Source organism: Cygnus olor, chromosome 1 (assembly GCF_009769625.2).
Source record: "Cygnus olor isolate bCygOlo1 chromosome 1, bCygOlo1.pri.v2, whole genome shotgun sequence".
Lineage (NCBI taxonomy): Eukaryota > Metazoa > Chordata > Aves > Anseriformes > Anatidae > Cygnus > Cygnus olor.
In genome coordinates, this window is record NC_049169.1 from 36,867,121 (window position 1) to 37,011,299 (window position 144,179).

General features: G+C 43.3%; 1 protein-coding gene and 2 long non-coding RNA genes across 12 annotated transcripts in view; 1 reads left to right on the forward strand and 2 right to left on the reverse strand.

Annotated features, from left to right (window-relative positions):
* The first annotated feature begins 3,749 nt into the window (after nucleotides 1-3,749).
* HMGA2 (high mobility group AT-hook 2) lies at nucleotides 3,750-119,617 on the forward strand. Of its 9 annotated transcripts, none has more exons than XM_040552641.1 (5): nucleotides 3,757-4,637; nucleotides 7,228-7,314; nucleotides 14,771-14,821; nucleotides 96,130-96,162; nucleotides 96,412-96,616. In XM_040552641.1, exons 1-5 carry the CDS (start codon nucleotides 4,527-4,529, stop codon nucleotides 96,466-96,468), a joined length of 339 nt encoding a protein of 112 aa, XP_040408575.1. In that variant the 5' UTR covers nucleotides 3,757-4,526; the 3' UTR covers nucleotides 96,469-96,616. The 9 variants fall into 9 exon arrangements, with proteins under 9 accessions (XP_040408555.1, XP_040408575.1, XP_040408597.1 ...); XM_040552658.1 differs by lacking the exon at nucleotides 96,412-96,616 and adding an exon at nucleotides 99,050-99,226 and having other exon boundaries at nucleotides 3,759-4,637; XM_040552650.1 differs by lacking the exon at nucleotides 96,412-96,616 and adding an exon at nucleotides 116,437-119,617 and having other exon boundaries at nucleotides 3,767-4,637.
* On the reverse strand, nucleotides 83,731-91,531 carry LOC121067819. Of its 2 annotated transcripts, none has more exons than XR_005818466.1 (3): nucleotides 91,362-91,531; nucleotides 84,352-84,546; nucleotides 83,731-83,917 (listed from the first exon to the last, which is right to left on the reverse strand). It is a non-coding gene; the product is annotated as an uncharacterized LOC121067819 (long non-coding RNA). The 2 variants fall into 2 exon arrangements; XR_005818465.1 differs by lacking the exon at nucleotides 83,731-83,917 and adding an exon at nucleotides 85,682-87,541 and having other exon boundaries at nucleotides 84,070-84,546.
* A 20,959-nt stretch (nucleotides 119,618-140,576) lies between the features above and the next one.
* LOC121067846 overlaps nucleotides 140,577-144,179 on the reverse strand; it is an 11,153-nt gene continuing 7,550 nt past the window's right edge. Inside the window, exons 4-5 of the long non-coding RNA XR_005818480.1 lie at nucleotides 144,166-144,179; nucleotides 140,577-141,784 (exon numbers count right to left, since the gene is read on the reverse strand). The exon at nucleotides 144,166-144,179 is cut by the window's right edge and continues 63 nt beyond it. This is a non-coding gene — a long non-coding RNA (uncharacterized LOC121067846). The remainder of the gene's footprint in view (nucleotides 141,785-144,165) is intronic.

Consider the following 144,179-nt stretch of genomic DNA (forward strand, 5'->3'; position numbering starts at 1 on the left):
TGCATAGTTGTTGAGGTGAGGTGGAAGCATGTGTTGGCCCACGAGGTGGCCATATTGCATTTTTAGGCTGTTTTTAGGTTGGGGAATTGTTACCAAAATAACCCTGCATGGGCTGATTCCCCTGCAGCTGCACCAGGGCTAGCAACAATGGGAGCCTCAGTATAGGCAGCTTTCAGCTCCAGCAGCCGTTTTCAGCACTGTATCAGTTAACCCTGCTCTGAGGAGGGTTAATTGACACAGTGCTGCAAATGGCTGATGAGATGAAAACTCATATATTATGACTCCCAGCATCCCTAACAATTGTGCAGCTGCATTCATATGAGCAATGGTGGGAATTTGGAGGAGGGAAGAAAATTCCCTTGTGCAGACAAGGCCTGAGATCGAGCCTTAATGTTCTTTTCTGGGTCTTGGTTGTCAGTTGCAGTCATGCTTCCCTAAAGCATTATCCCAGCCATCTGCAGACTGCTGACTGTGAGGCAGCAGCCGCTGCCAGTTCCACCAGTTGGATGAGCAGGAGCGAGTGGGAGCATGACAGTATGGCTATGCCCATCTGATCGGTGCCCTCAAGGCTCCTGTGCCCGCTCTTCTTTTCTTGTTCTTTCTTCTTTCCCCAAGACCAAAGGGAACCTGTTCCGAAAGAGCCAGGGAAAATGAAAGTTATCTTTTCCTGCAAATCCAGAAGATATATGCAAAATGTACTTCTCCTGGGAGGGGTGGTTTTCTAGAAACTGAGCATCAGGTTTCCCAGCTCCTTGATACCCACTGTTGCTTCTGACCATGTAAATACCTTTGGCTGCCCTCCCTGCTTGGCCACAGAAGTGAAATACCTACCCAACGTATGGCACGTACAGAAAGGGCAGATTTTAACAGTTGTAGCCCAAGACTGTTCCTCTAAGGAGCTCTCTGAGGCCATGCAGATCTATGGGCTCCCTGAAGGGCTGAGGAAACAGGCAGAAAAAGTCTTCTGATTTTTCCCATCTGCTCTCCCATCCCTGGCCAGAGATCTCCTCCAAAGCCAAACTTGCCTTGTCACTGTCCCTTTGGGGTAGCTTGTACTCCATGAGAAGTATGGTGGAGGGAACAGGACTCCCTTGAGCAGAAAGGATGTATAGCCTGACTCTTTCCACTCTTTGTCTCAATGCATGCATATCCATACATGCATGGCGAGCGGGCACTGTAGAGTCAGTGACAGGCTGTCCATCACACCGACTACATCTACAGGTGGCATCTCCCTCTGATGGTCCACAGCACAAGCCCACTGACTTACAGGGTGTAGTTCTGCACCCACAGGCTTGTGAAAAAGGAGGCAGATGAAGAAGCAAGCAAGGGAAGAAGGTTCTTGGCGGCTGCGTATAATCTCCAACACCTATTTAGCCTGCTATTGCTGACTGGGATGTCTTTCCAAAGGGAGAGTTCTGTGCTCTGATGCAAAACGTTAGTGCTGCTGTTAGAGTGCAGGGCTGAAAAAGCCCCCCCGGGAACAGAACCAGGCAGCACTGGGCCACTGAACCCACTGCAAGCTGTCACACTGGCTTCAGAATAACACACAGCCTCCTGAGAAGTGTTGCAGGTGAGGTAGCAAAACCTCTACCTTACCCTCTTCTTCTTGACCTTGTAGGAAGTTCCTCTAATTTCTGTGGAAATCTCCGGGCTTTTTAGGCTCATGGAGAGTAGAAACCAGGACTTATTTTAAGTAACCTAACCTGTTAGGGATGCTTCCAGAAAAACAAAAACCATTAAAGCACTGACAATTAATACTTCAGTTGACAGACCAAAGGTTAAATCTCAGACCCAAGCTCATGGAAAGCTTTTCTACTCCGGTAGATTTGCCGTATTCTCTTCAATGAGTTATACAGTTCTGTTTACTGCTGTTTGCTCTGGATGGAGCAGCGATCCATACGTAGAGAGGACGGATTGGAACAGTTACCACATCTCTTTGGGGAAGGAATCTGGAACAAAACCAAGAGCTGTTTCTGGCTTCCCCCTTCCGCTAGCCACTTCAGGGAGTCAGGCTTTCTGGGTTCTGGATGTTGTGTGTTTACCTGTGTTAAGGTAGTCTGGATATAAATGATGTAAGGACAAGATGTTGGATTAGTCTAGACAAGCCCATGTTCCCAGACCCACCATCAGGAACATCATCTGGCTTATGACCTAAGAACTTTTGGATAAGGAAGTAACGAAGACAGTTTTGAATGGAAGTCAGACCCGTAGTCATTCCAATCTCCGATGCTAAGCCTTGTCACGAGAGTGAATTTGTGGGCAGACGTCCCCAGCAGGACCACAACTCCGTTATGCTGGGCACAGCGCAAGCGCTGAGACCTTTCATGTCCGGAATAGCTTTCAAAGTGTGAGCTTAGGAACATTGCTCCCATGTGAAGATTATTTGCTTATGGCTATATGTAAAAATCTTTGGACCATGGTATTGTTACTAGAAGTGCTTGAGGAAAGACTAATGGAACTACTAATAGCCCATATGGGATGAATCTGTAGAGACAGCAGCTTTGGAGCTACAGGTTTTTAGCAATCGCATGTACCACTGTCTTCCACAGACATGAATACGCTCCAAAGAGATTAATGGATGTTATAAAAATTATTTGCTGCTGCGCTTTAAACTATAGACTTTACAATCTCCACTTGGATTCTTGATCTCATACAGCACCTTAACCTTTTGATGTACGGAGTGGATGCAGAGACCTTCAGATTTCTTTGTGGCATGATGGGAACTGAACATTTTACAACACATCGTTGGGGCTGTGTAAGACCTTTCCGATAGCTATGAGATTTAACAGGTGGACCGTGTCCATCTTCCATAGCTCGTTGCTTTCGGAGATGGGAGGGAAGAGGGCTTGGAAGGCTCGTGATTGGATTAAGCACACTTCGGGAATATTTGCAGCCTTAAGAAGTGTTCTAGGATTACTCTTTCCTTAGCCCATCTGTCTGCAGTGTTATTTTTCCTATTCCACAGAAAGTAACTCAGCTGCCTGCTGTATGTTTGATTGGAGCAACTTTTTGCCTAATTGTATTTCTTTACCTATCTATAGACGACTAAGCGTGTGTAGCCTACTCAGACCACCTGAAGCACCCAGCCCGGCAATATACCAAAATACACTTTTTGTCCCCTCCTCAGGGCTCTCTCGCATTGCCCATCCCAAAGCAGCACCGGACGAGGAGGGAGCCACAGGGGGCTGCCCAATTTTGGCGGACCCCCGAGGGAGGCGTGGGGCAGGAGGAACTCCACGGACGCAGGCTGGAGCCCAGGTACGACCACACCAGCACCGCGGGCTCCACCGGGGCGCTCCCCGGGTGCCCGGCGCTGTCCCGGCAGCACCTCCCGGCCAACCTCTCGCCTCCTCCGGCCCCCCCGGTGCACATCCCCCCGCGGCCGCGGGCGGGGCGCGGGTGGCGCCCGGCGGGCCCGGCCCAGGGGCGGCCCCGGCCCCGCCGCCTTTGTTCCGCGCCGCGGCGCCCACGTGGAGCGGCGGCGGCTCCGCGCCCGCGCAGCCCCTGCGCGCCCCCTGCGCGGCGGCGGCCGGGCCGCGGGGAGCCCGCCCGGGGCCTTTCAACCCGGCGGCGGGGCCGGGCCGTGCTGTGCCGCCGCTTCCCCCGGCCGCCGGCTTTCTCATGTTTTATCTGGCCGGCCGCCAGCCAGCTAGGTTCCCCCCCCCCCTTTTATTTTTCGCTCTGCCTCCTCCCCCCCCCCCCTTTTTTTTATTTTTTATTTTTTTGCACAGCCCCCTCCTGGTTTTTCCACCCACGGGTAAAGGTGGTTTTTCCTCCATTTTTTTTTTTTTTTTTTTTTTTTTTTTTTAAACCCTCATCCTAGTTTAGTCCGTGGGCAGGACTCGCATAATAATATTTCCAGTCCCAGCAGCTCACATCACAGACACGAACCCAGGACCGCCCCCCCTCAGTTTTTTCTTCCCAATCTCCCAAATCGCTTTATTATTATTTTTTAAATGATCGCGCTTTTTGCCCGCTGCTCCCGCTGCTGCCGAAATCCCCGGCTTCCCAGGGTGCATGCTTCTGGCAAGACCGTGCAGTGTTCTCAGTCCACTTTCAGTGTGTCTTATCTTAATTTGTCCTGATCCGATCTAAGCGCGATAGCCACCACTTGCTTTCAATTTGTAGGATTTTTTCCCCTTCTCGGTTCGCTCCGACTACCCTCGGAGTGTTTCCCTCTCTGCTCGCATTTCCAGGGTTCCGATCTACTACTCTGCCTTTATTTCTTCTTCTCCTTTTCTTTTTTTTTTATTAAACCTCCCCTCTCTTGAATTGCTTCATGTTACTAACCATTCCTAAATTGTAGGAGAGCTCCATTCCCCCTCCTCTCCCACCACCACCAGCACCACTACCACCATCACCTCCTCCTCCTCCTCCTCCCCTTCTCTTCTCCTTTTTGGCAGCACCAGGACGTCCGGTGTGGTGGTGGCAGCGAGCAGCAAAAGCAGCAAGAGCTCCTTTTGATTCCCCCCCGTTCCAAGGTGCTTTGGAGAGACCCGGTTCAAAGCTGAGCGGCAGAAGTCACGATGAGTGCACAAGGTGAGGGACCCGGTCAGCCTTCCACTGCTGCCCAGGAGCAACCTGCAACCGCAGAGCCTCAGAAGAGAGGACGAGGCAGACCCAGGAAGCAACCACAAGTCAGTATTCGCGTAGAGGCGTAGAGCCGCAGATCTGTAGTGTTGTAGGCATGTAACCATGTACGTATTGGTGCAGGCGGCCGGGGACGGGGCGCGGGGGCTCCCGGCGGGGCGGGCAGCGCCCGGCGGCGGCTCGGGGCGGGCGGCGGGGCCGCGGAGCCCGCCCGGGGCTTTCGCTATTGTGCGGGCGGCGAGCCGGGGCTTTTCAATGGGGACGGGGAACATGGAGCGGCGAGGCTCCGACCAACCAGCGCTCGCTGGCTCCTTTCGAGCTGGGTTTGAAATTGCGAAAGCGGCGAGCGGGGGAAACGGGGCTCGCCCGGGCTCCCTCCTCTGCGAGCCCTCGCAACGTCTCAGCGTGTGTGTGTGTGTGTGTGTGTGAGTGAGTGTGAGCCTGTGTGTGTGTGTGTGTGTGCGCGCTGTGTGTGTGCTGTGTGTGTGCGCGTGTGTCGGGTCCCACCGGGGCTGCTGCCGCCTCCGAGCTTGACCAGCCCAGCCCCTGACTGCCCCTAGATCCTGGGGTTGGGGGAGAGGAGGGTGTCTAGAAAGTCGCATAGGGTTGGCTTTTTTTTTTTCCCTTTTCTTTTCTCTGTCTCTTTTTTTTTCTTTCTTTTTTTTTTTTTTTTCTCCTGGCGTCCCCCCCTTCCCCACCTCCTCCCTCACCCCCGTCATCGTCTGCAGAGAGGTGCCCCCGTTGCCGACGGAGGTGGGGGAGGCAGCCGGAGGGGGCTTGCCCTGCTTTTGCAACACCTTTTGCCTCGGCTGCGCCGCTTTCCCAGGCAGGTCGAGGCGCGGCGACGGCGCCCGGCTCCCCCCGGGGCCCCGAAGGGGACTCGCAGGGCTCCTCTCTGACTCGCCAGACCTCAATCCGCGCTAAGGTTGCCAGATTCGCGCATTCTCCCCCCCCGCCTCCCCATCCCGTCCCGTCCCATCCCATCCCACCCCATCCCGGCCCTCCCGAGTGCCGCTGTCGCACCGTCCGGCACAGCCGCCCCCGGCTCTCGGGGCTCCTCGGGGGCTGCCCGGGGCTCCCCGCGGCCCTTTCCCTGCCTCGGAAGTCGCGGCTGGAAGTCGTAGGGCCGCCCGGGGAGCCGCTTTTAAAAGCCAAGCTTCCGCGGAGCTTTAAAACCTCTCGCCCCATTCATTCAGCATCAGCTCCAAGCCCCGAGAGCCTGCGAGGGGCTTCGGGGGCACCCAGCGAGCCGAGGAGCCGAGCCCCGGGCCGGGGGCAAGCCGGTGCCGAGCCCCCGGTGTGCTCCAGCAAATTACACAGAAAGTAAAAATTATTATTTTTTAAATTATTCTTATTTTTTTGGAAAGCCGTGCGAGCAGAGCCCCTGCTTTTACCGGTCTGCCCTCAGTGCCACTCGCTCACCGTCCGCGGCTCCGTGCCCAGCATCAGCCTGGTACCTTTTCCTCCCCCCTTCACCCCCCACTTTTTTTTCCCTTCTCCCCCCTCCACCCCTTTTCCTTTTTTTTTTCTTTTTTTCTTTCTTTTTTTTTTTTTTTTTTTTTGCATTTGAATGTATGGTAGAGAAAGCAAGCCGCGTCTCCTTAGCCGAGCTCAGCCCTGCTGTGCAGTGCCTGAGCCCCTCTGCAGCCTCCCCAGCCTGAGCCTGCACCCTGAGCCTCCCCGGGAGTGGAAAAGCTGAAGGGTTTTAAGCTGGTCTAAGTTAACAAACCGCATTGAATTAGATTTGCCACCTCCCGTAGTCCGAGGGAAATGTATGATATTGAAGGCTTGAAGAGTTTTATAGTATTTGTGATTCGCTGAATAAATATTTGGAGTCCGAGCTCGTAGTAATTCATGGGCATTTTTAAGGACTGGTTGTTTGCTGTCAGCCAGAGGAGCTAGTTAAGAAAACTTTGAAAACAATCATCGCTTCTGCCCAGTAATTTTAGATTTTTGTTGTTGTAGTTGTTATTGTTTCAGATATTTTACATCCTCAGGTTTTTTTTGGCTTGCTAGTGTTCCATTTCAAGAAACTTTAGCGTTTGCATTTTACTCGGATCAATTCTGTTTGCAATAGGTGTGAATGTAACACAGAGCTCAGAACTGCAGGAAAAATCCCCCCAAATTATTTGTACCCTTGAGAGAGAAAATAGTCTTAAGCTTACTTTCTACTTTTCCAGTAGTTAGCATTGTTTTGTGTTTGTTTTTTTTTCAAAAGTGTGTGCTAGTAACTGCATATGATAACTGTATCTTGTTATAATGAAATGCAATTGACATTAAATGGATAACTGTATTAATTTTCAAATAATCATTCTTGCATGAGGGAAACTATAGCCATTTTCTTTTAAAAATGTGTTTTCTCATATAACTAGCTTGCTGGAGTATGCAGACTCTTTTTATTCTTTGTGTGTGTGTGTGTGTGCAATTACAAGGAAAGTTAAACTCTTTTATTATGTAAAATGCATTTTTTTCTTCACTTTGAGTTGTTTAATTTTTCATGTTGCATTTTAAATATTGTTGCATTTATTTATACTGTTAATTCACATGCTTAAGTAACTGCTCAGTTGTAGTTTATCATTGAGTTCTTCTTGGTTAGCTGTAGCTTCTTGCCACAATAGCATGTTTTCCTGTATTTAGGAACCAACTGGTGAACCATCTCCTAAAAGACCAAGAGGAAGACCCAAAGGAAGCAAAAACAAGAGTCCCTCTAAAGCAGCCCAGAAGGTGAGATTATTAAAGAGAGAGTTCCTAATGCTGTTTTTTCATCAACTGGTAGCAAAAGATCCAGTCATTTAGGCTGTGAACTGTGGGGCTGGGACCCTTTTAATAATGGCAGCTACATCATAGAGCATGTATTTTGCATTTGTAAGATTGGAAATAACATGCTGCAGGACGACCCTAGGCACAGAACCCATAAGGGCAGCTTGCTTTTTGAATAGCATACAGATTAGTGGAATAACGTAGTGCATTTGATGCATTTATTGAGATCTCCTGTACCTAGTAAGGAGATCAATATTAGGGATATTATTTGCTTGATTAAGGTTTTCGAAAGAGGAAGATTAATTTCTCACCGACTTGCAGACGTTACTTCTATAGACCAAATCTGTGTATTAAAGCTAAAGTGTTTTGTCAAACAGGTTAATTAGAAGAAAATCCAATTATGTGTTGATAGAAATAAGTGCATATATTGAAATTTACAGTTTTAAAATGTGATGGTAAAGTAAACTGTGAGCTACAGTAAAAGCCTACCATTTAGTAATCACTTTCAAAGAGTTTTTTACTTGCAGTGCTATTAGTCTTCTGAACCACTACTTCTGTTTGGGGATGGGAGCAAACTTGTGTTATGGTGGCTCTGAATGCATCTAGCTATAGTACAAGCTCACTGGAGTCCCTTCACTTAGTGCATGGACTTCACATCACAAATACAGTGTGAAAATGTGCCTTAATTTTATTGGAACTTGGGAAAGCTCAGTGTCACAGAACTGTGCTATCAAGGCAGATAATACCTTCCTGCATGAATTCTTTTAGTGAAGATAAATAGTTGTGTATAGCTTTGGAAAGAAAAACTGGAGTTTTGTTTATGTTGATGGTTACACAGCAGTTAGCACTAATTTACAGGTACTAAATTGGAAACAAAAGCTTGCAAAATCTGGTAGTGAACTGTACTGCTTAAGTGTACCAGTATCTTTTAAGTAGATCTTTGACAAAATGTGCGTGGAAGATATTTGTAGCCTCATCTAATTCTGGTTCATTTTTCAGTATGCCTATGGTCCTGACCATATTAAGTTTGATAGTTTTCAGTGTTATAAATTACTATAGCAACTCCTGATAAATATTAAATTATTAGGGGGTGACTGTGATTTCATGTCTGTTTTGTTATAAGTGTTTTCAGCGTTTGTTTGAGGGACGTTTTCCAACTCCCTTTAAATTTAAAATAGTTTTTTTTTACATTCTAAACTGGAAAAAGCGGTATATTCTGTCAAGAAGTTCATGAATTAGTAAAAGTGCTTTACAAGTTAAGTATTTAAAATATATCAAAGCCACGCTGCAACCTAGTGAGCTTAAAAATGTTGATTTTTTTCTTTATATAATAAAAATGTTCCTCAGATTCACTTTAAAAAAGTTTAAATTTCACTCTTCAAAAGGGAGAGAGCAGTTTTTTATTAGTCTAGTAAGTCCAAATGTGAGCTTTAGTATTTTAAATATTACTCTTAGGAGTGTTGGCTTTCCTAGGAGAAATATTTGTAATAAGATTAAATTTTAAGTAATTCATAGAAATGTGTTTTCAAAAGATATTTCTAAAAGAAATATTAACATTATTTCATTTGTATGAGTGATTTGAAAATCAGTTTTAATGGAAAATAACTTAAAATCTTTCATACATATGTAAGCATATCAATTCAAGAGCTTTCCAGATGATTCTGGTACATACAGTTGTTTTTTTTAATCTAATTTATGAACTGAGCAATTTCATTGTAACGTTTTGATTTTCAGAATGCATCAAGTTACTGCCCTAATTAAAGCAAACCTTTTTCGGGTGTTGATATTATAAAAATTGACCAAAGACCACATGTCTTTTTAGCATTAAAAAATCTTTGAGGGGTATGTAATTACAACTTTTATTTGTTTCTAGGTTTATAGATAAAATATGTAAATGTTTGATAAATCTCCTAAAACATAAAACAGTGATAAAGCCTTCTTAGAAAAAAGTCAGTGATCACATTTCTGATAAATATTTTAGCTCTTTTTCCAAATAGATAATTAAGCCTCTCTAAAATGGTTCAGCTTCTCACCAGACATCTCAAAGCATCTAATACTAATTTTGATAGTTTTTCTACCAGTAATAAGGATGGAAAGATTTTGACGCTGTAAGAAAGCTTCATTTGCTGATGAGGGTATCACCTCTTAAGAGAGTGAGCTATATGTTTGATTTTGTGATAAACATATTTACACATCCATAGACACACATATATTTATTTAAGGCTTTCTACCCCCTGTCTCAGCTCTCAGAAACAGAAGTGGGCTAACTTCACTTCAGACCCTGTGCCTGTGAACATGGGTCCTATACATGCAACTGGAAATTGCTGGAATTTCTGCAGAATAGTGTGTGGCCTGTGTTTTTCAAACTGAGCTCATTGAAATGTTCTGTAGTGTTCACAACATGTAAGATAAACGCACGCCACTAGCACCCACCGAATAGACATGAGAAGGCACTCGTGATTAATTGATGGGGTGTTCTCTTGCAGACCATTACACATCACAATTAAAAATGCATTGCACAAAGTGGCAGTCAGTTAAAAATACTCGATTGCTGGGGCTTTGTTTTGTTGTGCTTCAAAAAGCAAATGCCCTTAAATCAGTTGAGGGACGCTTTACCCTAGAAGCTGATTGTGTTGTGGATTTAAAATTTCTTGGTTCATGGGACTTTTTTTTTTAATTTTTTTTTTCCTTTAGCTTTCAGAGCTTGTGTTTGGTCTTAGTAAACTGGCCTTGGGGCATCTGAAAACAAACTGTGCTTGTTAGGAAATTAGCAATGTGAAACTTGACAATGCATACAGAATGTTGCAAGACCAATTGGATAGCTAATAATGTGGCAATTACTCTAATTTTAGGTAATACACGATTTAAAAAAAAAAGGTTTGCATATCACACATACCTAACTTATGTTACACAAAGGGTAAACTGCATTTTATGGAAAAACAAATAATTTCTCAATTGTTTAATTTTCACGAACAGAACGAACACAACATGTTAGCAGATGAGAAGAGAGAGACACAAAAAGACTCTTATCACCTTGTACTCGAGTCTCCACAATCAGACTGTTATTCAAGTCTGTGTCTTCAAACAAGTCATTCTGTTATTCATTTAAAATATTTGTAAAAAATTAGCAAAAAAAGGAAGCTTTTCTTTCTTTTTTTTTTTTTTCTAATGAGTAACTTGAGTTTTTGTGGAAGGATCATAGTAAGGATGTTCCTTTCTAGTTTCCTGGGTGTTGTGTGGTTGAATTTTATTTGTAAGGCTGAGTTGTGTTCCCAGCCCATCACATTTCCCTTAAGCATTCAGGGGCTTCGCTTTGTTTAGCTCCTGTAGCTGGGCTTAACAAAAATACTGTATGGGCATAAATACTCTCCTGTTTGGAAGGAAGAAGCGCAATTGTTGGGTCAAAAAATAAATAAAAAAGGCAGGGGGTAGTAACTACTGTGTGTTTGTTTCAAAAGAAAATGTCAAGGGGGTATCCCAGGAATATCCAAAAATAAAGTCTTTTTTGTAAAATTCGCCTTCAGTTGACATATTGTGGCTTTTGTTGTAGTTATTCATGTAGTGAACTTCACTTATGGTACCTCTAGATCTTGAAATACCATTCTCCAGAACTTGTGGAGTCTCTCTGTGATGACAGTTACTACTGTCTCCTCACTACATGGCCAGAGTTTGGTATGTAGAAAACTACGTCCCTGAGTTAAGCAGTCCAAAGGTAAAAAAAAAAAAAAAAAAAAAAAAAAAGTGCACGTGACCAGGACTCTGCCCTAAATTGGTTCATGAAAATCTATTTGGCTTCTCCATGCTTCATTCATTCTCACCAGCACCAGTCGTAACAGGCTTAAAGGGAACACGAGTTCAGATTTATCAAGGGATTGTAGTATGGTTGTTGCACCTAAAGAGTAAGAGACCACAAATGTTTTGAGCAAGATGGGTAAAGCAGGAGAAGACTGACTCCCATTTAGAGTTAAAATGGGTAAAGCATGACGTGAAAAGTGTGATATGTTTGTATCCAGCCAATGCTTAAGTTTCTTCTAAGAAAGAAAAATGAAGAGCAAAAAGAACTCTTTTTTTTTTTTTTTTTTTTTTGTGGGAGAGGGACACTTCCCTGCACAAGCTGTTTTGGCATGGTGTGGCAGCAGTGATCCTCATGCTGGGACCTAGCAGTTGTTCCACCAGACCTCAGCTCTGGCACATTTTATCTGAGGTCTCCAGATCATTTTGCACAGTGGCTAGAGTTCCTAAAATTTGGATTCTGTTGCATTCGCAATCTTCCTTGACAATAGATAGATATCTGAAGAGCACATTCAATTATTTATACCTGTCTTGTCTTGTTAATTGCCTTCAGTAGTACAGCCTCAGCTCCTGCTCAGGCTTGGCCCAGTTAGGCAGCGGGGAGATACAGGGATGCTGGGCGGTCGGGTACCACGGCGGCTGACGGCAGCTGTTCGGAAGCAGGCTTTGGTGGCATCGTGCTACAGGGCTTGGATGAATTGCAGATCTGTCCGGAGACATGTTAACGACATGGCGGTGGCTGGAGTGGCCATCTTTCTCACCCGGGGCAAAAATATCATTTCCTGTACTGAAGAACAAGTAAATCCAGTTAAACGCGACACAGCAACAATGAAATGTTTATGTAATTGGTTTTAAGAAATTTTACATTATATCCACATATATATAAGTATCATAAACTTGGGTTTGATTACGTCCCCAGCCCTTCTTTAAGTTGGGTTATTTTGTGTCTCAGCAGTCCAGAACAAGAGGATGCCTCCTAGCACAGCACTGAACGCTCAGAAAAGCCTGACCAAACACATCTCAATTTCAGAGAGTGCTTTAGAGGATTAAGGCAGCAGCTTCCTTTCTGACTAAGCAATTACAGGCTGCCGTGGGTAAGGTGGCTGAGAGCACTTGCATCTTGCTGCCCAAATAGGAATCCTTGTGATCTTTGGGTGGCTTGGGGCTCTCCCTGGATTTGTTCCTAGCTTCAGAGGCGACGCTTCAATTAATACAAAGAGCCAACGGACTAGCATGGTTTAGATTATGTAAATACCTATTTAAGAGGAAAAGCAAAGCTTTAGCACTTACGCGTTCCCGTTCTTATTAATTACTTGAAAATGATATGGAGAAACATTGAATTATTTGTCTGATATGCAATAAAACCTTTCTTCAAGTGCTGACATTAAAAGACAGCCTTGTGGTGTTGGAGAAAATACGTGTTAGGTTTGCAGAATTCAGACTAAAATAAAAAATAAAAAATCCAAATGGGAAGAGGGGAAATATTTTCCTAAACTTCACGCCTTTATTATTACTGCTGGACTGCCACTACTCCTTCGTGGTTGTTCCAGGAGTGTTTTGTCTTTCCCTTCCCTCAGAATGGAGATAAAAACATCCACTCGGGAGGTTCCTGTCGCTCACTTTCTGCAGTTTAGTCTATGGAAACCCTCCTATTTACTTACAGAATCGCCCCGTACCAAAACATAGTATCTGGCATGCCCTGCTGTTTGCTCAGCTCACCTCTGGGAAAGGTTTGGTTTTGATAAGGACTCTGGAAATGTTTTTCTTCTGACATGAGGTGGAAATCACATGCAGCAGGGATACAGCGCCATTCAGCGCAAAGGGTCCCCGCTGCAGGGGCCAGGCACCGCCAGCGGCCAGAGCAGCTCCTGGCACTCCCGTGCTGTGCTGTGCTGCGGGGTGGACGGTGGCACGGGGTTTTGCTCAGCTCCCCCAGCCCATCAGGCAGCGTTGTGTGCCCTGGTTAAGCTTACAGCTCTTGTCAACCTTTGGGTAGTGTTAATTGGTAGAGCAAAGTGGGTTCAGTTTCCAAAAAGTTAGGTTTTTCGTAAAGGGTCTTTCAGTGAATACAGAAGAAAATAAATGGTGTTTATCCTTTCACAATGTGTCAGGTGCAGATTTGTTAAGAACAGTTTTAGCTGATCTTTTTTTCTAGGCTTACGCCTTGTATTTTGTGAGATAAACATAAATGGGTGGGGGCACAAATTTTCAAAACCGAAACACCTCCTTTTTTGCATCCTTCAAGTAATAAGGTTGGAAAAAATGAACACTTTAAAAGGCACCAAAACTCTGAAATAGACAGCTCCAGTATGTAGCAAATGCACTTTAACAAGTATTCTCATAAGAGGGTTTCACCTTACATGTAATGCTGGTATAAACGATTAAAGAGCAAGTTTACTCTTTTAACAAGTCTGAGTGATAATTTTGCCCTTTAGGAGTGTGAATTTTATTTTTCACAGCTTTCTTCTTGGTGAGATATTTATTTCAGAGTAATTGCATTTAACTTGTGGTACAGCTTTTTCGTAGAGATTCCTCCCCTGCTTCCTCGTCTCAGGTTCTCTTGCAGAGGGATCTGCTTTGCCTAGCATTAGGTGACAGTGTCCATTACAGAGATTGGTCGGCGAGTGATTTATTTAATGAGACAGTTGATTTCTGAGGGCAAATCAAATACGCATACAGTTAACTGGAAGCAAAACAGCTCATGGAAATTTGGGAGCACGTTTACAGAGTGCGTGCTAAAAGTGTTCACTCTGAGGGACTTCTTATGCAGCACAAGTCCTGCTCTCACCAAAGCTGGTGGCAAAATCTTGATCACCTTAGTGAGACAGGATTATTTACCTGACAAGGTGTGTGCATGGGCAGAGCCCATCTAGAGGAAATAACTTGCAGTTCTCATTTTAAGGCCTGTAAGTAGTTTCCTTTAGTGAGCAAGCAGTGCTATCCACAGTGTCACACAGTGAGTGCATGGAAGAGGCTGGTAGCCGAACCCAAATTTCCTTTAAGCTAAGCTCCAGGACCAACTGTTGGGCTTACATAAATATCACTGTCACTTCTAGGGCACCTTCCATGCTGTTTCCTTCAACCTTGAAAGGGAAGGTGTGTTTTGGAGCAGTGATGGGTTTGCTTAGAGCTTAAGGATGCACGTCTACCTGGAAAAGCTCACGTGAAGTAGAGGAGTTAATTCCCAGTGTCACGTTCCTGGTGGCAGTCTGTCCAAACACGCTTCATGCACAAACATCATGAGAATAAATGAAGGAATTGTGGCTGCTGTAAATTGCTTTATTCAGGCTTGAAACGGGCTGTATGTCTAACATAGTACCTTTAGGTGATGCCTGACAGCCTGTGAAAGGCTAGAGGTGACGCTGTTGGGGTTCTGCAGGTCCCAATCCTTCATGGACCAGGGCTGGGGGCACCCTTGGGTGCAGGTGAAGGCATTCACATGGGCTTGGAAATGGCAGAAAAAAATGTAATCACCTTCTGCCAGAAAACCCATGGAGCCAGGGGGAGGCTTGGTGCCACCCTAGAGATATACTTATGGATAATGTTACAGGAAAGGAGTTCCTACTTAACCAAGGCTGTTAAACAATGCTGGGGTATAAAACATGTTGTGTTTCTTTTCCCTTTACAGAAAGCAGAAGCCACTGGTGAAAAGCGACCCAGAGGGCGGCCCAGAAAATGGGTAGATATTCCACTTCTAATCATTTGATTTATTTTCTGTGTTATAAAGCATGTTATAAAGTCCATTCTCTAAGGGAACACTTATTTCTGCTTTGTTTGTGAAAAGAGCATCCATCTTCTGTGTCTGTTTGTTCTGGTGGATTGACTAAAGGGTTAAGATAGCAGAGAAGTTAACCACAGCTTCCTACCTTTAGACTCTGGTAGTTTGCTCAAGACACTTTACTATTGAATGTTTGTCGGGAGTGAATATTTATGTGTCTCTTATCAGCATGGAAAGGGGCAAAATTCTTTCTTCAAAAAAGAGTAACAATGAGATAACTTGTTCAGTAATGGAGTAACAAAGGTTAAAGGGGCACTATCAGACATCAGAAGGTGATTAAGAGAGGCGATAACATTCAGATGTAGTTTGTACAAGGTAATGTTTAAAAAATCAAAACGTCTTTGTCCCACATTCCCTGGAAATACGGTGTATTTTCCTTAAATCCAGTGAGAAAGCAGAAATGAACAGCAGGATAGTTGCACTTAGAATTAAGCTCTTCTGTTCTTGGCCATCTTTGTGCTTCATATAATTATAGTGACAATAATACGTTTCATTTAAAGTTTCCTCTTTTCCTGGCCACTTACTCTGTAGATGTGGCCATGGACAAATGTGTTTCGATTCTTTGGCCGTGGAAAGATCTCAGTCTCAGATACCTGAAATGCTGTGTTGTCACTGATGTCTATCTCTCATGCGTGTGTATTTCATGCACAAATACATTTTCAGAGGAGGTGAGGATACCACTTGAAAAATTAGAACGTGTGGAAGGTTGTGGCCATTCGCTCCTTCATAAGTTTACATTTCTGATTTCCCTTCTGTAGTTACCTTTTAATTTTTGTGGAAAACCTTCTTCTCTAAACTTCTTTTTCGAATCCATCAGTCCCCATCTCAGTTTTCCAGTCCTGTCATTTTCCCCTTCTCTGCTCAGTTCTTTTGGATGGACGTTAACACTGCTGTCAACGTGTATGCTTCTGAAGGCTCAAATGGCACCAGAAGGTCCTTAAAACTACAGCTGACGTTCTCCAGAGTATCAGCAGCTAAACACAGGAGAGAGGGCTATAACAGTCACGTTAAGAACTAGTTCTGTAGCGTTGTCCAGAGATAAAGTACTCCAGGACATCTCTGTAGTTCAGCAGAGAAAACAGACCCATCCATACCAGATGTGTTGTTTGTGCTGGTAGTTTTTATATCAGGCAGATTTCAGGTACGTGCAGCAGCTCCTTGGCATTAGGAAACAAGGTGGCTTCCTCAAACCTACCTGTGCTGGTGATGTTCCCAAAGGCGGCTTGCAGCAGGCAAATGCCAAGTGCAGTAAAACATAGATTAGTTACTGCCTGCTTCCTCCCGTTCGGTTCGGAGCTTGCACATGTGGATGCTAAGTGGTGCTGGCTTGATCCTCACCTTGGGTGCAGTCCCAGGGGAAGCAGCAGAAATAGCTGTTTTATGAGAGTAATTTATAACAGGCAAGCCATCTCCACCGAATTAGAAATGCATGATGGTTGAATAGGGATGGTTGAATAGCTTTGCAAAAAGGGGAAATATAGCAGGGTGAAATGTTAAAAGATTTTATCTCCCAAGTGCTCATTAATCAGAAATTAAGGTGAGTTTTCAGTGGAAAGGGCTAAGTATAACAATTGTGGCATGTTTAGGTTAGAATGTTTCCCTTTTATTTTTTTATCTTTATGGGGAAGGAAAAATAGGCAGTATCAGGGAAGCATTAAATTCAATATGGGCTGGTTTGGGATGAATAATCTGGTTCACAGAAATGGGAATTATTGGTTATTTAGTAGGGATACACATTACTTTGTTATGAGACCCATACTTACAAAAGTTGCACTCATTTCTTTGAAACTAAGGCATATTCTCAAAGTCCTTATTGCTTTCCTGTTCTGTCTGTTGGAAGCATGGTCTTTTTATCTGCTTCTTCCAATGGTATGATTGCTTCTTGTGGTTTTCGGAGATAATACTCGTATCTGCAGCTTGCATTGAGATAATTCTGTAGACTATGAGAACCAAACGTGCCTTTTTTTCCTCTCTTTCTTCTCTCTTTCCAGTTTAAATTAGGTTCAGGGTTCCTTCTCTCTGCATGGTGAAATGGAGAGTGATACTGTGATCCAGAAATACAGTTAAATTATTACAAGCCACTATGGTGCCAACTGTAAGTAAAGTTTATAAGTGAAATCAAAGAAGGATTCTATCTAAAAGAAGATGGCACAGTATCAACCTCTGTGTCTCATGTATTCAGAAAACGTCCCTTTTTATCACCCAAACTTCACTTAAGTCCCTAATGATTATTTTCTTCCTTAATCCCATTTTATTTCTGTATAACCTTGATGATAACAGTTCTGCTTCAGTTAAAGTAAGGAGTGTTTGGATTTTCTTTTTCTTGGAGAGGGCAGAATTCTGCCTGGCAGGTATTTTCCTAAGTTTGTAACCCTTTTTTGCAAGTCTGGAGGTTCAGTGTCATATGTTGTTCATCAAATTGTAAAGTATTATTTCTGCTGTTTCCTTCAGTATGCGCACGCAGAGACATATGAGCTAACAGACTGCTGCAGAATTCCAGTAGCTGGTCTTTCTGCCGGTTCAAATTAAGTATTTAATGTTTGTGACTCACAACGTATTTATTTATTTATATATTATTTTTTAGAAGAGACGTAAATCTTCTTGACTGATACAAAACTGGGAAGGGGGGAGGGAGAGCCCTAGTGAAGAAGGCAAGGAACCCAGTTTATCGCAGGCGTATGAGACATGCAGTGAATTTTTCAGAGCAATAAAGAGTGCTTTGCAAAGCTGTCAAGGAAAAGAAGACCCTTGTAAGTAGAGCAGACAGTAAAGAGTGACAAACTCTTCTGAGAATAAAATACTTAGCTACATAGAAGAGCTTTCCAAATGTGAAAGGCTAATTGAATAAAAATCCTGAAGGTAATAAGGATCACACAGATGGGAAATGAAAATATTTGGAATCAGAAACACAGTGTCTGCTGCTGGAGAACTCATCTTCACTGTAAGTTGCTGCACATGTGTGAAATGCATTGAAGGCTGTGAGTCCTATTAATTGGGAGGGAGGTAAAACTCTTCATGACCTTGGTACTCTGTAATTTTAGAGGTTTTAGTGATGGAACACGGTCTAAGCTCTTTGGATGCATCTGCATTAGCATCTTAGGTCAAATTGGGAGTGTGCTTTGGAAACAGATATCCTAATTGTCCCCAGTTATTGTTTGCATTGCAGAGCAGTCCCAGAGCTCATGGGCTGGATTCCTTTTGAATGAAACAAAATTGGAAGACCTGCTCCTGTAGTGCGCCTAATGCAGTCCAGTAGGCATTCAACCCATAGGACTAGGCTAAAGCAAAGTAAAAACCCCTTGAAAGGTGCCTGGCATGGAGTTTGGTCCTCAGCATCAGCCTGTTTCCTGCTGCTGATCCATGTTGTTTGCTGGTGCAGAAATAGCCTTTGCTACTCGGAAAAGGAAGGTAAAGTAGCCTGTTTTTTATTAGCAGAATTATTTTATGTTACGGGTATAAAGTCATATTCCTAAGCATGCTCAGAAGTCACTGGAAGGTTTGTCTTGATTTCATCAGTGACAGGTTTTCTCCACTGGGATCCAATGCTGCTTCTTGTGGAATCAGCAAACGGTTTTGTCAGTGGCTTCACATAGCCCTGTGCAAAGAGCTCACAGTCAAAGATAGTTCATTTCATTTCATTTCATTTCATTTCATTTATTTAATTTAATTTCATTTCATTTCATTTCATTTCAATTTTTTTATTTGTGTATATCTAGAAGTTGACTGAAAGTATCAGGGCAGGAGTAGAGCAGGAGAGTGATGAGTCAATTATCCTGCTGTTTGTTGTGAGGAAATGCACTGAAAACCCCTGGAAATTTCATAGACTTCTAGAGCTCCCAGGCATCGGTTTAATGGAGAAATCTGAAACCCAGTTCTGAAGTTTATGCTTTAAAGGGTGTTTGTATTTTATTTCCATTGTTTCTGTTATGTCTTCAGATAGATTTTTGGTGTTGTCTGATTTCACATCCATCTTGTTTAACCTGAACCACAGATCCACTGTGGCATGGCAGAATTGCTTAAAAAAAAGTGAGGAATAGCCCAGAGCTTTTCACAGCTTTGAAGAGGACTTTGTTGGGAGGAGAGGGAGCTGATGCCATGCCATCAAACTGTTGTAAAGGATGGAAAGATGTGGTTCTGGATGATCGTAACAGGAGAACAGAATCAATTGATTTCCAAAGACAGGATGTGCATGTAAAGCACCTGCATGCTCACCCAGGCACTGACACTCAAGTAGGAGCTGTGATTTGTTCAGAAAACCTCTCTATCTTTCAAGAAATTTGTTTTCTCCTAGATGGTCTAGATAGTAAATTTCAGTTTGCTGGAAGGTAAAAGATAATCAGAAATGAACTTAATTTCCTTAAACAGGAGTTTTAACTGATCCGATCAGGATTAGCTAACTGTTACAGTATTTCTGAAGCTCAGGTTTTCCCCTTTTTAACGAGGGCAGAATTTCATTTTATACCGAAAGTCAGTTTAAGTTATGCCAAAGCACGTTTAAAAAATCATTACAGAAATGCTTTTTTCTGCAAAGTGTTTCCTCAGATTATTTCGCGCTGCAGTTTTGACATAGCTGACATATCAAGCTATAAGCATGGAGCGTAGGAGACGTTTCTGTTCCAGCCATTCCAGGAGGCCTGAGCCAGGCGGAGGGCTCCTAATCCTCCTTCACTTGTAAGATTTGGAAAACGAGGTTCTGAATTTTGAAGAAATACATATCCAGAGACCCCCCTGCCTCAGATTCTTTATAATCTAACAGGAATACCAGAAGAGCCATCAGTGTCTTGAGGCTATTTCTTGCCTGTAACGAGTCTTTGCAAACAATTATTTAACTAGAAGTTTCTCTCTGGCAGTGACATGCTACGTGATGTGCTTTTTAACCAATTTTGCTCATTTCTCACTCAGTGCAGCCATTTTTGTCTTATGTAAAGGTGCAGTCTCGGATGTGCTTAAAGGCATGCAGGCTTCTTCGCTAGGCAGTGGAGAGAGAAAGGTGCTCTGCAATCGTGGTGCATCCTGCCCTCAGAAAGGCTTTGCTTCGGATGTGATGAATTCCCATCTGGAGATGGCAATCTTTTGCCATTGGGAAAGACTAGCTGAAAAAATAGGCACAAACCTGACTTTTATACAGCAAAAGCTATGTGAGGGAAATCCCACCTTTGGCAGCAAGCTGCTTACCAGTGCATACCTAAGCCAGGCCAGAGCAGCCATTTTTATGAGAACCTATTTTTGTTTGAGGGAATTATTTCATGGTCCATTTGGAGCAAACCACGACTGAGGTAGAACTTAAATCACATGTATTAGATGATGAATGTAAAAGAAAGTTGTTATTTATGTAATTACAGATACAGGAGATATCAAAGGTAAAGAATCTGTTACTCATACTTGGGAGAATAATGTAATTTCTGTTACTTCATGTCTTTCTAACTTGACTGCAATGTATGTGGTGTTACGGCTTTGTGTGAAGCCCACCATGAAAATTTGCACATGCTGCTGTCATTTTAATCTTCCAAACTACCTTACCTTCTTTGTTAGGGTCATTGGTATTATTTTGTGTCATGGTAATATAAAATATTTTCTGTCATGAACATATTTTATGCCTGCACTGCAGGCAACACTGTCATCTGGGAGGGGTCATCATTTCAGTCGTCTAAAGGGCTTGAAGAGTTTTTTGCAATTATGAAAACCAGGGTATTGACTTTTCCTTCAAACTTAAAGAGTGGATAAAGAGCATGAACTAAAAGCCTTAGAAGTTTTATACCTAGGTATTTACTTTGCAGTTCAGATGTTCTGTAAAAGAAATCTCACAAAAGCTGAAAATCTTGAGAAAAGCAGCACTAGTGATTATTAACCTTTTCTCCTATGCCTAGCAGATACTTAATTAATTTTTTTTGCCAATTTTTGTCTTTTTTTCTATTCAGCCTTCTGGGGAAGGAAAAAAAAATCTCCTTGCTTGTACTAAATGCATAAAAATACACTAAAATATGTTCTACATTAACCTGTGTTCGGAGAGGTATGTCTTCATTTCTCTGAAAGCTTGTCTAAGCAAAGATCAGACACCACTGTTGTCCTTCCTTAGAATCTCCTAGTATATCCCTTGTAGGTGTAAATAGATGTGGCACCATCTATTTCAGGTGCAGGTCTTCCCGAAGACCACAAGAGGAAATTTAGCCATGAACTTTCTTTTCTAAAATAAATGTATATTACCAAAAGGATATTTCACTCATTCTCTAATCTGCTTCCACTTCTGTTAAGGGATATTGCAAGATGTCCAGTTGAGCTAAACAATGTTTTGAATTTGATTGTCACTTCAGAATTCTTAAAGGAAAATCTTTTATTCTGCTTGAGGCTCAAAGAGGAAATTTTAATGGACAAAAATGCTGAAAGTAAAAAATACAGCACCTGTAGTAAAAGGTAAACTGAATTTCTGAGCTGTTTCCTTTTTATGATCTCAGATAACAGGTGTTCAAGTACTTTAGCAAATGGTTTTCTGTTTGGCTGTGTATTTTGATTTTCATAAGCCTCATTGTCCATTTTACGTACAAGGAAACCGAGCAGTGGGGCTGTTCGTGGCAGCATGCAGAAGCATTTTTGCACCTGTGGTGTGTGAAGTCCCTGTTTTGTTGCTGGCAGGGTTATCTGCAGCAATCATGCATCCAACTGTCTGGCAGAGAAGGCGTATCAGGTAGTAAAAAGTGCAGGCAGTCATTCTTGCTCCTACAATTCCATTTTCACTGTTGGAAACGTTATGAATGCAGAAAGAGGAGCTGGGCCTCACCTCCATTGAAAATGTACTCCACAAGGTTAATTGCCTTGCCCAAGGAAATCTGTAGAAGCGCCAGGAATAGCAGTCAGATTTCCTGGCATGCTGCCCTGTGCCTGCAGCTCAAGGCCATCCTTCCTCAGTACAGCTTGCTGTGAGCAGGTTGGGTAGGGGAGGGAAGCACGCTTTCGAATTCTGTCTTAAACCAATAGGTGTTTTTTACCTGTTTCTGTAAACTCAGGGATGAGTTTGCAGAACAGAGAGTATCTCTAGCATGCGTCTAGCTGGTGGGCAGTGACAGGTAGGAGTAAGAAACTGGAAAGATGTGTGTGTTCTTTAAATGCAGGGTAGAGTGGAGAGGTTTGGCACCAGCAGGAGTTTGATGCCTGAACCAAACCCAAATATAAACCTGAAAAGTGTTTGAAAACAGTGTGCATATCAGTGGTATTTTCTCCTCTTTGTAACCTAATTACATATAGAAGTACCAGTTCAGTGAATGTCAGATGTAATCACAGCGCCACGGTGCCTAGTTTCTTGAATGCTTTGAATGTGGTTGGTCTGTTTTTCAGGACTAGCTGGTCTGAGCCATAGCTATGGGACAAGGTGATGCCAGGCCACCTCATCCAGAGGTAGTATTTCCATTCCCCGTCCTTCTTCTGGGCAGTGGTGCAGAGGGAATGAAAACCCATGTGATAAAGCGTAATCCAGGATAGAAGGATCAGAGTCAAGACTTCTAGGATTTCTTCTAGTTTCTGGCTAATTATGCACCTTATTTGATGTATCTGTGCCAAATTCTGTTTTAAACTGCACACCTCAGTAATACTGTACCCGTACAAGAAAATACCAGGTTTACTCTCTGCCAGAGATAGAAAAAGGCCATCTTAGAAATGGCAGTCATCCCCTGTGGGGATGAATTCACTCCTCTCAATTAAGAACTCTGATAATAATTAAAAAGAAGTAATACTTTTGGCTTTGTTCTGCATTTTTTACAGACCCAAGCAAGAGATGTGGATGCTGAAGGAATGCAGGGTTGATCCTGTCCTGGAAGGACTAGGGGGAGGCTAGTATGGGAATAATTAATATTTGGAAAATGCTTTCAGGTGCTTGAATGAAAGTCATGACATGCTGTAAGTGCAAGTATTATTTCCTCTTCCTTAATCCTGGGAGTGGGTCTCATCTGAAATTGCCATTCAGTGTTATATTTTAGGCACAATGCTAGATTTTCAACAAGAAAGTGAGCTTCTTTCAGTAAATAGCTACAAAATATCCTCACCAGGAGGTGGCTTCTAATTTTGCTGCACACAATTTAGAAGGAGAAAAAATATTTTTTGTACCAGCAGTGATGTATTTTATATGTGATTTAGTTAGCACAACCCATTCTCTGCTGTCTTTATTTTATGCTGGGTATCAATTATAAATACAAAGGGAGCACAGTTTACAGCAGTGTTTACAAGTGCACCTGTTTTTCTATCCCAAGACCTATTTGAGATATTCATCAGACTACAAAGGGAAAAAAATAAAAATAAAAATAAAAATAGGGGGACAAGAATCCAACTGAAATTGCAGTTAATGCATTTGATTGAGATCAATGCAGACCTTACTATTCAAATAGTCAGGTTAGGATATGGGGTGTAGTGGTTTAAAGATGCAGTAGTGACACTGCTGGTAAAGGAGGAAGAGATCTTTTAAAGTCACAGATTTTTCAGCCTTCAGAGGGAACCCTAAACCAGGACACCAAGGCCTGGGAAGATGCAGGGCTGAATGAAAGAGCCATACATTGAGGAACGTGTAGTCCTGGTGCTGTAGCTGATAATGCTCATAATGTGCTGTTTGTTTTGCATTTTTCTGTTATTTCCTGTTCAGAACCATTCTGATTTCACAGAAAATGCTTATCAGCCTTGCTGTTTTTGGAGGCTGTTGATAGGATATGATTTCCTTGTTTGCAGTGCAGAGAGGCAGGCAGGTTTCTTCCTCGTTTCAGTGTTGTGGTGATTTCTTTCTAGGAAGGTAATCTTTCTGCTGTGCAAGGGCAGCCTCTGGCCACTCTGAGCTGACAGGCAGGGAAAGGATGTGGTTTTGTTTTCTGAACACAGGCATCCCTGGGCTTCATCCCTCATCTCTTGTAGCCTGCTGTTGTGGGAAATCTGTTCCACCTAAGTTGCACACTGCCTCACTAGGATTTTAGGAGCCTGACCTGGAAGGGGATAGCTGCGGTAATTTGCTTGACAAAACCATTCTATTTAGTCTTTCTACAGGCAGTGATGTGAAATAGGTGCAGAGAGGGATCCATTCACCTTGCGTATCTCCATCCCACTCTCCACAAGGTGATCCACTGAGCTTTCATTGAATTAATACATCTATACTTCCTCTCACTGTATAGGGAACCAGAAATGTGGCACTTCTAGCATGCTACTTGGGGTAATTTACTTAGCCATCTCATAAGGATGGATGCTTGATGGAGGGGGACTGGAAGTCCAGTGTTAGTGTAAGAACCTAATTACTGGAGCACTCGGAGATCCAAGGTCCTGAGTACTACTCAGCTGGGGCCGAACCTGTGTGCCAAGAGAAGTGACATGCCATGAGCTTGTCTGGGTGAGAACTCCTCAAACCCAGGGCATTTAAAAGTAATGGGGCCAAATGACAGCAGATAAAAACGAGAAGCAGCCTTGCCTGGTGTTTTGGGCATACACATAGAGATCTGGGGTGAGATTCCTAGTGCTGCTTCTTGTCTGATCTAAAATGCCCACTCTGGAGAACATGGCCTGGAACACCACTTCTGTCTCAGTTTGAAAGTTTGAATAACTAATAACTTAAGACTTAACTAAACTTAACTTAACTTACTTAACCAATAAGTAATAACTCAAACGATAGCCTTTTTCTTTCTTTTTTTTTTTTTTTTTTTCTTCTGGCGCCTTTTCTCTGCATAGACTTCAGCTTCAAGAGAAAGGCTGGAGAATGTTTCTCACCCAGGGAAGGAAGCACAGGAACCGAGGATTAAGACACTCATGTAGAAGGTGTGGATTTGGTTCTTCCTCATGTTAACTAATGGGCAGACTCCCTTTGAGCGCTCCCACTCTGAGACAGCAAAGTACGAGTTGGGTTTGAGAACTATGAATGGAATTGTGTTCTGTCCTGGCCTAAAGGAGAAGTCCTGAGTGAAGTTGTGTCCTGTCCTGTAGCTCCGAAGGTTTCTCCAGGCTGTGGAGCTGGACTGTGGGTGGCTGTCAGCTGAAACTCGAAATGCACCAAGTGTTAGTTGGGATGTAAGGCTTACTACTCGAGACTAACAATTCTGAGTATGTTCAGCTAATTGAACTTCAGTGTACAGTGGGCTTTAGGGTTAAGTAGGAAAATACTAGAGAGCTGAGGAACTTACAGAGTTAGGCAGCTGAGAGGAAGGAATAGATGTGTTGGATCCCATCCTAGAGCACTCCGCACACACATAAGACATTATTTGTATGTTTTAAAGTGTGGCTGCAAAAATTTTGCAGGCAACAGCTTGCTGTAATCTATTTACACATGATTTTGATTCTTTCTCTTACTGGTTCAGATAGTATTGCATGCTATTATTGTACGTATCATAAACTTCCAGGATTTTGGTGATTCAGTTGTATATGTATGTGTGTGTGTGCTATTTCCGTATCAGTTTTAGGAGGCTAGCAATGCATAACATATTTCTTTATTCTGCTTTTTCTTTATATATATATACATATACTTGTAATAAACTTGCTATCTTCAGTTTGTTTTATTAGTCTCCCAGTCCTGAGAACTGTTGAACTGTGGATCTTCAGGGTCAGACTGCAGTGCTGCTTATGATGACTTAAATAATAGCACTGATAAATTACATTTGAAGTAGCGTATTACCGGTGTATCTGCATCAGGGTCAATGAGAACAAAGTCTGGTCCACAGAGGTTGGTTGGCTCTGATTAACAGTGATTTGCCTGTAGTGGCAGTCTCCATTTTGGAGCCATTAAGGCTGTCGGTGAATTGGCAAGATGTAGAAGTTTTACATCCTGTCTGTCTAAAGTAACTGCTGGGAGCTTAAAAAGCATTCAGACTGGTCATTCCTGTATGTAGAAAAATCATGACTTTACCCAATACATTATCTTAATCCATTTTCACTGTTATATCAATTATCCTAATAAACAGCAATTGGAGCCTTTTACAAGACGTAATACAAACACATATGTGAGCTTCACTATTGTGATCTTATCAAAGTTGCATTGTGTTAACATGTTCTTGGGGTTTCCTTAGTATTCACACTGAACTCATTCATACTCTGGCTGCTCATGCTGCATTGTTTCCTGTTAATGATGTTAGACACCTTGAGAAATCTGCTTGGGGACTCTTATTCCACAGACAACTGTCTGTTTGGGTCTTAAAAAAAAGCAATTCACACAACACATTGACAAAATAATGTACTTAGATCACAGCATTAAAAATGCAGAGGAGACAAAGATCTCTCTGCCGTGGCATGCACTCTTGGATTCATTACCATTCATTGACACTCATAAACTACTTGGAGGAGGATGAGGTGTATGAAGCAGAGGTGCTTCATTTGCAAACTTTCCATTTAAATCAGGGGTGACCATCCAAGCATGAAACAATTATTTCATCAAGTTTTATATGTAAGTCTGGTTGAGACAGATAGATGAGGAGTCTGTCAAGTGACTGGTGGTCCCTCAGGTCAAGTAGACGGAGCATGCAGCCAGGAGATGCATGATAAAATCTTACACCTGTTGAAGTTAGTGGCCAAACTCCTAAGGACATCAGTTGCCTGGGTTTCAGCCCATCTGCCACTGGTGTGGTGCGTAACTGCATCTGCTGGTTGGTTATTAGCTCTATAAATTATGCAGATAGCTATGTTTGGACAAAACTAGTCATTTGAGGCAGAAGAGCTATACATGTTCCTGTTAGGCACTAGATGAACAGAAACTTCATGGTGACTATCACATGGCAAGGATATTATTTGAATTGATCTGTAAATATGATAAATTTGTTACTTGTGTCAAGAAGTTTTAAGCCGTCACTCTGTGAGTAACAGGCAGGCTGTACTTGTGCAGAGATATACAGACAACAGCTTTTTGTTGATACTTTTTAACTATAAAGCAACTTGTATGCTGTATAAATAGTATTGATTCTTAAAGAAGTAGAAGCTTATTATTATTTAATCACTTCAGTGTGGACTATTTGAAAACTGGAATATGAATACCTCTGCACTTTAGCCTTCCACAATTTTTTCTAAGATAGAGACGTGGTTTTGAAAATGCATGAATGATCTCGCTGCTTCCGCTTGTATAGACTTCATTAAGGGTATGCTCAGCAGTGGTCGGAGGTAGATACATACAGGGAGTATGTCACTCAGTGAAACTGTTTTTAAGGCAACGCTGTGTAAAATATTTGCTCCACTGAAGAAAATTCAATAATAGGACTGACATTGACTTTGTTGCAGTTAGGATTTCCCTCCAAATGCTTGTAAATGGTGATATATAAATTGGTATCCCCTTCTTAGTTATGCTAACCCAAAGCCACTGATTATAGTTTTCAGTAAGGGAAAGAATTTGCCCCTTCATCTACAGCATCTCTTGAGGGAGAAGGTTTTGTGCATCATACTTTTTGTTTCAACTAGATCAAAATTTCTTAGGTAAAGGCAATATCCACTGCACAGACAGCAACAAAGAGAAATTATGTTCTAGCTGTAGTTCACACATGCACACAAAAGCATTTCAAAATTATATGCTTAATAACAATTTTGCTCCAAGCAGAAGCTATTTCGTCTCTTTCATCACTCATTTCAGGAAGTAGAAGAGGCACTGCAGGCAAACCAGATGCCATTGTTTTCCAAGAAAAAGATTATTAATCCTGTGCTTACATATCACTAAGAAAGCTATTTAAGGAGAAGTTAGAGCCATCATGATCTTAGTGCATAATTATAAATCACTGTGGTTTGCTTTGTGTGATTAAAATTTCAGATAGTTAATTAAATGATGTCCCAGAGCAAGTTTTGTGCATTGCAAGGCTCTGTGCATCCTTCTGTACACCCATTATCTTGAGTGTGTAATAACTGGGGTGCAGAACTCTATTGATTTTTTTAGCTTCCTCATGTTTTTGTTGAGTTTTTAATTTTCACAAGAGCTTTAGTGGCCATATTGCAAAAAGCCAGGGAAGGGATTTTGTCCTTCCTTTACACTTCTGCAATGTGAGCACTTTGCATAAGTATAGAGACAGAAGTGAACTGTAGCTGCATCCTTTCTCAGTCTGTCTTCTCCTCCACGCTGACTTCTGAGTACTTAGCTTGCCCACTCTCCTCATTCAGGGCTACATAAATGTCAGGGGTAGAAGCTTTGAAAAAGTTCTCATTTTGAGTAATTTGAGCATGATAAGACAGATGAAAATTTGAAAAGGGCATTTATCTAGTTAAAAAGTGTCTGACAGGATTTATTTGGAGGCTATCCAACAAAATAAACATCTGACTAAGACTAAATATGAGAATTTTCAGGTAACCATTAAGGAGGTCTTACAGCAAAGAGTAGAAGACAGGCAGAAAAAATGAATGTAGAGCCTAAATCAAAAGTACAAAGCTATTCCTGCAGCATTTTATATGTGGAGCCCATGCACAGACCCTGCTATAAGCTCTATTAGAGCAGGCAATGGAGAACTGTCACTCCTGGGTTCTTAGGTTGGACCTGAGCTCACCAGCTGTCAGCTCAGGTGTGTCCCATACACTGATACCATAGTTTTCAGTGTAGGGTGAAAAAGTGCACAAGTTATCCATCTGTTACCTTACATGACTGTGTTGAGTCAGTCATAGCCCCTCTACCTCCTGCTTCTAGGAAACTGAAAGGAAAAATCGCTTTTGCTTTTTCAGAACTTTGGGCAATGCTGAAAGCTCTTGTGTTTACAGCAGTTCTACTCCACATCTCAAGGCTCAAGGCAGTTGTCTTGTATACCTGGGTTGCCTGTGGAAAGACACAGTTCAGGAGGTCCCACCTTATCTCTCCTCCTTCCATTTTTCCCTCTCAAATTCCTTTTTCAGATCTTATTGCTCAGCTAGACACCCAGGGGTCTTCTAACAAGTTTATTAAAATTGTCTTTCTCTGTTGTGAAGGGAGTAGCCAGACCCCAGAGCCAAAAGCCATGTCAGCTTGAGGACAAGGGCAGAATTTTGGGAGGTTTGAAGGCAGTTTAAAATCACTTCATTCCCTTCATATCCTGTCTAAAGCTGTGTGCTTGATTTTGTGCTTCCAGAGAGTGCAGCAAAGAATGGGGCCCATAGCACATGATTTAGACTACTGCTGACGTCAAGTTTGGCCCACACATCACTAGCGCCAAGGCTGAGTTTCACAGAATCACAGAATCGAAGGGGTTGGAAGGGACCTTGAAAGATCATCAGGTCCAACCCCCCTGCCAAAGCAGGCTCCTTAGAGCAGGCTGCCCAGGTAGGCGTCCAGATGGGCCTTGAATATCTCCGGAGAGGGAGACTCCACAACCTCCCTAGGCAGCCTGTTCCACTGCTCTGTCACCCTCACCATGAAGAAGTTCTTTCGCATGCTGGTGCGGAACTTCCTGTGCTCTGTCTTGTGGCCATTGCCCCTTGTCCTATCCCCACAAACCACTGAGAAGAGGTTGGCCAAATCCCTCTGTCTCCCACACCTCAGGTATTTATACACATTGATAAGATCCCCTCTCAGTCTTCTCTTCTCCAGGCTGAACAGACCCAGGTCTCGCAGCCTTTCCTCATAGGGAAGATGCTCCAGGCCCCGTATCATCTTTGTGGCCCGGTGTTTGGGTGGCAACAGATCAGCACCGTGAATGACTTACAAATGAAAGAGAAATTTTTAAGGGGTATTTTCATACTTGGCGTGAGTGAAAAGTCAAGAATATTATTTATGCAGATGGGAATGCCCATGCCCAGTGAGGTGCAGTGTTGTCGTAGCTAATCTCAGGTATATTTGTATTTGAGCATGGATTTTCTCCTTCGCACAGAGGTTCCCCTTCTAGTTGGTCTGTCGATGAAGTCATAACCCCACAATTGACATCATAGTCTGTGGTCATGGAAACTATGGCGATCTCACTTCAGTTTTATAGCAGTCTCTGAACAATGGGAAAATGATCTGTAAGAGAGGAGTTCGCTGTTTAAGCTCAGATGTCTTTGGTAACTATCAGAAAGAGAAAGTATATTAAGACATAGCTCTGTAGGACCAGATTGATTCTTGGTGTGGCACTGCTGAAGGCACTTGAGTTACCCCAGGGAGGAACTTACCCCCTGTGTCTGGAATGACTTGATGGCAAACATGTGAAGAGGAAGTGAATTTATGCTCCAGTTTAATATATTGGAAAGTTTCCCCTCGTCTGAAAGTCTTTCTTTATCTCTGAATTTCCTGGCTTTTGTGGATTTATAGTAGATCCTTAATGTTATTTCAATGTATTTTTTCTGGAGTTTGATGTCTTTTGGGTTGTTTTTATTGGGGATATAATATATATATATTTAATGAAAGTAAAAGCAGTCTTCCATTGAGGAGGTCACAAAACTTTCATGAACACTATGTACCTACTAAGAGCAAGGCGTCTTCTTATTTGAAATCTATGGTTGTTGCTTGTGTACCTAAAGCATTCATTTTGATGAGACGAAAGATGAAAACGTCTCCTGAAGAGCACTATAGCAGCTATTTTCCAAAGTTAAATATTAGTCATTTTTAATCCTTTACAAAAAATTACTCTATAACTCATGCAGAAAGCTTGTATCATCTTCAAATTAATGATCTGCAATATAAATAGAATATCAATGCAATATGGTTGTTGAAATCTTTAAAAAGAATTTTTTATTTTTTTTTTTGGGGGGGAGACATGGAAAGATGGAATAAACCAGTTACATGCTGTACTGACATGCAAGTGACTCACCCTTGTTCTGCATCAGAATTCCCCATCATAAGCCTCCTTCGTATCCCAAGTTATGGAAAGATTATGTACAAAGTCAGGCCATGGGGAGCAGAGTTATTTGAGGATGTGGGTTAATGGAGAGTGTTATTTCTGCACCAGCAGAATTCCTAATATAAACAGGACTCTGTTCTCTCTCGCTTGCGTAGGTTTACCGAACCCATGACATTTCCCCAGTTACGGAATGGTATAAGGGGACAAGGAGCAATAGCCAGGAGGCAAGGAAAATTCCCAGGGAGCACAGTGAAGGGGGGTGACCAATAGGATGCACACTGGTGAATCTCCCTCCTTGAACATTCTCAAACGCCAACTAGAGAAAACCCTGACCAACCTGATTTAACTTTGAATTTAGAGTTAGTCCTGCTTTGAGCAGGAAGTGGGACTAGAAGATATCTAGGTGCCTTCCAACCCAGATTTTATGCTTTTATGCTATACCTGTCAAATTACAGAAGCCCGTTGTATCTTAAATCTTTTAATGACTGAGAATGTCACCAGAGTGAGTAATTTTATAATAGGGTCCAACTGATGCATAAATTCTTGATGCACAAAATCAGCCACAGAATATTTATTTTTTTCCTTTGTTGAGAAGGGAAGAGAGACACAAGGTTAACAAGAGTTTTAAGGTAAGGTCCTGTGTTCTAGAAATATCTTTTCAAAATACAATAAATATATACGTGACCAGTAATCTTTTTCTGAACAGTGCTCCTGGACCAATGATGATGAAGGAAATTCTTCTCTCCCTGGTCTATGACAACACTGTGTGAACATACGTTATACATCAGATCTGGGGAAAAGTTTTTGTTTCCTTCCTTTTTCTATTTCTGTGAGTAGTTACAGGAAAACAGCCTTTTTGTTTTTAAGAGTTCATCTGCTCAACCTGTTTATTCCCTACTTACAGTTTTACTAATCCTTTTTTTGTGACACCAGAATCATTTCCACAGCAACCAGTTGTGATGTTGCAAACAAAGGATTATGACTTCAGGTGCATCATGAACAGATGAACTCTTTAGAAACAGGTTTTCAGTTAAATGACTCTATTAATAAAGAATGAGAGTGGAAGGAAAAAAAAAAAACACTCATGATATGCAGTACCAACAGAGTTGATTCAAGCTGAACAGTTGTTAGGATTTCCTATAAGGTTATAGCATTTTATGAAGGCAATAAAGTGCATGAATCAGTCAGAAATGGATTTTTCACATCTCTGTTAGAAATACTGAAGTTGCTATTTAAAGCTGCTCTGTATGTCAGAAGCAAGTTATGTCCTGACTTGCGTGTTGTTTCAAAGCAGCACAAAAACCCCACGGTATGACTATTATTGAAGAAGACACTATTGATTCCTCAAGGGCTTTGCTGTGAGTGTGTTCCCCATGTAGCTGACTGCAGCAATGAGTTTTTTTGCCAGAGCTTCCTCAGACTGTCAGCAGAAAACATTTCTGATGAACTTTCACGGCATCACATTGACTGTTGGAGTGACCCGGGGAAAGACTTCTGCCAAGAATAATCTTACCTTTGATGCCAGAAGCTCCCAAAACTTTTTGTTGATGTTTCCTACTTCCAGTTTCCCTTTGGTTTTATGGCTTTTCTTTCACATCCGCCGCTTAGTTGTCGTCAGGCTCATAAACCCCACTTGAAGGAGTCACGACACTCCTCAAGGCTCAGGAACATCTGCCTTACGTCCTTACCAAGCAGGCAGATTTTTAATTCCTCCCCAGTTCAGTGGAGTTGTAAGTGTGAACAAGGCAACAGATAAAGGAACAGGTCCATACTGGCTGTGGCCATCTGCATCCCTCTAGTCCTCATTCTTCCTAGAACACGCTGGGGAGGCTTACAAACCACAGAAGCTCTGGGACCAAGTTTCTTGCATTTCTTTCTGGCTGCTAACATTGATGGAAGTCTGTCCTTGCCTATGCTTTGGCCACAGTTCAAGGCTCTGTGCAGAGTCATTGGCCCTGGTTCACTTCAGACCTGTAATCTGCCACCCTGCAACCACTTTCCTGTCCCATGGCAGCAGTTTTCCTCCACTGCTCTATCCTGGATACCTTTACCTAAAAGCATCTTGAAAGGAGTAGCAAGTTTATGGAGACTTTATTAAAGGACTCCTAGTGGAGCTTTCATCTCTCCACATTCATTCTTCAGCTTCTTCCCATATAAGACCTCAATTCATAGCTGTGGACGTTTCAATTGATGAAGCTGATGAGTTATTGTAGGTCTTGCCTTATTTAATTGCATTTATGTTCTTGAGACATCTTTGTCTTGCTCTCATTTCCCTCTTCTGATAAAGACAGGAGGGGTTTCTGTATGGGCCAGTAGCTCTAATCCTAAATGAATTCTAAATTTCCTTTTCCCTTTAGTTTCCCACGAGCGCTATTTCTTAGTTTCTCAGAAATATTTCCCCTAGGATTTGTCTCATTTTTCTGTAGCATTTCAAAGTTTGGATAGAGACTCTTTGCTTCCTGGAGTTTTAATAATTACATCCTCTGTGCCCAGTCATGGCCTGTTAATTGAGTCATACACACCAGGCTTCATAAAGGAATTTTCTGTCTGCTGCTCCTGAGGCAGAAGAAAGAGTTCTCACAAGTGGTATTGGAGGAACAACAACAAATGCATAGGTCTTTTCCTGGGCAGCATGACTGGCTGGGAGGGGTGGGTTGGTGACTTTTTGTTTATCCATCCTGAGGAAGTGTCCTGTGTGAGCTTGCTCTTCGCTTTTATGAGCTGAGAGGAGAAGAGGCAGAGCAGTCCTGGGCTGGGCAGAGTGGTGTTCTGTGATGCTGCTTTCATCAGATGTCTTCCGTAACTTTTTTAATCATCAAGACGGTGCCTTTGCCCTTTTGAAAACAAGGCATTTTTATCAAATCTGGCCACAGTACAGTATTTGCTTGAAATTTAAAGTTGTATAGGGGCAAATGTAGTTGGCAGAAAGGCATTTTTAGGGTCATTACAGTGGTACTGATACCTTTACATCTTTGCAGGGATGTGGACTGTTTTCAGCCCATGAGTGATACTCAGCTACCCGTGGTAGATGTATAAGTGAGGTCACTAACCAGCTTTCCCCATTGACTAGTGAGTCAAGACCAGAGGTGATCATCCATCTCCTGAGCTGCACGTGTGGCCCACGTACAAAGCCAGGCCAGTATTTCATGTTTGATTACTCTTCCCATTGTTGCCTATCGCGTTTCTCCTTTCTTTACCCCGTGCCAGGTCTTCCAGCCTGCAGCAGGTTGCTGTAGGCACCTCTTTCCAGTTCCCCCTTGCCCAAGTAAACCTAACCCATGGGAATGATGTTCTCAGAAGTATGTACCCTAGCAGACACTGCTTCCCCTGGGTCTTGTAGATAAAGGACCAAGCATTCAGCTTTGTGAGGAGACTTGCAGATATTAATAGGTAGCGTCAGCTGAGGGTTTTGCATACCAGAAATGACAGAGGATAGAGAGAAAACACAATGCGTTTATCAGGTAGCTAGAAAATCTATGTCTGTCAGTGCATAAATGCAAAGATAATGTTCACATTCCTGGTACACGCAGAGATACGAAGGATTCAGAGGTCCTGCTTGCACTTGCTGCAAAGTCGTTCACCTTTACACACCCAGAGACATTCTGGCTGTGGTGTGGGTGGTTATTTTAGTCTCGGTTTCACAGTAACTGTACCTGGAATGATTACGTGGGCAGCAATGTGAAGCATTTTAATGCAAACGAAAGTGATGAGTGGCGTCGGGTGGAAGTCTCCCTTCCCACACCTCCATGGCAGCCGTGGTGGCAGCTGTGGCTGCTCGGCTTGGAGCTCCGTGTAAGTACCTTCTGCTTCATTTTGGGCTCACATTCATTTTGGTCGCACATTTTGTTTTTTATTTTTTCATCCTTTTCTTTGCATCTGCTCTTTCTTAAACGGGTACTCTATTCCATTAGCCAAAGCTACCTCCAGAGGCGAGTGGGAATGCATTTCAGTGTTCATTGGTCATCAGATGTTATGTATGCAAAACACCCGTGGCTGATGAGTACGTGGTGGTATAAGTATGTAAGTTACAAAAATACTTACAGATCTCCAGCCATTCAGGACCTTCATTGGTTTGAGGGAGACTCCAGGAGTGCTGTGAGCGGCTGTGGTGAGCAGTCATGTAGAGATTGGGCAGATCTGATTAGATGGCAAGGAGGTGGTGAAGGAGAAGCAAGAAGGAGGTAGTTTGTGTGTAAATTGGATGCCATATGAGAAAGAATAGATTGACCAGTATGTGGTTTGTAAGGTTCCTAGAAGTGCCTGTATTTGAGCAATTCTTCTGTATACCTAAACACACAGACACACATAGATATTTTTAAACTGAAGAAATTCCAAAGCAAAAATCTTTTATTAAACTGTAATTTACGAAATAAAATATTATTGCAGTTCAAACTTTTGAATCCTAATGTTTGTAAGCCTGAGAGACTCAAAATTAAGGAAAATTTTATTTGGGAAGATTTTATTTGGGAAAAACTTTTTTTATTTTATTTGGGAAAAAAATTATTTGGGAAAAACAAAACAAAACCACCACCAATCCAAAATTGAAAAGTATGTAAATGCTCACTTAAGGTATGTATGTAAATGTATGCAAATGCTTAATTAAGGTCAGTCAAGTTTCTGATTTACCTGTCCACACAACTGAAATTTTAGTGGCAATCCTTCTCATAAAGTCACGGCTGTAGTGACCCCTGATAGAATGTATTTGGTAATGTCACCTTTAATACAGCTCTGTCAAACATCAGTGAGGACAAAATTTTAACCTCTCTCTGCAGTGAAATCACTTGGCTTCTCTTCTCCTTTTGTTTGTGATTTTTGCTTCATCCTTGAATATCTTTGCTATGAATCCTGAATGTACATCATGCTATCATTTGAAAAGAGCTGGCCAACCTTTCTGATTCTGTGTCAGCTGATGGGCTAAGTTTTGACTGGAGTCACTGTGGCAGCTCCTGCTTATGCCTGGCTGTATGGGAATTGTGCTCAGATCGGGAGAGTGAATTGTCTGCTGGTCAAATTCAGCCTTCTCAGGTTCTGAGCAGGGCATCGCAGATTTGCGCCCAGTCGTAGCAGTTAATCTTGTATTTCTATGCAAATACGAGTCCATCTTGCTCCTAAATTCATACACAACCCTTACGTCCATAGTCACAAAAATGTTGTACCTATACATGGAAAATTGCAATAAAAATCCTTAAGTTATATGTGGAATAAATGCTATGGAGTACTATGTACAGAATATATCAAACGCATGGAATACACTGAGAGCAATGTTTAATGATTTGGCAAGCAATCTCAGTCTCCGTGCATGCAGCTAGGGTTGTATTTAATGTGGCGTGTCCTGCATGTGGCATTCAGCTCACTGTGACTTTTCCATTAGGTTTTACTGACATGTGTGCTGCTTTTCTTGAAGTGCTTAGGAAAAGGAAGTTTTGCAGCAACTAATCTCTTTCAGAAAAATAATGATAATGCAGCACTTTACAAAATAAATATGAAAGGTAAATATTTGGTGGGGTTAGTGAGAAGAGTTAAGGTTAGGTAGATTACCATAACTGAACAATCCTGTCCTTTACTTGTTGGCATGCTTGTTGAAGCAGCTAATTGCTGCTTCAGTTTTTATTTAAAAATTGCAAATCGATATGCTTTTTTAAAAGGCATCAACTTACCTTACCAAGCAAATGAGCAATGATACACTTTCAAGAATACTTGTTAAAGAGTCATTTCCTAGTACTGCAAACCAAGGAAGTAATTTTAAATGAGTAACTAGTTGATTTAATAAGTCAGCTAATGTACTGTTTAAAGGAATGGAAATAATTTAATATCAAACTAAAATATTTGATAGAGAACCTATTGTACCTTCATCTGTTAGGTTTGAGTCAAGTATTTAAAATATGTGGAAGTGTTTTCTGTGACTTTGGTAAGGGTTAATCAGATTTTTACAAATGCATTGAATAGACCGGTTGATCCTTTACAGTATGGTTTTAACAAAAGATTATACAGACAGATGGTAATGTTGACCTTTATTAACATAGCCTTCTGTGGTGGTACGTGGAGATCATTGAATAGTAATGAGGTGCTGATATAAAATTTTTCGTTTGCCATTACTGTAAAAATGGTTCTTTAGTACTAGAAGGCAGTTAGCAGCACTAAGCAATAAAAGCTGTATGTTCAGAAAAAGTCCAAAATTTCAATTCCAATATGTTTGTCTTTTAGGTTGGGCTGCAAAATATTTTTGTTTAAAGTGAAGTTAACAAGCTCTTTTACATGGAAAATGTTTTCCTTCACTCAGGCTTTAAAGTGTTTCTCTCCTCTATTTGTAAATTGCATCTGTCAGTCAGATGGGAGAAGTATTGCTGAATTATCTTAGCTTGTTATGATTAAAATCACCTCCTTCATGTAGCAGCAGCATAATTTTATAGCTTTAAAAAAAATCTTTTTTATGTATTAAAAATCAGTGTAGCAACAGTAATAGATGCATTAGTAGTAATGAGTGATGAAATGAATGTAGAAAAAAAAGCAATGGATATGTAGCTGTACTACAGTACTTTCAGTGATTTTTTGGTACTTTCTTCCCTAGGTAGGGATTTTGCACACATACAATGAGCATGGCTGAAAATTCAGTATCATAGAAAAGTCATTAATGATTGATAATAGTGTAACTTGATGTGGCTATAGAATTTGATTTTTTTCTTTTAGCAACCTTTCTAAATAAGGTAGAAAACAATAGAAAAACACGTTCTTTTTAAAGTCCTGTATAATGCAATAGCAAAAATAATGTTTAGTAAGTATGCTAGTATTTGGGTGGTTTTTTTTTTTTTTTTTTCCTTCTGTTGCTCTTGATACTGTATTTTTAAGGGTAGTGAGATTCGTGACTTTAAAGATTTTTGTAATTAACATCCTTTTTTTTTATTATTTTCCAATTGGGGGCTGTGAGAGTCAGTATTCCAAATGGCATCTGAAATGCTTACAGCTTTATAAATATTAGCAGAGGTTCAGTATTTTCAGCACGTTTAGTGTAAAAATGAACAAAGACCCAATAAAAACTAAAAGATAAAGTGGATGTAATAGGAAAAACTGACCAAAGGAAAATTTGGATTGAATATCAGGAATATTTCCAGAGAGCAAAATCTATCAGGCCACGGTGCAGGCTCCTGAGGGATGTACTGGAAACCCCATTGCTTTGAGTCACTTAGGGGAGAGCTACCAAACTGGTGAAACTGGAGCTCAGCTCCACCGTGTCTGCTGGGACGGTGCTGGCTGAGCTGGGCTCAGCAGTGGTCACCACAGATTTCACTGTTGGATTTTCCACTGTCTTTTGCTGCTCTAGTGGGGTTTTGCTGACCTAGGAGCATGTCAGGTTGCTGGGGCGATGTCCCAGGACAGGCAGTGTCGTGCTTTCTTGGTCTAGGAAGGTTTCCACAGCCTTATTTCTTGAAGTCTGCCGGAGTTGCTCCTTCTGTCAGAGCTGTTAGTTTCACAGATGTGAAGCCAGATGGCATCTCCAACCACTGATCCCCTTGGCTCTTTCTCGTGTTCCTATCATCCCAGAGGGCCAGTCCTGAAAGCCGCGTGACATGCTGCTTCCCTGTCAGACATATGTTTTATGAAGGAAAATGGACATATAAGAGCTTCTACATACAAGATGTCTTAAGCTGATCTGGCATATGGAGATCTAAGCACAATAATGAGTGTCCACACGTATCTCCCTGCCTCAGTTTCTTCTTAGGTTTACAGGGCAAGAGCAAAGTCAGGCGAGAAGCCTGCGATGTCCTGTCTGATGCTTTTGTGCTCTTACAGTCCATGGAGTTGCTTTCTTCTCGGCAGTGAATTCCCATCTTCCTCGGCTAGTTGAGCAGCTAGGCATGTTTGTCCCTATGAAAGCACACTTCTCTTTCCTGCTAAAGCCTCCTCTTTGTGTGAGTCCTGTTCCTGGCTGCCTTACCTTCATATTTTTAAAAGGTTTTCCCAGCACATAGTTTCTTTGTTCTACTCTTTCTTTTGCCCTTTAGTTTCTTGTGAGAAATAGAAAAAAATCTGGTTGAGAAGAGGTGGAGTAAAACAGACCATCTGACAGTGATTGTGGACACATCAGAACAGCCCACAGATGGTGGGACCGAGCATGCACAGAGGGGAAAGGAGCAAACAAGAGTATGCTTTTTCTCTTTCAGACACAGAGAGGTTAAAAAGGCAATAAAGAAGGATTCATACTCTTTAGACAGTCTAAGGCCTGAGGCTAATGTATAAAAGTAATCAGTGTCATACCTGGGATGAGAGAGACATGAATGAATCTTTCCTGTACATCTTTGGTTAGAAGACCTAGTCCTGTCATGTAAAGGTGGGATGATACTACAGGATGGAGTGGCAGAGACGTCTTGTCAGAAAAGTAGAAGAAAAAATGCAGGGGTAGTGCAGGAGAAGCATCCTAGAAAGGAAAAAAAAAAAAAAAAAAGTGGATGAAAAGAAAAGGAAGGAGGAAGCAGACGCTAAAGACAAAATGGAAAGAAAGATAGGCCGTAATCTGTTATACAACATAAAAGAAGGGAAAAGTGGAGCAAAGCCAGAGGACAAGAAGAAGCAAGAGATTACGTTGCGTTACAAAAAATGTATTAGAAAGTCAGTGGGCTTTCTTGCAGTCAGTGGACTAGATGATGTGAAGGGTCTCTCTCAGTTCAGAATTTGTAGTTCTGTGATATTAATGAAGCAGAGTGAGGGAGGGGAACTCAAAGAAGGGACAGAGTAAAAGGGACTTTGTGTGGAATAAGAAAGACAAAACTCCAGAGGAAGTTTCAGAGCGTCTAAAATGACAAATTTATACTTACATATTTAATTGGAGAGTCAGTGAAACTCTCTGCTGTTTAAGATGTTATTCATTTGGGAAGCCGTTCTGAGCAGTCCTGAATGCAATGCTCATAGTCTGATCAAGAGCTCGGTGCGGTCAGCACAAGTGTCCCGCTCTACTCTGCTGGTCGTTGGCATGTTTCCAAAGTCTCCAAACCACTCAGCCTGAAAGGCAAATGCAAAACGTTTGCCACTGCAATTTGGCAAGTGTTTCTGAAGCAAAGGAAATAGTAATGAGCATATTTTGCCCACTGACCTGCCCTCTGACTAAAACGGTGGTGTAGGAGGAGAACTCTTATATAACATGAGTGAGGCAGAATATTTCTGCTATTAGTGTCCATTGTTAGGGGGAAAAGGAAATAACACAGAACTGGTTCAAGTATCGTCACCCCGCAAACTCTAAACACTAGTATCACTCAAGGAATATTTAGATCACATTCCGGTCTTAGTTACTCAATGCTGCACCGTACTTCTGTCACTTCACAGTGCCAACGAGAAAGGCAGCTAACGCCGAAGAGTCCAGATCCTGTTTCTCAGTTGTGCTTTGTTTCTCTGCCCTTTTGGTAAAGATGGAGTGATTCCTTATAACGCATTTAACCCTAATGGGTACCAGATAACTAGCAACTGTAAGCAAGTTTAGGTCTCTGTAACTAATCAGCAGCTCCTAAAACTCTGACATTCCTTGACCATATCTGGTGCTCTGTGAGTTTCCGACTTCATTTGATCAGTAAGTTACTCTTCATAGTCTTTCTGGAAAGAGAACTGTATCTGTATTTTCACATCCAGGCTCTCCACCCACTTGTGCCATATGTTCCATTTAAAGTTCCAGGACAGGAAGTATAGTAGAGATACCTTTCACTTTTACATCTAATGACAATTAAGTGCTTTACATTGAGTCAGTTTTTCAGTATCCCAGTTCCAGCATTCCACAGCTGGGACTTTCAGTTAAAGAAATGAGAATTAAAGAAGGCTTTGCCTCTGTACTTAAGAGTGTTGATTTTGTAATTTTCCTTCATTACTATCCAAGGCAAAAACAGGCAAAATGCCTCTTGTCTGTTGTGGATTTTTATTCCCATGGAAAGATTTTACAGACACAGTCTAAAGTTTTCTAAAAATCATGAGCCTCATTAGGTTCGTGTGGGCCCACTTCTCAAGCTTGTCCAGGTCCCTTTGGATGGCATCCCTTCATTCTATTGTATCAACCGCACCACTCAGCTTGGTGTCATCTGCAAACTTGCTGAGGGTGCACTCAATCCCACTGCCTGTGTCATTGATAAAGATATAAAACAGCACCGGTTCCAAGACAGACCCATAAGAGATATGACTCATCACCAGCCTTCTTGCCATTGTTGGCAATGCGAGGCATTATGCTGTTTCCAGCCCAAATATCATGTAGAATGATGACTTAAATTCTTATATGCTTATCTTGCATGCTGTTTGCCTTTTATTCATTTAATCTATGGAAGATAAAGGCCTGAGGATGATCAGCCAGAGCCTACGATGCTGTTGGAATAGCCAGAAGTTGAAAGGAAGTATCTCAGAGTAGTATTTATACCAGTCTCATTCATACACTGTTTAGTTAGAAGAAGGAAAGGCTTCACTTTTATTGCACATGTACACAAGTATGCATACAAGAGATGCTGTGCAGTAAAGTACACATGGGCAAACATTTGCCCAACTCTTTTTCAGGTTTGACAATCAATTCATAATAATTAAGAAAAGATTTGAAAAGTCCAAGCATAATGTAGTACTTGTCACCACATAACATTTACAGTTTCACTAAATGTAGCCAATATCTAACAATTATGAACCTAGCCTTTGCCACTTTGGGCATGGCACCTCTAGCTGTATTTTACTGCTGCTGGGGATGCTTTTATCTACAATTAAAAACACATTTCTAGTCTGTTTTTGAAAAATGGCCCTCATTTTTGTGCCTGTAAATTTGCTTCAGGAAATAATTGTGGGTGCCATTTATAGTACTTAGAACACTAACTACCTGATCACATCTACAAATTAGGCAATTAGACATCTAAGAACTAGAAAATGAACCTATGAAATAATCCTCACAGGTATTTCTAGAAGCAAAATTCCAACCAAAGAATTAATGAGGTGAGGACCTTTCAATAACAGCAAAAAGCCCAGCACCTCTAAATTAGTTTTCATACAAAATGGTTATTGCCAGAGGTTTTGTTAGGTGAATGATGATACAAATATTTGACTAATCTGGAAAGGCAATGACCTAAAGCAGCATTTAAAAGTATTGACAAAAGCAACACGTGTAGAATATAAATATCTTAATAAAACTAAAAGTATTAATTAAAGGTGCTGGATAAATGGCCTCTGAAAATAGTATCCTGCATGCAAATAAAAATTTGATCATACCCAGAAGAACTGGAGGTTGGTCCACATTCTTCCACCAGTTTGCCTAAAGCTGTTAAAGGGTAGCTTTAAATATAGGCTCCAGAGTCTTTTCTCTGAAATCCTCAAAAATGTATACTTGAACTGAGGAATAATATTTATGAGGAACTGAAGTTGATACCACAAACTCATGAGCTGTAAGCCAATCAACCAGCACTTAAAGCACAGCAATATGCAATCGCTAGTCATTGGGGCTGTGCTTGAATGCATGATTCCAAAACCAAGAGTGTTTTAGTGGTCCCTGGGAAAAGGAACTTTGTATTATGTTGTATAAAAATACATAGTGTTTAACTACAAAATCCATACAGTAATAGTCATATTGGACAAAGATATCCTACTGAGTTATCCATGTTCTTCTGCTGTACTCTTGTAAGGGTGTTGGTTAAAAGGGAATTAAAAGGAAGAGTCAACAGGGTGAAGTGACTTTCACTCAATAGGAAGACTGCTTGCACACATCTTATTAAGTGTTCAAAGTACATATATGTTCAAAGTACTAGCTGCCAAAAAGACTTTACAAGGATTATGAAAGGGCTGCCATTTTAAAGGAGAGGAGTGGAGAGGACAATTTAAACAGTCTTCAAAAAGTTGAAGTCATGTCCAAATGAAGGAGAAGATAACAAACAGCATGTTACATATTAAACACTGATGAAGCAGGCCTGAAAGAATTCTGAGGAACAGCCTGTTAAAGGCATGGAACTGCTAATAAAAACACTTCCAAACATGCTGGAAATGGGAAGTCATTGAAGAGTTCTGTAGAAGTGATGAATCTCGACCAAGTAGAGGGAGAGCTTAGGTAGATAAGGCCACAGCAGTAGAGAGATACAAACTCTAGGTACGTTAGAGGAATCTAAAAAGATTCCCACCCAGAAGCTTTCTTCAGAGTGAATGATTTTGAGGAACTGTCTAATACTGAAATACAGATGAAGGAGCTTTTGAACAGATCAGTAAACTTGAAGTGAGAAATTGTCACGACCAAATACTGTTCTCTGAAGAAGTCAGATTGAGCTGATCAGAAATTCTCAAGCTTCCTACAGCAATGCTCTAGCAGTAGGACATAAAGTAGGTGTTCAGCACCGTAGAAGAAGGTGGCAGTCGTTCCACCTTCCACACCGAGAGCTCCAGAACTGCAGACCAGTGGGTCTGATCACCACACCAGGCAAATAGGTATAAGCTATGAGAAAAAAATAAGATTTGTAGGAACTTGGGTAAGTATAATATTGATAGGAAGAGGTGCATAAAAATAAGAAAATAGTAAGCTTTTTTAGAAAGTTTTTTAGAGTTGTGTATCACAAACCTGTTGGAATTCTCTGAAACAAGACTGGTGTGTGTGTGGCGAAGGAACCTATGTGATGTGTCTGGTTTTCCAAAATAGTTTTTTTCAGTGTTATTCACCAAATGCTCTTAAAGGGATTAAGTGGTCAGAGAATGACAGGGTTCTCTTCTGAGCTGCTTTGACAGTGGAGGGGAGATATCAGTATACTTCTGATAGGAATTATGCAGGGACCTACAGTGCTCAAACTTTGTGATTTTGAAGATATAGTTGAGTAAAGTTATGATTTGGTGATGTCAAAAATTGTTTAGGAAGTTAATACTAAAAAGGATTATGATCTGTTGAAAAGGAACTCATGGTACTGAATGGGCTTGGCAATGCAACACCAGGTGACACTTCGTGTTGCTGTCTTCAAGGTAATGAGAAGGAACTCTGCCTTTGCAAAGGTGAGCTCCAAGATAGCTGTTTCCAAAGAGGAAAGAGAACTTGGAGTCATGGTGCAAAATGTCATGCAAAATGTCAGCTCTGTTGTAGCAGTGGTTAAAAATAAGAAATAAAATATTGGTAATTGTTAGGAAACAAGTAGAAAACAAAATGCAAAGCATAATTCTGGCGTGTACAACTCAGTGGCACACTTGCATTTTGAATGCTACAAATAATAAGGGACCTGAAGAAGTGCAGATGAATATTAGATAGTCCAGAGGTGCAGAATTATTTCCACACAAGAGGAGAGTAAGTAGACCAGGTCTTTTCAAATGAAAATAAGAGAGAACTGAAGCAGAAATATGTCAGAGACACGTAAATCCAATTAGTTCTGTGACATGAATGGAAAATCATTATTTATAACTTCTCAAAATGTAAGAACTAGAAGACATCAACAGAAATGGGTAGAGCAAAAACAAAAGGAACTATTTTTTTCACCCAGCACAGTTAATTCAATGAGCTAATTAGCACAGAAGATTTTCATGTAAGATGTATTTACAGTTTACAAATTCGTAGAAAAAAGTAAGGTACAGATGAAGGATTTATACAGACCGTATACAGAAGGTGTTTTTAAACTCAGTAGAGGTAATGCCATCTCCCACTTCAAAAATGCAGGAAGTTTTTATTCCAAAACCCATATTTGCCATATTTATTTTTCCACAGCATCCATTACTAGCCACTGTCTGAGCTGGTACTACTCTAGAAATAGATTTTTATTCTGACTCATTGCAAGTGCTCTTACTGTCTAATTTCTAGTTCAGTGTGCTTCTATATTATGGTAAATATTTCAGTAATAAGAAATTCAATTGAAATAACAGTTCATACATTCTAAAATGAGGAATAAGTATTTTGATGGATGTAAAGTATCTGGGACCTCTAGACTGGAAGTCTCTCCAACTTCAACGTATTTTTAAATGATGCAAAAGTGTAGTTGTTTCAGTGTGCTTTCTGTTAGTTCTTTGCCTGCTTTAGATAATGCTAGTATATGGTAGTATGCTGTAGGAGGACTTTTCTGGACACTGAATAGAAATACTAGCATTTTTTAAATGAACATGGGTATAGGACAATTTGTACCACAACAGCACTTCTTCAATTCCACAGTATCATATCTACACCTCTATGTCAGTCATTTAAAATATATATATACCCATCTTTATGTATCTGTGAGTGAGAATAACCATTAGTATGTTGCAAATAGGTTCTGGAGATGAAAAGCTTTTCATATTAATACCCAAATATTTGCAAATGTTCCGGGTTATGCATACATATATATCCGGTGATACATAATGAAGTGCATTTGTTGGATGGGAAGAACATGCTGAGTTTCAGGTGGTATTGTGGTAGAGGTTATATTTGGATTCACTGAAATTCATCCTAATATCACGAGGTGGGACATAATGAATGTAGACAGAGCAGGAAAATAATGCTCTTACTGCACTGCTCTTCTCCCTCAAAAAACAACCAAACAACCAAACAAAAATGAGGAATTCGAAGGACCCTTTCAAAGCAGTGAGGTAGATACACCTGTGGTAAAAGTCTTTTGAGTCAGTCAACTTCTTTCACAGCTGATTTTGCAGAAACACAATGCAGGGAAAGTAAATCCTGTCAGTCGGAAGGGTACCCCTCAGCTGGTGCTGGGCGCTGCGTTGTGCACCCTGTGGGGCTGCCAGGTTCCCTGGGGGCAGGCGGTGGCAGGGGTGCCTGCATCTCAGCCCTCCTCCAGGGCCTGCAGTGAGGGCAGCGGCGCCTTTCCTTTGTGTTGGGTGAGTCCAGGAGTGCTAGGGAAGTGCTGGCTTAGAGGGTGTTGTGCAGTACCCTACGAGCACTGTCTCCGCCTGATTAGGTTTGTGTGTTTTTCTTTTCTGTTTTCTCTGGTTTATTTCAGTGGAAGCTTGCGTGAATTTGAGACATTATTTTTCTGATGTATTCAACCAGTAAAGACTCCCTAGCCCCTATGACATTTGAAAACGTAATCTTTATTTATTGCAGCAATGTCTGAGCACTTCCATAAGGGCTTGTGACCTAAGCTGGAATAGCTACAAGGCAGGGATATCCCATTTTATAGCCAGTAAAAATCAGGGTCATTGTCTTTGTCAGAGAAGCAAAGAAAGTCTTTGGCTCAACCAGGAACAACATCAAGGTCTGCCTGTCCAGTTCCCTGTAGGATTTTTCCTCCTCATGCATCAGACACGGCACCAGAAAAACAAACCCTTTAAGAAGCCATGGGTGAAATCGTGCACGTGTTAGAGTGCGGTAGATTTACATTTTATGAAGCTTCCGGCTAAAGATGGGAGACCAGTTACACATTAAAAATCTAAGTTCAGGTTAACTCATGCTTTAAAGCATTGCCAAATAACGCTGTGCCTGTTAGTGTAGGTCAGTGGTGGTTTAATTTCTTCATTTTTCTTTAACTATATAGAGAACAACAGGTGCTAAAGTGGTGCTAAAGTGGACATAAAAATTTATCCAGGGCTCTGTAGAGAGACAATATCACAACAGCACTCCTCTATTCACCAAGAAACTCCAGTCTCACTTCAGGTGCAGTTACTGAAGCTGTCAGAAGAGAAGCCAGATCCCTTAAGCTCTTGTCTCCTTGGCTGAAGGGGCAGTTGAACAGTAGGAAGACCACGTTTGCCATCTGACAGATCCTGGGTTTCCCAAAACAACTGGAATGTTGTCAGGAGCAGCTCAGGGCAAAGGCGGGTTGCTGCAAAGCTAATTTAGCTGTGCCTGCATAGGCAGTGCACAATTCCTTAATGGGAACTTAAGCAGCTTAGTTTAAAAAGCAAACAAACCGTAAACAAAAATAAATCCTCAAGAATACGTACTTTGCATGCCTAGCACAAGTCTTGGAAACACTGGTAACTCAGTGAAACAGCCAGAGGCTGTGTTTTTGTTTCTGGTTAATCTCTGTAAAGAGAGAAAAAGGTAGGACCTGCACGACCATCCCTGGTTTTACTTCATCTCCTCTGCATTCTGCAGAACGAGCCTCGGGGAAAGCCAGAGGTCCTGAGGAGAGACTGCAGCTGAGCCGGTGATGCTTCGCTGGGGAGGATGGAGACTTCACGTGCAGAGACCCCAGGCCGTCACTATTGACAGCACAGGTGTTTCCACAGTGCGATATGTTCTGTACAGTCACAGGGAAGGCTTGCAGTCAAAAAAACTGAGGGGGAAAGGGACAAAACCAATGAGTTGGTATGGTATTTCAGGCCGCTGCGACATTGTTCATCCCCTGTCTTTGGGGCAAAGTTATGTGACTGACATAGGGAAGCTGAGATAGCAGCAGGCTTCTTTCTCGAGCCGTGGACTGAAGGGTATGCAGGATTTTTAGGATGCCTGAGTTCGTGCTAATATCAGGAAAGCATTGAGTTATAAAGCACTGAGTTGTAGAAGGGCAAAGTCAGATGACTTCACATTTTGCTTGACCTTCAGAGCAACAGAAATCATTACTTACCCAAACAGCTAGGCCAGTCATAAGCCGTTTTATGAGAATATAAAGGTTACATATGAATTAGCGCACTTGAGAGTATTTGCAAGCTTCTAACTCCAGATGTGCACCCCAGCCATGCTCCAAATCCATGTCCAGGCAAGACACAGGAGCCTCCTACTCTTCCCTCACCCAAAACACACACAACTCTGAGTTCAAAGGAGACAAGAAGGCATGGGCCAGAAGGCATGCTCAAGCCCCATCCCTGACCAGGACAACTGGCACACCACAGGATTCAGCCGCCACCCAGTCTAGACACAGCCAGAGCCAAAAGGGGGCCATGGCATGCTCAGGCTCCATCCCTGACCAGGACGATTGGCCCACCACAGCATTCAGCCGTCACCCAGTCTAGACATAGCCAGAGGAAACGTCAGGTCTCCTCCAGACACCACTGAGCATTCCTTAGCCATCCTGGAGGCTCTCCTCTGGTAGCCAAAAATTTCAGTGTTGAGGGTGTGGGGAATTAAGAAGAAGAGAGCAAGACTGGAGAAGACACATAGGAGAGTAACATCAGTAATTAAAGGTATCGAAGGAATTTCAAGTGAAAAATCAAGTAGAATGGGGCTCTTTGGCCAGGATGGAGGATGAGTGGGTAGGATGTGTTCATTGGGGGGGGTCTCAAAATCAGTAGTGGCACCCAGGAGTGGAAACGTTCACTGTCATGCCTTTCATAACAGAACCAGGAGTCATTTAATGAAACTGATAGCTGGTCAGTCTGATGGAAACAAAAGGAGATGTTTTTTCACACAATACATTTTGAAAACAGGATGCTGAAGCAACTGAAAGTTTTTACGTGAATTCAAAGATTAATTGCATAGATGCAGAGAGGGTGATTTCGTCTAGGGCTTTTCCATACCACAGCTTAGGTTCAGTATGTCCCAGAGCCATAAACCATTGAAAACTGAGGCAGCATTACGGGAAATATCATTATGTGCTTGTTGTACTCCTACTGTTTTCTGTAAGCTTTCCTCCTTGGTGGCTGTTTCAGAAGGGTTGTTGGGCTTCATGGCCTACCTGGCATGTCCATTCTGATGTTTTTAGGGAAGAGGTAGCAGAGAAAAGATTATCATTCAGGATCTGAATAACAGTGCAGAGATTTTACTAATAATGTGATATTAGTAACCAAATAAGTCATTAGTGTAATTAAGAGTGGAGGATTAACCGTACCATATCACCAGCCACTTGTTTTCATTATGGAGGCTTTTTTAGCTTTGTTCCAACTGTTTGGAAACTGATGGAGGTCTCAGAGCTCCCAGGGGCCGGGCAGTCAGCGAAATCCTGCAAGCACGGTGAATTCAAATGGGCAGTAAGCAAAATAAGCGGGATTGGGTCACTTATCCCTCTTACCCCCTGTGACAGCGTTTATTTAGGTCACACGGAAAGCGAATTTCTCCTTTTGCAGGTGTCACAAAATTAGCTCACGACAAACTTCATACAGGATTTCATTAAGTATTACTTTTGAGTTGTAATTTTATTGGACAGTGATTTGACTCATTCTTGACACTATTTCAGAGATGGAAATTGGGAATTAATCATACTGTGTAATTTGTAGTAAAAATCTGTATTCATTTGCTTTGCAAATATGTATTTATTTGAGCAAGATGCTGCAGCGAAATATACCTGTGGTAGGCACAGGACACAGTGCTCATGGTGGGAGGCAATTTACTATAATTCAGCCCCAGCTGGTGACATCTGCTCTTATGTCATTTGGGGCCTTTCTTGAGCAGGGAGGTTTGTGCCAAACTACGTGTTCACTTGTTTGTTTTATGAGGTGAGAATAAGAGGATGCTAAAGATCATTTCTGCTCATAATACGTGCTAAGACCTTGTGCTCTTGAGGTGAAATGGATTAACATACTGTCTCTGTTAGTTAAAATTCCCATGGAGTTCTTCAAGCTTGATATAAAAAAGTGATTTAATAGAAGAATGGAGCTAATTTAGGTCTTTTTAGGCCTCTTTATCTTCATGTTGTGTAGATACATAATTTAGTATGGCCTGAATTACACTTACAAGGTAAAAGTGAATTAAGAGTACAATAAAATCAGATATTTTATCTAAAAGTTCCTTATATTTTTATAATTTCTATTTATGTAGGCCAACAGAGTGTAGAGCAGATGGAGACTGTCAAGACTTTATAAGTACCATCAAATATAAATGTCTAGTGGTAACGTAGAAATAGTTTCTGTTCCTTGTAGTTCTTCTTCTCTGCCCCTTGCTTCTTCTGTAACATCAAAAGCTCTCTCAATCAAGAACTGCGTATGTGATTTTGTGAAGTGCCTCAGTGCTTTCTGTATATAATTTCTGTAGTTGTACAGAAGTTTTGCTGAAAGAGAACATGTACACCAGGCTTCATGAGATTGGCCGAGAATCATGAGCAACTTGAAAAAGCAGCAGCTTTTATATTTGCCTTCAGGATTTTGAGCTTTTCCATTAAAACGCCTTAATGATGATGTATTTTAATATTCTTATATTTGCATTTGGCTCCAGCATCTGAGATTTTAAGAAAGAAGTTCACCTAGTATCCCAGGACCCATTACGGAGCTTAGCATGCAAGTCTGTCAAGGTAGTAGCTCCCAGCTGTTTTCCTGCCAGTCACCACTGCCATCCTGTGTCTTCTCCTGTTTCTATCACCTGTCTCACTGGTTCCAGGAGCCCAGCTTTCCCCTCTCCCTGTCTCTCACCTGTCCCATCAAAGTGACAGAAATCTCAGCCTGATCATAATGCCTAAGCGAGCGAGTCTGGGCTCCACGCCACGTCTCACCTCTGTTGTTGCCACACCTCATGCATCAGGAATGCTGCATTTCAGTGTCAGAACAAAAAGAAAAAAGAAAAAAAAAAACTCCTTCTAAATGCAGCGCACAACCTGAAGTGGTGGTTGCCTTCTTTGTATGCTTTGTGCAGCCCCCAGCCTTGGAAGGCTTCAATCCGGACCGCTTGGCTCACTGGCAGCAATGGTTGTTTTGACTGGCATAAACCAGGGCACTGATATGCATATTCATGCCCACAAGGACTCCTTCAGGGAGCAGAAGTGGCAAGGTGGATATCAGAAGAGTCTTTCCCATTCTGCTAGAGTGACCTGTACACAGAAATCTCTCCAGAAGGGTTTTTTGACCCCTACTACATGCTCAGCAGGCTGCACTGCAGACTGCAGCAATTCCAAATAAGCCATTTCAACCCAGCATACAAATTACTTACTTGACTGCTTAGGTATGTTGTATAAGATATGTATTTAGGGCAGTGATTTTTTTAAAACATATCTGTGCAGAGTTTAAAGAAAACTGTTTCTTCATAGCTGTGCAAGTCTGCCCCTTAAAGATGGACGACCAAGTCCTGCTGCAAATGAAGCCATGTTAAAAGGTGACCAGTAGGGTTAGAGGCATAACAGAACACCAGCTCTGTCTCTCCTCATTTATTAGGAAAAATGTAGCAATAGAGAGCCACAGAAAGATTTCTTATTACAGAGATGGTATTGCTTTTTTTCAGTACTCTCCAACAAATTTGCTGGTACATTACTGGTTACTAACACAAGCAGTAAAAATACCTGAAAAGCACCAAGCTCCATCAGCCAGCTATATTATGTCTTCCTCTTTATGGTGTTTCTTAGTCAATAGCTTGTAGGCATGGCCAGCTTAGACGGTGCAAATCCAGGAAAGCCTGGTTGCCATAGGCTAAGAGCAGGAGATACTTTGTTTTCTGAGGACAAGCAGGACAGGGATGCATGGATGTAGTGCACCCTTTGCAGCTGATGTCCTAGTAGTATGTACACTGGTGAGGCAGGATGTAGATGAGGTAGATGATGGTGTAGGTGCAGTGCTGGTGTGACTGCCAAGCAGTGTGTCTCCTGAGATGAGATGAGGTGATGTAAAATAGGAAAAATCCATCCATGGTGAAGTTCTTTGCAGTGAGGAGTTTGATGGTGTGTCACGGGTCATCGCTCCCAACAGCTTGCTTCCTAGGGCTGGTGCTGTACTGTGTGTGCCACCGGTGCCATGGAGGCTCCCCCAGGGGCTGCACAGCTGCTGCCCATGCCGCTGAGCACCTCCTGCATGTGTGCTGTGCTGCAAAGGGCTGGGTGCTGCTGGTGTGGTGGCAGCGATGCATGGGGAAGCTAAATTTGAGCAGCCCATAGCTTACAGCAAGGCTGGGCATGCTTCATTTTAATCACTGGCTGGTAAAGGGCCCATGCATGGACTGAGCATCTTGGATACCTGCTTGCCATTCTGCCCACACTGTGAATTTTCACTAATGTCAGTGTAATTCAGTATGAAACAATTATTCTTGTGCTAATGTCTGCAGTGTCGAGCATCGTGAATTCTCTAGAAGGCACGCTGTCCAAGCAGAGGACAAGACATCCAGATCCTTATGCATGTGGAATATGTACCTGCTAAGCTGCCTTTTTATGACTGAGCATGTTGGTCATTACTCTTTTATTTTCCCAATCAGACTGGCTTACTAGGAGATCAGTTGCCTGCCAGTGTTTCTTTGTAGAAATGGAAGATATACGCTAAGAAGCATCCAGACATGGTAACCTCATTTTTTAAAACGTTAGTAAGATTTTAAAAGAGCCAAACCAATTATTTTTGAAATATGGTAAAAATCGTTTGCTCCCTGGCTAACAGCTGTGCATGCCAAGTTCTGCTCAGTGAGCCAGTTTTACAGCCAGCTGTAAACTTTCAAATTTAGGGGTTTATGATGGAAACTGCAACTCTTGCCTTCACCAAAGCTGTGCAGACACCCCACTGTAATATTGATTTAATTACATGCTGCATAGTTATTCCTGTTAACAAAAGCAAAGGGCACGCAGCATTTTAGCGTCACACACAGTGCTTTTATTTGGGATACTTGGCAGGTGAAAATCTGAAGGGCAGAGCTAGAACTGGAGGCTCTAAGCTGTTTGAAATCACTCCTTGCAGCACTGGTTTGTGAAGTGATTTATTTGAGCTGCAGCCTATAGACCATACATCACCTTCCTGGTTGGCTTTGTTGGCACCTTGTCACATTCTTGCGGGCTTGAGGAATTCATTGTTCTTGTTTGAACTGATAAGAACAAAAAAGGATTTTCTGCCTGAGACCTTGGGAAAGGCAGAGGGGGAGGAATGTTGACATGAAACAGCAGGGCTGCACTTTCCCAAGCCTTTCAGCCAGCGCAGCAGCCCGCATTCTTCAATAGCTGGGGAGCCCGGGCTAGAGGTGTGCTGATTGCCCCTTTATTTGCTGCTGCCCAACAGCAGGGCCCAAGGAGGTGGTGGGAAGAGGAGCGAGCAGGGTGATGGATGCTCCCAGGAACCAAGACAGGATCGCTCTGAAGGGAATCTCACAAAGTATCAGGCCGCAGTCACCTAGAGGGGTGTGAGACGTGGAGTGTCGCAGGGTTTGGGCCAGTCCTCTGAAAGTCACCGCGTTGCACATGTGCTTTTGGGGAGAGGAGCTGCACCGATCCTTCTTCCTCCTCTGAGTCCTTGAATGCTCAAGGGAGGCAGCCCACAGCTCCTGGCTCAGCTGGGTGATGAAGGTGGAGTGGGTAATGGATACTGAGAGCATTGCTTTGCCTCTTACGGACTTGGTAGCAAGTGCTATTGTAGACATGGCATTTCATCACTATCTTGGGGATCAAAACTTCCTTTTTTTTTTTTTTTTTCTTTCTCATCCTTCCTCAACATTATGAAAAAGATGCACTTTCTTGTTCCTCCTGAAACCACAAAAGGTTACCGCAGGTGCTGGAGGCTCATGAAAACGTGCCAGTTCGAACCATCTTGATGAACTGTGAGCTACAAAAAATACCAATTAAAAACAGATTTTTTCCCTCTGAGAACATGAAAGACAACCATCTGCACCAAGGTTTTGCACCTGCTATGTGCATAGAGAAGTGTTTTGCTCTTCTTATGCCTTCCAGCATGCCTTCTCCTGGGGAAAGGAGATCACTGCCTCCTCAGTCTCTCGACTTGAGAGGATATCAGAAAGCCCTAGCAGAGGCTGTTATTTAAATAATACCAGCCTAATTTTATAATTAAAAACAAACAAAAAATACAATAACAGGTAGCTCCGTATCTTTCCAAGTAGTGCCAGACTTAAATTTCAAAATACTGATGACAAATAAATAGGCTTGTATCATTTCTAAATTCAAGCAGAAATAAGGAATTGCTGGCTGCAAGAGAAGGGTGAAAGGTTAGGGTATGGCAAAGGGTCTGATCTGAAAAAAAAAATCAATTTTTGCTTTCATGGTTATTTTCATACCAGTTGAACTACGGATCTATATGCAAGCTACTCAATGTCTACAAGACCATCTAGTAGCATGACCCATAGGTACAACATCCCACTGGCAGTACAGCTCAGGCTGACAGAGAAAGCAGTGTTTTCCTTCTCCTTCGCATTGTTGCCCAGTGGTGGGGAAGGCTGGAGACCATTACACAGGACAAAGCTCTGTCTCAGACTCTTTTTATTCACGCTTTGTCCTGCAGGGTCATGTGCCCACAAGATGCAGAAAGAATACTCGGTTATTTGAGTAAAAAAAGGAATTGCACCCACGTGCATAGTTGAGATGAAAAAGCATAGGGCTACTTCAGACGGGATATGGTGAAATGAGAGGAGGAAACAGCAGAATCTCACGTGTACCACTGTGAAGGTCTGTCCTGATGGAATCCTTGCACATTTCTGTTGCCTCAACATTTTTACAGAAAAGTTTTTTAATTGGTGCTGCCCTGGAAATATCTTGGGGCTACCAAGGCAGGAATGAAGGGGAAGAGAGTAGGAAGAATAAAGACAAGCTGTTCCTTTGGACGCAGTGGCCAGCATCTGTCTGGGTTGCGGCACCAGAGGACAGAAGCTTGCCTGAACTCCCCAGCCCTACCAATACCCAGATAGCAAAAAGGCGACCCAGTCTGGGTCCTGCCAGTACCAGCAAGACTTAACAGAACAGGCAAGTTAGGGTTGAAACCAGCTGCTGTCACCCAAAGGTGCCATGGGGAGCACCAGCCTGTAAGCCTTAGCGTGGGCTCCCTGCTAGCACAGGAGGGTGATGGAGAGGTGAGGCATTAGGCAGGGAGGAGGGAGCAGGCAATGTCAAGAGGACAGTGTGGGATGAGTGAAGCGCAGAGGGAGGTTGAGGTGGCAAGGGCAGAGAGCTGAGACGATGTGGCAGGCAAAAAGGCAGTGGCAGAGGGGCCTGGCTACAAGCAGGTTGGGGACCATCAGTGTACAACACAAACTTGCCTGCCTGGCTTCGGGTCCTCAGTGCAGACAGTTCACTTCCCGTGCTTCACCTTTCATCATGTCTAAAATAGGAACAATAATTCTGGTCCTTCACTTTGAAAAATACTTTGACATCTTTAGGTAGAAAACAAACGTGTATTTTATTAGCAGACGGGACATGGGAAAAACTTTCCACTTGTAAAGGCTTTCTTCTAGGGAGCCAGATCAGTTCCTAGGGGTTGGGACAGGTAAGGCCATCCTCCACCTGTTGCTTAGACTATCTAACAATAAAATACATCTGTGATTTAATTTCTGGCAATAAAATCTGTGATTTAGCAATCTGTAACTTTTCTTGCTTAAGAGGGGTTCTCATTTTGGCTTTTTTACTGCTAGTAGTGGTGATTGAGACTATATACGAGGATAAAATGCATACGGGGTGTAAGAGCTGAAGTGGCCATGTGTATGGATGTGCATGTGGATATATGTAAGCCTGTCCTTGAAGTATATGAAGCATGCTATATGCAGGGCAAAGTTTGAGACAAGCTGGTCATTTCTTTTCAGTAGGTATGGATTGGTCTAATGAAAGAGTCTCCTGCCTGTAAAACTTGCCTTTGCTTACAACCTGAATTAGTCAAATTTGCAGTGACTATGCCATTTCAAACAGTTCGTAAGGTAGATGCTATTCTTTTGGCAGCATGGTGTCTTCTCCTTGGTATCATTTGAAGCATAAGCACCGTGAACAGGTATAAGCACCTTTAGCAAAGGCTGCCAGAGTATCAGTTGCTAATCTGGAGGCAGGTGGAGTTTATGGTACAAATGCCCCCTGCACTTCTTGGCTTACAGTGCAAAATACTGCAAGGATCTGAGCTCAGATCCTTACTCACACGAGTAATCCCACTGAGGTGAGGGCTGCTGTGCAGGCAGGTATTTTTAATGACTCTCTTTTCAGATGATCCCACCTTGTCATCTGTTTCTCCAAGTCCAGCTCCTGACATTCGCCTTGGTGAGCCTGCCAACTTTGAGCTTTGCCTTTGCTGGTTCTTGGAAGCTGCCCTGCTTTCCAGGGCTGAGTCACTGACAGTGTATCACTGCTCTCTGCTGGAGAAGCACTGAGCTGGGCCGGGCCTCTCTGGGTCCCCAGCTGTTTGTCAGGAATGCAGGTGTGATGGCCAAACTGATAACCTCTGAGCCTTCAGGAGCAAACTCCACGTACAGCTTATTCCTCCTCACCATACAGCACAATTTAGGGTCTTTGTTGTGCAGGCTGCAGGCAAGAGTTTTCAGAAAGAAAATGAGAGAGAGAACTACAATGATGCTGGCTGAACATAAATATCTGTGGTCACGTGGATTTGCTCCCGGGTAGTGCAGGATGACAGACACGAGTCATTTTCACAGGTTTCTGCACTTGTCTGGAGTCCTGATTGCATTTGCAGCCATCTAATGTTCCATCTGCAAAATGTTTCTTCTGGTCAGATGCAACGTCTATTTATGAGTGTACTGTTTTTCTGTACACGGGGCACAGGAAATATGAGGTCCTAAGAGTTCATGTTGAAAGATGCTCATTCCGGTCATCTTGATTAGATTTTGGTAGTTGCAGAAGGTAATCTGGCTGTTGCATTGAGTCATTTTTCAAAGACACAGGCAAGGGATCAGATCTTCCCTGCAAAATGAAAATTATTTTAAATAGTTTCTCCCATATACCTCCTCCCCCCCCCCCCATATCATGTACAAGCATACATGATACATCTTCTAATTTCACATACTTTTGTAGGTCTGGCATCTTTTTTGCTTGAAAACAACTCAAACGTAAATCATAAAAAGGCAGCTTTACAGCAGCTTTAAAGTGCTATTATATTCTGCAGCATTCCAAGTGAATTATTGCTGTGCTGTCAAAGAAAACAAAAACATTTGGGAAGGACTGTTTATTTTACAGTGGTTGACCAAAAGTATGCAAGTGGTTATAAAAAATGTAGACAGCTAACGATGGGAGGTGCCATTGCTCATTCTGTAACCCATTCACAAACCTTTAACACTGATTTGAGATCACTAGAGATAGAGCCAGGCACTCCCACAGGAAAACACACACTACCAAATCACTCAAGCTATAAACAAACAAAACACACCGTTGTCCCCTCCCTCACTCCGCCCTGAGCCTTCTTCCCCACCCACCCACCCACATAGCCAGCCAAGAAGCATGGGATTTCTGTATGTGTAGTACTCAACCTATTCAATCAACTGCTTCTTTGAACTGTTTTCTACTACCACAAGGTGTAATTTGCAGAGCTGTGTATTTAAATCTAACTTGTCCTTCAGATAAACATTTTTATTAAGACTGTAACATTTTAGGTGCTGTAGGGAGGCATGCCCTATCATTAGACTCCCTTTGTATTGAGCTCCCCTCCAAAATCATTGCATGGAAGCTGAAGGTGGGTTGGAGTCTGTATGCTAATGTGTTTGTCAGCCTCTTGAATGCGATGTGGAGTTCTCGTCTTCTCATCCTACAAAGGAAGTAGTAGAACAGAAGGTTCAAAGGGTGATCAACAAGGCCACCATATGAGTGGCTAGCCTGTGAAGAATGACTGAGTAAGCTGTGATTCTTCAGCCTGGGAAAGAGGTGATTTAGGATAGTATATCAAATCATGAGAGACATGAAGAGAGGTGGTGGGAATTGACTGGTGACTAGCTTTTCTAAGACAACAGCGAGTGGAATCAACTAAAATCAACAGTAGCCTATTTCAAAACAAAGGAAAAAAGATGGTTCTTCACAGAGCACTCAGCTTCTGCTGTCCTTACAATAGTAACACCATCAGGACTTAATTCTTGAAGATGCTGAACACCTTATGCTGAGCATCCTTGCTTTGCCATATCTTCTTATATGAAGGGATAAGCACCAAACAGGATCGGTTTCCAATTACAGGATAATGAAGGCTCAGTCTTCAGCTTTATGTTGACTTAATTGGAACTGCCTGCATAGGGCACCAGTCCTATGACAGCTTAAATCCTTTGTTTAGGGTGCTTATGAGCTAAGTGCTGCCCTTGACATCCTCAAATACACCGTACAGGTGCCATCTTTTAATAGCTTCCAAGTCAGAGTAAAGAAGGACCATAAGTTTCTTCCATGAATCTAAGCATCAAGCTGCTGGTGTTTACCAAAATAGGTGTCATACAACCTCATGCTGTACATGAGCACGTTTAGTCTGACTTGAATATAAGTACCTCTATCAGGCTGATACAGAGCCCACCAAAGTCAGTGGAAAGTTAGCTTTACTGAGAATTAAAGGATCAAGACCTTGCAGCCAACAGGATCTGAGTGGTCTCTCAACATGCTGACACCAAATTTGGTACTTCAAGAGAGCACGTCTTCCCAGAAGACCTGTATCTGTTGTCACTGCCCAGTGTGAAGCATTTCACCCGATCACCATCCCTTCCTGCTCGATCCCTTCTGCAACAAAACAACTGCCAGAGGCACCAGTGCTTTTACAAAGAAATAGCAATTGTGATTTTTATCAAACAAGCTCATTTCTTGTGGAAAATCCACCTCTGATTTGGGAATGATCTTTTATTTCCTTGCTCCGTGGAGTCCCTGGATTAACCATCTTGCTTTGGCTGGTCTTAGTGTCAGTGTTGATTGTTGGGGGGGAGGAATCCTTAATAGATTGTGAAACAATCTTTCAGTTAAGAAGCAAAATGGTATTTAATCATTTAATCAAATTTAATCATAATAATCATAATCATAATCATTTATGATCATAATCATAAACATAATCATAGTAATTTATTGAGGGAAAAAAACCTGCCTGCAAGACCTCATTATAATTGCAAAGTGTTGGAAAGATCTGTCTTGGTCTGGGTCAGTCAATATCCTACAGGGAAAAAAAAAAAAAAAACTGCTGAGGAATTCAGTCCACCCACTGCTGTACTCTGTACACACTGAAACGTGTGCACATGCTCCCTGCGGTTGTTAATGAAGATCTGTTGATGAAGGAAGTATGTTAATCCCAGTGAACCTGCCTTTCATAAATGTGCTGGGATTACTGAGTCACTGCTGTTTACACATTTTCCTTCCCTGTAGGTGCACACCCTTTCCCATGTGTTCCTGCAGCGTGTGTGAATCGGTCTGAGGAGTCCTCCAGCTAAGCCCCTTTATATGGAATTTCATTAGAAAGCCAAGATGGAGAGTGTCCCTGGGCTGCTTAACAGCTGATCAGTGCTTTTGCCTTCTATTTACTACCCTTGTGCATCGACACTGCCAGAGACTGTGCAGTATTACCTTGCATGGCTACATAATTAAAGCTATCTGCCCTGACCAGAGGGAAATAAGCATGCAAAAAGCCTTCTGCTGTTTGCCAAAGCAACCTTAGTCAATGAGAGAGAGAGATGTTGTATGCTTGGTCTTTTTGCTGCTTGTATTAGAATCGTGCACTGCTATTTCTGCTATTTCTGCCAATTGGCATCCGTCCACCTTTTCTGTTCATGCTCAAGCCGCCAGGAACGCTACGGCGAGAGAGGAAGCCCCTTCTCATATGTTGCTGGCTGAGCTGCCAGTGCCTTGTGTTTGTAGTGGATCCAGCAACAAAACAAAACAACCCCATCAAATCAGCTGTGTTTGCTAACGAATAGGTCTGCGGAATAGCGTTGGAGCAGCATCCTGGAGCCCCCCTTCCTCTTCTGTCACAGTAAAGGCGTTAGATTTATTTAATGTCAAAAGCCAAAGTGGGCATGTGCTTCTCTAAAATTGAATAGCTACTTGTTTAGACCAAAAAAAAAAAAATCCTGAAATCCTGAGTCACCTACTACTCTACAAAGGTAGATGGAGGTGAATGAACTTGGCCTGAGCTGATCAAGTTGATTAGATGGTTTAACTGAGCTCTGATATAGCAAAAAAGTAGAAGTCTGTTCTGACCAGGAAGTGGTAAAAGCTGCATATAAACAGCATGTAATGAGAGAATCTTAGTCATTAACTTACTTACATGTGCGGACTGGGTATACGCTTACATGTCTCATGCCCAAGTTACAGCCACAGCAGAAATATTTTATGGGGACTGAGTAATAGTTGGGAGAGACAGAGGGAGTAGGGAAGCAAGAAAAGAAGCCAAGTAATTGAAAACATCCTCTGGAGAAGTAGCCTACAAACGGTATTTGGGATGCTGAATGTGAACCAGCAGTACAAATACAACTTTTCCTGAAAAAATGTTTGTTGAGGTAATTGTCATTTCAGGATTGCTTAATTTGAAAGGATAAGCTTGCTGATAGAAACAGGCTTATCCCAGTCATCCCCTGTTGGAACAGTATGTACTGAAGCTGGGGCTGAATTCTCCTCTTGGTGTCTCACTGAGAAATTATCTTTCAGTTTTTCTTCCACCCACTCATTCTGAACTGCTTACTTAGATGCTCACATTGGAGTCAAGTTGTACCCAAGGTGCTGTGTCCTATATTAACCTTTGTGGTACCACTCGATAGTTTTAATTCAAAGACTCAGATCAGTCTGCTTGCTAGAGCAACTTGCTATCAAGAATGAGGGAAGGGACTGTTTCTGACATCAATAGTACAGTCTTGTTATACACAGACGCTTTTATTTCCAAAATTTATTGGTGTCTACAATTACCACTTTCCCCCATTAAGACAGAGGTAGGAATGATTTATTCAGCTTTCTGAAAATTGTAAGGTAGGAGAATGTAATGTAATTAGGACAAGTTAATCATTTATTTAAATTGGAGTGGCCCACATTTTAAATAGTCTCTTTTTCTTCTGAGTTAACTGGTATTTTTATTCTCAGTGCTCTGGACGTCTGTCTGGGGAAGTAATTTTTACAAGAGTGAAACACTGCAAATTGAGTACCTTATATGTATAGCACATCTCTGATGCATAGACCTCAGGGGAATTGTATAAAGGAGAATGCCATTGTCCCATTTAGGAAATTAGGCAGCAGAAAGTGCATTAGTGGCGTATTCCAACTCTTCATTGCCTGCATGGTAGTCTGTGCTTCTTCTTTTATCTGTAAGTGTGTTCCAGGAGTTTAAATTATATTATAAATTACCTAGTATATTTTTCTACTGCTTGCAAGAAAAATATTTTGGAAAGTTCTATCTGTCAGCTGGGAGAAAGGCTTATTGTGAAGACATTTCAGAAATTGACATTATTTTTTCTCAGAGTCTATCCTTTCTCTTACATGGAAACTTGCCAGCAGTGTCCACTTCTACTCCATACTAAGGAATACTTTGAAAATGGAAAATCTAGTCAATGACCTGCTCACGTTGCAAAATAGGGAAGGGGTTGACCCTGGACTTTTCAGGTGTTCTTATTCATTGTCTCTTTTCTGCAAAGTAAACCAGAGCTGTAACAGCAATTGTGTGTTACTTTGTAGAGAAAGCTCCTGAAAAGAATGGGACCTAGATCAGTGCTGCTTGTTGGCTGAACTGCGGCAGCCAGCCATGTGTGTGTCACCAGCCTGCTGCAAATGGAAGGCAAAAGGTATCACTTCAGCTGCTCCCCGTGGGTGAGCATGTGGTCAGCAGCTTGACTGTGTGCCTGTGATTCCTTGAACTGACCCAGAGGCAGCCACTTGGTAGTAAAAATCTACCAGAGAGACATTTAGCAGAGAAAGTTTTAAGACGCGACTTATATAAAAACAGGCCTAGTAAAAATTAGATTAATTCAACGTAAATTGGGGGAAATCTGTCCAAGCTTTTCATTTTAGCATTAGCCCGGTCCTTAGCTTAGCTGTAACGTCTCAGGAAGGTGGGCATTTGCTTCTGGGAAGTCTGCAAGCCCCAGGTCCCCAGGTGTGGGAAAGTTACATGCACAGAACAAAGCACCAGGGCTCAGGGATTCCACAGTTTAATATCCTTTGGGGTGTTTTTCCTTCCTTGCTTTTCTGGACAATGAATAAACCTGGGAGAATAATATAAGTCTAGATTTACTGTACATGTTTTAAGTCTCATATTCTTTATGGCACAAGGTAAGCTGTAAAAGTTCAAGGTTTCAGCTCTCTGTAAATCTGTGTGGAGCCATCAAAGAGACTGGGACAATGCTTACATACAAGAATCAGGGCATAATTTGGAAGGAAAAAAAAAAAAGTAAAGCTAGTTCAATATTATTTGACTGTAACCTTTTCTCTACCTTAAAGACAAGACAAGCATCCAGGATTGGTAAAGCTTTTCTAGTGCCCAAACATTCATCTTTTTTCAATCATTTAGAAGTAGGCCAGTAATCTAAGGCCAATTAGAAATTCTCTTAGCTGTGCATTCACAAAAGATCCTTTTACAATTGTCTGAACTGACTGTCCAGTTTTGCTTATCTGTCTGGTGTTCTGGGCTGTCACAGCAGTTCTTCTTGGGAAGGGAAAGTATTTTCTTCGAGGTGGACAGTAATTTTTGTACGGGTAAAAAATACCAGCATGTTATTTGAAAAGCATCTGAAAGGCAGGATTCTTTTATCTGAAGTCATTGCAGCTCTGCACTCTCTTCGTCTCCATTTCAGCTTCCTACTCACTCCTTTTTTTGCATCCTGACCGACTCCACCAGCCGTTTAGCCATCCCTGTGGTTACAGCTTTCTAACCATCCGCCTGCTCGCCTCCTCCTCCTCGGAGAAGAAGGGAGGGAGCCAGCCCTGCCTCCCCGCTGACGCTCGCCCCGACAGCCTTGGCTGGGGGACAGATGCTGCTGGCAGAGGCCTGGGAGGAACTCGCAGTGGTAGCAGAAGAGAAGAATTTGGCAGGGAGGTGAGCCACATGATTGTGATTCATACTGTACTCTCGAAATGCGGCAGGAGGGCTCGGGAAGGCGTCGGGTGCCAGCACCGAGAGCAGAGACACTCACGTTCAAACATCACGTTCTTTTTATAGTAAGGCATGCCTCATAGGAAAAATATTGAACTTGGCCTTCCAGGATGAAGAAAATAGGCCTGACTGTGATTTTACTGCTTGAGTCACTCACTTAATCAGTTACTGGTTGCATGTAGGAAGCCTTCTATTAGGCTGACTTGGAAAAATTGTTTTTAATTAATTAATAGTGACACTGAGCTGTTTTTTAATTTGCTCAAAACTGCTTGCATTTGTAGTTCCCTCTATGTAAAAACATTCTTAAGATACCATAATTCAGAAGAGTAATCGCCCTAATTCTGTCATTCAATACAGCTGCCTTCTAGATAGGGTGCTTTTTTCAGTCGGAGATGAGAAGTTTGCTGGGAAGGTGAACAAAGTTGTGGTGGCTTTGTGGGCCTGGTTCTACCTTTCCTGACACCAAGTGGCCCCTTAGCCCTGGGTTGTCCCATTCACGTACCACGTGTGAGCGAAGGGAGCAGAACACGCCATTTAATACACGTGGCAACGCAAGGTGGCAGTTCAGAGGCCATGTAACCAGTCGATCCCAGTCCAGCTGGGAAATCCTGGCTCTCCTTTTGTCGCAAATACCCAAGGTAATGAGTGCAGCCCCTCAGCCTTGTTCTGACCCAGCTCCCCCGTGTTTCAGAGGCAGTCTGGATGCACGGTTTGGCCATGGAGCACGAGTCTGTGTGGCCCAGCACACTTGCAAGGTCCAAAGACCTGTTTCTTCCCATGCACCATAAATCTACATCTATCAAAATCAGAAATAACTGACTGAAATCAGAAAACGTAGAGGCTGTGGCGGATGGAAGTTCCTCCTCCTCAGTGAGCATCTGTGACAGATCTATATTGATGGCAGCAGTGCTCTACGGCCACAGACTTTCGTTATGTTCAGGCTCCTCCAACTCAATCCCTGTTTCCTGCTGAGGGTGAGACAAGGCCCTGTATGAACAAGAGGTGAAATTACAGCTGACCTTTCTAATTGCTGTTAGCACAGGAGAACCTTTAAGAAATGTAGCAAGATCTTTCGTGTTCAGAGCTACCTCTGCCCTCTCTTCACCAGTTCGCTTTATGGTAGGTTCACTTTTTTTTTTTCTCCTATGAAAAGCCACTAAATATGTGCCTATATCTCACATTATGTTTACAGAGGATATTTGAAAAGAAGGTCAGAAGTATTTCAATTCGTGGGAAAAAAAAAAAAAACAACAAAAACAAACAAACAAAAAACAGTTTCAGCTACCTAGAACTTCCAAAGTGTATACAAAAACATAAATGTTGTGGCTGCTCTTTCAGGCCTTAGGCTTAGACATGATAAATTAACACCCTCCAGATTTCATTTTAGAAACAAGACCCAGTCCTACATAGACTAATTCGTACCCGTCTGGGGCAAATCAGAGGGGTAATCCCAATATCTGCCCACCAGCCTCAGCAGTGACCACTTCCCACTGCCCCCTGGTGGTGCCAAGCCACTGAGTCTGGGTGGAACCACTGGCTGCAGTAATGAAAGACGACCAAAAATGAAGTTTGGCTCTGTCAGGCTATCCTAAGAACAGCCATGCTCCTTCATTTTATCCTCCTGTTTCATGGGGATAATGGAGGAGGAAAAATATGATGCTTACAGTACAGGCTTCAAAAGTTCCAGGAGAGTTTTAGGAGGCGTGCCAGCATCTTTGGTGTTATGAAGAGTCCCATTGTGAAGCTGCTCTGATATACCATGGTTCTTAGGTGTCATATGGATTTGGCACCACTGTTTTAATTTTTAAGTCTAAATTGAAAACCAGAGGGTGGCATACTAAGTGGTAACTAGAAGAAGGCAATTACACATTGACCCTTTCTTTGTCCTCTGTAAACATTCTTACTTCTTATGTTTGTTGGACAAACATACATTTAGCATAAATCAAAGAAACTGAACCAGCCCCGGATACCACGAGGCACAGAAATGCCTCAAAGCTGCCTTTCCACTTCTTTTCATCTGCACTGGACTCTGAATCTAGGCCAGTCAGTTATTTCTTGCTTCAGTCCTTGTTTCACTACAGGATTGAATGGCTTAGGACTTAGTGGTCTTTTGCAGTGGTAAATAACTCTGCCTTTGATTGAAAGGAGAGTTCAAAATCTCCTGAACCGAATCCCCTCTTTAAACAGCCAGCCTTTATTTTGTCTGTAAAGAAGAAATCACCAGGGTGTTCCTGCCTGCGTTGGATGTGATTCACCTATCTGCCACCTCATGCAGTGTGGTTTTATGGCATTGCTGCCCTGGGTTTCTGTCACACTTCACACCGGAGGCTGTGCTTCTGTCCAAGCCGGGGTGTCTGAACAGCCAAGGTGTCTGTTTCTGGATTAACACAGTTTTTGGTCTGACATGTTATTGCAAACATCTGTCTGCGCCTTCAGGTTCCTAAAATATCTTTAGATGCCTGGGTGTGCACGTCTTCCCAAAGACACAGAGGAAATCTGTGGTGGAGCAGGAACTTATCCCTAGGGCAGGGACTCTGACGGTGCAGAACAGTGAGTAAACCAGTGTGTGGTTCGTGGATGTTTTTGAAGGCAGCTCCAAATACAGGCTAGCAAATAAAGCATGTGTGAGATGATGTAACCTCTGCCTGGGAGGAAGAGTCCAGGGCTCCACACGTCTCAGTGACAGCGTGACAAGGCAGGGCTGTGGTGACATTCATTTACCCTTGCTATACTGTGAGGAAATTATATCTGGAGTTGTTACGGTCTGGATGGTGAAAAACAAACTAACAAACAGATCTATAGTTTTAGAAGTGTGTTTTAAAATGTTAGCCATCTGCCAGGCAGAGGCTCAATAAATCAAGGTTGTATGAGGATGTTAATGCGCACACGTGTGCGCGTGTGTTTTGCAGGCTTTGCATATTTCTCCGATGATCAGTTTTTCTAAGTTGATACTTACTTTGCAGAAGATCTTCCTAGGATTTATGCAGCTGATGGCAATTAAAGAACTGTGCTGGGGAGACACGTGCCCCTGTTGGAGAGATTTTAATTGCCATCTCTCCTTTATTTTATTTATTTATTTTTTACTGTAGCTAAGTGTGCTTTGATTCTCTAATCTTGGAAGGTGCTGGATATCTGCAATTTCCACTGTGTTTAAGCAGAACCATAGGTGCTGTAAGCCTTTGCTGGAGGAATGATGTGTAATGAAATCTGTTGCTTCACCCAGTGCCCGTGTTAGTGTGGTCCCAGGTGGTGTGTGAGTGGCACAGCCCTTTCAGCCTGTCCGCCCTAATGCCATTTTTGTTCCTTGAGGCCACATCGTCAGGGCCTCTAACCTGCAGGAGCAGCTTGCTGTCATGCTCTCAGAGGAATGCCATTGAAGGAAATGAGCCAGCATGAATGAGGGTGAGACTCCAGCTCCGCCTCTGCTGCAAAAGGAGACACTGTCTCAAGTCGTGTACTCAGAGGCAGGGCTCACAGTGACACTGAGGGAAGTTGGAGCATCCCCTAATAAACTTGCTCAGGAGTATTCAGAATAAAGAAGAACCTAGTCATTAATATAAGCCTTCAGTTGCTTTTGTTCCTTAAAAAACAGAGAAAAAGAGCTCTTTTAACATCACTGCTTTTTTACACACAGCTGAGAAACACTGTGGTGCACTGCACAGCCCAGTTTTGTTTGTACACATAGCTCTTCATCCCTTCCCGGCTGTCACACTGCTTCATGAATGTAAATCTTGCAGGACCAGCAAAAGATCATTTAAAACAAATAAAATGAGCAGCATTTGCAGAGCAATAAGGGAAACACATTTGCAAGCAATTCACCCCCATTCTGAAAAATGTTCAGTCTCCAGAGCTGCAAATAATTAATATTTTATTAGTTTTCAGATGCACACACACAAGTACACATAGTATATACCCTTATACACTTACAGAGCTGTACTGGAACTACACGGTGATTGTTTCACTCCTTTACCATCATAGCAAATCTTTAATGCAGGACATAAAATAAAAGTCAGTAACAATGTTTATGAGGAAACATATTGTGTTTAAGTGCACATTGTGAAGAAAAAAGGCATTAAGATTGTTCAGAGCATAGGAAATGAGGAGGGGAGGAGGAAATCATGTTTGCTGAATGTGTTTATGTGAGGATTACATGCAGTTTATGCAATTCAAGATTTCAGAAGCAGATAAGAGCTTCTAAATCAGCCATAAAATCTGTATCTGATTTTTCACACCAATGAAATAACAAAAAATGGTTTTGTTTTCTCTGGAGGAAAACAGAGTGAAGGAGGCATAGGGCCAAATTCTGATCTCACTTTCGCTGGTGTTCAGTGAAATTGTTGGAAATATACTGGATTTACACTGATGTAAGTGAGATTAGAGCCTTGCCTGTGGCAGACAGAACACTGCCTCTGTACGTTTGGTATGGTTTGGGGCTATTTTAATACAAAAACTATTTTAAATACATTGATAATGCTGTAATGTAGTTGACAAGGTCATGGTAAGCAAATACGGACAAATGTTACATAAAAATTTGCAGCTTTAATATAATTTTGCTGATATTTGGCTGAGTTCTTTTGAGTCTCCATATAATTTTGCTAGCTTAAATGTGTTTCTTATGAATGAGTTCTTAACTTAGAAGGAGTAAAAGAACATCAACCATGCAAGTCTGAAATGAGTCAACGTCCACATGCTGTGTCCCTTTCAGTTGCTTAGTGACAGCTTGTCTTGTCCAATCTTTAAATTGAATTTCTGGCTGGATGTGTTTATACTCTCAAGATGAGCCTAGCCAGGCGAATCGTTCATTCTACGGTGCAGCCTGAGTTGCTGCTGCATAGCTCGTAGATGATACATACTCATTTTGCACATGCGTTAACAAACTGGAGTGAATCAGAGACGTGGCATCAACCTCGATTCTCCACCATCTGTAGGTCCATTCCATTGTCTGTCTGTATTTCTTCTATTTCACATTCTAAATCTGAGGTCAAATTGTATATTGCTGTAAGCCAGTGGACATCCTTCTATTTCAGTGGATCTGTGGCAGTTTGCACTGGCTGAGAATTCAGCCCCTGAAAGCTTATGTCAACAGAAGTTTTAATTGGGAAAAAGCAGTAGAAAAACTAAGTGAGTAAAGCTGTTGCTGTAGGGAGACATTCCTATTATGTAATCCTAAAATAGTAATGTTTTGAGTATAGCCCGGCCTAAACAGAATTAGTACAGTCAAGGAAGGGGGGGAGGTGTGAATGTTTCAAGGAGGTCTTTGAACATTTTCTTCAAATGTTCTTTGCATCCGAGATCCCATTTTTTGTTTGCCTTTATTTGCTCCAGAATACCGCTGGCCTGCCAACAAAGGAGGGCCTGTCCTCCCAGGAATTTTCTGCATTCCTCTCTGGAGTAGGCATTTTTCTCAGCTACAAAGGCCCTTTGGCAAATTCCCTCTAATCATTGGATTTACCCTGGACTCTGATAGGTGCCATTCATGAACTTGGTCTGCTGTTTGATGGGGCTGAAGCATTAATGGGATCTTTTCATGATAAACAAAACAGAGTAACATTACTGGAGGAAGCACAAAGCTGCTCTCGTAGGGCAGTATGGTTCTTTCTCTCTTCTCTCTCCCTTCTCCATTTCCCGTTACTATATTCATCATTCTTTCCTTGCTTTTATGAACATACTTTCTTTTTTTGTCTGGGTGACCATTTTAAGTGGCAAGTCTTGTGAGCTCTGTGCCCGGCCTCAGGAGATTCTGTAAATTCATACAAACTGCCGAGCTTTAGCAGCTCAGTGGTTTCTCCAAGATGTCTTATATGCCATCAGAGCAGAGGCGTTGACAGATCCTGATTCCTGTACTCCCCTCACATGGGTACAGGTTCTGGGTTTCATTCCCGTCAATAACTGGCAATCAGAGGAAGAGAGAAAGGAAAGGAAGTTAAGGAAGGACTCACCTTGGTATCAAAATAAAAGGCAAAGTTGCCACTGCTTCTAAACTCCATTGGTAATAGTGATAATCAATAAAGTAACAGAAAACAGACATTTTTGTTCCAGAATTCCTTAAGGCCAACTAATCTTTTTCCTTTAGCTGGAATTTTCCTCTTCAAAATTAAAAGAGGGAGGAAACACACAGAAGGGAAATGAGCGTGTCATCTTCCATCTGTCGCACATAACTTCTCACACTTCCAACCTGCTGAACAGCTCTGTGTTTGGAAAGTGTCTGGGGACGAGCTGGGTGTACTGCAAATATGTGAGGGAGAACTTAGACTCATAGCGGTAGATCAGCAGATGCAACACATGAAGGCATTACAGTCCACTACTCCTTTTTTTTGGTACCCTGGACAACCCTCTGAGCTTTTCAGATAAGAGCCATAAGTACCGTAAGTACCTGTTGAGATTGCTTAGGTTGGAGAAAATGAGATCTACTGTACTTGTTCCCAGCCGTAGCTCTTCTGAGGAAATCCTAAGGGCTTGAAGTAGCATATAGTTTAATCTTTCTTCATTTGTCTGTCCGTCTGTCCATCCATTTATCCATCTTGGTCTCATTGCAAAGCTATTAGAGAAGGCAGGGCCTTTCTGACATACGTGGTTAACAGAAAAGGCTGCCTGAGCTGACAGTTGCAGAAACGGAAAGCCCCCAATGATCTAGTTGAAATGAACATGAACAAATAAGAGGTTGCATCTCTGATAAATGGAGGGAAAAAAAGCGGTGAGAATGACTGCGGTGCCAGGTCAGCTAACCAGGCTGGCTGCCCTGGTGGCATATGTGCCTTGGTTATGCTCCGCAGCCAGGACCTCTTGGGCATATTTCACCAGCTGCAAAGTGCTGTTCTTCTGAGGGAACCACACCTGATAGCACTTGTGGAAATTTGGCAGCTGCTGAGGGTTGGAAGAGCACAGAGAGGAGGCAGGGCACTGGCTAGTCCGCATCAAGTGCAGTTAGAAAAAAGTTCAGTCTCCTTAACTGTACATAAATGCAAGATATGAATGACCTCAAGGCACTAGAGCCCCTCCAGAGCTCTTCTGTATCAGCTTCCAAACCTGGAGTGCACAATGTTTTATTAACAGTCACTATAACTATAAACACTTTCTTGGCACCCATCGTTATGGTGTGCAAGGGCCTTCATGCATTTTAGAGAATTAATTAAATGTATTACAGTGTTTAATGCCCACAGTGGGAGAGTCAGTCCTGGGCCATGTGGACTCCGAGTTGCATGGTTTGAGTGGGACACATGATTAAAGGATGTGTAGTCATAATTCCAATCAGTGTACCGACAAATTTATTTTGTATTTGTTCTCTTTTTAAATTCACTTTCTGAAACACTCATTGCCAAAAATACCACAGGGATAATGAAATTATGTGAAAGCAGCTTTATGTTTGAAATTATATGTTTCATACCTCCTGAGAATATATCTTCAATGGTGTAGAAAATTGAATTACCTTTAAATAATGAAGTCTTTTTCTGAAAGAATATTGGTAAAAATGAGCTTTGCTGTCCTCAGAGAACTAGTGCTGCAAAATGCCAATCACTGTTTAATTGTGATTGAGTATGTTAATTACACATGACAGACTAGAGGTCTTTGAAGTCTAATTCTTGATTGTGTCTAATAATCAGTGTTTTATAGTGCTGAACTTTAAAACATAGGCCTGCAGCTAAACCAAAGTAAGGGAATATAGCCGTGAGGTCACATTTAACAGTGATTGAAGGTGAAGTCCTTCTTGTGTTCACTTGGAGACTAGAGGAGAGTCATCAAGGGGTCATCTCAGGGGTCAGAGTCTCCAGCAGCAAGCTCAGGTTTTGTGTAGATCCATTTCCCATGTATTTGGCTGAAAAAGGATAAGATTAACCACTTGAAGACTGTGTGACTCAGATAAAATGCTGCCCTTCCCATTAAACATAGGAAATACAGGCATGAGCAAGGGGAAGGTTGTGCCTTGGTGTGCTGGTCAGCCACTTCCAGCTCTAACAAAAGACTTCTGCCTCTGCTGGATGGGGTGAGCTAGCAGATGAGGATCTGCCGAGTGACTTGTCCATACCCTTTTGGGTGATGTGATTCCTCCAGGTGAAATAAAATGTCAAGTAGAATACGTGCTCTGTGCAGGAGATAAGATTTATGTTGGAGAAGACCTGATGTTCTGGCTTATGGAAAGCGCACAGTGACCGTTGTCTCCTGAGTCCCCAGTAATGCTAGCAGGATGAAATTGCTACCTTCAAGGGAAGAACAGGTGACAGCATACACAAGTGCATGTTTTGGGCTTTACTGCAAGTTAATAAAAGACACGCAACACCTACTACCTCAAAAGAAGGATGTCCCTTGCAGCTCATTGCTTCTGTCTTGCCCATGGCTCCTGTGAGGATGGGCTGTGGGCGGCCGTGTCCCACCGCTGCTGCAGGTTCACAGCACTGGCTCCCATTTCCTCTCTGTTGCATGGGTGTAGTTCAAGAGCAACATAAATCGAGGGTGAGGAGATTCGTCTTCTGTCTGTTACATGCAACTGCAGCAAAATTTGAGATGCACTGGTGTGTGGCTCAGCTCATGTAAGAGTTTACTGGCACTGGTCTGGAATTTTTGGAGGATTATTTTTTTCCTCCAGAAATGCTAAGTTGTTTAATCAAAGATTCCCAAGAGGAAAGGTTCATTTCAATGAATTTCCCATTTCAATTAAAACAAAAAAAGTTGCATGTCCTGTCCCAGCATTTTCTAAATGAAAAAGTCTGCTTTTCTGTTTGAAATATGAATCAGTTCATGATTAAAACAAACATTAAAGATCAGAATTGAGTACCTATATCTGAAATGAGATTTCAGTTGATTCCTTGTGTTTTGTGTTCTTGTTTCATGAATGTTTTTTGATGTTTTTATTTTCAAAGGACTTCTAATTACTTTTCTTCCTCAGTCCTTGAAATACCAGCTGTTGTGTCACGCATCTTCCAGTTTTCTACCCTTAGCATGGCAGTCGTCAGATTACAAGGCAATTTCACTCAAATTTTGGTCGTAGGACAGCAGTGCATCCTCTGCCTTGGTAACTATAGAGGAACCAGAGCAGTAGCTGGAAAGAAAAATGTGCTTTTTGATTAATAGCACCGTGTTCTCTCTTAGCATCAGGAGCTGGCTTCTCAGCCCCAGCTGGCTGGGGAGTGAGCCAGTGGGGGGGTCAGAGAAGACCATGGTGCCACCGCTGTTGTAGGGGCTGTGGGTCATGTACGTTGTGCAATGATGATGAAACTTGTCAAGTCCCGTTTAGTCTGGAGACAGAAACATAGTCTGCAAAATTCCCAAAGTGGGGTAAACGCATCCTGATCAGTACTAAATTCTGCGTGAGATCTTTCAGAAAGATAATATAGCTTCTTATGTGGAGTTATAATAACCTCATAAAACCGATGTGAGGTCAGTTCTTCACCAGTGCCAGAGCACAAGCACGGAACGTGCCTATCTAACCCTTTACATTTTCAGATCCCACGTGCACATGAGGTATATATATTTTGAAGATGAAGGCAATTGATCGTGGGAACAGCTTGCTTAGGTGATTCGGTAAAGTCTTCAAGACTTGCAGTCTTTAAGTCACAATTGGATGTTTTTCTGAAAGATATGCGGTACTTCAACCTGAAATTATGATGCTGATGCAGGAATTGCAGGGCAAAAGTCTGACTTGTGCTGTGCAGGAGGTCATTCTAGGTGCTAGCAATGGCACCTTCTGGTCTAATTGGTGTCTGCTGGGAGTGTTTGGGGATTTATAAGTTAATATGACCCCCACGCTCTCAGAGTTCAGTGTTTTATTCACTTTTAACTTACCACGGAGACTATTCACATTGGGTTTAAATGGCTGATCTGAGCCAGCCCAGCCAGTTTTGCCCGAAAGGGCTGGGAGGCTGTGCCACGAGGCACGCTGGTGGCAGAGCAGGGAGGGCGGCAGGCTCCCAGCAGGGGCTGCGGACTCTCAGCATCCCATGGGAAGAGGATGCCTGTCGTCAGGCATGGAGCTGGCTCTCCTTCCCTTACCCCTCGCCTCTCCCTGGTTCCCACCCTGCAAACCTCATCAGGAACAGATTGTCAGGCCCCCTACATTAAAAATCTACCTCTCCTGTGACACGAGGGATTTTTTGCCATATTTCTGGGCACTTGACCTCCACCTGAATTCCACTGTAATTATCTTCACTGGACTTCTGCCATCCCAAGTCCAGGTTACAGCCACATCCTTTGGAAGAGGGTTTGTTTTATTTGCTTATCTAGGAAGCAGAAGTTCACGTCCTGTGAGTTGCACTGGCCTTGCTTTTCCTGCTCGTTTCTGGCATTGCTCTGCCACCGCAGCGAAAATCTGTTTAACGTGCTGGCTCCTGGGGAGCAATAATTGCATTATCAGCTCTATCAAGTTATCAGTGAACCTATAAAGCAGCGTATTTTCCTGAACCCCTATGCCTTGCAGCCTCAGTGCTTTCAAAGCAGTACACATGAAAGAGATTGCTGTGTCTGGCATCAGTACAGACTTGTGCTGAGACCAGCCTCATTTACTGCAAGTTTTATTACCTGTGGAATTTTAAAAGAATGTTCAGTGTAGCATGTCCGATGGGCAGGAAGCAAACTAAGGCTTGATTTTTAACTCTGGTTAATATCCAGATATTTTGTTGTACAGGAACTGCTAATTTTTGTTTAATCTTTTTAACAGCTACTGAGCCAACACCAGCCATGGTCATACCCATGTAACCTCAAACAGGAGGCTAAGGGCTTGCATATCCAGCAAGACATTCTAGATTTAAATAAGGGCAATTTAAGAGGGATCTGCTTTAGGCTTGGTAATTTGTGTTGATTGGGGGAAGGTGCATCAGTGTATAAAACCTGTTACTCAGTGGGAGGGATTTGAGGATGGCAGTCTTCAAGAGCTGGCAGGAGCTGGTCTGTGCTAGTTTTATTTTATTCCGAGCATGATGTTAGTTGGCATGTGATGAGATCACGGTTTCTATTAGATGTTAATTGAATTTATTACAGTGGTCCTTACCGGTATCGCTTCAGTGGAGGTCCTGTCAGTGTTTCCATTATAAACTCTGTTTATTAGTAATATTATAACGCAGTCATAATAATTCTATCCAGATTTAAATGTAGGGCTCTGGTTCTCAGCTGAGATCCAGGAACATTTCTCTTTTGCTTAAAATCTGAAGGAAATCGGTTTGGCCATGGTTTAGTTAGAATAAGACAAAAATAGGATTTTGGCCGCATTTGAACATATTTTACATTTCTTCTGCTAAAACAGAAACAAACATTTTATAGGCAATAATTTTCTGTAGTGTTTTTATACATAACAAAATTAAGGAACTGGACAGTAAAAAGATTCTGTGTACCATTTAACTGGCTATCCACATGTGAAAATATGTCTTAATTCCCCATCTCCTCAGCAAGTAGATTTTATTTAGAGGTTAGCGGTGGGGAAATAGGGGTTGTTATGCTCTGAAAGTATCATGTCGGCATCTCCTTTTAAAAATATATATTTTTAATAGGATTAGATCAGGGGTTCACTGATCTGATGTTCTGTATATAGTAGCCAGCATGAGAAAAGGATACAAGCAGTCTCCTAATAGACAGTTATTAACGAAGCAAGCCCACAAGGGAAGGTCCTGGCTGGTTTATGGGCCTTTAATGGTTGTCAGATGCCCTGAAACACCAGGATTTAGATGTAGATGTCAAATGGTGCTAATCCACTTTTTCATTTCTGCCTGTTCACCTTTAGCTCCTGTAGCTGCTCGTGGTAACTCGGTGTAAATAAGGTACCCACAAGCAGGATCCGGGCCCTGCTGACACCTCGGACAGCCTCCACAGGGCACTCTGCACCTTTGGGCAGGTTGGGGGCTGCACAGAGCGTAGCGATGTCCTGGTTCCCGTTCCTGCTGTGTCTGCAGGCTGGTGTGCTGGGTCCCACTCAGAGTAGGGAGGCTGGCCACAGAACAAGTGTCCTGAGGCTTGGCAGACTGCTAATGGGAAGACAACTGCATCTTACAGTTGTGTCTGATTGTTTTGGGGGGATTTCTTCTGAGGCAGCAGAGAGAAGGATTTTTAGGCAGAGTGGGTACGGTTATTCTGTAACATCCGCTATATTCAAGTGGGAACTCCGTGGTTGTCTGAAGGTACAAAACTGTTCTCAGTGTTTCCCAGCCTGTTTTGCAGAGGCCGGCACTGTTCATGGTCTTTCTTTTCAAAACGATTTCATCAGGTGGATTTAGTGCTTGTGAAAGGTGTTAGCCCGATAGTACTGGAAATCAAAGTCATCTGTTAATCCCTCATCTGGATTACATCACTGCTATATTGTCATTGCTGTTGTAGCTGCCTGGAAAAGGTACTAACCCCGTAATTCCAGCAAGCAGTCACGCACTGAAGGCCTGACGGGGAGGAACAAGACAGTTTTAAGCTTGGTTGCCTGCCCTTGGTCTGTGACTGCTAACAAGAGCTCTGGCGAGCAGCACTGCAGCACCCCTGGCTGCGGGGCAAGTAGCTGCTGCGGAGGGGCTGGGGCATCACCGTCGTGGTTTGCACTGAGAAACTTGCTGCAAGTTTGTTTTTCACGTGCTAAATCTTTATTCATTTTTCAAACTTTTATGCTAGGAACTGCGTAACTGCATACTCCAGTAACTCCAAGAACATGAAGCGGCGAGAGGAGATCTTAGAAGATCACGTGGCAGGGATGGTTTTATGGTGCATAAACGTGGCTGCTCAAATGCGCTGGAATTTGGCGCATGCTCATGAGAGTATATTTCGTAGCCATTTACTGACTTTATGTAAACCCAAGGCAGTAATTAAGCTATTTCTACAGGACAACAGGAAGGGGGAAAAAGAATGAGAGTCATTATTTACATAGATTTTGAAGAGTATGGGAAATTGTCTGGTACTGTAGCAATAGGGGCTCCGTACCAATTTTGCATGATGCTGAGAGCCAGGCAGGGATCCTGGCACTTTGCTGCGCTGAGTGACTGGGTTGCTCCGAGGGGCTCCACACGTGGCTTCCTTGTGGAGCCCTTCCAAGCAGTGTGGCGGCCCGTTTGACACGAGCCAGTTCTCACCACCAGCTGCCAGGTGTTGGTTTTGTCTTGCACATCCCCTAATGGCTTACGTTTGGCTCTCAAACACAGCACTGTTTGTTACTTGTATAGGTGGAGCAGGCAAGTCCAACGGTTTAACTTATTCCGACCGCTTCCATTGAAGTGATGAGGATAAAAGTGGGGTGCTCTAGGGCTGAGCCAGTGAGGTCTCCATTCCTGGAGCCCTACTGAAAGCACATGTGTGGGGACGGAAAGACACAGGTTTCAGGAGCAAAAGCATGCAGGAGTGTGGTGTTACAGCAGAACATAAAGCTTTGCTAGCCACTGCTGACACTAGTAGACGTATTTCTGTTTCGTATTTCTTCAGAAAATTGGGTTTCAGGTAAAAATAAAATTTCGAACTGAAAGTACTTGCTTACTTCAGAAGATTTTGTCTTTGTGGAAAACTCCCAAATGTAGCGTTTTACACTGGACACTGAACTGGTGTACCAGTAATCAGTTTTCCTACGAAAAGCTGACATTATCTCTCCATCAATGTGTGAAAAAGCAGGGGGGGGGGGAGGTAGCAGAGGTGCGTGTGCGCTTCCCAGCCTGCTCTCGCATGACCTGAACCGAATCCAAGCAGTCAGCAGAGTTCAGAGGCACGCCGAGATCTGCGGCATTAACCCATTCACAAGTTTGGGACCGAGAGGAAGGAGGAGGTGCCTGGAGATACCACACTCATGTGAACCTCGCCGGCCAACTGGTGAGCTGGTGTAAATTGGTCTGGCCCCACTGACCTGGAGCTATGCTAAGTATGCATTAGGGGGGCTGACGCATTCAAGCAGATCTTGCTTTGTTTGCATTCATTCAGAAATCGTGCCAGTACCCAAAGCATGGCATCAGCATGTATTTCAAAATTTAAAAATATAAATCAGCATGATTTTCTGTGCTATGGTTGTTTTCGGTTGTTGGTTGGTTGATTTTTTTTTTTTAGCGTGTGTGTGGTTTTATTTTGTTTTTGCTTTGTGTTAGTTATTTATGGCACTGGTAACTACAAATTAGCGTGAATCCCAAGAAGTGTTTGATCTAAAATAAGGAAAATTCCTTTAGAGGAGAACTGCTTGAAAGGCTGATTGTTATTTATTTTATTAAGCATATAAGGGTTGTTTGGATTTGTGTCCTGGCTATAATTCCTGTGTTTAGAGCGATGCTGATGGGAAAATGGTATCCAGCAATTTATGAAAGGTGATACTGTGTCAACAGATACACAGTGGGCTGGGACATGTGACAGTAATCTTCCACGGCATTCGGAGCATTCAGACCATATGCTTTAAAACATCACTAAAATACATGTCAGAACCACTTCCTCCCCGTGGCCCCCTCCCGAGGACCTCATGGGGGGACGCTCAGGAGGGGAGCTGCGGGGCGGCCTGAAGAGGAAAGGGGCTGGGGGAGAGGAGTGTGGCACCTTCTGCAGGAGGAGGGAGTGAGGTTCAGACCTGTGAGGAAGGGAATGGGCAGAGACAGCAGCTCTGTGATGTGGACTGGCGTGAGAGTTGCTCACAAGTGTTTAGAGGCTGCGTTTTGGAAGGTCTTGTTGCAGCAATTTCGTGTAAATTAGTGGTGCAGACGTGGCTCCTGGCTGTTGTTTCCTCTTCTTCTGCACTGTCCTGATTTTTGTCTACAGGTTATGAGGGCTTTTTAGATATGGTTTTTAGATAATTAGCATGCACGCATAGTTTGCAGGGGGGATGAAGGCTAAAGAATGCTACAGGAAGATTTTTGTCTTTGCAGGCTAGCATTGCCGAAAGATTTATTTTCCAATTCAGTCAAAGCTCATTGTCAAGACATCTTGTCTATACCAGCTGCTTCTGGTCGGTGAAGGCAGGGGTGCCCCGTACGAATGCAAGCCACACAACTCAAGAGGATACTCTGGGAGCCCTTTGGAGCGTGCCTACAGCCCGGGGGATGGCAGGAAGCCCCCTTTAAGCTGGGAGGGTACCTCTTTGGCTCAGCCTGGGAAGCTGAAAGCTCAGACAGGAGGAAGCACCTCAAACCACAAATAAACAGTTCTGTTCATTTGAAGGTAATGGGCCAAAACTTGCTGTTTTTACTCAGGCAGAACTCTCGCTGAAGTCGTTAGGCAGTGTGTCTGAAGAAGGGCCGCGGGCCTGGCTCTGGAGTTATTTATTGGGACCTGCATTTCTGAACCTCCTGATGGTAGCGTAGCGCTCATCTTCCTCCAAAACAGACTTCCTGGGAAAGGAGCAGCGGGGGAGTCCTGTGTGGGGGCTATAAAATGGTTTACATTCTGTATTAATATTGATTTAACAATCATAAAAGGAACATAAATGTTTTAAAATTAAACATTTTTTTGTTTAAATATTAAACACTGGCATTTTTCCTCCTCCTGATCTTTAAATCAGCCTTGAAGGTGGCTGGGGCTGTTTCACAGTCATTTCTTGCCATCCCTCCTAGGTAGCTTTTTAGCACAAAAGCTCTCAGGCAGGAGAAGGTACCAAATGGCTGATGGTAACTGAAAGGGTTATTTCCAAATGTGCGTCACTGTTTACTCCTGTGGAGAGGTGTTCCTCACCTTTTGAACTCTGACTGCCAGCCCAGGTCATCCCAAGTGCCATGCAGATTGATATTTCTGAGTTCAGCACAGCATAGAGGGGAATAACCCGCTCAGGCCTCTTTGAAAGAGCAGTGACAGCTTCCTTAGTTGAATAAGGGGTGACTCAGTGTTTTATGAGCATCTCTCAACACAGTCATTAGTTTTATCAGTCTGCAGTTTTAAAAAGACAGCCCTTCTGCAAGCAGCCCCTGAGTCCGTGCCAGCTCGCGGCACTGCTCCACCAGCACCACCTCGCCATCCGCGCCGGCTGCCGACTCCCAGCTGCCCTGAGGTGGTCCTGGCTGCCTGGAGAGGGCACAGTAACGTTATACCTCTTCCCATTTCCTCTCCTTGGGCCAGAGGAGCAAACTGATCTCATGTAATTTTGGGCATCCTCGGAGCTGCCTGTGCCAGCACCGCCTCCACAGCTCGGACCTTCTGGTGGAGCAGCAGCCCTCAGCCTCGGTCGTGCCCTTCCTTGAAACCAGCCAGAAATAAAGTTTCCTTTACTATGGCCAGTAAGGCTCACTGCCCTCCCTCAGCAGCTCAAAATAGAGATATGTCTTGAAACACACTCACCATTAAAAAAAAAAAAAAAAAAGAAATCACTTCAAGGCATTCCTTCCAGAAGTGAAATCTCTGGGATACGTTCGGTCAGCCAAGAAGAAACTGCGCAAGAAAGTTCCCACAGTCACGCTTCCTCCTGAGCCGCGGAGCTGCAATCTGACAACTAAATGAAGCCATTTTGGGGGCACATTTCTACCTTCGTTCAAGTTGCCTCATGCTCGCTGTTAGGTAAGCCTCAGGGCCGCAGGGCAGGCTCGCTGGGAGAAGTGACAGGCGGCTGCGAATGCCCTGACATTTCAGGCAGCACATGCTTCCTGATGCGTGTGTGATGGGATGTGAGCAGGTAACTCTGCTCTGCCCTGCAGGGCATGGCCGTTCCCAGCGAGTGGGAGCACGGTGAAGAGCTGGGAAAAAGGCTGCTGAAGTTTAATATCCTCCATCTTGGGTAGAAAAGGCATCGCAAATGTGCGAGAGTGCAGGTTCCCTCTGACGGGTCTCCTCCTTCCTGCCCGATCCCTCAAGGTTGTGCTAAAAATTCTAAGGTAATAAAGCTGCTAGGGTTTGTATGGATGGCTGCTCAAATACCCAAAGGGAGAAAAATGCTTAAGGGCTGAAGTTTGTTTTCTGGGATATTCGCTACAGCTGTTGTGGAGGTTGCAAGGCTTGCAATCACCTAGCTGCGGGCAGCTTGCCTTCCCCTCCTGATGGTCCCAAAACGTTGTGTTTTCACACCCAATGAATAAAAAGCTGGAAGGAAGCTGTTCAACTCCCTGCAGAAGTTGCGCCCAAGTCTCCCATATGCTTGCAAGAGAGTAAATCCTCTGGCTGTGTCTGCCACCTCATTCTTCAGCGCAGCTCGCAGAGGATGGAGGAACTCACTTGAGCAGTAACCCAGCCTGGGACGAGGGCTTGCCGGGCTGGGGGAGACCGAGGAAGCGGCTGCATTGCTCCCATGCTTGTGCCAAAGTGACAGTACAAGCTGTGTGTAAGGCATGCCTATCTTTCAGCAACAAGTTGTTTGTCTTCCCACTCTGATTGTTAATGACCATGAAATGCTAGTGGGAGGCCAGCCAGGATGCCGATTCTCTTTCTTTCTCTCTCTCTTTACAGCTTTCAGGGATCCTAATGCTTTGGGATAATGAAATAATGTGGGTTGTCAGTCCAAAATAATAACACTTTACAAAGTGGAAATGCAAATTTCCTGCGATATCCCTGAATAGCAGGTGGTATTTCCTGATGTATTGTTTCTGACCTTCAGGGAAATTGATATTATGAATTGACGGAGGAAAATTAGTATGGTATCAAACTCCAGCAATTAAAGTGAAACAATGAGAGGACAGTCAACTGAATAAAGTGACAAGCAAGAGAAAGCTTGGATTTTGTATATTTGTTGCCTTTGTTGTTTTATAACGCTGTGGGCAGGGGGTGTGGTTAAGATACAGCAGTTCTTTATGCAGAAACACCGCTGTCGGAAAGGAAATACAAGGAGACACTTAGCGTTAAGTTCAATTACTTCTAAGGGCACGAGCTTATATTATGGAGTAATGAATGGTATTTGTATTATTAAATAAGTAAAAATTAGCTGGGTAGCAAGTTAACTAACACATGTATATGTCCAGAAAAACAGGCAAATATTCACTTGAGCTTCTAACAGTAAGATCAGGAGCAAACACGCTTGTGTTTCTGTTGAACAGATTTTGCTTTGAAAACAGGGCAATCTGTGCTTGGTTACAGGCAGGCAAAAATCACAAGATTTTGGTCCTGATTTTGTAAAAAGGAGATGAGCTATTATGTTTGTTAATCTCCACCTCATGTAGATCATATCATGTAGACTCATTTCTCGTTTGAGTGAAAACCACCTAGGGCTATCTCACGTACATAATGCTGTCTCCGGTACCTACCTAAAGCACGGTGTGATAACTGGTTTTGCATTTCTTCTGAACAGACTGCTGCATGTTCCTATGTTAAAGATAATTTCAAGGCTGAAGGGCCTTTATAATGCCTTGGCTCATCCTGTGGAACCTCCAAGATCCATTTTTTTCCAGTACAGCCATCCTGTGCGCTCCCACACTCTTACTCTTGCTATCAACCCAGTTGATTTGAGTGGGGTTCGCTTCTGTGAGGTTGTTCAAACAAACTTGAGGTTTCTAGTTATGTGCAGCTGGTCTTGGTGGATTTTCTGTCAACTCCCTAGCTTTCCTTGATGATAATTTATTATTTAATTTCTCTGCAGAATGTGCATGTATGCTTGTGTAACGTAAGGAAATGCTTGTGACAAAGAAACCCTCTTGGTAGTCATTCTACAAGATAGAATCTTGTAGAATAGCTCTTGCTTGTTATATTGGTGATGGAAATATCTGACCCTTGATTTGTAGATGCTAAAGCCAGAGGGAACCACATGGTATCTGATGTGACCTCCTGTGCAGGACGGGCCATTGGAGTCCATCACAAATGTGCCCAGGGGAATTTCTTCTTACAGGTGGTATTTGAATGGAGGTGACAAACTCTCAAAGAATCACAGAATGGTTTGGGTTGGAGGGAACATTAAATATCATTCAATTCCAACCCTCCTGCCACGAGCAGGGACACCTCCCACTAGACCAGGTTGCTCAAAGCTCCATCCAACCCAACCTTGGGAACTGTGATAGAGGTATAGACTAGTTCCACAACTAGTGGCCTGCATTCAGTGATGTTTTTGACGGCAACATGTCCTGTAATGAAGTGTTCCATCTCTCTGGGCCTCTTTTTTTCACAGCCCACCTTTTATCAGTCTTCTGTGTTTGTAGTACGTGTTATTTGTGTGAAGAGATCAGTGCAGCATCCAGTGCAGGGACAGTAATTTTTCCATGATTCTACAAATGTGATGGGAAAGTCTTGTTGCCCCAGAGTCTTTCTGCCTGGCTTGCTGGGTTTGTTGCTTGTTGCCCCAGAGTTGTGCAGGACCATGGGAAGACAGGAACAGGCTGAGGAGCTGGGGCAACATTTGCTGGGCAAAGTGGAAATGCCAGCTTTGGTGTTTTTTCCTGCTTCCAGTAGTGCAGGATTTGATTCCTCCCAGTCGCACTGCTGGTCGCAGTACATAGTCCAGCCTGAGACAGATAGCTCATGAGCTATTGAGGAGGTACATGCCGACATGCGGAGGTACGTGGAGGCACCTGCTACTAGGATCTGCTCTCAGTTGACAGAATTGAAGAATTACCCTAGAAGCAGCAGTGGCTTGTTGAAAATTGTGTGATGTTTGTACCAGACAGAATCTGTACAAGGTGGGTAGGTTGCTGAACTTGATTTTAAGAATTAAGAGTGTTAAAAAGGAACTCTGTAAGCCAGTTCACTGCATTGGCACTAAATTCCTTTCTCTAAATCTGTAAGAAAAGATATGGACAGAATTTCTAATCTGAGATGTTTAATGTATGACTGAGTTACAGCATCCTGTTTGAGCTTTGGTAAGTGTTAGTGACTACCCATACACAGGCTTGCTACCCTGTCCTCGCTGCTAAGTACTTTTTTTTTACCTTAGTAAAATAAGTGTAAAGTGATGCTGTATATCCTCCCATCGGAAGTAGGCTAAAATCTGTATACGGTCTGTTATTGTTGCTTAGCTGGTGGTGGCTTTTAAAATGTTTGTAAGTCAGTGATGTGTTCATGTCCTAAAATAATGAAGAGTACAATAGATAAATAACATCACAATAGAAAGTTGTCTTTTTGGTTAGTAGACATTCATATATTAAAATCTCAGTGTGATCCACACTGGAGACAACACAAGTCAAGTCACGAGAGGGTCATGGGATGAGTATTGGCGTTTTGAAAATTGTGGGGATGTGATCTGAGTTTGTGGTAGCTACAGCCAACATAAACAGAGTTCTGTCTTGTGACAATGTCCCGTTCTGTTTGGACACGAGTGTTGGAAAGGGGCATGTACATGTCCCCTGGGCTATCACATTATATAGATTAACTGGGAAACAAAATGAATACCTCCCAAGACACCTAACTGCTGCAGTGGGATGCTCTTTTCTTTCAGATTCACTTAGGATGAATACTTCTGCATGGTACTCAAGAAAACCATGTCATTAGAGGTGTTGTTTTTCAGATGAGATATAAAATCAAGGCTCTGACCACTTGTGGTCATTAGAGTTCCCATGGCACTTTTCAAAAGAGTCGAGGTTTTGACCCCAGTGTCCTGGCCAGATTCCAGTTTGTGTAATTACATCCTTCCTTCCCTGCCGCTTACACTGGATGTGGTGTTCTTTACCTCCTTCTCTAGCTGTGAGCTACATTGTCTTGTGCTGTTAAAACAAGACAGATCTCATCCCAGGAATGGCTGGATTTCAGTGTAGAGTTACACGAATCCCTTTTTCAGGTTCCCGAGTTACTTCCAGTATGGAAATCACTATGGGATCTGCAGAGGTGAATAGGATACTCAGAGATAAGATTATGTATTTAAATACTGTGATCTTTTCTGGTTATCTGATTTATTATGTATTATTAAGCTTTTTGTAAGAATGTCCGTGTTGAGCCAAGGAATAATACCTGCGTGACCCCTTACACAGTGTCACAGGTCTCCCACAGGACACCTGGTAATGTGTTAGGTTTCCATTTCTAAAGGAGCCCTGAGGATTAAGAAAAATGTACTTGGAAAAAAAGGAGAAAATGTACTATGAGTAATCCTGATGAGGACATAGGCAAACATGTTCATCACTGTGGTGTCCAGGCACTTCCCAGTTTGTTTTGCTTGGAGTCGCTTGTGTGCTCTGTACCAATAGGTCAGGTTCAGATTCAAATTAGTTCTGGAGTCTTCAGGAACTAGATGTACTCGTCTCCATCTGTGTTATGACACGATGCTAATAAGTGAATGTATTATGCATTTTGCTCCTAAAGTCTCCATGGTTTACTGGCATCCCAAGCATTTCCAGGAATGTAACCTTTGCATGCTGAAGACTCCTCCAGGACACTGGCAGCCCTGTAGTTAGAGTGTAGCATGGCTCTGACAGCCGGGGAGCAAGCGCACTACCAGGTATTAATGGGCAGTGCCATAAGCAAAGGATCAAAAATATAAATGGACCGACTATTTCCTATGGAAGTGCTGATTAAAGCTCACGGGCTGGATCCTCCCTGCCAAAACTATCAACAGTGTGAAATTACCCTGCATCCTCTTTCCTAAAGGCAAAGAAAAGCAACCTTCTTTCTGCTGTGCTCTCTTCAAAGACACGTGGATCCTGTTCTTCGTCCATCTGATCCTGTCTCACCTGGTCTAAGCACAGACATCATCCATCATTTTATCATGGGATGAGTGTGGATGTGAAAGAAGTGTCTTCATGTGTTAAGTCATGGTTGGACTTGGACATAGACATCTCGAGTACCTTTATAAGGGATGGTTCAACCAGCCCCAGCCCAAAAGTGTCACCAGGTCTCATGACACTTAGGAGTAAGGAGAGGGAGAGCATCACCACAATGAGGAGCGAGGAACCGTATGGAGCATGCACGATATTGGGGGGATTCCCTCTGAGGTACACAACATTTATTAATAATATCCTGATATGGAGATCCCACAGAAATCCTGGCTTGGCTTTCTTGTCAGTCAGGAAGCTTTCTGGAACTGTGATGGTGCATCTGGAAGACTTACGAAATCATCAGTTTCAGGCTTGCAAATCAGTTTAGAGTTAGCAAAGTGGTGCATTTTTGACTGAGAAAAAGAAGCAAAAAAAGCAAGAAAAAAAGAAGCGGTGTTTACTAAGCAAAATGGAGCTAGGCTATATCACTTTCAAGAGCTCTGCATTTGTTTAACCATAAAAAAATATCTAGATTCAGTAATAAAGGACAATTATACAATGCCGAATGAGCAAAACAACTGCAAATTGCCAAGGGCATGTGCCAGCAAGGGCAGACAGGAATTAAAGTGAAAAAACGTGGCTGAAAAGGCTACACATTTATTAACGTAAATGCATCTAAATTAGCCCTGAAGGCAGACATTCCTGGGAGGTGATGAAAGGCGAAGAGGCATGGGCAACTCCTTATCCCATCACTGTCCCCCACCCTCTTGAAGTGCTTGTATAACAAACAGTGAATGTCCTGGCTGTCCCGCTGCCAGCGCAGGCTAACCACAGAGCTGAAGCAGACCTGCTTCTGCACAGATTGCCGTGCTGAGAGATCGCTTGAGCTCTTCTTCAGGAAGAACACGAGCTCCTGCGGGTCCAGCTGTCATCAGCCGGGAGCGGCAGGTTGTTTCTCTGCTTGCGGCTAGGGATGTGATCCTCCGCTCCCCGAGGCAGTGCAGTCCAGGGGCCTTCCTCTTTCTTCCTTCTTTTTCATGATCTGGAAATATAGAGCCTACGAAACGTATCTGATCCTGAAGTCTGAAAACCCACTGGTACATAAAAACGGTCCTTCTAACCAAACTTCCTAATCACTCAAATCAAAATCACACATGTCGCTAACATGCTTAAGAGCCTAATAGAAGCCAAAAATAGGACAATACAGCCATCTAGTTTATGGCAGTGGACAAAAAGAAATATGAATAAGGTATTTCTGTGTTTCCTCTCAGTTCCTTGCACTTCCTGGGCAGCACAGAGACCTCATTCCCATCTGCGTGCAAGCGGAGAGAGCGTGGTGCATTTGGTCCCCCCGCTTCCTACCATCTCTCTTTGCCACTTTTCATTTCTCCATCCATCCCTTAGGATCTTTCCCACCACACAACCCAAACACAAAATTCCAGCAGTTTCCTACCAGCCAAAGACTTCCAGAAGCTGCTAGGTGTACACACACTGTCCTAAGCTGTACTCTGGTTTCCTCACGTCTCCCCCAAATGCTGGCCCTCCTTCATTGGTGGCCTCCTTGCTGGCCATGGGGTTTGCCAGAGAGAGCACTGGGCTCACAGCTACCTCTAGTGTCCGTGGGGCTGCCTGCAGAGCTCGCCTCAGGGTACGCCCTGTGCTCCCCAGCTCCTCTCTCAAGGTAAAGCCTTGCTGGAGACTGGGCTGGGAAGTTGCTGGCAGGGGACATGGGGACATTGAGGTGCCTGGGAGCAGCCTGCTCGCCACCAGCAGAAGAACCTTTCTCCCCACCATCTATATCTTCCCTACCTGTTAATACCTAGAGTATCAGGGTGTCCTTGGCACACTGCTGCCAACGCTAAAATGGTCTTGCAGCTGCCATTAAGCGATCTGGTGCTGGTATAACACCTGAGCTCGTGGAGGTGGATTATGTCCAGCTGCAAATCGGGCTACCCATTGTATAGCCTAATCCCCAAAAGACATATATCTTTCTGTGCCAACCACAGCAGCATGTGGAGGCCAGCTATCCTTCTCCTTCACCCAGCAAGCTGATTGCACCTCTGCTGCCAGGACCACCTAGCCGCAGATGCTACCAACTTGTGCCTGTCTGGTACCTCCCAAATCATATTGGTCCAGTCAAAATAAAATGTGACCAGCTGGGAGATGGAAGCATTTACCTCTTCGGGCAGACTCTGCAACTAAGGATGCGTTTTAGCCAAGGACAGGATTTTACTCTGTTTTTCTGCAACACAAAAAAATCAGCTTGCTTTGTCATGTAGAAACAAACAGCAGCAACAGCAAAGCATGGAAAGGTTATCAGGAACTGAGAGCAAGTATATAGCAGCCTGATTCTCAGGAATGAACTGCGTTTGGTAAAACGTTCCTAAGAACTGTAACATCTAAAGCCAGGCTGCTTTCCTGGTGCGTACAGTGCTCCGTGAGCGAGGCGACCCCTGCGAGCTGTGGCAAGGAGCGGGGCTGTGTCGGGGTGCTGTAGGCACTGCATTCCCGCTGGGGTATCAGGTTGCAGCACCATGATGAAAAAAGCTGCAGGGGATTTGCGTGCATACCTAACGCACATACCTTTGATGTTCACGTTAGATCCGAGCAACAAATAGGATCTTCAGGTCAGATGTAGCTTCCAAAAGGCTATTAAATAACTGTAACTAGACAGTCAGGTAATTGTCCTTTAAAAATTAGGGTCAAATTCTTCTCTGCTAGGCTGGGCTAAATTCAGTCTGTCCAGGATGTAAATAGCACGACTCCAAAATGACGTGAGGAATATCAAGAGCAGCATCTTTTTCTCCCTCCCTCTCTCTCGTCCCCCTTCTTTCTCTCTCTTTCAGACCAGAAGCAATGTGCACACAGACACTATTCATATTTCTGCTGCTGTCAAGAGGCTGATGATACGATATTGTATCTTTGTCTTTGCAGTCTTTTAGCAAATGACTTCTAGCTGAATAAAAGAGAAAATAGTTTTGCTGCCACCTTTAAAATGTGTTACTGTGTCCTGCAGATTTCACAGTGATGTGTATGATGAAATTACTGAGTGAATGGTAAAAGCACACCAGAAATGCAGTCCAAAGCTTCTTTCTGCTTTGCAAGGAGTGCCTACAAATCACTCATTTGGACATAACGAATGTAAGTTCCATGAAAAACCAACAGTATGAACTGAGTTCAGTATTTAACATACCACGCACCAGAATGATCCCAAAATATATCAAGCCAGGAAGTGGATTAATTACAACAACTCGCCACCAAGCCCCTGGTATATTTCAAGTACATGGAAAATGTATTTCTATTTTGGACACTGACTTCTTTATGAAACTGTGCCAGGATGTCAGCAGGCTGTTTGGACTCTCTGACAGACACTCTTAGCAGCATCAGTTTCCTGGAGGCAGTAATAATTATCAAATCTCTTCGATAGACAGACAGCTATCAGACATCTGTGTATCCCAGACATACAAAAACATCCCCAGCCAACCATGTGGCTACCAATGAATGTGCTCAGACAAAGAAGTTCAAGAGAAGTGCCTCAGGCCAGATCCTCAGCTGCAGAAAATCAGCGAGGCACAGTCAACCCGCCTTCCTCGCGCCGTGTGCCTCTTCTTGGGAGGAAACCCCTGCCCAGCCATCATGGGGCAATGGGAGGTCACGGAGGGAATGGGATGGATGGGATGGGGAAGCTCCTGCAGGGCTTCAGGGCCAGGCCTGGGGATGACCACATACGCTCCATACAACATACATCCTATTTCTAAAGGGTCAGAAATGGATATACAAAAGAGGCTGCCTGGGTTCCTTGTGTCCTTACCTCGGTTTGTGCTGATGAGGGGACAGAGAGCTCTTCCTGACAGGGTCTGGAGTTGTGTCTGAAGAGTGCCTGGGCACAGCCTCAAGCGCTGTCCTGAAGTTGTCTGTGCTGGCAGCTGGCAGCCTGCCCTCCGGCACTGTCTTGTCCTCTGCCAGCGCAGAGGTTCAGGAAATAGCACAGGCTATGGGGCTTCTTCCTCCAGGCGGTGTGGAAGAGATGGCTCCATCTGGGAGGAGGAAAGGTCGTATGGATGCAAACCAGGCTGCACCTGGGCTGGATTGTTTTCTACTTTGGGTGAAGCCCGCAGGTTTTCTAGGCAGGGCCCACTGGGACAGGCTCACACAACAGCCAAGTGCTTGGGCATCCAAGGGTGTGAGGGTGATCCTTCAGGAGAACACGAGGAGGAGCTCCCCGATCCAAAGGGGTTTTGCTTTGCAAGAAAAGATGAAGAAAAGCACTCATCAGCAGAAGATGAGTAGAATCAAACACTCAATTCCCTGTGAGCCTAAGGGTGTTGGGTGCTTGGTGCGCTCACAACCTGGTGCTGTGCTTCCAAGAAGAAATTGCAGGGAGTGCTTGCCCAGTGTAACTGCCGGGTGTCCATCCCAGGCAGCCTCAGCACTGCCCGGAGGTGTCGCATCTTCTTGGGTTACACATCACTGCAAAATGCACAGAAACAGTGCCACGCTGTCCTAAGTGAGCATGTTCTGCACGTGCCTTTACACTCTGCCCCAGACCATGTGCTCCGATGCTCTCCTCCTGTGTTTGAGATGTGCCTGGCTAAAAGACGAAGCACAGATCTCTGGGGGCAGCAGCACAGCGTGCAACTAAACTGAAGAAATATGCCAGGGGTTGTCATCAGGAAATATCCAAGGGATGCCCTGAGTTGTGAAAATAGTGAGGGAGAAGCAGGGACTCCTATCATGCCGCACACCTACCTGTATTTAGAGGGGCCAGTTCACTATCGCTTGCTCAGGGTTGTACTTTCTGGAGAGGGAAGATGCCTCTGCCCCACATGCTGAGGGACATGCGTGTTGTGTTTTCATAAATATCCTGTTGCAGGGACTCTTGTGAAGAAGTGCAGCTTCAGACTGCAATATGGCCAGCGCAGCACTGTGGTGAGACAGGAGCAATGGGGCAGAATGGTCACCTCTCCCTGCCAGGACACTGCTGCAGTCCCTGGGCCACCCAGTGGAGCAGAGTTTGCTCCTTGCTTTTCATCACTGCCACTTAAGGTCTTTTTCTATCCCTATCCCTAGACTGAGGCCATTTGTTTGCAGCAGCTGTCATAGACCTGGAAATGAATTTGATTATCCGTATCTAAGCCTGTATTGTGCAAAACGGGCTGTGCATGTTTTCTAGTTTCTGTGTGACGCAAGAACACTGTTACCAAATGAGTTAAGGTCTCTGTGACCTTAAAATGAGGAGGAGAATGAGAAAGCCCAGAAAGATAAATGTTACCTGGCAATAGTTTTATTTTCAGCTAAAACACTGAAGTTCAGAGTTTACTCTCCAAACAGTAGCTGATTTTGCAGGTCTGGTTTGGGACTTTACCGCCCTATTGTGTTACTTCAGTGGAGACCAGAGCAAAGTTCAGGGAGGTTCAGAAGCTGCTGGCAGTCAGGTCTAGAGATGAGGCCACTGAGGACAGTCTTGCAGCTCTGATGGGCTCCAGGCAGCCGCTGTCAGTGCTACCACCAGGAATGATCTCCGAAGCAGGACCCACCCCTGTTTTTTTGGTCTGTATGGTGGGAGGTGCCTGAGCAAGAAGAGAGGGAAGACACTCTCACAACAGTTTGAACCGGATGGTAATGTGATATGGTGCTTTTCACCTCCAGGTCATCAATTCAAATCTCGCCTGTTTAGAAGTGGTCAAAAATTATTTCCATACGGGTCAAGAGAGATGCATGGTGAACACAGGGGTTGCTGTATCAAAACAGACAAGATAGTCTGGAGATAAACAGTTGCACGATAGTTACTTGTGTGGAGAGGTCTGCAAGATATAAAACTAAGTAGTTCCTGACCAGTTTATATCCCTGGATCATGAGAGCTAGGTTTCTTTGCAAATAACTTATCATTTATTTCTGTCTACTAAAATGTATTCTTTTTTCTTACACTATAACTATAAATAATGAACCTCCCCTTTGGCTTTCTCAATAGCCTGTCTGTGCAGGGGGTTATAAATAGGCAGGTATATATGACATTCATTTAACAGGAGTCAGCTCAAGTTCCTTAGGTGCTTATCAAGAAAACATCAGTGCTAAATTGTGTATTAGAGTTACTCTGAAAGGCAGAAATTGCTTCTTAATATTTTAGCTGAAAAATGCACAGGGTGCTGAACGAAACCAGAATAAAATGCATCAAGAAAGCTTGTCAAATACGTGATGGGTGGTAACGAAGTAACAGGAGAGCCCAGCAGAACAGAGGTGTCTCTGAAGAGCAGTCAGCAGCAACAGATCTTCCTCCTGCAGCTGAAATGTGGGACTACAGCAGATGTATAGATTTTAGCTAGGTACACCGATGTAAATTTTGCTTATAGCATTTAACCACAGCTACAAGGTCCATTCATAGAACCACAGAATCACAGAATGGTTTGGGTTGGAAGGGACCTTAAAGCCCACCCAGCTCCACCCCCCTGCCATGGGCAGGGACACCTCCCACCAGACCAGGTTGCCCAAAGCCCCATCCAGCCTGGCCTTGAGCACCTCCAGGGATGGGGCATCCACAGCTGCTCTGGGCAGCCTGTGCCAGGGCCTCACCACTCTGACTAAAGAATTTCCTCCTAACATCTAATCTAATCTTCCCTCTTTTAGTTTAAAACCATTCCCCCTCCTCCCATTTCATAAGCTGCACTGCCCTAAGTATTTTATGGAAATGAACCCAATACCAACTGAAAGATTATAAAAATTAATATAATCAAAAACATTGAACTCAAAACTACTGTGCTTTGAATTTTGCTTATATCCTTGATAAACTCAGTGGGGTATCATTGTCCTTGAACTGAACAGTTCAGCTAGCAGATGAATAAAAATGACACTTTTCCTCTCCCTGTTCTAACCATTAAATTTGTATTTCCAAGATCTCTAGTTGTGGTGGGAAGTCTGCCACTGAGGAAGGCTGGGTCAAAGCAACTGAAAAATAGTGGATTGTACTAGCGTAAAAGAAATCAGAATTTGATTTTTAATAAATTCCTTTCACAGTTTTTCTACTCCTGGAATGTAAACCCATGGCAAAAGTAGCAACCTTAATTTTTTGTAGTGAAGGTAGCTTTCTGTATATAAAACATATGAAATCCTAACCCTGCTGGTGTCAGTTGGTTGACTTCCATTGCATATAAACCTACCTGACTGGATATAGGTGCCAATGCCTGAATTTTCAGGCTACCAAAAGAGTAATTTGAAGCAATGTGTTTTGAATTTGCCAGTCAAAATGTAAGATTTCGGTGCCACTCAAGTAACTATTAAAAGTCACTTCGTGTACTTGGAAAACTGTGATGCTTTCTGCTCCCCTTCACAAGTGGAGTAGAAGTGCTATTTACTTTGTCATCAGCTAGTTATTGGTGCAGCTCCTGAGATGTTGCAGGGTTTTCCAGCAGCAGTCAGGGGAGGTCAGTTTAATACGCTAATAAATATTTTTTGAATGACCCGACTTTGTATTTGGTATTAAAAACTCAGAGCAGTGCCAAGTAGGATAGAAAATAAAGAATAAAAGTTCCACAGATTTTGCCAAAATTCTCCACAGATTACTATTAGCTTCATTTATGAGACTGCACAGAGGACTGTGAAATCTCCTTTGAACTCTTAGGGCCAGATGGTTTTGCTGTTACATCCTAATGACCCACAGCAGTGTGCATACACAGACGCCCCGGTTGCCAGTTGACTGCAAACATGCGATGTGGGCAGGAGAATTCACGACCTGCCCTTCCAAAACACAAGCGGCTCCTGCTTGGGCGGAGAGGGAACCTCCCCTTGCTATTGATGCTGTGAAAAGCTTTTCTCCTCGCCCCTCTAAAGGAAGATCATTTCCAAAGCAAGCCGTGAGCATACCTGGATAGGAGCAGTGAATGGCAGGCACGCTGCCCCACACAGCCTATGGTGGAGTCCTGCTGGTGGCCGTGAAGCTGGAAATTGCTTTTGTCGAGAGGAGAGGAGGCTCTCACAGCCTCTGTGGGCCTCCAGTCCCAGCGTTGGAGCACTGCGTGCTCGAGGAGTGAGGGAAAGGCTGGACTCGAACCAATTAAAGCTGTATGGCAGAACAGTAGTTATTATGCTGTCATATGGAACTGCTTGGAAGACATGATTTATTTTGGATTATATTGGTTTCAACTGGTATAATATGAACTTCCTGATTTTTCTAGGATATGTAGACAAAAAGTCTAAATATGGTTTTACTCATCTTTTAATTTAGAACTACAAGTGTTTGGGTGACCTATGAAATTATTTTAATGATCTCTGCACAACACTGAGCTGTCAGCACTATAAATGTCATCCTAACTGGGTATTAGTTTCCATCACGGTCATTTAGCCTCACCAGCAGAGCTACCTCCATGCGAATGTCTTGTCTGTGTCAAGCTGTGGGAATAAAACAGAGAGTCACTGTTGCCAAGAAGCATCAGTCAAACATCTTCATAATACCCCATTTAAAGAGGAAGACGCAGACACAAAACCTAGGAGCACCGTGACTGTGCGGCATGCCCTTGGAGCTTCAGGCACAGCAGTAGGTGAAAGATTTGCATGCAGGCCTGTGCTTTTATCTCCAATCATTAAAAATGTGTTCCAGCGTCGCTCATCCTGGTTGACATAGACTTACCCGTAGCCATCCTTATTTTTATAAGGCTACGAAAAGTCAGAGGGTAAGAAGAAGCACTATAGAGAAGGGGAGGTGTGACAAATTGAATTTGATACAACTTCTGGCTGCTGGTACAAGATGAATATGGACTCGTCACATGAGGCGGCTCTTTTGTTCTCGTGTAGAAAGCAGGGAAATTGTTTGACCGGTGTCTGTATTTACCAACAGAGAGAAAAGTTATCTGATGATACAGGTTTCGGCAGAGACAAGGAATGCCTGAACAAGGTTTTGTCTGTAAGGATGCATCTAGGATATTGACAAGGGGTAAAGTGACACAATTCGAAAATAAATAGAGGGGTGAGGTGACAGAGGAGCGGTGAAAGAAGTTTGTTGCAGAAGATAAACAGTTGGGCTTTGAACTTCCAAACCTTACAGCCAAAGATAAAACCACCAAAAAGTTTGTGTACATTGCTCTTTAGGTGGTTAATTTTTTTCTCTTCAAAGGTAGGGATCTTATCACAAAGTTTTAAATTACAGTATTTTGTCTTAGCTCATGTATACATAGTAGTTTAAACATGCACTCTGCTGTATTTTGGATTTGTTCTTGTACGGTAGGCTTTTAAATGACGTGGTCACAGGATTTTTCCAACATTGTCACTTGGTCTTTCTGCCTCAAAACGGATTTAAGAAAGCTATTTGAGACTGTCTTGTGCTTGTATTTGACATAAAACAGTAAATTTTGATTTCAGGTATCCAAGAATTTCAGCTGATACAGATTCAGTGTAAAATAGTTGGCTTTCTAACTTGGGATAAAAGTAAAATGTGAAAGTTGTGCGTTTCACACAGCTCCCCTTACGTGTGATCACTTAAGCAAGCAAGCCAGCCTCTGGCAGAGCAGGAGGGCTGCCATCTTACTCTGCAGTCTCCTGGAGGGATATATAATAGTTCAGAGCTCTCATGTCTCGCGTACAACTTCATTTTGCTCCAAGGCACCTCTTTAAAGTCTCTTGTCCTTGTCTTTTTTGTGGTTCCAATCTTTTCCGTAACCAAGACGGATTCCCTTTCTTCCCAACTGGTCGAACATGCGTTTGCAAGAGCCTTTCAGATCAGAGGTGTCTCTGAAAAGATCTCTTAACTCTCTCTGTGAACACAAGGCTCAGTGAGTAGACGCATTTGTATCCGTAGCGTGTCAAGCAGTTTCCAAAGGCGTCGCACCCACAACGGCTATAGAAATCACAGGGGGTGCTTAGGAGACTTTTCATTATTCCTGTCCGCCTCAGTTCTTCTACCTTGGGTTGCTCCAAGTGCAGTGGTTGTCGAGTGAGCAGATGCAGGGGTCCTGGCAGGATTGGACCTTGCTGTTTTTACCCAGGGAGTGTTTGTCCAGTTGCATCACCAGCGGGGCGAGCGGCGCCCCTGGGTGCCAGCCCTCGCCGTGCTTGCCGTGATTCAGCCCGCACACGCCGCAGCCCTCAGCTTGGCAGGCGTGGGCACGGCTCCCAGTGTGTCGGTGCTGCGTGCCGCTAACTCCGGCCAAGGGGCTGAGCCCTGCTTTTTGTCCCTCGTAGCTTCGCTTCTTCCATCTAAGGGAGAAAGCACAACATGCGCTGTTCTCTGCTGGAAACCTCGCTGGCAGCAAGCGAACGCTGCCAGGGAGCTCTTGACATGAAGCACTGAGATAGCAAAGATCTCGAATGACTAAGATTCCTGCGAGCTTTGGTCAGTATCACAGGCAGTTTCCAACTGGGCAAAGTACAATATTTTCCCTCTGCTTTTTATGAATGGCTGTATAGTATTGTGCTCGAGTCAGAGTCCCCTGCGAAAGCCATTCATAAAAATAAAAACAAAACAAAACAAACACACACAAAAACTTTCTAGGTCCAGTCTGGAGCCACTGGGTGCCAGAGGCTGGGAAAACACACTGGCAGCCCGAGCCCCAGCTATCACTGAAAGTATTCAAGGGGCTTTCTGGTGGTCTGAAAAGTATGAAGTGCTGTGTAGAAGGGCAGCTGGTAGAATTACTTTGACACATACTAGGCAGAAAGCCAGGGCTGGCCTTGTTTCAGACATTGTCTTTCCTCTCATTGAAGTGTCAGGACCTAATTCATGGAAAATTTGGTGAGTTGGCAGCCCTTTCAGAAGATTTCATTGAGCTAGTGTGTGTGAGAGTCACATGAATGCAGAGCACACAGCCAAAAATATATGGGGATTTCTGAACAGGAGAAAACAGTCAGCCGCTAAGAATGTCTACAGATTTCATGTGGCTTGGGAGTAAACACGTGCACAGGTGTAATCAGCAGGCAAGAAAAAGAAAATAAAGTGGAAAAGCACTTCAGATTACCGAGGAGCTCAATGAACTCTGTAATTACGAGGGATTCCTATGAAACAAATAATTCCTTTGTCCAAGGGCAGCAAATGTCCCGTAATCAGTTCAGGGCTTGCAGTCCACCTGGAGAAGGCATCAATAAAGTGTGTGCTTTGGTAATCGCTTCTCCATTGCAAGGGAGTTTAATGGAAAAGAAAAGGATCCACCCTGAAGTTTAAAGACGGACCCAGTCATCGCTTTTTTTTTCCCCCTCGTATTTATTCGAGAGCAGAACTTGGAGCCTGAGGCAGAGATACAAAAAATAAAACAGCAATAGGATTCCGCTGAATTAGAAAAAATGACTGAAAATAAACAAAGCATCTCTTGTTAAAATGGGACGCTTGTGGTGGGCAGTCTGAATTGAATCAGTTACATTTAATTTACATTTTCATTGATCCTTCCCACTGAAATATTGCTCTGAAAGGCCAGTTACACTAAACTGTTTATTCAGAAATATTCCAGTTATTTCCTACTATACTGTCATGAAAATTAGGGTTTTGGCTATCCAGAGGGACGGCATGTTGGCTTCTGCCCAAGTGAGGCACTAAAATCACGGCTGGGATTAGGAACAGGCAGGAAGGAAGGGCAGGAAGAAAATCATTGGGTGCGATTCATGTACTTTGAAAACAGAAAATCCTGGGGGGCAGAGAGGGGGAAGGCAGCTTTGCCCCACTGGAGTAAGAAAAGCCCTTTTGTGCTCACGGTGTCGGGATTTCATCCTTTATCTGTGGCCTTATTGTTCCGTGCTCCTCCTAGCACCCACAGGGGTCACGTCAGCAGAGCAGCCATGGTGTATTTTAAGCGTGCAGGCGTTAGTTCCTTAACTGATACTCCTCCTCCTCCCCGGGGCTTGGATGCAGGGCCCTGGCACCTCAGTGGGTTTCCTGACTCTCCTGAGGACCGTATTTCCTGCTCCTGGGTAGGGGCAGCCAGAAAAGAGTGCTGCTGAGGTCCCCGTGGCTGTGCCACCAGGCCCTGGGTGGGCAGGTGGACGCAGCCCCCATCTCTCCTTGGCCACGCACCCAAGCAGTCTGGTGATGGGCATCCCCAAAATCACATCCAGTGCTTTCATTCAGCTAGAGCTTCCAAACCAGAGCACCCTGGGACCAGAGGTGCTGCCCACCCCAGCCCGATGGCTTCAGCAGGGGTGGCTGTGGTTGGGTGGGAAGCCCTGGCTCGGGAACATGTCCCTCACCTCTCTGCCCAAGCCTTGTGGCCAGCAGGGAGGGCTTCCCCACAGCTCGTGGCCAAAAGAGTGGGGGAAAAGAGTAATCAGCATCCATGGAGATAACAAACTCTAGTTCCAAAACTAGGCCATTTGCAGTCTGATACGTAACGCAGCAAAGTAAATCTAGCAGTACCATGGAAGAGCTGGAATATGTAACATGCTACATTAGGTATCACTTTGGTTTTAATTACACAAATTCAACATATTCTTTTGGTTCCACAGCAATAGGAACTGCTTCAGAGTAAGGTCATAGATATGTGTAGGAGAGGCTAAGTGCGAGACCAGGGTACATTCATCACTCCATTTCTGAATGTGGGTTTTGCCTGTGCTTTTATTTCTTATGCTGAAACTATTTTTCCCAGCACCTGTGAAATGACTGCTAAGTGACCTCAGTGAATTTTGCTTCTCACCAAGCTTTTGTTTTGTTTTTCAGCCTCAACAAGTGGTTCAAAAGAAGCCTGCTCAGGTAAGAAAAAATGATTTAAATTCCTTATGCTATCTTAAATCGAATACTTCTTCAGTATTTAAAGTGATAAAGAGCGGGGGGAAATGCATCAATAATATGAAATGGAGGATAGCTGCTGGCTTGTTAGGCACAACCACCCAGAAAATTCACGTGGTGGCCCTCAGGAAGGAGAGGAGGCAGCAGTGGAAATGCAGCCTGGGTGGAAGGTGCTTGCCCAGAAATGTTCTCTGAAATGTCATATTTCTGCAGCCACCACCTGGTGATGACAACACAGCCACGCACACGTCTGGTGCCAGTCCAGCTTGAGCTAGGCACCCATGTGTGTCCTGAGCCTGGGCTGCTTGCAGGAAGAGGGGACACAGGTGTAAAACCCTTCTCCCCACTGGTATAAACAAGTCCCTAAATCCACAGAATAAAATAGGCTGAACTTGATAATTAAACCGTCTTAAAGACTAACACATTTGAGGATCTTTTGTTGGGTGGCATTCTCCTTCTTTAACACCTTGGACAAAGTGCAAGCTAAGGTGTAATGAAACCAAACACTGCGTTTATGGTCTTCCCTTCCGTTTTCTTTCCCCAGCCCACTCATGTCAAAAAAAAAAAAACCCAAAAAAAAATACTCCAACTCTGCCACTTTGTTATGTATGCTGCAGCAGAGAAGAGTATGTGGGCATGGGAGCAGGTCTGCAGAAAGGGTCCGGTGCTTTTCTGGAGAGAAGTCCGCTTTCAGAAGGGAATCATGCCTCTGTTTTTCTACCGTACGGTTTTAATACAGTATCGTACAGTTTACACTATTGTAATGTCTACTGTAATCTGAATTAAGAGCTGTTACATAAGAAACAGAAAACATCCTAGCTGTGAGTTGGAGGGGTGAGATGATGCAACACTCAAAAGTATGCAGAGGAATCACGTTTCTGCAAAAGGAATCAATACAGTCACAGTAGTGGTGAATGAGTGGCGCTGGCTATGATATTAATGCCTCCTAATGGCAGAGATGACATTCAGGACGAATGTGGTAGTATCTTCAAGTAAGGTAAATTTTGCAAGGAGAGGTAGAGTCTTTTATTAGGCCAGCTTATGGAAGAAACACAGCAACTGTCCCCAAGGACTTACCTTCTGACCACAACACACAATTCAAAACACGCCGAGTTGGTCTAATAAAAGATATTTCCTCTCCCTGGTCTCACCTACATCCTTCAACTGTTAGGGCCGCAATCATGCTGTTCCTCCCACAAGGTGGTAGTAAATTTGTCAGTGGGCACAAAGCCAGCCATCTCCTCCTTGGCACCCGGGGGGCTCAAATCGTGCTGTGCCAAGGAGGCCAAGCCCAGGAGGTGAAGATGGGGGCTGTTTGCATTGCTGTTACCCCTGGTGGGTGGCAGGGAGCTCATGCCCGTGGGGGTCAGCAGGATAAAGGGGTCTGGAGCTTGTAGCCCTGCCTCTAGCCAGGCAGAAATCATGCTGCCCATGGCACATAGTGGTGCAAGCGCCTCCATTTCCCCAGGCACTTAGTCGTGAGTGTTTTGTTTGAATGCTAATCGAGTGCGAGCCCTGGCACGGGAGAGGAAGAAACGCCTGGGACCAAGGCTGAGGTGGGGTGTCAGAGGATCGAGCGGGGACCTGGGACTCCATTGCTTGGTAGCAGAACAAAGTAACGACGGATTTAATGATGTAGGAGTTTGAACCGCCGGGATTCCCTGTATGGACCTTCCTGTCCTTTCTTTCCCAAAATGGTGACTGGTAGGGATGCCACAGGGTGTTTCAGCCACAGCCGCTGCTGCACGGTGCCTCTGCAGCATCTCCGTGGTCGGGGAGGGCAAGAGAGAGAAAAAGAGGCCCTTTGACATTCCCATTAGTAATGGAAATGTTTGCATAGAAAACGAGGAGGCACAGAAGAATGCATGAAAGGAGAGAGAAGGCTTTTTAGCAATCCCCAGTCATCACAACACAACTAGTGAAATTACAGTCTTTAAATTATTTGTGTGCCATGTCTTCACTCAGAGAACATTTCTTTTTTTAATCCTTGGCCTGAGGGATTTTCAATGAAATCATTGACTTGTCTTTAACCCTTCCTGGTCTAAATAGGCCCTGCTCCCACACTTATGCTGACACAACATTGCGTTTTTGCTGGCTGTGGGTGTGCAACAGAGAAAAAAATGTATATGGCTGTGAGCAAGCCCTCCTCACAGTGTCTTCCTGAGGCTAAAAGAAGGAAGAGGTAAACAGTGCTATTCCTGGGACGGTCAGGAGCTTCTTGCTGCTGGTTTTCACTGGAGTCTGGTTGCCTTTCTCCATTGTCTTTTTACACTACTGAATTTCCCTTTAAAGGAGGGAGGTACAGACCCAGAATTAACAACAAGAACATGAGCTCATGCAGGCTTCCTAATCTGAGCTGTCTAAGGAAATAGTGATAAATTATATAAACATGGGGACTACATGGAAGTTCATGGAGGATAATGTAAATCTTACACTACATTCAGAGGAATCTCTTCCTTTTCCATCTGTTTCCTTCAAAATATCCTCCCAGATGGCTTTACCATGTGGCAGTCTGGATTAAGTTAGAAATGTATCCTTTCTTCATCAGTGGGGACTGTAAGAGGTAGCAGTCAAGAACTGCTGTGTGATGGTGAGCGTATTACCCCGGTCTGCCATGGTAAAAGTGGCAGAAAACCTGGGTCAAGTTTTATCCCTGAGTGCTGTGCTTTGAATTTCTGGCATTTTCCAAAAGATTTCTGTGAGTGTTAGTTTACATCACTGTTGCTCTTGTTCCTGTTGCCACTGCATATGCCTCTCGGTTTTGCTTTATTTTTAAAAATGTAGAAGCAGCAAAAACAGATAGAATTCTTCTTCTATTCATAATAGCTCCTTTCCCTTCACCTTTTCCCAGGTTTTAAGCATTATGCAGGGCTCTTGCATGCTCTGAATCTCTTTATGGATGTCTAATGTCCAGCTTAGGGCTATACAGATGCCTGTATAAACTTCTGCAATATCTTCAAACATCCTCAGAGCTGTGAAGATCGACCATCACGCAACTGGCAAATGCAACAGTAAACTCCACTGGAAATCTGCCCATCCGTATTATTAATACAAAGCTTTAAATAATATAGTCTGTACGCACGTTTCTGATGGTCATTGATGCATCCTCTCACACTTCCTTGGGGAAATGAGGAAAAGATAGCAAGCCTAACTGCACGTCATCAGTTAATTTAGCTTGTTCACGGAAATACGTGCCTAAACCTCAAAAACAAGAAGCTCCTTTTAAATCCTCTCTGTTTCCAAAGAATGGGCAGTCATATCTTATAAGTATGATGAGGTAATATTCTTACCAGGGTGTAAAAATCAGCAGTCCAAACAGAAATTTCTGCATTTCCTTGTTTTTAAGCTACTTGTAGCAGCTGTAGCCTCAGCCATATGGGGGAGTTACACTCTTAAGTAATGCAAAGGAAATCGATATTTTTAGGAAAACATCATGAAAGCTATCAAAGTTTTCTGGAAACAGGACATGTTTTATTTTTATCATTTCTGGAGAGAAGAAATCCAGTGAGTGTAGAACAGCCCTTTGAAAATTTTCTTATAATCTCTTTGGGAGGTCTATTAAAATCTGAAATCCTTGCAGTCTCTTAAGTTTGTGTCTGAGTCTGAAAGACAGCATATCACTCGCTCCAAGCCTAAGAGTACTTTTCTACCTAATGCTAGCATTAGGTGCTTTTAAAACAAAACAAACAAATAAATCCCAACAAGAAAAAGAGCTAAAAAGAAAATCATTGTTTTGTATAAGAAAGTAAATGCAGATTCACTGCATTTTTTCATCTTACTCAGCTCTTAGGCTTGGTATTAACAAAGTTATGCATGTTAATTAGTCATAATACATATACACCTCAGAACTTCAGGTTATATGTGTTCCCCATCTGCCTCCGTCACATGTGCACTGGATGTAGGACAAACAGTAAATCCTAAAAGCGTCAGACAGGCTCTGCAGCCCAGGACTTGCACTGATGATTCACGCATTCATATGCAGCCCAGAAGCATCAGGCTTCGTGAGTGCAGCTGAGACCGGGAGACGTGGTGCTTGTGGGGCAGGTCTGACACGCTGGGGCAGCCTGGCTGGTGGCCCCACTGTGCCCAAGTCCTGCGTCACCTCTTTGCACTGTGCAATACATCTGCGCTTCCACAAGCTTCAGATGTTCTTCATACCTGCTACCACCACATGGGGATTTTTGTCTTCTCTCTAGAAAATCCCAGAGATAAATGTGGTAGAAAATAACTCCAAGGGTCCATGTTAGCAACGACTCAGGTTGAAAGAAAATCCTAGTGTCACAGAAAGCCTGGCAAATCATTCACAGCCACACGGGTGCACTTAGATGTCGGAGAGAACATGTGTCCCTGCCCAAGCCCACCCTGTATCCTTCCCAGTAGGGAATATTGCAGCTTTGCTCATCACAGCCATGGCTGTAGAAACACCTCCGCCCTGGGGGTGGACCTGCTTCCCTGGGGTTTCCACGCTCTTCCCACTGCATCCAGCAAGCTGTTTTGTGTGTCCTGTATTTCTTCTGTATTTACTGATAAGGAGAATTGGAAAGTTGTCAGTTTCCAGAGGGAGAAAACTTTATTTTCCATATGTAGATGGAATTTTAGACTTCAATATAGGTTGCATGCATGTTGTGCATACCACTCCAGAACATCCTCTGAACAGCTGAGTTACCATTCTTTTATTAGTGTTATTTTTAAAGCAAACACCGATTGTTTTCCCAAAGACAGTGGTAGAGGCCATCTTATATATACTGGAGGCCCCAGGCACCACATGCACACACATGGAGCAAGTGGATATCACGATATCACAGCTCAGTGAGCCTGGACTCACTGCACCTCCCCGTGTGGGCCGTGGTCCCAGAGGAGTTGCCCAAAGTTTTCCCAGCGGGGCTGAGCCGTGGACCTGCTATGGGGCCCCCCAGCTTAGTGCCCTGCCTCCCACTACCGCCGGACAGGGGACAATGCTTACTGGAACTGGCCAGGTTTTTTTTTTTTTTTTTTGCATAAATAGCTTCACGATGAAATAACCTGTTTTTATTGACCTTTTTCCCCATAGGTGTCTTTGGAAGGTTAGTTTTTCCAAAGCTTCACATTATTATGATCGCTTGAGGTTTTTTTTAAATCAAAATAGGGTTTAATTTTGGGTTTTGAGGCTTTTGCTTTGGAGAAACCTTCCAGATTTTGATTCTGAATGTTCTTGTAACATTGTTCTGATTTGAGGAGATTGTTTTAACAAATGGATGAAAATGTCTTACGAAAAAAGGGCTTAGGTTTGAAAACTAGCCTTTATTGTTGCCATTTCTGCTGTTTCGAGCAACCTATAAGGATTGCTTGGCATAAGATGCAAATAAATAAATAAATAAGAATAATATAAAATTTGTGGATTAGAGCTAGAATCATGAAGAAATTAGGTAGGTACCTGTACTGCAGGAAGGATGTTACCATTCCTCTGGAAGAGGTCTAAATTTGATTTTAAGGGCATCAGGAAAGCCTCTTACTTTCCACATAATTGCAGTAGCTAGAGCCTCAAGGACGTTGACAGTCTTTAAGGCCTTACTTTCTTTCTCCTTCCAGGGTAGAATGGTGGCAACTGCATGATGTGGTTTCCATCGGAAGACATACAGACGTACTCGGTCTTCTTTTATTTTTGGTTTATTGTGACAGGGAGTCTGAACAGGTTGTCTAAAATTAAAAAAAAAAAGCACATATTTTTTAAACAACACAAAAATATATGGGGAAAAATACAGAAGGTGCAGATACCAGTTCTATGAAATACTGTGCTAAAGAATGAGGTCTAGAAGAGGAAGTCAGGTATTTCTGATAGCAAATATTTTGTTATTTATATGACATAACTTCTGAATAGAATCTGAATAATATAAATCAGTGAGACCTAAATACCTAAATAATTTTAAGAATCAAATTTCCAAAGTTTAAGTGTTTATGATTTTCCTTTATTACATAACCATGATAGAGTAACTTTTTTGAGATAACTGCTTGCAGAAATTTGGTTTTAAATAAATGAAACAAAGGAGTGGAAAAAATATGTGATGGGAAGGAAGTGAAGAAAAGAAAAAAATACCTTTAGTACAGGAGTATATTAAGATATTCGGTTACTTTAAAAGAGTAAGAAGTCAGAAATACAGTGATCTGAAGCTGTATGTTGCTGCTCAATGAGGAAATCTTTTTTTTTCATATTTTTGTGGTTTCTTTTATTGATGGTGGTAGGTACACACTGGCTTCTCAGTGTCAGGATGGCAAACACTGCCAGTAAGTATAGTCTCACAGAGTGAACACTGGGGCCACAGAGTCATCTACTGAACACCAATTTTATGAAAATCACTTTTATAAAAGTTGCTTTCGCTCACAGCAAATACTCAAATACTTATTTGAGTATTTTCTTCAGCTGAACCCCATTCTACCATAAACAAAAATACAAAAAGAGCTCACCCAGCATTTCCATTTCATAGAGAATGCAAAGGGAACAGACAGATGGGTTTTACAAATGTAGTTAAACATTTAATTGTTCATTAGAAACCACTACTTCTCTTAACAGTGAGTCATTAGATACTCAAATAACCTTGGTAATACAGCCCTCAAGCTTTTTGGTCTAAATTTACTGATATTTCCAGGCTGCCCTGTTTCCCTGCAAGCAGAATTTGGGTGTTCACAGGGAGGAGCACCAAATCCCCAGCTTGCTGCTTACCCAGTCTCTCTCGGAGCCAGTGGACACCTTAGCTGCATTGCAAGATGGAGGGACACGCTCACAGCTGCGCCTGCCCAGCAGCTGCACTGCTGCAAGGCACTGCCTGCCCCAGGCTCATGTCTCAGGTTTCTGGGGACTTAGAAACCCTCTGTGCCCTCTGCCAGCAGCCAGGATTTGGGGGGTAGTGGTGGGAGTGGAATGAGTTATGCAGGGGGGCAGGAGCAGCCTGCTTCTCACAGCGCAGGAGCAAAATAGTTTGGATAAGCCCCAGCTTCACAGCAGCACCTGCCTCGGTGCTGAATTATGCATCCCCTTGCTTGGCGTGCCAGTGGCACGCAAAGCAGGCTGAGTGTCTGTCGCCTTGTCCCCACATGCTGACTGAGGAGCAGAAGTGTCCCGTTCACCCATGATGGGTGAGCCGCGTGCTTCCTTTGAATCTGTTAGTGTTGAGCACTGCAGTGTGCAAGCCTCTTTTTTCGGCAAGTTTTGCTGTGTCTTGATCCCCCCTCTGTTAAAACCAAGTTGCTGATGCTCCCTTCTTGTGTAAGGGAATTATGAGCATGCATACATTCATGATTTTATGTGACTAAAAAGGAATCAGATCTTGGAAGATATTTTTGCTTCATGGTTTCCTGGGGATTCAGAGTCTTTACGTGCTGCAACATGCAGCTCAGGAGATGTCCTGGCTTTGTCGGCCAGCTTCTGAGGCAGTCGGAATGTTACTGCATAGTCCAGTCTGGGAGGAGTCTTCAGCTCTGAACAGTCACAAGGCAAAAAAAGGTTATTTTAACTCTTTAAATAGGCTACACTTAATTTCCTTGGCACAAGCCCTAGCACAGGAAGCCACCATCTGAATGCAGCGCTGGTCACACATTTGCCAATTCGATACAGACATGCTATCGGGTTGCTGCTCTTTCCCGGCGTGCTGAGCAAGGCCTGCTCCTAAAATGCTCCCTGCTGAGGAAAGGACACAGAAACATCCTGGAACTACAACCATTGAGCAGCTCCATGCATGGCACTCGGGACAGGCTCTGCAGCTGATGGCTGAGGGCTGAAGGGGTGAGCTAAAACCTTTTCATGTCCTTGCACTCTGCCCACCTCCTGGTTCTCTCTTTGCAGCTTGGGGAAGAAGCCCACCATGGGCAGGCGATGGCTGTGGACAGGCAGGCTTTGTGTTTGACCCCAAGGCTGTGACCACGGAAGCTGCTGAGGGAGGCACCCCCTCCAGTTCAAAACCTGACTCTGATTTGACATGAACCAAAATCTCTCTAACAATAGCCAGAAGAGACGGGGCTGTGACGTGTGCCTGGGAAACACCACTGAGAAAGATGGCTGGGCAGGGAACAGTGTTTACAAAATGTCAGTCAAGAGTAAATTAAACAGTGCTACTTTTACATACATGTACTATGTATTTTGGCCCAGGTTTCCAAGAGTAACAAGAGTCTGTACTGCTAATACTTGGGTATCCAACTTCACAGGCATACAGGATTCTAGGAAGTATTGGGCCACCCCCTGAAAATCTGGATTATTTTAGGATGTTTCCAGAATGATATCCAGAAAATTGAAACTACCAGAACAATCAGCCTTTGGACTTCTGGCAACAAAAATAATCAAAATGCTAATTAGCCAAGATGAGGCATGTCAGAAGGCTGTGCAGAAAGAAAGCACTCTTTTCACTAAGAGCTTGGTTACAGAGCCTCTCATAAAGGCCCTGCACCTTTTAGAATCAAGCATCATTGCTGTTCCTCCACACCTAGCTGAAGTCACTGAAAAACACCCTAATTCTTGGCATAAATATTAATAAGTGTCCAAGGGCTGTAACCCAGCTCATCTGCCACACTGAAAAACATGGGATGTAAGCCCTCTCTAACTCAGATTGTCCTCAGGGTTATATGATACGATCTTAAACAACAAAACTATGATCCGCATCTAGGAATTGCTGCATCTTTGCTATGCCTGTTCAGGACCATATAAATTTTGTTGCAAATTATATGTTAAGAGTGGGATATGCTGTAATGGAGGTTGAATAAGAGACATAATGAGAATGGAAGTTAAGACCAAAGAAAATACATTTGTCATCTGTTAAATAATTTGCTAGAATAGTCAGTTACAGTATATGCATACCAGCAGTATTAAAAAAGATTTGGCTGGGGAAAATAGCAGTATGCTCAGCCCTCATTAACTGATATACATCTTTAAACATGTTCTGGAAGGAAGCAATAAGAAGCCAATATTTTATTTTATTCTGGGGTTTCCATGGCACTGGGGGAATTTTATAAGGTCCCCTTGTTGCCCAAAATAACAGTCTTAGAATAGAAGAAGAAGGAGCATTTCACAGCTACTCTGTCAGTCACTATGGGGCATTTGTGGAATTCAGCGAATTTAGTTCCTTGAAATCAGTGCTGCCATGCTACCCTGGGTGGACATCTGGCCTCCCTGGGCAAGCCCGTCAGCTTGTGACACCTGTGCCAAACATTAAGGCTGGGACGGACAAGCTGGACCTATGAGCATGCCTCCTCCCATGCAAACTCACAGAGGAAAACTCAGGCAAAGGATTCTTCTTAGTCAATGCACAATAAAATCACAAAGGACACTCTAAAACCACTTATGGACAGAGTAAAACTTGGGAAGCATCACAGCCTCTTAGTAGACTATGCAGTGAGACATGCTCCTAAGTACTTAAATGTTGAAGGCTACAGGAGTATGTAGGTATTTTTAAGACATTAGCACATTGCCAAGTAGTGCACAAAGGACCCACCTCCACCTTTGGGCAGTCCAATATTTATAAGTGTCTCAAGTGCCTCCTTATAGGACCTAAATAAATAAATGTGCTTTTCTCACAGAGGCTGGAAAAAAGCCATTCAAAATGACTGCCTAACTGTTGGGCATTGTAGCACTCACACCACCATAGCAAACTATCTCATGGATCCTGTTTCATTGGGATCGTTCAATGCCACAAATGTTAAATTCTTTATGAAGTCTACTCCACCAGATGTTGAGCATCATCATGATGAAGTTCTGCTGCTGATCCTGCTGTAAGGCATTTCTGGAAATTCCAGAATGTTTTCAAAAAATGTTGGCCAAAATCTCTCTTTAGGAATGACTGTTGCATGTATTAAAAAGGGATATGATATTGCCAGTGTACTTTGTGCGTTACCTCTGATCTGTTGATGTAGTCATGTTGTTAAGGGCTGATCTCTGATCTCAGGTTTGGAGAGCTATTTGCCACACAACAACCATGGGAAAAGAGAAGGAGAGAAAAAAAAAAAGAAAAAAAAAAGAATCACCCACATTCTGCCTGAATTCAGATCTCAGATTTCCCACATCCTGGTATTTAATTTCTCACAGTTACCAATGGTTGATCTCACGGCAGGATTAGTGGGAAGAAAAATGAGAGCTCCATTGAAACCAGACTTGAGTCTGGAAAGATGGGACATGTGAGCTCTAGGACCAGGGAGATATCAGATTCAGGGTAGTGAATGGCTTCCCCCCCACCCTTTCCCTGATAATCACACTTATTTTCAGGCAAAATCTGGAAACTGAAATCAGAATAGCAGAGAGACAGTTGCAATATGTTAGGCGGCTCGCCCATCACTTTTATAGCCTCCTGAGAGCTGTGTTATATGGTGGGGTATTAACTGTAATTTATATTAGTATTTTTTATGTTTAGGAAGAGGAGAATAGATTAACATTGAGGTATAAATTGCAGTAAATCTGTCTCACTCCTAAAAGAAAATGTGTTTTGAACACACATTTCCAGCAGGAACCTTTTCTGATTTGATTATAGAATATAGATGTGTTCAATTGGAAAAGAAACTCCCATAAAAGGTTCTGTAATCAAAAGGAAATAATCACTATCTATTAAGTTGGACAGGCCCACTCCATTTAAATCAAACTATCTTGCTTAGAGAAAGAAAAAGCTTCACCCTGTGGTAACCCGAGTCGCAGCGCAGATGGAACTTGAAAAGTTGGGTTCCTGCTCCATGCTGAAGAGGGCCGTACTTTATTGCCCTTCGCACCAGATTGTGTGGAGATATTCAAGAAGTTGAAAAATCTTTAAATGCATCGCACTAAATCCTTTAGGAGTTGAACGTATTAAGATGACAAGAAGAGTATGTCATTAGACCATAACTACCCTTTTTGGATTACCTGGTATTTGTAGATTTATTGGCAAGATGGCTTAAATTAGGGATATATTTTTAGCCTGCAGCATTACATAATAAAATAGCAGCAGAATTCTTTGCAGTAAAAAAGAGAAGGGATGGGGGGGAGTTTATTAAAACCAACAGAAAGCTCTCTGATTTTGCACTCTTTGCCTGCACAAAGAGGTGCTCCACGGTTACACAATCAGTAAAGTTTGCAAGAAAAGCATTCCCATTACCCCATTTTGCTCAGGAGTCGTCGCCGTGCCTTTCGCTGCAGACCTGCTGTTTAGTCTGAAACCGAAAATTAAACCCAGAACTTCAGCTCTCAAAGTTAAATACTCTGCTTTACTGCCAGCACACAGCCTCACCAGTGTCTGTGTGGTAAGATCTATGATTAAACTCTTCAGACATTTTTAAAAGCATTTTACAAGTCTGTTAAGCTTTAGTGTTTTTTCTTTTCTTTTTTTTTAAGAAAAAAAAATCATTTAGCTGAATTATACCGCAAAGTCTCACATGAACTCTGCTGAACCAAATGAGAGGGCCCAGCCTCGCTATCTATCTTTCTGAAATATGTTTCTCATTTGGGGGGCTTTTCGGAGCACAGCTTGGGGAAGGTAGAGCCGCCTATGTTGAACTCTTTCCTTCACAATCGGAAAAGACGTGCAGGGAAAACCAGGGGAGCTTCAGAAAGCGCGGTGGCCACAGTGGCCTCCTCCGCCGCAGCTCCTTGCAGGCCCTGCTCCCCACGGGCCCCGGCGCAGGGTGGGTTACGGGTTATGTGCCGGGGCTGTGAGCTGCTTGTTCGGGAGCCTTCGGGCCCAGTGCTCGTAAAAATGTCACTGGCGCACTTCCCCTTTGAAAGGCTCTTTTATCTTACCCTCTCACAGCCCCTCTCCAGTGGGCAGGCAGGCTTGACCGGGAAGCTGCTGCCTGGCCTTCCCGCATAGCTGGGCCCTAATGAGGTGTGTGCGGCTCTTGGCTGCAGGTTTTCAATCTCTTTCTTATTACTTCAAAGCTGCTGCTCCAAGGCTCAGACAAGTTTGATCACTTGGCAAAATCTCTCAGCTGGGACTCAAAAGGAAGACGTTTTATTTTATTATTTATCATTACGGATAGATAGCTGGTCCCAAACCGCAGTTGCCAGTGGCTCTGTAAACGGAGCCGTAATGCTTTTTTAAGTGATAAAGGATTGGAGGTGAATAACTTCTGGCAGTTGCTTCCTGTCTGTAACAAGCAGTCATTTTGAGGGGAAAAAAAAATAGAATAGAAATCTAACAGGCCTTACTTTATTCTCCTTTTCATGTTGTAAAATAAGAGTGGGGAGCAAAAGGTAAGCAACATGGGTTTGACCCTCATTTCAAAGCCTGTCCTGGTGTCCGTCTCCCTACGTCTTCTCCATGCCAGGAGCCAGACCTTCACTGTAGTTCTTCCTCCATCACCAAACACAAAATATAAACAGTTATCAATGCAATATACACAGTTATCAATGCTGCCAAAGGAAGGCAGGCTTGTTCAGGTTTGCCTACACGGGCTCCAGTAGCCTTCTGAGCTTTTCTATCTCCACTGCCAGCAAAAGAAAAGCTTATGCAGTGGCCCACAGGGTTTTATTGGCTTCTAAAAGCCTAAGGATTTTTTTTTCTCTTTCATGTAATTGTTGACATACATATTAGTAATTAGAGGGTATTGTTATAGCCTCTTTTTGCCTTATGCTCCAGTCTGGATTTTTGGCTCTGGAGCGTGGTGTCCTGTGTGAATGCAGAGCAGTTTACCACTCCTCCAGTTTACAGCCTCCACAAGAGGTTTGTAAGAGCAGCTTCTCAAGAGTTGGGGTTGGTCCAGCTCAGTTGTATATGTTTCTAACGGCATCGCTGCCTTCTTTTCTGTAATACTTTATTTCCTTCCCACCGGAACTGTTTACATCTTGTGGGGTTGAAGCTCTCCAAGACAAAATATGTCTCTGTCAGTGTTAGAACAGCACCCATGACTGCTTCAAGCACCATTTTTGCCTTAGGTCTCTGCTTTGCAGGCTTTAAATGGTGCTTCGTGCAAAATTCTTCTGACCAGTACTGAGATTTTGCTCGAGATTTTCACTCTCCTTTTAATCACATGGGGAACAGATTTTTTCAAAGTGTTTTGACCTGCGTAGGTCAAAAAGGCATTTGCTGTACTCAGATGCCAAAACGCATTTAAGAAATCTGGCCTGACGTAATTTAGACAGCTGAGTCTCAATTTCAAAAGGCTTCAATGGTGCTGGCTTTAGCACTGAGCGACCTGCTGCCTTGCAGAAACCTCACTGCTGAGTTAACATCAGGGCTGCTATAAAATCCATGGTAAAGTTGGGCACCTGAAACGGGTGTTCATTTATGCCCATGTGTAGGAGACATTGAGAGGCAGAGCCTAAAGTAGGTATTTTTCAGGGTATCTAAACGCAGACCAGTCTAATTCCTGTCTCTGGAAGTTCTCAGCCCTCCTGGATTACAAATTCTTTGTCAGATAAACCCTTTCTCTCAAGGTAACCAGTGAGAGTCATTATAACTCCATTACATCAAACAGTTCTCCTACTGGCAGATAAGCTAGGAGATAGAGAAATATTTTTGTATTCCCCTTAATCTAAAGGGAAGAAGGCTGTTATAACATAGAGAGGAATGTCCTGTCCTGAAGGGATGCTCCTGAGCACTGTCCTGGTCCCCTTCTGTTACCTGAACCTGTGACTTAAGGTCCAAACTTGGCCAAACCTTGAAAGACATTTCTACCAGTAGAGGAAAGTGATCTGTAGGAGTGGTTTATGGGTGTGCAAGGATGGTAGCTCTCTCTGACCTCTGCCACTGCTGTTGGTCTGGAACATATTGTTGGTAGTGATTCTCAGCTTGACAGCATCTGAGTCCCAGGGCAGCCCCAGCAACTTCATTCCAGCTGCCCCAGCTAGAGTACACTTCCTCCAGCAGCTGGGGATGTGGATTATCCAGTAATCCCCATGAGCAGCCTTTTTGCTAGTAAAGCAGGATTGTTCCAGCAGTGAAGGGAGAGGACACCTTCAATTTACTTAGTAAGTCTGTGCATTTGAAAAGCCACAGGCTGATCACCTGCAGAACAACATTGGTATTTTGCTTTGTTTTCTCTGCTGCATTTCCATCCCTCACAATATTTGGTGATTTATGTAGAAGTGGAGTGACTTCAACAGACAAAAGATGCATCCTTCATATACAACAGCTGGGTGGGTAGGCATCTTCATAGGAGGTAGAAAACCCAGCTTGAAGTATCTGGTTCAAATCAGAGAGCATGGGGATTTCAAAACAAGCCTGCATGTGAGTTTCCAAACCAGTACTACTGCATACATGCACAATCACAGAGGAGCATTATTCTCGCTCTCTGATGTGCATTGCCTTCCTGACTGTGGAACCTTTGAGGACATCTCCAAGTCGAAATGAGCTTTAAGATGCTTGCCAGCTTTCAGACTGCTCCGAAGAGCGTTAGGCAGCTCTGCATATGCCCACCAGTTTGCAGACAGGTATTAGGAAGGTTAAGCAGCAGCTCACTAAGACTACTTGTTAGTATTCCAACATTGGATTCCCACTATGGCTGTCGGCAGCCTTTTGAAGGCCAATAGGTGGCAAGGTGGACCATCAGAGGCTAAGTCCCTAGTGACTTAGACGTTGAAAGCAAAAATGTTTTCCAGCCCTGTCAACCCCCAACTGCCCCATCAGCTGCCACCTCTCCATTTGTCTCTCTCTTTATCTTTAATGTCCTCAAAATACCAAGAGTTTGGCTTCCTTGGCGGGACTTGCCTGCTTGCTATCCTCAGAGCTGTCCCATGCCGTAGTCAGTGTCTGTGTTGTGTCAAATGCAGAACCAGTGTGTCAGAGTTTTCAACTGTGTTTTTACCACCAGGCTGGAGAAGTTGATCTCTCCCTTGCATGATAGCAGTGACAGTACACAGAAATTGCTTGCTTGCAGGCTGGTTGACTCATATGTGGTGATGGTGGTCTCTTCTGCCCTAATAAATCCTTTTATTGTGATATGTGCAGTAAATACGTGTAATAATTTGAGCTCTGGATCCAGATTCTTGAATTTAGCTTTGCTTTACTGCTGAGTGACTGCTGTCATGGGCTCAGCAGGGCTGCGTGGTGACTGATGGCCTCGGAGCAGGAGCTCCAGCTCTTGCCAGCACGCTTTGCGGAGGGTGAAGCAGCTTGAAGCAAAAGATCCCACCCTAAGCTTCACACAAAGCAAGCTGACTCTGAGTGCCTATTAGTGCTGTGAGAATTTCTAAAGGAGTTTTTTGGCCGTGGAGCAGTCAGGATGACACTGTGTCTTGGCTGGGCACAGCCCGGGCCTCTGCAACTGCAATAGGAGGCACTGGCTATGGGGACTCCTCTGAAAACATTAGCTTGCATGCCAGGGGATTTCAGACAAGTTAGCAGACAATGGTCCACAGTCTGCAAGTTGCTCTTGTCAGCAGTTCTTTTTGACATATCTATTCAAGCATACCCTCTCGGGCTTAGAAGGCAGCCAGCAAAATCTGTGCCAATAGCAAATACTTTGTTATAAAATAAAAGCTCTGACTAATTCAGAGGCTCCACATGTACCATTACTGTGATCCTCCAGTTCATCTCACAAAATTGGTTCTATTTTTTTAAATCCGCCATTCAGAGATTCGTGAGCAGAAGGTGAAAAAAATGAATTGCCAACTGAATTGCCAGCGAGTTTCTGGAGGCAGACAAATAACCTTGAAGTAGCTGTAAAGGAGTTATGTCCCAGGGAATTAGAAGAGAATAAACATCTTTACAAAAATGCAAAACAGTTGCTCTTCTGCAGGTGGGGGGATGCTGTTGTCAAACAGGAACAATTGTCTCATCATCAGCTTTTGCTGTGACCACCTTCAAGGTGGTCATAAAAGAAGAGATGCACACAGATGTGCAATGCCTGAGCTAAGCCTATCTGTTCTTGAGGACACCAGGATGCTGCTCACTGCTCGTGTTGCCAGCAAAATAACATAAGCCAGCCAAACGTGGGTCACCAAATTGACATGGGAAGGCTCTGTGATTTACATATGGATGGTGCCACCACTGAGCTTTATGAATGAGGTGCATGTGCTCCTGGTTATCACTTCACATATCCCTGCTATTTACCCGTTTGCTTCTTTTTTCCCAGTGGAGAGCCTTTGAAGGCAGAAACACAACATCATGGCTCCGGAGAGGGTTAGTGTGTCTAGTTGTCTTGACACTGCTGTCCAGTGCCCTTTTAGGTGTCCTGGTGGATCACAGACATCCATCCACACAGAGCATGACATGGGAGTCCAGCAATCTTCTGGTCTGGCTGGTGGTTGCCAAACTAGATACACAGGGCATCTAAAATGGTGTCGGGCTCCCATCTTCAGGCATCTGGGTCCCACATCTGTCCTTCCTCTCCTGCTGGGACCCTACATCAGGGAGAGGCGAGGGTGCAGTGTGGACAGGTCCCAGGCCAGTGAGCACACCTTCCAGCCACGTGCCAATGATGCCCGTCAAGAAAAGACCTTATAAACATTTGTGCACATACGAGTTTTGGAGAAAGACTTCCCAATGCTGTTTTTTAGGGGGAGAGGCAGCAGCTCCCTGTCACTCCCTGCTTGGTAGGCTAGTTATAGCAACTCAGGGTGCTGGATCACAGTCTGTCCTACAATATCACGCTGTGACCTGCAGCAGCTCAGGGTAAACGTGCCAGGGGCAGGACATGCCAAGTAAAGCTGCCTCTGCGGTGCGCCGTGTCAGTCAGCTGCAGAGGATATGTGTATGTGGGGTACATGGGTGTGTGGGGAGCTCACCCCAAAGTGGCCACTCCTGGCGGCTGGGAGTTAGGCATCAGAGTACGTAGCCTTCCCGTTGTGCTTGTCCCGTTCCCCCTGAGCTCTGGCCATGGCTTCCCTGCTAGCCGAACCCCATCTGGTCAGTTTGAAGCATTCTCAGGTTTCCCTTCGCAGCCTGCTACCCCAGCCTCTCGCCAGCTTGCTGCAGCAGAAAGCAACCAGGGGAGTAGCTGTTCAAGGCAAAACTGGGTGGAGGAACGTTTACGCTCAATTAACACATGTCACCATTCTGTCTCCACAACTGCAGTGAAGGCACCTAAAAAGTGAGAACAACCTGAATTAAGGTTGCCTGTAATGTGAAACCTCTGCTGCCTGCCCGAGCGCTTCCTGGGGTGGTGTTTCTGAATTTGTGCTCTGCATGGCTATCACGCTGTGACTGAGTGACTTGGATTTCTAACGTCTGCTCTAATGACTGTGCTTTGCTCCTCGGTTTTTGCCCTTCTCTTCAGCTTGATCGGAAGCACATCTGGAGTTACGAAGTATTTCACTCCAGCCCAAGTTCCTCCTTTGACTATGATACATGGCAATGCCACCAACATTGATCGGGGCTGCGAGGACTTGTGAGTCCCTGGAGGGTGCTCCGTGATGGTGGAGCATCCTTCCCCTGAGGTGCCCGAAGCCCTGACGTCCCTCGCAGAGCGCTCCAGGGGGTCTCTGGCTGCGCTGCCCCAGCGCAGAGCTGGTCTGCAACTTGTAAGGGGTGCACAGTTTCCAAAGCACCTTCCCCCCTCCATCTTTTGGGGAGAGGTGGGTGTGGGTGCTGCACAGGCAAAGGCTGGGCTGAGGATCACAGCTGCACAACCTTCTGATATTTGTAAACTTTTTTTTTTTTTTTAAACCAGTGCAAAAAAATCCCTTTCTGTTCCTGTCACACATCTGCATTTTCTCTTTCAGAACCTCAGCTCACTCCTTCCTTTGGGTCCCTCCATGCATATATGTCTGATTTGTATTATCCCTTTGTTTGAATTGTAAGCACTTCAGAGCAGCAATCATGTCTCCATCTGTGTCTTGACAAGGGACTTACATGATAGGTTGGCTTAAAACCACCCGTCTGTAACTGAGCTATCTTAGGCTTTTGCAAGGAATGAACTTAATGAAGAAAAGTTTTCTTTTTGCTGCACAACAATCTGATCTCTTTGCCAGCTTTTTTTCATGAGAAAAGTCTTTCCCAAGACTGATGTGAATTTGAAAGGCAGAGCTGCCAGTCTCAAGTATTATTAATAATCAGTTTATTATTTAAATATTGTGGCGGTTTTAGCTTGCTCTTTGGTTTCTCATCCTTCCAGTTACTACAAGTGCGCACATTTGCAGATACATATCCTTTATTAAATTAATATGTATGCATATATAGATAGATGAAGGATGAGCTGCTCACTCATTTTCTTGGTCACAGCAGCTGAGGCTACAAGGAAAAAAATATTGTTAGATTCACAATAAAAATCACTAGAGTGGGCAACTCTTTAGCTAAAAATAGTTCTCTGGCTGCGCTCAGAAATATGTCCTTCTATATACTTTCCTGTCCCCTGTCCATGTAACGCTGTGAAGTCCACGTTCTTGGAAAGCGAGTCAATCAGGTTTCAGTGCTATCCTGACAAGCCAGGTGTAAATCAAAGTGAGCTGCCCAAGTGCATGCTGTGGTCTTCGGGGACAACCTGGCGTGTCCCAGGTTCGGGGCTGACCACGGTGCTGTAAGGAATTAAGCATGTGATCATCATCAAATGCCGTTAACCAAATGTTATAACACGTTATAATGTTATGTTAAGAGCATGGAACCCACAGTTGTATTTTTTAACTGAAATACTTGGAGGCAAAGGTGTTGTTTTGGATGGTCATCCTCAGTTCTGAGGTACCAAGACACAAACCAAGGTATTTTGCTCCGTCTCCACACGCACAGCCCAAATTAGTTCTTCATTAGGTGCATGTAGATATCATTTTTCTTCTCGTCTGAGACGTAACAGCCACAGTCCCACCCTGCGAGGCAGATAAGCGGGGAAAAGGCACTACATGATAACAGGATTAGACGGAGTGTGAGAGCCCGTCCCCCAGTGCTGGGAGGGACGGAGTGAAATTCACTTAATGGCTTCATGAGTCAGGGATCGTTTTCACAGCAGCACTCCAAATGTAACCATGCTACAAGTGGAAATGACTTGTTGTGAGGAAGAAATTGTTTATCTGCATGATAGATTGGTGTCTTCTGGAATTTAAATATTAATTGAAAAGTCAAGGTCAGAGGGCAGCTGACACTTGACTTTGCTCTCTTTCCTCCCTCCACAGCTTGATCATGCTACATCTTTCTTTGTGCCTGGTGCTCGAGAGAGTATCCCGGGGTCATGGCCTGCTTCCTAGTCAAGAGGTATAAACCTCCTGGCTTAACCGGCTGGGGCCTGGCTTTAGCGGGGGGCAGGGGTCTGAAGGCAGAGGGGGGAGCGTTTGCTTCATGCTTTTCACATTTCCCACATAACCCAAAGCAGACTAAACAAAACCAGTGTGAAATCTCATGGCTTGATGCCGCTATGGTTATATTTTTTAAGCTGTCATCCATTCATTTATACTTATGTTTATTCCCTGGATTTACAGCTTTTTTTTTCACTCTTTTCTTGTGGGGGGGCTGAAGCCTTTTGAAAGGGGATTGCAGTGAGCAGTGGCCTATGATTAAAGCTGTGTGTTTTTTCTTGATGCCGCTCTTCTGCGGCAGTGTCACACATGGTAGCATTTAGGAGCCCTTCACAGCTGAGGTGTTTCAAACACTAATGAATGGAAGTTTGGCCATATAATGCAGACAAGCTTGAAGGCATGCTCTGCTGAATGGTGTACTGTAGTGGCCTGGGAAAGGAAGAGGGTTATAAATTGTGTCAGTTAGCCACCCAGACAAAATGAAGCCATGTGGAAAATCAAATCTATTAAAGTATGAAGACTGTTATAAGCTGTTTTAAGCTGGTCATTCTTAAAAGGTCTCAGTTGGCTGAGGGGGTAAATTCCTATTCTTCCTAGATCTTTTTCACGTGCTGGCTTAGGTGATGATGTGCAGGATTTGATAAAAAACAACCTTTCACTCGCAGCCCCTTTTATCAGAAATGTTTATTGCCCCCGGTTTACTGCCCATGTCCTGAAAGGCACAGTGCATTGGTTAAATAAGCAGCGTAAGAGCGCTGTGTTCAGTCAGGCCTGCTGAAGGCAAACATGAGGGCAGCGCCGGGGCAGAGACCGACAGCTGATGATGAGGAGAAGGCTTTCCAGAGCACCCACTTAACACTGGATACCTGCTCAAAATGCTTTCCAGTTTCTGGAAAGGCCCAAGACAGAGCACGACAGGGCTTCCTTTTTCTTGGCACCCCCTTGGGTAGGAGGAGAGCCCAGCAAACCACGGTGGTGTGATCGGGATCGGGGGACCTTCTTATCCTTCCCAAGGTGGCTTCTTGAGATGTCATAGCAGCTGTAAAGGGCGTTTTCTTAGCTCAGGATGCAATTGTCAGCTGCGTGAGAGAAGGAGGAGGTGACAGCCTAAGACCCGTGGTCACCATGTATTTATTTTTCCTTTTTATATGTTCTAGGAAGAGACTGAAGAAACGTCCTCACAAGAATCTGCAGAGGAAGACTAGGATACCGCACCATGCAATTTCTACCTCATCAGCAGTTGGGTCTTTTGAAGGGAGAAGACACTGCCTTGACCACTTATTTTCTATTGCCATGGTCTTTCCACTTTTGCCTGGGGGAAAAAAAAAAATCACATAACCTTAAAAAGGATTTGACTAATCATCTTCTTTGTAATCCCTTCACAGTCCCAGGTTTAGTGAAAAACTGCTGTAACACAATTGGGACACAGATTAACGATGCAACTTTTAATTACTGTTTTCTTTTTTCTTAACCTACTAATAGTTTGTTTGAGCTGCTAAGTAAGGGTGACTGGGTCAAGAAGAGCTCCAAATCAGGTTTAAGTCATTCACTGCACTGCATATAAACAAGAAACTTGTAACATATTAATTATAATGGGCATTGAAATAGGAAAGGCTTGGTGTGCAACACTAGGCCTTGCAACACTTCCAGCAACCCACTCCCTACTTAGTGAACTCCCTGTTTTAGAACACCAAAGATAAGGGATAGATACTACTCTTTTTTTTTTTTTTTGTAACCTTCTTGTAGACTTGTACTTGATTTTTTAATTTTTTTTTTAAGACTTACTGTTATTTCAGGAAAAAAAAATTGAAAGCTGATCTCTCACTTCATTCAGCTGGTAATCAGAAGAAAGAAAGCAACACGAAAAAGGTACTTTCATTTTGCAAAAGGGAAGAAAGACAAAGATACGTTGTATAGTTACAGATACAAACATATCAGCAGAAGTAGTAATAAACAAAACGAACAGCCCTCACCTTCTGGACAATAGGAAGTCCGACAGAGTCGGCTTTCTGTAGAGCCAGGCATTTTCTATGGAAACAGAAATGACTGGCACCAAACACTTAAGCCATTAATGACTAAGTCTTTATCAAGAAAAGTGTTTTAAAATGTATAGAAAGGTACCTTGAAATTAATACTGAATTTGTCTGAAGAAAATAATCCAGATGTTTTAGTAGTTTTAACTAATTCCACTCACCCCGTACCAGGTTTCAAACAAAATGAATCTCTTCTCATTACTCATCAGTCATGATGTAAGAACCAACACCATGTACCTCAGCTAAGCTTGTGTATTACTTTAAGCAATGTATTTTGACATAGGATGGTTCACTGAGCACCTCTGTGCCGGTGGCGTTTCTCCATCTTTTCATTCAAAGCAGCACTTTTAGCAACAGATGCAATATTACCCCACTATTCAATACTACCTCTGATTTTTACAATTTACTCAACAGACTGATAAATACATGCTGCTATACACATTCAATGCAGGAAATTTTTACTGGGTAGATAATCACGAGTATCTGCATTTTCCCCTTATTTCTACTTCAACACTTAATTGCAGTTAAGGAAGCAATATCTTTATTGTGTTTCGGCATGACTATGTATTTTTCTTTCTCCTTTTTTTTTTTAATGTACTTACCCTATTCTCTGCTAGACTTCTGTGTAATGTACTGTTAACTTGAATATATTTTTGTACTGAATTGCTGATAGGTTTGTAAGGATAATTTTCTTCAATGACACTACATGACATAGAAAAAAAATTTAGCTGTAATGTTTAAATATTACTGTCCAAGTTTGTACCTCAAATGAATTGTTTAAAGAAATGGACTAATTGATTGACAAAGACCTACCTCCAGACTTTAAATGGAATGAACTTGTTACTTTCAGCATTAGTTTTGAGACGTTTGAAACAGTTAGGACTGCAACTAATCCCTAATTCAAAACTATTTTTGTAAAATAACTTGTGGAAAATGAACACGTTTTAAATTACTTTCGTATTAAAAAAAAAAATGAACAAAAAAAAAACCTTCAAAGAAACTTGAAGCTTTGTAGGTGGGAAGCAACAAGCTCAGCTTTTGCATAATGCAATCACGAATATGTGTTTAAAAAAATAATTAGTAGATTGTAAGAAAATACTTGACAAGTATTTTCATGTATTTTACACAAATGTGATTTTGTAATATGTTTCAGCCAGATTTATTTTAAATGCTTCTTATGTAGAGGTTTTTTATTCTCCTCTCACACTTTTTTTTCCCCTTTTTTTTCCTCTTTCTCTCTTCCTATTTCATTTTCTCTCTTTCTGCTTAATTTCCCTTCTTCCTCTCCTAGTCAGTACTTTGTAACATTGTATTAATAACTGGGCCAGGGGTAGGTTCTCAGGAAGGCATCTGTTGGTATGGCTTTATTAGCAAGCCAAACGCAGTTAAAGGTAACTACTTGCTGGCTTCTTCCAAGAGGCAGTGTCAAGAACTGCGGACCTCCTCAAAAGACTGCAGAGGGTTCATTGTCGATCGCTGAGAAAGAGCTGATCGGAGTGTTAAAATGAGACACGTTGATATTAAGTGAATGGGAAATAATCCCAGCTATGCAGTAGCTCTAGCAGGCCAAATCCAGCGTCATTTGAAGTCAGTAGAAGGAATTCTGCTGACTTCAAAGGACATCGAGTCGAGCCTTAGCAAATTCCTTTTTATTTTTTATTTTTTGCGTTTTTTTGAAACCACAGTATTCAGCGGATGACACAGAAATAATCGCTGTGTGTGTGTCACAGTTCAACCTCCGAGAGACTTACCACTCTGATGAACTGAATCTTGTATTTTCTATATATTGTAGTACAATCAAAACACATTACTACCTCTTAGGGCCTACTATACCTCATTTTTTCAGACTGAAAAATTGCATGTGGCCATTGAATCAGTGAGAACATCATAAAATTTTTTATATATATAGTTTATTTTTGTGGGAGATAAATTTTATACGACTGTTCTTTGCTGTCATTGGTCACTGCTAACTAAGACTGGACATTTAACTCTTCTACCATTTCTGCAAGAGAGGTGTGTTTGCAGGAAAAAGACAAAAAACGCTTCAAGATGTTTAACTACAGTTTACTTTTCCTTTTGAGTGTCTTCTAACTTTTCGCTTTGTTCTTTGTGTAGAGTTGCTGTCTACGATTGTACTTTGAATCGCTTGCTTGTTGAAAATGTTCCTTTAATGGATTATCACAGTCTGTTCAGCACAATAAACATCATAGCCTCTGTGATCCCCATGTTGTTTGATTCTTAGACTTTTGTCACAGTTCTATAAAATGAGTAATAAAGTTTGGTCACAGTGACTAAATTTGTAAAAGCTTTGCATACAAGTAGTCTTCTTTGTCCCAGGACCATAGGCACGTGTCTGAGAAGAGCATTTGCTGTCAGGGGCCCCCAGGGTGGGCGCTCGGCAGGGGGACGCGCTACAAGTGTCCCCTCAAGGAGAAGAACTCATTCCCAGCATGGGGCTCACCGTGCATGGGGAGCAGAGGTGCCACCAGCCGGACAGAAGCACCACGGCATGGGTGAGGCTGGCGTGGGTTTTGTTACCCGGCCCTGGACCTGCCTTGGGGGGGGTCTGCCAAGTTTAGGGGCCTTCTCCTCTGTTTAGGCCAGGTCACGGTTTGCATCCAAGACAGTTTACGGAGTTTACGTTATGCAGCCATTAGGTTAAAAATAGGGATGAAGGAGTGCAAGCTGCAGTAAATCCCTCCTTCACGGAGGCAGCAGGTGGGCGTATGCTCACCCTCCTTCCTTGGGGCATTTGGGGTCTGTCCTGTGCAGCCTCCTGGCTTCTCTAGCTGCCCTGGGGCCATTGTGAGGAGGTGGCAAGAAGCCTGACCTCACCCTTAGGCACGTCCTTAGGCTGAGAGCTGCTACAGGTGTGCAGACAAGCCTAAATCCGTAACACTCTTCTATGGAGTGCCAGGGAAGTACTTTACCATCTGAGCTTGCACAAAAAGTTAGCAGTATCAGAGCAGCAGGGCTTCTCAGCGCACCTAGATGCCTGTTTTCCACATCCCAGATAGTCCAGGTTGGAAGGAGACGGGTACTCAGATCAGCTGGGACAGGGATGTGGCTGGGTGTCACCTGGGACACAGCTTAGATGTTTAGGAAACTATGCTAGAACTTAGACCCCGTAGTTGTTGCAGGTGGGTTGTGCTGGTTTCTTCTGGTTTCCCCACTTCATTTGCTCTTCCATGGTCCCATGGCCTCTTACAGCAGGATGTAAAGATCATGGTGCATGTCCATTCATTCATATTTGCAACCATGCCCCTGTCACCTAAGGTGGTTGTTCAGGTTTTAATTCCTCAGATATTTAGTTTAACACATTCTTTGTGTTCACTCATTTGCAAACTATCCACCTAATCTGTTTTGGCCTAGTAACCTCTGCTCTCCCAAGGGCTTTATGGCATGTTCCCTTTGGACTTGGTTACTCGTAAAATAGCCAAAATACAATCACAAAATGTGTGTTAAGTAGTAACACACATTCAGTCCTGAGTCAGAGACGTGAGTAATTGCATTCCTCGTGTTATGTATCCTCTTCTCCTTTCCTTTCTCACCCAGCTCGGTGGTAGGAAAGGATCATTCCACCTCTCAGTCTTCCTGGTGGTCTTCTTCCCTGGGCTTGCCATCGCTTAGCTCTTCCTGTTATTTTATCTGATGTGATGCTCCAGCTGTAACCCGCCCACCTGACGGATCAGCCAAGTGGCTGAACTTCTGCTACCCTGTGCTCAACTCCTCTCTACTTATTAATCATTCCTCCAGTTTTCTTCACTCCCACTTCCCTTCTTGGGGCATCTTCCAATAAACTTTTGCACGCTTTTATGCCACAGTGGGACTATTTGTATGTATAAAACCAATTGGCTTCTGCTGGATCGAGGCCTGTGTTTGTCTAGCATCCAAGGCCGCTCTATCCAAAATGCCTGTGGCAAGGGTCATATTAAGTTTCTGCTTTAGCTTTCCACTCCCATCACATCACAGTCACACAGAGACAGGGAATTACTGAAAGCTGGTGCTGCCAGTGCCTTGCACAGCAATTTAATTGTCCATAGCTTTATTTTAAACCAAAACATCTGCTCCGGTTGTCATTAGAGACAGGATCCAACACAATGGCTACAACGTGTTCCTCCGATCACAAGACAGGAGTCAGATTTGTCACACATCAAACTTCACCTGGAGCTGGAATGAAGTAATGTTTCCCACCCTGACATCTTTGCATACTTGGATGCAGAATTTCTCTCTCACAGAATTCATCCTTCTGAACCTCCCCACCATCTTCCTTATCACATTATTTTTCAAACATACAAAGAGGCTTAAACATACAGCCTTTAGTACAAATGAAGGTCCAGTTGCTCTATGCTTTCCTGATTCAGAGAAAACACCAACTGAAGCTTCATTACATTTGCTTGCTCAGTTGAACCAATGCTTTCCATTGTGTACTATATATATTATCTGAAAAATATGGGCATCCTCTCTGCCTGGATGTTTCATAGCCAGCGCGGTTAACAGTGTGGGTTGGTGCTGTGCTCCTGACGAGCCACGGGCTGTGTGCCTTGCTAGGAGACACGAGTGGTGGGGGTACCTTACCCCATCCCACCCCAGCTGGCTCGCAGGCACAGGCCAAGCGAAGCCACCCCATGCTCGCCCTCCACCTTGCTCCTGGGCATCTCGTGTGTGGCTCCTGCTCCGGTGGAGCTGCTGCTCCAACTGCCCGCACAGCCTTCAGTCAGTGAGATGAGCTCTGCTGTCACACTTACCGTCCAGGCTGATTCACTTCCATGTGACAGCAAGGTTTAACTTGTTCTCTTCGCACCTTTGTTTTCCCTTTGCCACCTAAACAACCTCTGGGGTACTGGGTACTTTTGTCATTTCTTTCCTTCCCACCTGTGATTTCATGCTTTTCCCCCACCTTTGCTAAGGGCCAGCTATTATTGCCCCAGACTTCCAGTGCACTTGTTCCAGCTTTCAAGAAAAAGAAGGAATCTTCCCGCAATGAACATCTTCTGAAGATACGTGAATGCAATTACAATTAGCCTGAAGATAACAGTCCAATGTGGTATCATTTTAAGTAGGAAGCAATCCAACTATTTGCACTCGCAATAAGGCTGCAGATGGTTGTGCCCCAAACCTGCAGCACCGGATTATCATCAACTTTCATCTGTTAGCAAAAGGGGAAATTGAAACACTAGGAGATAAGAGATAAGTCTTCAACACTGCTTTCCTACTAAGATGGAGATAATTAAGCACAGTTAAAAACATCAGCATTGTCATATAAAGGAGGAGCTTTACATTGTCAACAATGGCTAGGGTAGAACTGGAGCAGGAATCCAAACATACGCTACATTAAGGCACACTGTTAAAATAATCAGAGAAAGAAAATAGCAAATGAAAGCTGGGTGGATCTGAAAAATCAATGGCAAGCAGAAACATTAATTAGCCAGAGAGGAAACTTAGCAAAGGCAGAAGATCCATCAAAAAAACAGGATTACATTACATTACATATGAATGTCAGCTACAAAATATTATGTAGGACCACCAAAGATTATGATTTTAATCATAAGGTTTTTTAATTCAGAAAATCCATTAAATATATATAGTCCCTTAAGGCATTTTATTCTTAGTTCGGGGAGTAGGCAGAAAAATAAGCACATTTTTTATTGCATTGGAACACATTTACCATAAAACCATAGTTTTAGCAATATCACATAATAAAATCTAAAATTTAAATCAACATTTGAAAACAAATCAGCTCAGCAGATGCATAGAAGGAGTTATGTTGGCCCTGCATAACTGCAGAGTACTGTCTTTAAAGCTACATCATGGTCTAAGATAGGGCTTTTATGAGGCCTGACATGCTCTGGAGGTGTTTACAATGAGTTACCACTCCCAGACTGCAGCTGCGCTTGGGGCCAAGACAAATCAATCTCTATCTGAGGCACAGTTATAAGGCTGTTTTTGCCAAAGGTTCATAATGGGCTCAGATTGGGATGGTTTAGGTTTGGCGTTTATATCCTAACAAACACACAGTAATTTCAATGAAACCCAAGACATGGGGAATGTCACACACCAGCCTCTCCCCATGCAGTCCAGACTTTTGGTCTCCCAGAGAAAAGCAGGACCACATACATCTGTCCATGTGTTACTGGCAACGCCGCCGAGATCCATCTCATTGTCTGGATGAACTCCCCGTGTCTCAGAGGTCGACAAGCTGGTCAGCAAGTCAATGTCGCCTTCCTTTTTTTTGAAGGGAGGAAGAGGTCTTGCCTTAAACAACACCATGTGAGGCAAAGCCTGTGACAGAACTGGCATTTGAAGTGGCCATAAGGAAAACCCACCCTCACCTATGCAAACCTTCCACAACCACAAGGCACGTGTGTCTTTAGGTATGGGCATGTATGGGAAATTACATGGTGGGACCATGACTGTGACTGCCTTCTAAACACTTTAAAAAAATATATATGTTCTAGATTTTTTCAAAGGTTTCTGGTGATTCTCCATCACATGTGCCTCTGGGTTTTTTTATAACACATTTGCACTCAGCAAAGTGATATATCGAAATTACAACAGCACAGCAGTGACACAGCACAGGGTAGGAGACCAGAATAAATGTCACAAATAAAGAAATAAAATGACAGAAATAATGACAGAAAACAGAATAAATGACAGAATAAAATGACACAAAACACCTCGGTTTGGTTATATGTATGTGTTGTATGAATGAAGTCCCCCCCCTTCTTAGCCAATACACACAATTAAGTGGAATAGTTCCCGATTTTGATAGGAAATAGGTTCAAGGAAGGAAAATAGGAAGTTTTCATTTCCTATGGAACACAGGAAGCATTCATAATCTTCTGTCTATCCCCTGTCCCCTAACAACTTCAAGGCTGTTTCCATTCTTTTCAGCAATTAGCCTTGACCTGGAAAAGACGACCTCTTTTATTGGCTTTTTCTCATGAAAGTTTCTTGTCCTAATATCAGCTCGTAGGGCACAGATTTACCTTTGTACTTTTCTGAACTTTACATTACACAGAATCTCCAGGTCTTAAATACTCTCCTTGAACATGCAGACCTGACAGTAAGTGGTTGTGGCTAAGTAAAGGCTTTCCTGGTAACATCAAAAGCTGCAAAATTATGAGGCTAAATAGGCACAGATTGGGGTGCACACAAATGACAGAGGCAGTGGAGAATACAGTGCCAAGGATTTGGATTAAATCTTACTGAAGTTGTTTATGGCCATGAGCATTAGCAATAGTCAATCTCTTCCATGGAAGTAAAGACTGGCTAAACCTGCAGCCTCCACTCAGTACACAGAAACTAGAGGAAGGTGCTTTATTGTAATTATATTAATTTATATATGGAAAAACAAACAAATAAACAAACAAAGAAACAAAAAAGAAGCAGAGGAAGGAGCATACAATGATACAAATATCACTGGGGCTGTGGCCTAAGGAAAGCTTAGTGAGATCACTTTGGCCCAAATGCAAGCTAGAAGGCCCAAATCTGTGAGCAGAAAAGCTACATACAGGTCCTCAGTCCATTCCTGCTCTGCTCAGGAGACCAGACTCAGCATGTTCCTTACAAAGAAGCAGGCTTAGGCAAAGCAACACTTGACTCAATTTGTCTTTCTATACGAAACTACGTCCATGGCTCTGAATTGTGGCTAATTGTTTAGCTTGGAAAGGGGAAAGTGTTTGAAAACAGTCCCATGGACTTATGCAGAGTGAAGCAGACAGCATCCCAATATATCAGTATATCTGCAGGTCAGGACTACTGCCCCTGCTCACAACCCCTATCTGAGATTAAAGACTGCTGGCACAGTGCTCTTTAAACACTTTGCCTCTCTTCTGCTCAAACACTTTGCAGAAATTCAGAGACTAATGTACAGCTCTTAATAAATTTAATATTCTGCTGTTTGGTTGAGCAAGATTGAGAGTTACTCAAAAAAATAATAATTTAAAAATAAGGAGGAAACCACTGAGAAGTAGCTGCTCCTGACCTGCTCCACATTATCGTGGCTCGTGCACTAGTACCTTTAATGCTCTAGAATGGAGGCACTTTGAAATACCCTTCCTGGCAAGATCAGGACTTTTTCTGAAATGCATTTGAAAGCTTGCCAGGTGCTGTACAGACTAAGAGCCTCATTCTAGACCATGCTTATCATCCTGCCCCTGGGACCAGAGGGAATTAGCACTTCGCAGGATCTGGTCTTGAATTTGGCCTCACTTTAGTTCCTTTACTAAGGCTGCTGGACTGTATGCAGAGCGTTAAATTGGTTTACATGAGGATTCCCTTTCACCCATTGTTGTGGGTTTCAGTAAAACTATCTGATGGTGACCAAGCAGAGAAAGGGAAACCTTCATCTGAGAAGCTTAGAAAGCACGCCACATTTTTGTAAGCTCAATGCACCTGCACCAGCCCCGCAGTTTTGCTGTGGGTGATTGAGATGTACAGACATGACTTTATACAGCCAGGAAGGTTATGCACAGAGATGCACGGCTACAGACACCTTGGCTGTGTGGTTCTCCTTGTTCCCTAATAACAAAAGTCCAAAGTCTTCTCTGCTCCAAGGGGACTGAGTCCCCCAGTGACGGACCTCTGCTGTAATGTCAGCAAGGCAAACCTTTGCAACAAACTCCTTTCCCTCACCATACGCACAAGAGCTGTTTGACAACATCAGTGAAATGAGCAGGTGCCCTTGTGGTCTGTCAAAGCACAGGGGATTGCTCTGAAGCAGCCACACTGTGATTTCAATGTGATTTCAAACACCCACAAGCACAGGAGGGCTGAGCCCAGGAAGCAGCACAGAGTAGTAAATAAAAAAGTAAACTTAAGTGTTTGGAGCCAGTGAAAACTTCGTGTTTTTTCCAGATAAATGACAAAAGAGTGGCCAAATTAAACTTTTTTTTTTTTCTTTTTTTTTCTGCTTTTAGAATGGGATCTGTGTCACAAAGCTTTAGTCATTTAAAAGCTAGATGCATCATCTAAGGTCTCATCGGCCAGAGGTTAATTCAGTCCTTCCTAAAATATGGGTCTAAGCTGGGTGGGATGAATCACTGATCCCTCCCCACTGACTGTTCAGGAAGCTGAGACAGTGATGTTAAACTAGCTTCAAAAAAATGCGAATTCTTGTCATTTCCAATTACACTGCTGAGCTGAGAGCTCCTACTCATGAGCAATTGCTCTAATCATTGCTCTCCTCTTCCAGCTGTGTCTCCAAAATAAGATAAGCCAGTTGTCTTCATCACATGCACAGGGTAGGCACGTAAAATCCAGAGGAAGCTGCATGCTCTGAGCCCCAGTTTCACAGAAATATCTGATTGCAGACTATGAAAGGGACGGACTCAGCATAGACAGAGACATCCCCCTCTGAGCCAACACAACCTGCTGCCTGGAGCAGGCAGGCATTCCTATACCTGTCCCTGGAACACTGCTCATCAAATGCTAAGGTACTTTCAAACCTAAAGCTTAGAAGTATTTGCTCACACGCATCAGTCCCTTCTTTGATGCCCCAATTACATCAGAGGCACTGAGATAATACGTGCTTTGAAATCCTGATATCCAGTACTATTACATATCTGCAAGGAAAGCTGCTACTAATGAAGGAGTTGTTCGTTTGATCCAATGGTCAGTGAGTGCATTTATATCAGAGACAGCAAGGACAGACATTTCAAATACGAGCCAGCAGTTTCTTTGAGACTTTGAAAGCTCATCAGCACTGCTCTTCCTGATTCAGAGCAGATGATGGCATCAGGACATGGGGGACTGCAAGCCCAAACCTGACCAGATTCCCTCAGCTATAGATAATATCACAATTAAACATATTAAAACATGCCAGACACTTCCTGTGGTTCCTATTGCTTTGTTAAAGCCAATACTTGCTTCTACTAACGCTGCCACCAGGCTCAGTCCTGCTGCACCTGCTCTGCCCATGTTGGGTCCATTCTGAGTTAAAAAATACAGAATCAAGTCTTTGAATGGAGCCTGAACCTCCACACAGGCAGCCTAGTGAAAGGGCTATAAAGGGAGGCTTTTGAATTATCATTGTCCGGAACGTGATGTCATAATAAAACAACATCAGGAAATGATAGAAATATGCTGTACCTTTTTTACTGTAAATCCTTTGTGTCAGATTCCCAGATGGTGTGAATCTGTGTAGCTCTGGAAAATCAATGAAAGCACTCTGCCGTACGCCACTGAAGGAGTCGGCCTATCGAACGCAGGCCAAAACACTTTCGGAGGATCCTTGATGGAAGGGTGGAGAGGGGAGATGTACACGAGCCGCAGAGGTAATATCTGACAGCACTTCCCTGGAGCTGGGGCAGGTGCTCCCAAGGCCCATCTGAGTGCCTAAATTAGATCCCACCAAAATCCGGGCAGAAGGCAAAGGCGTATTCTCATTATATGAATATAAATCAGGAATGACCCTGCAGAAACCACAGTTACACTCATTTGAGCACAATATGTATGAGAAAAGATTCAAGACTTTTGAGGGCTTTTTTTTTTTTTTTTTTTGCATTCATGGGTTATACTAAACACGTTCATGCTGCCATAGATATCTCATGGGTTGTGGTATCTTCAAAACCCCCTGAAACATATGTTCTGCCTTCAAGCATTTTCATAGTCTGAGCCTGAACTCTGCAGTATACTCCACACTGGCTTTTACTATGTGGAGACAGTGCTTACTTCCCCATGTGGCATTAATTTCAATAGACGCTATCAATTCTGTATGAATCAAAAGCCTCATCTTTTCCCCAGCCTTGGGATGGTCGGGATTGAGAGGCTGGATGTCCCCAAAAGCAATAAACCACAGGCAACAGGGGGTTTCTCTGCACACCCCTTCGAAAACGTTTCGAAAACCGTCCTCATTCATGCTCTCCAGCCCCAAAACCATGTCTATGGGAAAGAAGGGGATGGCACTGACCCTGTGGCTGCAGCCCGTCCCCATGCTGCTGCCAGCACTGCATGCTGCCCCAGCACGGCATCGTGCTTCCACCTCTGCTGAATCATAACTTTACAGCCCTGCGAGATCACAAGAAACAAGCGCATATGGGAAAGAAAAGAAAGAAAAGAAAAATATGAACAGGAACACTAAAAGTAATATCTAACAACCAGCTATCACTTTCCAAATATTTTTCTTCTATTAATTTTAAGGGGGAAATCGTTTGGTGGTAAATGGGGAATAAACTAAAACCATCTGCACCATGCTAGGCAGCTGTCAGAAAGCCAAGCAAGCTCTTTGGGTATATAGGCCTGATGTTTAAATCCACTGAAGCTATTCCAGCAGTGTCAAGCACACTGATGAGAGCACTTTCCGAGCACCGTCTGCGAGGGGCTGACGCTATTGTTATAGGGAGAATATTGCTAGGATTAGAAAGGTGCAGTAGAAAACCACTAAAGTGATGCAGGTTTGCAAGAAATGAATTGCGGAGGGAGATTAGTCATATGGCACACATCTATCCGAGAATAAAAGGACACGAGGAGGGCAGAGAAGAGATCTCACGGGCTGATGGAAGAAGATGCCTAACACAGTGTGTAATTTAAAAACCAGAGGTCCGGACTTGAGTAGAAAGGGAGGGGAGCCGCCCATAAACCATCTGAGAAGAATGTCTTAATCCAAGAAGTAGTTAGCAGATAGCCTGATTGCTAACTTTGGCAGTTTGATCTAAGCGGGGACACCACCACTGGTCCTGGAGGAGGGAAAGGCTTTTCAAAAAAGGAGTAAACTTAAGAGTATGTCCCATTGACTAGATTTCTGAGATAAGGTTAATGAGAAATTGGTTGATTTGTACTTCCTGAGTTTAAAAGTGCAGATCTCCATGGATCGTAATGTCCCGCCTGGCTGCTAATGTTCGTGTGTTAAATAAACACAGCTCCTCTTCCGAATGTTAGGGTAATGCAACACGACTTTTCCAGGACAAATCTAAACTGTATTTTATTCATTTTATAGGATCAGCGATATCAGGGGAGGAGGGAAAAGGTTCGGCATTTATACTGCGATGTACTGAAAACACTTCATCTGAAGATGTCGTAACTTTACTGGGGTGACCTGCAATTCAACTAGTGTAAATGCAGATATTATTGTCATCCGTGAATTTTATTTTATTTTTATGCTTCTGAGCAACCCTTGCAGCTAAAAATTCCAGAGAGTCAAAAAGGAAGTATTTTTTTTTTTTAATTCATTTTAGATCTCCAGCCACTTCCTTTCTCCTTGCTTGTACAGTTTGAGGACAAGCACGTGAAAGTCTCGAGCAGCCCTCCCTGTACCCCGTGTTGTTGCTGACAGCCCTGTTGGCACCCTTTCTTTCAGCAGGAAATGGCCTGAGGGGGAGGTGGCAGCCCTCCCATTGAGCTTTGTGGGCCTGAGTCTTACCCCTAATTCCCTGACCAAAGCTTGAACTAAACACAGAGACTCATAATGAACTCTGCACATTTTGGATTACGCCTGTAGCCACAGACCCATCCACCCAGCAGGGCTGCGCCAAGGTGCTCGGCCCACAGAGGGATTCCCCTGCAGGCACCCAGCAGGCCAGGCCGCAGGGGAGAGATGGGGAGGAAATGGAGAGGGGAGTGAGGGAAACTGTGGAAGAAAGGAAGTGTAAGAGTGAGGGGAAGAGAAAATAAGTTAGATCTGAACATTTAGGAGTCAGAAGGGAAATATAAAGAAGGGTCTGAAGGAACGTGATGTTGAGGCCGCCCAGTCTCCTGAGGTTTAGGCACAAAGCCCTCTCCCCTGGTCATTTCCACCATTTTCCTGCTGCAGCTGAGCCGGCTGAAAATGCCTAACCCAACAGAAATCAGGACACTGTCCCATGCTGCAGTTCAGGGGAAATGTAGGGAAAAGTTCACGCAATCAGTCACGCAGGAGCCAAGGGACCAGCGGCTGCAGGTGGGAAGGCAGCACTGGGCTCAGTGCCTGGGAGCAGTCGGGGCTGCCAGGGTCCCTCCTGCGTGGCTGAACATGACATCCTGGGCCCTGCAAGCAACCACCTTGCCATGGTCCACGACACCATCTAGAGAAGCCCTTCTTAGCCTGCACCTGCTCTAACTGTGTTTGAGTGCACTGACTCCTGGATGAATTCAGAGGGCTTGATTTTCTCCCCTGCTCCCCTTTGGAGACTCGTGGCGCTCCCCTGGGCAGCTCCCGTGAGCACACACAGCTGTGCACGCACCTGAAGTCACTGGTTGTGGCATCCTGCAAAATTCATGGCGACATCTCCGGACAGTCCCAACACTGGTGTTGTGCAAACCTGCTGAGCCTCACGGAGAGTGATACACGTTCCAGTCTTTGTGAAGTAGACTGCAGCACTCAGCAGGAGGCAAAAATGTTTCTAGTAATTTCCAGAGGAAGGCTTCTAAACTCCAGAAAAGCAGTCCTTTCCTATTTCATCCTGCAGAGCCATCATGTGGAAAAGAGAAGTCTTTATTTTAAATGTTTCTTCCTTTCTTCAGCCCCTCTTTGACAGTGTGTTTCCCAGAAGAAGTGGTTGTCCCTGGGCCAGGAGCACTCTTTTAGCACCTATGTTCCCTGACCTACATTAGGTATTGCAACCAAATGAGGTTCTTGCATCTCTGGACAATGTGAGCAGCCAAAGCTGTGATCCAGGACAGCCGAGAGCTGGCTTGCACAGCACACAGTGAGGTCCTCCTAGACACGCTGTGCCTCAGCTGTCAGAGACCTGGGTCAAGCTTTGATTCAGAGGTTTTGGGATAGGATAAAAGTGGAAAAAAACTTGTCTGAGCTCTCCTTTGGCCTTACAGGGTGGCCAGTCTCTCTCCTGCATCTGCAAACAACATCTCTTGTGAAGCTTGAACATAAAAATGCGACAGCAACAGCTCTTCAGATCTGCAGTGTAACACGCCAGGTTTACATTACTACTTCCACTCTATTTGCTGCTAGCAAAAGAAAGTGAAGTTATGAGAAAAGGATTAAACCACAAGGTATAGACAGAATAATATAGATACGGTGAACTTTTCTTCCTGGGTTTTATTAGTAAACTACAGCAAGCCCAGTTTAAGTGCTAACTGATGAGAAATAATCTTTCTGCTTTTAATTCTGTTCCTCTGAGCTGAGGACATATCAGCACTTGGGAAAACCATTAGTTCCACACACAACTGTAATTTGTGGAGACCTGCAATAAAACCATAATAATCTTGGATTATGGCAAATTGCTAACTCTCACCCTCATGCTCCATGGTCGGTTCCTACCCTGCAGTTACGGCAGGCAGGGACTTGTTTGTAGCCAAAGGATTTGTGTTTTTCTGAACCAGGAAAGCATTTAGAAAGACTTGCACGGACTTGCTGTGGCATTCTTGAAAACTTTTAAGACTCAAAGTACACGAAATCTCATTCATACTTTAAAGTGTGTAAAGCTTTGTAAAGTGTGATGCAATCTCTAACCAAAATCAGAACACCTTCTTCTACATTTGAAAGCATTTTTCCAAACCTTTGGGGAAGGAAACTTATTTTTCCAGTGGTGAGCAAATAAAGTACAATTCTCCTCCTAAGTGCTCCTAAAACAATTTTGTTACAGATCCATCATATTTCTTGAATGAAACTGTAAACAAAAAAAACCTTTCTGTGGAGGTTTATGAGCATTTTTTGTGAAGAACAAGTCAAACAAAAGATCAAAGCCATACATTGAGAAGAAAAAAAAATGTTAGAAAAAATAAAATAAAATTGAACAGCATGTTGTAGGTGGGAAATCTGTATGGGGCAATTTAGACAAACACTTTAATAGCTTCTTAATCAAAAATGAATTAGTCCATCCCAATAAGCACAGCCTATAAATATTAACATTTCAGCCTTATCGTAAATGCTGGTCTTGTAGTACTTCAGCAGCCACATCACGGAGTGGTTTGAAAGGAGGTGCAGCGCTTCGGCATTAACTACAAAACCCACCTGCTGAATGCTGCTGGAATAAAGCAAATGCCTCCCAGTCTCACCTGCAAGTTCTCCGGAGCTGGGTGATGGGAGATGAAATGCAACGTTAGCAGGGCCATCCGATACCTTGCGCTTGGGAGGGACCGACCAGCGGGGAGGTAAGGATCGGCTGCTGGATCACAGCGCGAGGGCAGCGCTAGGGCCCGTGCCAGCAGAGCCGTCCTGGGGGGGGTGCCAATGGAAGGGCACTGCGGGGTTGGGTCAACAGTCTCTGGTTTGTATTTCCTACAAAACGATAGTTGGGGAAACACGTATGGTATCCCACATGTGGAGGGTTAGGGTAAGCTGTCGGATGCCTTCCGGATGATTTAGGAGCCCGTGTTGCAAGCAAAGGCACTGATCTTTATGATCTCCAGTCACTGCCGGCAAGACCTCTCGCACACCCCATCCAAAACCCACACCCTCCCGGGATGAGTGCTGAGCTCAGCCAGACTCCTTTTTTTCAGAGCGGGAGAAACACCCTCCCTTTTCCCCTCCCTGATGGCAGAACAGCCGCCCTGGCCCCAGGGCTGCCCAGCACCTGGCCATGCACCCCCTGAAACGGGGCACACCGGGGGGCCGGGCCCATCAGGAGGGCAGCAGTGTGGGGGTCAGCCACATTGGCATGGCTCTGGTGATGTGTACATGTCTAAATTGACATGTCTAAATAGAGACATGTCTAAATATGGCTCTGGCAGCAAAGTTATGGCATTCAGCTGGATGGAGGAGCTCTAGACTCAAGTCCATAGATTATTTCTGGCTTTCCTCCCATGGTTCAATAATTTCTTAGCTTCTCCTCTGGACACTTTATAAATCCCAGTTTCAGTTCACACACACCTTCCCAACATCTTCTGCTGGATGGGACCAGCCCATGATACTGAAAAGGCGGTGGTCCGACTCTCTTGTGCTGTTGGAAAGCCTCCACTAAGCTGTTCATAAAGTGATTGCTCTTCACGTACATCAACCATTCGATTGCCGAGTAGGTCCAGACTGAACACATATTGAAGCAGCTAAACAGACACCAAATATGGCCAAGAAATGCTTGATCATAAATACGTCAGTTGTGGAATAGTCTCATAACAGTGTGGAATCTTCAAGTTTTGGGGAGAGGAAGGTTATACATGGGCTGGTTATTACGTTGTAAAGGAATTTCATTTCAACTGTTAAAAGGCAAAATAAATCATGTTTCTGGTGCTGCGAAAACAAGATTTTAAAACAAAAAAGGAGATCAGCATAGTATGGGATGGGAAGGGGATGAGAACACTGAGCCACACCAGAGTTGGTTTTAAAACATTTCCAGCTGAAGCAGTCCCATGCTGTTGCCTTAACTTGGCAATATGTGCAGAGAATGGCTTCCACCGAGGACTAAAGGCTGGTTACAGTCTGGCACCAAGCATGCTTGAAAGATCTGGGTAAACACGGTTAGTAACAGTTGATTCCAGCAAGGCAGAGGGATACACTGAAACGTGCCCCACGCAGCCCCCTATATTGTGCCAGGCTTTTGGGCCAGATGCTCACTGGCACAAGCCATTGGCCTGAAGACCAGCACGTTGCTTCTTCACCCCAGGCCACTGGGTCTTTGCGGTGCTTGCTGCCAAGCCAGTGGGACTGCCCAGCGCAGCCAATGCCTTTACTGGGGACCACTATTTTTTAATATATTGTAACACTTGTAAAGCACTTTGCAACAATAAATCTTTTCATTATTTATGACATTTCCCCTTCCCTCTCTCTCAGTGCGATAATATACTTTTAAAATAAACATTATCATTTTATACCTTCATTAAAACGCCATGTATGCTCTTCGACATCCCCAAGGCATTCGCTGGAATCATAACTGTAAACAGCATGTGACGTAAGAATCCCACCCCATAAAGCTTGTTCATAGACACTTCGCAGCATACGCCGTTTATTAGGGCTTCCGTTAAAGGTATTACGTTGCCATACTTTGCAACCATAAAACACTAAATAATTTCAAAGGATTATTTGATAGGAGACTTCTGTTTTAAATGGAGCTTGGGTATATGTTGGAAATCACTGGCAAAAATGTACCTAATTGACCCATTGCTGTGTATGTCTTTTTCATTATCATTTCAGCTCCGCAAGTCATAGCTTTTTCCCTAGTTTCACTACCTGGGTCAGCTTGACTGAATTTTTGATTGAAAAATTGTTCTACCTGCTGCTGCATATGCGCTGAATGGGATGCGTGAGAAGAGCAGAGATGAACAGCCTGTCCGCAGTGCAGTGGTTGGCAGAGTAGGAGGAATGACAGAGGAGAAACACCTGTAATTTAGCACCAGCACTGCTGCCAATGTTGCCTCCACGTCAAAGTGTGGATTGCAGATCCCAGTTGCCCCAGAGAATTCAGTGGGGTCCCCTGGGACTAAAGTGGAGGACAGATCCTGGCTCTACATCCACAATAAACATCTAGAAAGCAACAAGTACGACAAAAGACTAGTGATGGGTTTGCTTGAAAAAATCGTAATTCAATTTTTTTTTTCAGTTAAAAAAGATAGCATATTTTCATAAACACTACTGTGAAAAGAATTCCACCATTTTATCACCTGAAAAAACAAACCCCTCAAACTCCAATTTTATTTCTTAATGAGTTGACTTTTGATGAAAAAGGCAAATCCTTCCGTATCTAATCATTTTTAGAGATGGTCTGTTTAATACTATTTTGTTATTCAGACAGTTTTAGTCAGTTTTCCTCTTCATTATATCATTGTCAGAGATAAGCAGAAAGACAGGTAGACTCGCAAGTAAGCGCCAAATTATGCCCCCAGTTAGAATTAGAGCACAAGATTTACTATGACTTTGATGCATTTGCTATTCTTGGGCTAAAGCAATTCTGAATATTATAAAACAGCAGTTTTATCTCAGCTTTCTGCTTTGTACCAAACAAAGTCCCAATATTACGGGATCACAACTGAATAACTGAATACACATGGATAATTCCCCTGAATTCAATGGAATATGTATGTCTGGAGAGTAACTTGTGTATACAAGTGCTTGCAAATGGAGGTTTATGCTTTACAGTTCACTTGGCTAACAGACCCATCTTTCAACAAGATTTAATACCTCGTGCAGTTAATATTGTGACATTAAATCACATAATTTTATTCCCTTCCCTACTTCGGGGTGAAAGTATACATAACAGAAATGGAACAGAAATGCGGTGCATCACTGTCATTATTTTGCTGTATTGCAGAATTGCTCATCGTAAGCCAAGAGTTTCCTCATTTGCCATTGTTACAAAGTGTAACAGATGAATTTTGTGGCACTAAATCATGAGGGAAAATAAACAGCATTGAATTAGAAACCCAGGGCTTATTGCTGGCACCAAAACCAGCATTTCAGCAGACAATTAGCACATCTGATGTGTGCAGATCCAGATACATTCTCATCAGAAGCCAGTTCCAAAACAGCATGCTGCTCCAACAAAGGAAAGTTAGATACAGAGGGGACCCAGTTCTGGTCCCACTGTAACCGCTGGCAAACTCCCACAGTTTTCAGTAATCAACTAGATTGGGTCCAAAATGCAGACGTTAGATATACCATGAAAGAATGACTGTCTGGAATTTATTATGCAGTAGATATGCCACCAAACTGGAAATTTCACATAGGAAAAAAAATTGCATTGTGCTTTTAGCTTGGATAGGTTGGAAATGATGTAATAGAAGCATTATGATTTATAACAAATTTATGAGCTATGCAGGCAAGACGTTCTCCAGGGATATATGTGGTAAATGGAGAATACCAGTGGCAAATAGAATTTACATCAAAGCAATCCTGCAGACCTCAAACACTTATTACTCTATTCATGACCTTTGTTAGTACACAGAAGTAGAATGCAGCTTAACATAATGTTAATATTTACCTAAAATGAAACATTTCTGTTTAAACGGTTACTGAAAATGAGATGAAAACTTTACGTAAGCTACACAACATATATTTTTGACATTATGCACCATTAGTTGAAAGTGAGTTGCCTTTAAAGACCGATGTAAGCTTATTGAATCAATGCACGTACATGCAAAGGGCTGTTTTTCTGATAAAATACCTGTGGCACACCTCAGTGGGCATGATGTGCATCCAACTGAGCCCTAGGTGCAATTGCAGACTCAGACAGGGTTTTGGCCTCATTTATGTGGATGCTAACCCACATAACAGAGCAGCATGTAATTCACAGCAAACGGCAAACTCCTTCTGCAGAAATGCAGATTTTTGTAATGCTGGCCACGACACAAAGTTACTTCTTGCCCCTGAAAGGGTGTGCGATGGAGAGCAGCAGTCTCAGGGCAGTTCCCAGGGAGTTTTTCCAGCTATTTTGCAGTTATGTGCTACCAGACCTGGCCTATGAACAAATAAATTATGTCAATACTGGGTAGAACTCTTTGTGCCATATAGTAGAATCACAGAATCATTAAGGTTGAAAAAGACCTCCAAGATCATCTGGTCCAACCATCCCCCTACCACCAATGTCACCCACTAAGCTATGTCCCTAAGCACCATGTCCAACCTTCCCTTGAATACCCCCAGGGACAGTGATGCAGTGATGGTCACACAAGGCACCAAGGTTTTTATCCAGACACATGGCAAGAGATGTGCATGAGGGGTAAGGAAAACAAGAGAGATAAAAGCCTTTCACTGACCCCCAGTGTCCAGGAGATCATGGCAGCTGCCAGGCTGGAGGGATCCCAGGTGTCCTACACAGACGGATACCTTGACTTGGTGTTGAGCCATCCAGGATTCTTTTTTTGCTATGGATGACAGATGTTGTCCATCTTGCTTGTACAAGCTGGGCTTCCCCCATAAAATTCTCTAGAAATTCTGCTTCCTCTTCCCCTCTCCTGTTAAGTTTTCTAAATTAAGAGGTATTTCTTTTACCAGCAGTTAACTTGCAAAATGGTATTGGTGGATACCTTTTTCTAGGTGTGACCAGCAGAGCACATCTGAGAATTAGCTTCCTGTGAGAACACTGCGAACTTCTAGATGTTGAATTATGTCAAAAGGAAAGTCAGTAGAAATAAAACAAATGGACAGTGCTGCCAGCAGGTCAAAGGAGGTGATATTTCCTCTCTATTCAGCACCAATGAGGCAGCACCTGGAGTACCGTGTCCAGTTCTGGACATGACAAGAGAGGCATGGACATACTGGACAGAGTCCAAGGATGGGCCATGAAGATGAGAAAGGGAGCGGAGCATCTCCCACACAAGGAAAGGCTGTTCAGCCTGGAGAAAAGAAGGCTCAGGAGGGATCTTGTCAATGTCTATAAATACCAGAAGAGAGGGTGCAAAGAAGATGGAGCCAGGCTCTTTTCAGTGGTGCCCATTGTCAGGACAAGAGGCAAAGGGCACAAAGTGGAGCAGACGAGGTTTCTGTGCTGTATAGGTGGCTGAGCCCTCCACAGGCTGCCCAGAGAGGTTGTGGGTTCTCCTCCTTGAGGATCTTCAAAAGGTCTGGGTGGCACTGCATGAGTCGTGGGACAACAAGATAACCTCCAGAGGTTCCTTCCAACCCCAACCACTCTGTAATTCTGTGACAACCCTGATGCCACACTTCTTCCAGTGACCCCACCAGAATCTTATGAGTTACAGCCTCTTCTAAAGCCCTTGAGGACTCGTTGAGCTTTTAAAACACCGATTCTTTTACATATCTACATCTATCTTAAAGTCTGTTTATCTTTGTGTTTATGCATCTTATCTCTGTGAGCATAAATAAAGCACTTTTGGCTCCTACATTGGGAAGAGTGAAGAGGGGTAATGACAGGCAGTCCCAGACCTCTTAACTTTTGATAGAGGTGAATATATTTTAAAGTTAGGTATCCTATGTCCATCAACATCAGCAGAACTCAACTGTTTCTCAGCAGCTGGGACATAACGAAGCATGTCTGCCTGGCTTACTGAAGCTGTTTTGCATGGAACAAAATTAAAAGACGTGCTAAGCCTTTCACATGGAAGTGGCAATGCATGGTCAGAGAATTAAATTTTCTGACCAAAATAATAATAATAATAATAATAATTCAGAAGAGATGTGTTTATTATTCTGAGGCTTCCTGGTGTTTCCCTGAAAACCAGAAAAATGGAACATTGAAAACTACATCCTCCCCTACACCTCTAAGTTGCATTTTCCCCCAAAACTTGAAATGCACTCTGCAAGAAAGTTACACACATTTTTCAGCAGGACCTTTTGATCAGCTTTCACAGAAAACCTATGATGTTTCCTTTTGACCACACATGGCAAATGAAACGAACTCTAAGAAGTTTTATTCATCCTCAAATCCTGTAGACCTGCTTCAGACTGTGAATTCCCCCTTCTTAATGGAGTGGAGTAGCAGAAAGAGCCATACAGTTAGTCAGTGTCTCCAGGAGCTGGGCGCACCACCCTGGGGCACAGGAATTGCAAGAAACTGGTTTGGAGCATCCAACCCAGATCGCTCAGTCCAAAGGACAACCGTCTGAGTGGTTTATTCCACCACGATTGCTCCTGCCATTCTTTTAATATTCAGTCACCCAGCAGGAGACTGAATAGTTTTTAAGCCTTCATGAAAACAATGGTATATTTATCTCAGATTTAATCAACAAAGGAAAAGAAGGATGCTACAAGGGTAAACTATTCAAACGTAAGTGTAATGTTGGATGTCAAACAATAGCATATTGTAAGTAATACCAAAAAAGGTTTACTCCTATAGCAACATTTAGGGAAAACATATGATAACAATAAAAATGATTTCCACAACCTTTTCACCACTTGTTCCATGTGGGAATGATAACTGATACTCCTGCTCTACATTTTTAAAGAAATATTCCTCACAAATAATACATTACAAGCTTTGTGTACTGAGCCTCTATTGCGCGTGTGTTCTCAGTTATTACTTTTCTGGAACATGAATTGTATTATGAACACCAGTGTGTAAACTCCACTTGGGCTCATTTAAAGCCATTTCAAGGGGCTGTTTCTAGCCCTGAGTTCTACCAGAATTAAGGGAATGGTTTGGTTTTGAGTCATCTTCCCCTAGTTGCCATTTAAGCATAAATATTCCAATTTGTTCTTTTTTAAATCAACACCGGATGAGACCATTAAATAATATACATTCGTTAAACAGATCGTGGTTATGATCTGCATCAAGGCACTGCCAAGAACATATATATATGTATTATTGCTCAGTTCTGTGCTCTGGCTTGCATTTTTAAGCCTGCGTCAATTCATAGCCATAGTCTTGCAGCCAGAAGAAAGTGGATGAGCACTGGATTTTTATTAAGAGGATTCCTCCAGCGGCAAGACACATGCCTTGATCAGTAGGCTCAACAAACAGAAATGTTACATACAGTGTCTTGCATTTCCACGCTTTTCATCAGAGGACCACAAAACCTTTTGCAAACTCTGATTACGTCAGTCGTGCTACAACCCTCAGAAGAGGTAAAAGCATACAATGGCTTTGGTGCAGATGGCTAAACCGACGCAAAGAGAGCTTCAGGGCATGATTATATGAGCTGCAATCACACCTTTGATGGCAGTATGGACGTAAAGACTTGCTCCAGATCACACAGTCAAACTGTGGCAAAGCCTGACACGAAATCAACAGCAACTCCTTTGTTCTAGTCTGGCCTCCTTGGGCTGGGTTTCATTACGCTGCTTTCCTCATATCCCTTTCTCTTAAATACTGGACCAGATCAGACAATGAGATTTTTATGAAATGTAAAGTCTTCTTCTCAACTCCCTAAATCATTTTTAAAAGAGGCAGGGTTCAGTGATCGTATCTTGTGTTACCAGCCTGCCCTCACATTTCAATTATCAAGGCTGTTGTTTCCTTCTGCTTGTCCCTGTATTTCATGTTGCCGAAAATAGCTTTTAAAAATGAGATTTTGCCTACACAAAAGCAGTAATTTCAGCAGAGCGGAGAAGCATAAACACAGAAAGAAGTGCTATTTTACTCCTCCACTTTTCTCTTCTCTTCATGTCTCTCACAGCTATACCCAGGTTTATCTGAGGATAGAAAGTGTGAAGAAGCTCAGAGTTTGTTGCTGCAATATTGCTTGTTATGTTCACTTTTTTATTTAAGATTTTGAGCTTCAAATCAAAACCACACATTTTCAAGTGGCCAGATCTAAGTGCCCCTTAGCCCTTCCCAGTCTAAGGTAGTCTGGCAAAAGAATCTCCTTCACCCTAGACTATTTTTACTGGTTTATTTTGAAATTCAAAGTTGATAAAGTGTCAATTTTTCTTCTACTGTAAATCAATATACTCCAGTCTTTGGAATTAACTCTAAATTGTTGGTCTGGACATGAACTTCACAGTGAGTCCCTCCTCTATCCTGGCTGACATTTTCCCATTAATTTCTTTTTCCCTTTCATCCATTCATTGGCTGATGAGCCTATAAATACACTTCATCTGCTTTTACTTTGCTTTTTAAGCATAAACCAATACTGAACACGTTGACTTGATTATGTCCAGAGGCAAAAGCCTTGCATGTTTCTTAAGTCACAGCAATAGCTTGAAACTTGACTTTCTGTTCTTTCTGTCCGTGAGGATAATCAATGGGTCACCTCCTCATACACTCAGAGTAAATAGCGTCACGCAGAAGAAATGCCATCTCTGAAAAGTGACAAACACCACCACTAACAGCCAAACTGAGCAGGAAAGCAGCAAATAGTGACCAGGTGCTCTCCTGCTCCCTGCCCTGGTGCAGAAGCTTTCTTCCCGGCCCCCGCAGCAGACCTCTGCCCTCCCTAATTCCTAACGCTATATAGCAGCCATTTCTTTCTGGGAGGTGCTGTCAATTTTACCCACAGCCTGTCCGTGCACTGACATCCCTACCTAAATTAACGCTTCCTTCCTCTAACTTTAGTTTCCAGGCATACTTCTTCAATAGAGCCACTTGCCTCAATTCATGTGGAGGGTTAAAACCCCTGTAAGGATCCCAAGGAATTTTTTCCACGTATAACTGTTCTCTGGTGGCACAGGTTAGATAGCTCAGTGATTTTTAAAAGGTGCAGTTGTTGGTGTCTTTAAGCTTTTGTGCATCTGCCTGACAAGACCACCATGGGCTCAGCTTGAACAGAGGCCATGGCCGTGTCCTGCCTGTGGCCATCGTGGCTGGAGCTGGTCTTGCAGTCACTCCCCGGGGTAGATAACACCCTGTGTGGGCAGCCCATGGCCAAGGAGCTCACGGGGGTGGCAAAGCAGAAGGGCATGGGGTCCTCTCCCTTGCAGGAGGTGGCTCCTGCATGCAGACACAAATCCATGCTACATAAGACCCATGGCTCGAAATTGCTGAAATTGAGATGTTTGAAAGAGCCAAATTAAGAAAATATTAGATATGCCCATCTGTCATAGCTGCTCTCTGCAGGAGGGCAGTGACAAAGAGCAGAGGCCAGGCTGGAGGGATAACCCTTGCCTGGCACAGAGTCACACCAGAATGGCACACCATGACAAGCTGGTTGAATATGGCAGGCATTGGAAACAAAAGGCATATCCTGCATTGTGTTATCACAAGGTCTTCTTTTTCTTGTCTCGCTCCTGAAACGTTTTCAAAGGAAGAATCATTAGGAAGTAGCCGCCCTGAAACAAGAAATGTAGAAGCTGTAGTACATTATTCATAAGAATTCCAGATAAGAATCTGATCGTAAAAAGTGGTTCACTTCTGACATCGATTAAAATTACATTTTGCATTACATCTTGCATTACATTTACATACATTAAAATTACATTTTGCATTATCTTTGCTTTCCCAGATGGTTTAGCAGATTTAAAACCTTCAAAGAAGTTAAGTTTCTTGCTAGCAAACATATTGCAACAAGCTTGATCAAATGATAGCTGTGATTCTTAATGCAAGTATCACAGCAAAAATAACATTCCTCCTATATTAGCAATTACAGGAAGAGAAATTGATCCAAATCCCAGAGAAATCACAGCTACTTTATCACTGGTTATGAGGGCCTTGGGATTAGGCCCTCAAGCCGTATAAAGTCCCAGCCCTGTGCAACGTACACATCAGAAAAGAAAGATGAATGATTATAACCCATCACTAAATGGGGTTTCCCATAAAAAGTAGCAATCAGCCTACATGACAGCAGCAATGCCACGTGCTGCTGGAATAACAGGATGCAAAACATCCTCTGGAAAGTGTGCAAGTGCTCCTTCTCTGTTGTGAGCTTGGCAGTGTGTGTTTAAGCTGCTGCTGAGAGCTTTCCTGTAACTTTCATCAAAGGGGATATTGGGTCCTAGTTCAAGGAAATAATCTAAATCATGTCCCCTTTCAGACTACAAAACTGTAGTTGGTTTGGCTTTGTTTAAATTATATCACGTTTTGTCATATTCTGATCATGCATGGCATAAAAATAATCTATTGATAATAAGCAAACAAATTCAAAACAAGCGAGAAATGAGAAACTGGGCCAAACTCCTAGAAATGTTAAATAAATCCCTTGTTCTTCTTACCAAGTTTTCACATATTTCAACAGAAAAGGCATATGGAGTTGAGTCTCTCTAACAGAGAGCTTGGCCTCTCTTCCCCCGGCCTCCTCTGTACTGGAAGTTTTTTCTTCCAGTTGCTTGTCAGTATCTGTAGCACAGTGGCTTCCTTAGAAGAAACTTTCCAAGGGAAAAAGTACTAGGCTTGTACTATTTATCTACATTTTATTGTGTGTGAAGATAACTTTGAAACTTCCATAGCTTTTGTTGTTCCCTCCCATTCATGTGATCAATATAAATCTTAGTTAACTCAATTACAGCAGACCGAAGGGAAAACTGATGTCTTTTGCAAATAACAACAGGCCAGAATCTCTGTGGTCCCAAATTTCCATTCCCAGATTTCCCCCACTGGCACCCTTTTCCAGACATGTTCTTGCTGTCATGGCCAAGCGTGGCTGAATCCCCCCTTCCCTTGCTTGCATCCTACCCTGGTGAGAGGTCCCAACAGGGAGCTTCAGCTGTTCATGGGACATTGCCTTCACCTGCTAATCATTTGTTACTTTCTTCCTCCTCTTCTTCCCCTTTACACCTGCCAGCCTTTTCCTGCCCTGTTCCCAAGGTGCTCTTTCCTTTCCATTCAGCTACTTCTTTCCTAAGCAGGCATCCCCCACCATCAAAACAGCAGCACAGGGACAGCCACCACGTCCTGAATGCCACAAAGCATCTTTCCGGGAGAGCTCAGCTCATGTGAGAGCGTAAGCATCTCTCCACTCACCCCTATGCTTACTACTCAGGCAGGCAATTTGGCTTTAATGCATCTGTATAGCATTTGCATGCCAGTACTGTGGTATAAGCAACGGCACTGTTCTTCAGCCATACAGAAATAGCACAAAAATCCCATGCGGAGAGCAAGAGCCAGTTAGTTCTCCCACAGACCAGACTCCCACTGGCCTCGGAGGGCGTGTGGAAACCAAGTCTGTGGAAAGATTAAAAACACAAAGCGCACAGTATCGATACGTTCTCGCAATAGACACAGGGCAGCAGTATGTCACCCAGCCCGTTATTTACAACTGCCTATGTGGCTGATTTGCGTCTCCTGAAAACTTATTGCCACGGCCTTGTTTTGAAAGGAATGTGGTGTCCCACTCCCCCGGCAGCTCCTGCCGGACCTCTCCTTGTCTCATTTATTAATTCATTCCCTGCCAAGAACAGCATGGTGATGTAATAACTAAATGTGCTTTGAAATCAACATGATATAAAGGACTTCTGCAAGGCTTCAGGCCGGCAAAGCACTTAAACACACGCGTGACTTTAAGCATGCAAGCGGTAGTCCCGTTGGTTTCAACAAAGCTACACATGTGCTTAAGTGCTTTGCTGGATCGGGGCCCATGCTTGACAGACAACTCAGGTTATGCCTTAAACAAAGAACCCCTTTGACACAGAATTTTGGAAGAAAAACACAAAGTTTCACATAATCCTTCGAACCGAGGGCAGAGCCAAGGCTGAGCCCACTGAAGCTGATAGCAAACCTCCCATTGATTTC

Bases quoted from the DNA above. Each gene is read 5' to 3' on its own strand.
- HMGA2 (XM_040552621.1), top strand. From the start codon at position 4,527: ATGAGTGCACAAGGTGAGGGACCCGGTCAGCCTTCCACTGCTGCCCAG. The intron at 4,638-7,227 runs GTCAGTATTCGC...TCCTGTATTTAG, and splicing joins GACCCAGGAAGCAACCACAA to GAACCAACTGGTGAACCATC. The intron at 14,822-76,847 runs GTAGATATTCCA...TTGTCTTTGCAG, and splicing joins GAGGGCGGCCCAGAAAATGG to GCTAGCATTGCCGAAAGATT.